We start from the raw sequence: 144,179 nt of genomic DNA on the forward strand, positions 1-144,179 counted from the left end.
AGTCAGCAGCAATGAAATACGACCAAATGAAAGCTCTATTAGTGAGAAGAAAAGGAGGTAAAATTCATTTGGGTGGTAAGTTGTATGACCGAGCAATAAACCGTGAAAGTAGTGTAGTGCAGAAGTGCAAAAAGTGGTCTGGTCATTAAGGGGGTTTAAGCTAGGGGGGCTGAGGTGGTTAATGTGACTGGAGGTCTCTCAGAGAGACAGCATATAAAGCCTTATCTCTAGACAGTACAGCTACCATAGGGTCAGACAGGGAGATCTTAGGGAAGGTGAGAGGCAGTTATCTAGATTACATTAATTGATAGAGAGAGGCGCATTTAAAAAAAAAAATATATATATATATTTATTTATTTTTTGGAAAGTTTGTTAAATTAATCAGTGTACCAATCCTGACCAGACATATTTTCCCACATCACAGTCATCATATATTGTTGTGGACCTTTGTCCTTTTGCAAGTTTTTTGCTGTAAAACTTTTGCAAATTTTCTCCAGTTAATAAGTGCTGATAACTAGGGTTGAGCGAATGCTGGAGAGGAAGAGGAAGCACCACCCTACCCACCCGCTATCCCTAGCCCTGAATGCCAGCATTTCTAAATTACTGGCCTTTGAAATGCTGTCATTCCGTCTGGTGGAGACGGATAGTTTTAAAGGCCTTATGGCGGTGGCTGTCCGACAGTACGTCGTGCCCAGCCGCCACTACTTTTCCAGGCATGCCATCCCTTCCCTGCACAACCAAGTAGGGGACAAAATCAGGTGTGTACTGCGCAACACCATCTGTGGCAAGGTGCACCGCACTACGGATACGTGGACCAGTAAGCACGGTCAGAGACATTATATCTCCATAACAGCACACTGGGTAAATGCAGTGGCGGCTGGGCCTGAGGCGGATAGCAGTTTGGCGCATGTCCTTCCACCACTGAGGATTGCAGGGCGCTTCAGTTTGCCTCCTGTTGCTTCCTCCTCCTACTCTGCTTCCTCATCCTCTACCGGCTCCTCATCCAGTCAGCGTAACACCTTCACCACCAACTTCAGCACAGCCAGGGGTAAACGACAGCAGGCAGTTTTAAAACGTATCTGTTTGGGGGACAAACCCCACACCGCACAGGAGCTGTGGACGGGCCTTGAACAACAGACCGATGAGTGGTTTGTGCCAGTGAGCCTCAAGCCCGGCCTGGTGGTGTGCGATAATGGGTGAAATCTCGTAGCAGCTCTGGGACTAACCGGTTTGACGCACATCCCTTGCCTGGCGCATGTGCTGAATTTGGTGGTGCAGAGATTCCTAAAAAATTACCCCGATATGTCAGAGCTGCTGCATGAAGTGCAGGCCGTCTGTGCACGCTTTCGGCGTTCTCACCCTGCTGCTGCTCGCCTGTCAGCGCTGCAGCGCAACTTCGGCCTTCCCGCTCACCGCCTCATATGCGACGTGCCCACCAGGTGGAACTCCACCTTGCACATGCTGGACAGACTGTGCGAGCAGCAGCAGGCGATAGTGGAGTTTCAGCTGCAGCACGCACGGGTGAGTCGCTCGGCGGAACAGCACCACTTCACCACCAATGACTTGGCCACCATGCGAGACCTGTGTTCCTTGTTGCACTGTTTCGAGTACTCCACCAACATGGCCAGTGCCGATAATGCCATTATCAGCGTTACTATCCCACTTCTATGCCTCCTTGAAAAAAAGCTCCTGGCAATGATGGAAGAGGATGTGGCACAGGAGGAGGAGGAGGAGGAATCATTTTGTAGTTTTTCCGGCCAGTCATTCACAAGTGGCTCCGAGGTTGGTTTCCTGCACCCACAAACCCAAGGTACATAATTGTCAAGCCAGGGCGCAGTTCTGGAGGATGAGGAGGTGGAGGATGAGGAACCATGTTCTCAGCAGGGTGGCACCCAGACCAGCTCATGGCCATCACTGGTGCGTGGATGGGGGGATACAGAGGACACAGACGATAAACCTCCCAGAGGACAGCTTTTCATTGCCTCTGGGCAGCCTGGCACACATGAACGATTACATGCTGCAGTGTCTCCGCAACAACCGCCAAGTCGTTACAAGGACAATGTGCCGTCCTTAATTCCCTCACTGGAGCGTGATCGTAAAATGTGCGAGTACAAGCGCACGCTGGTAGACGCACAGCTGATGGCATTCCCACCTGACAGCGGGGGTACAGTGAAAGCACAAGGCGAAGGCAGAGGAGGAGGAAGAGGTCGCCAACGCAGCTGGGGCACCGCCAGCATCTCAGAAGGCAGGGTTAGCATGGCCCAAATGTGGAAAAACGTTGTCAGCACGGCACAACAACCAGCACCACCAGCTGATATGGAACGTCTTAGCATGGGGCAGCATTTCACCAACATGGTGGAGCAGTATGTGTGCACACGCCTACACGTACTGAATGACGGGTCTGCCCCCTTCAACTTCTGTGTCTCCAAATTGGGCACATGGCCTGAGCTTGCCCTTTTCGCCTTGGAGGTGCTGGCCTGCCCTGCAGCCGGTGTATTATCTGAACGTGTGTTTAGCACGGCAGGGGGCGACATCACAGACAAGCGCAGCCGCCTATCCACAGCCAACGTGGACAAGCTCACGGTCATTACAATGAACCAGGCCTGGATCCCACAGGACTTGTCTGTACCTTGTGCACAATAGACATGTATACCGGCACTAACCAGCCATTGTTATACTGCAGCGCAATTCTTGTATTTTTGATATTTCACACTCTTTTAGAGTGTACCCTAAATAAAAAAAATAAAAAAATGAAAGCCAAAAACCTGTGTTGGCTATCTGGTCCTCCTCCACCGCTGCTTCCACCTACACCGCTATGTCCACGGCCTCCTCAAACTCCTACTCTATATGGAACTCCACCTCATAAATAAAAATAAAAATATTTGTACGTATTTTATTTTATATCATTTCACTACTATTTTTGGGTGTGATGAACCACTGCTATACCTAGTAGACAGGTTAAAAAAATAAATAAAAAATCGTCATTTAAATTTTCTGGTGAAATTCACCAATTTTTGTGTGTATAGTACCACTGCTATGCCTAGTAGATCAGTAAAAAAATAAATAAAAATGTCAGTTACATTTTCTGGTGAAATTCACCAATTTTTGGGTTTATAGTACCACTGCTATACCTAGTAGACCGGTAAAAAATAAATTAAAAAATTGTCATTTACATTTTCGAATTGAAATTCAAAATTTTTTGGGTGTATAAATAAATAAATTGTCATTTTACATTTTCTGGTGAAATTCACCAATTTTTGGGTGTGATGTACCACTGCTTATACCTAGTAGACTGGTAAAAATAAAAAATAAAAATTGTCATTTACATTTTCTGGTGAAATTCAGCAATTATTTGATGTGATGTACCACTGCTATACCTATTAGGCCTCATGCACACGACAGTTTTTTTTAATGGTCCGCAAAACGTGGTTCCGTTGTACCGTGATCCGTGTCCGATTCTTCTCTTCCGTTGTGCTTCTGTGTGCCCATTTTTTTGCGGCCCGTCAGAAACCAAGGAATGGTAAAAAAAAATGTAATTTTAATATCTCCACCCAGGATCCTGGTATAAATGAGGGTCACCTGAGTTTGGCTTTGTGGCCATTTTCCGTAGTCTTTCCAGAGTACAGAGGTTATTTGGTTGCTTGTCTTTGCTGTTTCACCATGTCGGATTCTGATGAACAGGTCGCACTGCGTTGGCTTGTTTCTTGGCAATGGGGACAGCGCGCTCCTGTGTTGAATGAGGAACCGAGTAGAAGGCAACGATTTTGGGTCCATCCGATTTTTTCACAACGTTACCGGAAAGGACACTTCCATACCCTATACCAAGATCTGCGGCTGCATCCAGAGAAGTTCTATTCCTTCTGTCGGATGTCAGTGGGTACCTTTGATCGCTTGCTGTCGTCTCTACGTACTGTCCTTACCTTCATGGACACCAATATGAGGCGCAGCATTTCTCCTGAGGAAAGGCTCATCGTCACGTTGAGGTCAGCAGTATAGTACTCGTATAGTTTCCCCAGTAATGTGCACGGCTTGTGTCAGGAGGAACATGTGCTGGACAATGGCTGCTGTGAGACATATTGCTACTGTTTGCTGAAGTAACTTTTTCTTGCCCTTTTTTTTTTTTTAATTGGTTATTTAATGGTTGTTTTTTTAACCTGTTAATCCCTGTCACATAACATCCCAATTTTGAAGTTTTTTTCTTTTGGCCAAGTTTTAAACTTGTGTTCAGCTAACGTCCTCCAGACACTCGATGAATCCTCAGCACTCGCCAGTAGTTTGCTAAAAATGCTGTTTCATTCAGTCAGTCATCCATGTCACAGCAGGCTGCCTGTCTGAGTGAATAAATCACAATTTTTCGCCAATTACTGGCGAGTGCTGGGTATTTTTGTAGTGTCTGGAACAATTGGGTCCCTCGGTCAGGATCCCTAGCTGCGTGCACCACCCTTTTTGAAGCCTATATACCGGTCTGTAGCCTATTTTGTAGGATTGTGCTGCTGCCAACCCTGAGCTTTCCAGCTAACGTCCTCATCATGGCTAATGTGCACCTAATTTTGTACTTGCACATGACTCTCAGCATTGTAAAGGGGCTAAACACAGTACCTGTAACTTAGTTGTGGTAGTACTGGCCACACCCCAATAGCTGTTAGTGATTTGCACATATACACCATTTTTTGTTGTTTACAGATTTATTCAACAAAGGTCATAGGTCAGTGATGGCGAGCCGTTTTCAGACGGAGTTTGCAAACTTCAACCCATAACCATAGCTTTAATTGCAAAATGTCAACACGGCAATTTAACATGAATACTGTAGTCCAATATAGTTTAGCTTCATTGCATTTTATCATTTTGCTCTATTTTCCAGCTTAAATTCAGTGCTGCCTGTCCTTTCCATAGTGCGCCCTGTGCTGATGAATGCTTTGTAAAGTCTAAGGTGTATATTGGTAAACCATAGACTTTTCAATGGGTGCGGGTGCCCACAGAGAGGGCCTTGAGTGCCGCCTCTGGCACCCGTCCCATAGGTTCCCCACCACTAGACATAGGGTGTTTACAATCATGTAGTGTATACAACATTATACTTGAATCATGAATCTGTGGTTCCCTTTGATTTGCTGCTGACTGATTGTTTTATTTTTTAATTTTCTACAGATTCCTTGCAACTGGGAACTCTTTTGCATCCCTGCATTTTGAGTTTCTTTTCGGAACCTCGACGATCTCGCGAATTGTACGTCACACTTGCCATATCATCTGGCAGCAACTCCAAGAGACGGTGATGCCCCAGCCCAAGGCGGACGATTGGGTTCGGATTGCTGAGGGCTTCCAAAATTCGGCGCAGTTTCCAAACTGCATTGGGGCAATGGATGGCAAGCACATCCGTGTGAAGAAGCCGCCACACTCAGGGAGCCGTTTCTTCAATTATAAACAGTATTTTTCGGTAGTGCTGATGGCTGTTGCTGACAGTAACTACGGGTTTATAATGGTCGATATCGGGGCCTATTGAAGCGCTGCGGATGCTCGCATCTTTAGTGCTTCTAGAATGGCTGAGCGGCTTTGTGCCAACCAGCTTGCCCTGCCCGAATCCAGAAGACTGCCCGGATATGCAGGTCCGCCGGCTCCATTTGTCATCATGGCGGATGAAGGGTTTGCATTGACTCCACATGTTATGCGGCCCTTTCCAAAGTGTGGTTTGGATGTCAGGAGGCATATCGTCAACTACCGGTTGACTCGTGCCCGTCGGTATGTTGAGTGCGCTTTCGGGATACTCTCTAGCAAGTGGAGGGTGTTTTTGTCATCCATACAGATGGATCCGGAGAATGCTACCCTGGTGATTAAAGCTTGTGTTGTTCTACACAACTTCACCAGGATTCACGAGGCTTCCTCTTCTGTTGACCTGGAAGATGTTCCTACGTCATCAGATTTGGGTTTGGAAAGGACCCTGCATAGACTACCTGGGACTGCAGGCAATGCAGTTCGGGAACTCTATGCAGACTACTTTTACAGCCCAGAGGGGTCCTTGCCATGGCAGAGGACACTATTCGTGGCAGTTTTTGAAATCTTCTGGGCTCTTTAGTTTTTTATTATTTTGTAGATAGTTTATAAAAAATTATTGTGGTAGTTGAGTGTAGTGACTCGCAAGATAATGAGGACCCTTGACGTGGGCTTGCAGGCTGAGATTTTTTGGACACATATTTTAAACTGCATAGAACTAAATACAAATGATGTTTTTGTGTAAATGTAAATTGACTTTAACATCTTTATATTTGTAATATCTGGTCCCAAAAATTTTCTAATACCTCATCATCACAGTAGCCAAAAATAAAGATGTGGTTCATCAAAATAAAGTGTGGATTTGTGAGCTACAGTGCGTGTGGTTTATTTTTTACGTTGTTTTTTGAAATGTAGGTGTTGTGTGGAGTGTGCAAAAAAAAACAACAGACAAATATTTCTCGCACAATCCAAATTTAAGTAAAATATTTGGATCACCAAATCAAAATGACAGGCAATGTTTTCAACATTAAGCACAAAATATAAAAAGTGCTCCAAATAAATAAAATTTACACAACTATAGATCAAGAAGGTCCTGCGTAAAGGAACCCGGTGCAAAAGTGAACCGTGGCCTTACTTGGGCCTGTTGAGGTGCCCCAGTTGGCAAACTGGTTGGGTAAACTGGCTGAGGCACATGATGAATTGGGCCCTGAGGTAGACCGTACTGGGGTTGTGGGGTGAAAGAAGGCCCTTGGGTGGCTTGGGGTGGCAAATGATAGGGTCCTGCTCTTTGCTGCTGTCCGGCATTTTCAATGTCGATTTTCATTGCATTAAATTTTCTCAGAATGTCGCCATGGTTAGGGCATGAAAACATTTTGATAACAATGGCTAATGAAGCAAGGCACTCGTGATGCTCGCCAGGAGTGACCTGCTTCATTAGCGGCCCTAGTCCCCTTAACATTTTCTCCTCCAAGCCATCACTCCTCCTCTGGGCACGAAAATCTATGACGTGAACGTCAATCATTTGCCGATTCTCTTGCCCAGAGGAAGAGAGAGGGACTCGGCGGTGACGTCTCGGCTAGGGCTGGACAACACGTGGTGGACTGGCCAGTGGTAGGGGGGCCTGGGCCAGTGAGGAGTCATCTGGGTCCTCTGCCGGTGTTGGTGCAGGACTTGTTTGGGGGGAGCAAACCGCAGGGGTTTTACTCCCTGGCGAATCCGATTCTTCGGAGGGATCCAGACTGTCCACAGTACTGTATTTGTAAGAAAGAATAAAAAAAATTAGAACATTTGATTTCAACATTACAAAAGTACATCATTTATATTAGGTGTAAACAGTCGTGTGTGCACAATATATATACGGAGTGGCAGCATACATCAGATAGTTTACACAATGAATAACAGCTTCTATGTGAATAGTGACATTCCTAATTTATTTTTATTTTTTAAATTAACAATGGGACAAGTCTTGTAAAGGCCTAATGTAACTGTAATGGGAAAACATTGTTTGCCGTTGGGAGCTGTCCAGCCTCAGAAGAGGATTCCTCATTCTTGGACCAAAAGCAGTGCTGATATTTTGGCCATCTTGTCTGTATGTGGCCTGCTTCCACCATCCAAACATACAAGATGTAATGTTAACCTAGTAGAACATCTTTTACAGAGAAAGAACATGTACCAGGCAACACTTGAGCTTGGTGGGAGTAGTAGTTTTATTCCTCCTGGTCAAGCGTAGTTGGAACAACATTAAAATCCATTATCATAGTTTTAGGTTATTATCATTTTATATGAGCAATGTAAGGAATCCATGTTGGGGTGGGTGCTATAACATTTAACCTATATAGATGTCAATACCTAATGGGTAACAATTACCAAAACATACAAAAGTAAGATAATAGGTATCTATGGGAAAAATATTACCCCAACCCAAAAATGAAAAAAAATGGATACACTATTCAGGGCTCCCATAAAAAAGGAAGGCTTTATCCAACCTTTTGAAAATTAAGACTTATCCATAGGATAGGTACTAAAGAATATATTGGTGTGTGACCAACAGCCGACAAACACGATGATCAACTGTATGAGGAGATAATGCGAGCAGTGCGCACGTGTCATCTACCTTCTCTATTCCTGTTCAGATTGCAAACATCTATGTTCCAGGACCGTCAATAAATTGCTACAACAGGAACAAAATAGAGAGGGGATCCGCGATCTGCGCTCTGCACGTGTCGTCTCATCATACAGCTCATCAGCGGTGGTGCCTGGTGTGACTCCACCACAAAATTGATGGAGACAACCAACACCAGGCATGTACAAACTGTTGCCCGCCAGCTGATGCACAACTACAACTCCAAGCAGGACTGGTTAGCTTACAGCTATTCTGGCATGCTGGGAGTTGCAGTTTGAAAAGAGCTGGATGGAGTCAGTTATGACATGGCTGACCTACTGAATGGATAGGTCTTCAAAAGTACAACACAACTCAACCCATTACTTTCTTGTACACTTTAGCTCACCCAGATTCAAACGTAAGTTTAACCAAAAATTAAAATGACCAAAAAAAATATAAAATACTTACAGCCTCAAATCCATTACTTGTCTTAAAAACTGCAACTGGGCAGTATATATGTAAGGCCGTTTCCGGGATGTACCCTCCCCACTCCGGCCTTTGCTTGTAACCTCCCTCCGGAATTGGTCCCGGCAACTCGCCCATCGGGTTTTAGTTTGTTTCACTGTTAAGAAATGACATAATAGACAATTTTTTGGAAAGTATTTTAAATTAAAAAAAACTTATACAAATATTAATATTTAAGAAAAAATAAAATAAAAAATTCACTAAATTGGACAGATTCAACAGCACATGGTACAGTCCAGCAGGTGTGTGGATACTAATGAAGAAGTACAAGAAGGTGGAGACTAGTCGTGCAAGCCTTTAGGACTAAAATACTTTACAATATGTGAAGGTGACAACTGGAAGATGGTCAATTACAAGGACACATGTGTCACCCAAAAAAAAGTGCCCAGACATGTGATTAGACATGAGTACTGTACGCTGTAGCATAGGGAGGGACAGCCAGTTAAAGTTAGAAATGGTGGAGTATGGTATTTATTACACGTCGCTTTTTTAAACCATGTACAGGCCTTTATGCTAAATGAAGCTGGACCACTAATAAACACTATTGTGACCTCACGGAATTTAAAATTACATCATTTTACAACACAGGGGGCATGAACAGCACAACTACATTGCTATCACTTACCTAATTCTGCCCGGCCTCGGCCATCTGCTTTGGCCCATTCACTCTTTCGCATGCTCCGGGCCACTTGCTCCCACGCCGCATCCTTTTTGCCACGGTCTAAATAAGCGTTGGCTCTGGTATCCCAAAGCTCGGGCCTCTCCTGGACCAGGGTTATAAGTTTCTCCACATTCCAACGCGGCATGGTGGCTGGAAATTCTCTCCAATGTCTGCCTCACCACGCAGAAGCTTCTAGGCACAGGTGGCTAGAAATTAGCATAACCTGTGACCTTAAACTTCCTGTACATATTTTTTATTTTTTTGGCACAAGTTTTGCCAGACAGTTTGGCCATGGCAAAAGTAAGAAATAAAAGGGGCGCGGATGTCAAACGGGTGTGCAACCACGTTTTTAACGATCCCATTGACTTAAATGGGGCCGCGAACCGTTAGCCGTGAAAAAAATAGGACAGGTTATATTTTTTGGACGGGCTGGAAACACGGATCACGGGCGCGGGTGACAAACGGTGCATTAGCCAAGTTTTCAACAGACCCATTGAAAGTCAATGGGACCGCAGAAAATCACGTTAAACGGGACAACGGACACGGGTGCACACAACGGTCGTGTGCATGAGGCCTTAGACCGGTAAAAAAAACAAAAACATTTGTCAGTTACATTTTAGGGTCAAAGTCACCAATTTTTGGGTGTAATATTCCCCTCCTCTACCTAGTTGACAGCTTAATCAATTTCAATAATTTTTATTTTACTTTTTCGGGGGACAATAAACAATTGTTTTCTGTCATAGTCCCCTGCTCTACCAAGTAGACAGGTTCATACATTTCTGTAATTTTTCTGTTACATTCTTGGGTTGACATTATACAATTTTAGACGTGAATAAACCGCTGCTCTGCACAGGTGACAGGGAATAAAATTTCTGAAATGCTTCTGTAATTGATGCGCGCCACCTCCTTTCATTCAATGCTTAAACTTAAACAAGTTGTACCACATTTAAGCTTCAATACTTTGGCCCACATTTCCGCTATACTCTTTTGGCCAGCATTTGCGCCTCAATAGCTTTTCCCACAATTCCGCTTGACTCTTTTGGCCCACATTTGGGCTTCTATAATTTGTACAGCATTTGCGCCTCAATAGCTTTTCCCACATTTCCGCTTGACTCTTTTGGCCCACATTTGGGCTTCTGTAATTTGTTCCACATTTGCGCCTCAATAGCTTTTACCACAATTCCGCTTGACTCTTTTGGCCCACATTTGGGCTTCTATAATTTGTTCCACATTTGCGCCTCAATAGCTTTTCCCACAATTCCGCTTTATTCTTTTGGCCCACATTTGGGCTTCTGTAATTTGTTCCACATTTGCGCCTCAATAGCTTTTCCCACATTTCTGCTCAATCCCAAAAATGTTTAATAAATTTATCTCCCTTAAATTTGTTCTCTTTTTCTCACGCTCTCTCTCCGGAATGGGACCCTGATTCTCCAATAACATCAACATGGTAGGCTCAGAAAAGAATATCGAAAGTTGATAGAGAAGATATCCAAATGGATGGTGGATGTCACTGGGGCACCTCTACATAGGTGACAGGAACATACATTTAAAAAAATCGTCAATTACATTGTCAGGTGACATTTTTCAAATTTTGCCGGATAGAAACCCCTGCTCTGCATAGTTGACATTAATTAATGCGCGCCACATCCTTTTATTCAATGCTTAAACTTTAAAAAGTTATCCCACTTTTATGCTTTAATAATTTCTCCCATATTTCAACTCTATAATTTTACATTTGAAAAAATGAATCCTCCCTTGAATGAGGTCTGCCTTTCTCATGCTCCCTCTCCGGCGTGGAACCCTGATTCCCCACCAACCGTGATCACCATGGTAGGCGCATAAAAGAACATCGAAAGTTGATAGAGCAGATATCCAATTGGATCGTGAACATCACGGGGACGTGCGACATGGTGGGGCAGTAAGTCTGCACAAGCCTACACGAGTTTGCAGAGACTCAGGGGTGAAAACCTCTTGGCATGATTCACAAGAAGACTGGAGCCTGGAATCTCTGTCAAAGAGGCTTCAACTAAGCTTTGAGTTACGGGTCTGAATACTTATGTTTATGTCTTTTCAACAAATTTGCTAAAATTGTGAACATTCTACATTTACTTTCTCATTATGGAGTATTGTGTGCAGAACGATAGGGAAAACTGGATTTTTTTTTTAAAATATATTTTACTGTAAGGCCACAACATAAAATGTGAAAATGTCAAAGGGTCTCACGTCTTTCTCAATGCATTGTATGGTATATCCTTCATTGTGACTACATTTAATTTACTTTTTTACTAATTGGTTTCGGGAGTTCAGCTCAGGTTTCATTATTAGGATATAACATTTAGGAAAGAATATACAGGCTAATATTCCAGCAGATGAGGACAATATGGCGAATATCTCCACAGCCACCATGTTCTTTCCCCTGGTGCTCAGAAAAGCTGGTATCATGGAGATCCAGACGCTGCAGAACACCAGCATGCTGAAGGTGATGTACTTGGCCTCATTAAAACTGTCCGGTAATGTCCTCACCATAAAAGCCAGAACAAGGCTCACAGCTGCCAGGAGCCCCAGATAACCCAACATGGAGTAGAACCAGATATCCGAGCCTTCATTACACTGAATAATGATCTTCCCAGGATAAGAGTGGTGGTCAAACTCCTGATATGGAGGAGAGACTGACAACCAAAAAGCACAGATCTTCACTTGTATGAAGGAACATATCACCACCACATAATAGGACACTCTGATCTCCACCAACTTCCTCCAGGCACTGCCTGGTTTGGTGGCTTTGAAAGCAATGCAGACCATGATAGTCTTGGCCAAAACTGAAGAGAGTGCAACTGAGAAGAAAATCCCAAAGGATGTTTGTCTCATCATACAGGTTATGTCTACTGGACAACCAAGGAAGAAAGAGACACAGAGGAAGCTCAACATGATGGAGACCAGGAGAATGAAGCTCACTGTTCGGTTATTGGCCTTTACTAGAGGAGTGTCCCAATGTAAGATTAACTTTTTTATGATATAGCAGGTTATAGCACAGCAGAGAATCACAATTATAGAGAAGACTGAAGCCACAGTATCGTCTTTATAGGAGAGAAATTCATAGACTTTAGGAAGACATCTTGTTTTTCCTGGATCTGGCCACTGATCTTCAGGACATTTCTGGCAGATGTCACTGTCTGTAGAAGAAAGAGATATTTAGTTTAATGAAATGAAAACGAGTTATAATGGAATATAACAGACTTCTTGGACGGAATGCAAAATGGAAGCCTTTAAGAGGCATTCTGATCTGATCCATCATAATAGATTTCTATGTGTAAGCATAACAGGACTTTGTTTTCCATCCTGCATAACGGAAACCAGACCTATAACGGAATACCCTAATGCAACTGCGAACTCGCTGAGGAATACAGTGACATGCAAAGGTCTGGGCACCCTGGTCAAAACTGCTGTGAACAGATTAAGCAAGTTGAAGATGAAATGATCTCCAAAAGGCATAAAGTTTAAAATGATACATTCCCTTCATATCTTAAGCAAAAAACATATTCCGCAGCGCTTTACAAATTCATAGGGTTCATGTACAAAACAAAAGTAACTGGCTAATATGCAACTGAAACACTAGGAGTCAGGGCCCTGCTCGCAAGAGCTTACAATCTATGAGGAATTGGGGGTGACACATCAGGTAGTTGAGGCATTGGTGGGGGAGAGGTTTAGTCGGGAAAAAGTTATTTTAGGAAGCTTGATAAACCTGCCTGAAAATATGTGTTTTTAAGGCACGTATTAAGGTGGAGAAGTTGTGAATTGACATAATATTCCGAGGCAGAGTATTCCAGAGATTAGGTGCAGCTCGAGAAAAAAGTCTTGAAGACGGGAGTGAGAGGTGCGAATTATGGAGGTTATTAATCTTAGGTCACTAACAGAACGGAGAGCATGAGTAGGGTGGTAGATGGAGATGAGGGAGGAGATGTATGGAGGTGAAGCACTGTGGAGAGCACGAGTAGGGTGGTAGATGGAGATGAGGGAGGAGATGTATGGAGGTGCAGCACTGTGGAGAGCAGGAGTAGGGTGGTATATGGAGATGAGGAGGAGATGTATGGAGGTGCAGCACTGTGGAGAGCAGGAGTAGGGTGGTAGATGGAGATGAGGAAGGAGATGTATGGAGGTGCAGCACTGTGGAGAGCAGGAGTAGGGTGATAGAGGGAGATGAGGGAGGAGATGTATGGAGGTGCAGCACTGTGGAGAGCATGAGTAGGGTGATAGATGGAGATGAGGGAGGAGATGTATAAAGGTGCAGCACTGTGGAGAGCAGGAGTAGGGTGGTAGATGTAGATGAGGGAGGAGATGTATGGAGGTGCAGCACTGTGGAGAGCAGGAGTAGGGTGGTAGATGGAGATGAGGAAGGAGATGTATGGAGGTGCAGCACTGTGGAGAGCAGGAGTAGGGTGGTAGATGGAGATGAGGGAGGAGATGTATGGAGGTGCAGCACTGTGGAGAGCATGAGTAGGGTGGTAGATGGAGATGAGGGAGGAGATGTATGGAGGTGCAGCACTGTGGAGAGCACGAGTAGGGTGGTAGATGGAGATGAGGAGGAGATGTATGGAGGTGCAGTACTGTGGAGAGCAGGAGTAGGGTGGTAGATGGAGATGAGGAAGGAGATGTATGGAGGTGCAGCACTGTGGAGAGCAGGAGTAGGGTGGTAGAGGGAGATGAGGGAGGAGATGTATGGAGGTGCAGCACTGTGGAGAGCAGGAGTAGGGTGGTAGATGAGATGAGGGAGGAGATGTATGGAGGTGCAGCACTGTGGAGAGCAGGAGTAGGGTGATAGAGGGAGATGAGGGAGGAGCTGTATGGAGGTGCAGCACTGTGGAGAGCAGGAGTAGTGTGGTAGATGGAGATGAGGGAGGAGATGTATGGAGGTGCAGCACTGTGGAGAGCACGAGTAGGGTGGTAGATGGAGATGAGGGAGGAGATGTATGGAGGTGCAGCACTGTGGACAGCAGGAGTAGGGTGGTAGATGGAGATGAGGGAGGAGATGTATGGAGGTGCAGCACTGTGGAGAGCAGGAGTAGGGTGGTAGATGGAGATGAGGGAGGAGATGTATGGAGGTGCAGCACTGTGGAGAGCAGGAGTAGGGTGGTAGATGGAGATGAGGGAGGAGATGTATTGAGGTGCAGCACTGTGGAGAGCAGGAGTAGGGTGGTAGATGGAGAGGAGGGAGGAGATGTATGGAGGTGCAGAACTGTGGAGAGCAGGAGTAGCGTGGTAGATGGAGAGGAGGGAGGAGATGTATGGAGGTGCAGCACTGTGGAGAGCAGGAGTAGGGTGGTAGATGGAGATGATGGAGGAGATGTATTGAGGTGCAGCACTGTGGAGAGCAGGAGTAGGGTGGTAGATGGAGATGAGAGAGGAGATGTATGGAGGTGCAGCACTGTGGAGAGCAGGAGTAGGGTGGTAGATGGAGATGAGGGAGGAGATGTATGGAGGTGCAGCACTGTGGAGAGCAGGAGTAGGGTGGTAGATGGAGAGGAGGGAGGAGATGTATGGAGGTGCAGCACTGTGGAGAGCAGGAGTAGGGTGGTAGATGGAGATGAGGGAGGAGATGTATGGAGGTGCAGCACTGTGGAGAGCAGGAGTAGGGTGGTAGATGGAGATGAGGGAGGAGATGTATGGAGGTGCAGCACTGTGGACAGCAGGAGTAGGGTGATAGATGGAGATGAGGGAGGAGATGTATGGAGGTGCAGCACTGTGGAGAGCAGGAGTAGGGTGGTAGATGGAGATGAGGGAGGAGATGTATGGAGGTGCAGCACTGTGCAGAGCTTTGTGGGAGAGAAGTTTGAACTGTATTCTGTGGTGGATCGGCAACCAGTGAAGTGATTGGCACAGGCTAGTAGCATCAGTGTAGCGGTTGGATGCATTTAGGACAGACTGAAGGGGGAGAGTTTAGTGAGAGGGAGACCGATTAGTAATGCGTTGCAGTAGTCAAGATGAGAATGAATCAAGGCAACAACAAGAGTTTTTTGCCGTTTCCAACCTAAGAAAAGGGTGGATTCTGGCGATGTTCTTGAGGTACAGACGACAAGAGTAGTGATGGACGAACATCGGCCACCAAATACTTACTAGAAGTGCACAAATAGTCCTACAACACGGACAGTGACACCAGATGTATTATTCAAATTTGCGATCTCCATTCATTATTTTTTTCAATGCGAAATATCGGCAATGTAATTTTCGCCTATGCGCATGCGCAAAATATGCGCGGCCTACTACAGCAACTGGGTTTCCACCAGACCGAACGTGGATGCGATCAGAAAAGATGGTTGGCAACAATTTTCGCAACGTGGAGGAAGAATTTCTGATCGCTGCAAGTAATTTGACATTAAAGCCGTGTATTTTATTACATTTCACATGGATGTTATAACAATCGCTGTACATGCAGATCGAGTGTTTAAAAAAAGCGCCATTGCGAAATCCCTAATGATGCGATTTTTTTTTTTCCGGTACACACAACTTCACATTTTATAAGGTCTCAAGTATTATTGTGAGAACTTGCCAGTACAGGCCCCAAAAATTAGCCAATAGGCGTTCACCTGACAGCAAACAACTTTGTAGGGAACTGTGGCTGGAGGGACATTAGGCGGTCAGAGGATAAATATGTAGCTGTCGGACTTCCGGTGTCGGCACCAACATGAAAGGAGGCACGCTCTAGGAGCTCCGTTCCCTAAGGCACCACAAATAAAAAAAACAATAATCACTGGGGTGTCACAGGAGGAACTCCATATCACTGGGGTGTATAACAACTGGCACAAACCCTCAGCATGCGCCCCCTGTGACCCAGAAATGAGTCCCAGTTGGGATAATAAACTTCCCACAATTGATAATCGTGCGCCATATACGCTGTAGCAAACTGAAAAGTGCTCTTCAACTGGTATCTACTCAGTTGCTGGGGCGTAGCTAGAATTGACTGGGCCCCACAGCAAAATTTTGTATGGGCCCCCCCCCATGACTATCCTGGCATCGTATGTGTGCATATGTAAGGGAGGGTTCACATCACATTTTTGCCTTCCGTTTGATGTATACATTGGAAAAAAGGGATACAATCGCGCAGAAGACTTTGCTTTTGTATCCTGCAAAGTCTGTTAAAATAAAAGTATAAGGTAACACATTTTTTATTTTTTTGCAATGGGACTCTATGGTGACGGATGCCGCGGTGTCAGTCTGAGGCATTTGGTAACATATACATTTTATGTATACATTAGATGAATGGCAAAACGTGATGTGAAAGCGGCCTCAGTGTGCCATGATAGTGCCAAGTGCTAGAGGCAGAGAAGGGAGGCTGCAATGTACTGCATGCGCGGGCAGAGCGCACAGCCTGGTCCTGGGGATCAGCGGGGTGGACTGTATTCTACAAGGATCACTCCACAGTATCATGTGCTGGAATCTACAGTAAATACTGCAAAGATATTAGCCCTACCCCCGAATACTGACTATATAATCACCAACATATAGAGACTAAATAATACCACCATACTGGATAATAGCTCATACCATGACTGGATAACACTGCCATACAGTGACCGGATAACACCGCCATACAGTGACTGGATATCACCTCCATACAGTGACCGGATAACACCTACATACAGTGACTGAATAACCGCCATACAGTGGATAAGACCATCATACAGTGATTTTAATTAATACAGAGGGAGTCAGGGTCACCTAGGATCAAGCCAACAGGAAAACACAAATAAAGGAACAGACTTATTTGAGGCACCAGCAGTTGAAGTATCTAGCAGTGAGCACAATCCAGGTATCACGATCGGCGTGACTATCACATACGTGACACAGAGGGAGGGAAAGAGGAAGGCCCTGCCCAAGTGAGGGGGAAGGTGGTGACCCCTGACTCCCATTGCGGCTGGCACCTGGCTGCCCTGACGTCCCTAGACGGGTTCATCACCCGTACGCCGATCACGTGCCTAAAACCCTGGCTTTCCCTAGGATGAGCCCTAGATAGTGAACAGGGCGGTGGGAACACTAGTCCGCACCACTAGCTCTAAAGGAAAACACCAAGGGGAGGACAGACAATACAGACTAAACATATAATCCCAGGTGGGCGACAACAGGAGACAACAAAAAGCCCAACAGGGATCCGGAGGGAAGCACTCTGGAACAACAACCAGGATTCACAGCTCCAGTGGGTCAGTATAGATGTCCAGGCAGGAAGCTCTATAACTGGCAACTAGAGAAGTGTGAGAGGAGAATATAAGGAGGTTGGGAGTGGCAGACAAGAAACAGCTGAGGAGGAGAAGCTACGGATCCCTGAGTGAGACAAAAAGGATAGCAAGGCAAACACAGAAAACAATCACTAAGAAACAACGTGATCTTTAGACATAGAGCGCGCAGCCACCCGCTGCGACTTCCTGACCCCGGGTATAACGGAGTCAGACGTGGCTCTTGACACCCTCGTGACACCAGGAAGTTGTATAAACCGCAAAGTGATGCAGTATGGGAGGGGATATAAAGGGATGCAATCAGTGCAACTAGATGACAGCTGAGAGAGGGGAACGAGATGACAAAACTAAACCAAAACAAAAGAACCTCAAGCAAGTGGTACTGAAGAACGTCTGTCAGAGCTTCTTAGAAATCTGGCAGTGACACTGGATAAGACCATCATACAGTGACTGGATAACGCCGCCATACTATGACTGGATAATGCCGCCATACAATGACTGGATAGCACCTCCATACAGTAACTGGATAACATTATCATACAGTGACTGGATAACACCTCCATACAGTGACTGGATAACACCGCCGTACAGTGACTGGATAACACCGCCGTAACATAGTAACATAGTACATTAGGCCGAAAAAAGACATTTGCCCATCCAGTTCGGCCTGTCATCCTGCAAGTTGATCCAGAGGAAGGCAAAAAAAAAAACTGTGAGGCAGAAGCCAATTTTCCTCACTTTAGGGGACTAAAAAATCCTTCCAGACTCCAACCAGGCATCAGAATAACTCCCTGGATCCCTGACCCCTCTCTAGTAGCTATAGCCTGTAATATTATTACGCTCAGAAATACATCCAGGCCCCTCCTGAATTCCTTTATTGTACTCACCATCACCACCTCCTCAGGCAGAGAGCTCCATAGTCTCACTGCTCTTACCGTAAAGAGCTCCATAGTCTCACTGCTCTTACCGTAAAGAGCTCCATAGTCTCACTGCTCTTACAGTATAGAGTCCATAGTCTCACTGCTCTTACTGTAAAGAGTCCATAGTCTCACTGCTCTTACAGTATAGAGTCCATAGTCTCACTGCTCTTACAGTAAAGAGTCCATAGTCTCACTGCTCTTACAGTATAGAGTCCATAGTCTCACTGCTCTTACAGTAAAGAGTCCATAGTCTCACTGCTCTTACAGTACAGAGTCCATAGTCTCACTGCTCTTACAGTATAGAGTCCATAGTCTCACTGCTCTTACAGTAAAGAGTCCACAGTCTCACTGCTCTTACAGTAAAGAGTCCATAGTCTCACTGCTCTTACAGTATAGAGTCCATAGTCTCACTGCTCTTACAGTATAGAGTCCATAGCCTCACTGCTCTTACAGTAAAGAGTCCATAGTCTCACTGCTCTTACAGTATAGAGTCCACAGTCTCACTGCTCTTACAGTAAAGAGTCCATAGTCTCACTGCTCTTACAGTATAGAGTCCATAGTCTCACTGCTCTTACAGTATAGAGTCCATAGTCTCACTGCTCTTACAGTATAGAGTCCATAGTCTCACTGCTCTTACAGTACAGAGTCCATAGTCTCACTGCTCTTACAGTATAGAGTCCATAGTCTCACTGCTCTTACAGTAAAGAGTCCATAGTCTCACTGCTCTTACAGTATAGAGTCCATAGTCTCACTGCTCTTACAGTATAGAGTCCATAGTCTCACTGCTCTTACAGTATAGAGTCCATAGTCTCACTGCTCTTACAGTAAAGAGTCCATAGTCTCACTGCTCTTACAGTACAGAGTCCATAGTCTCACTGCTCTTACAGTATAGAGTCCATAGTCTCACTGCTCTTACAGTGAAGAGTCCATAGTCTCACTGCTCTTACAGTATAGAGTCCATAGTCTCACTGCTCTTACAGTATAGAGTCCATAGTCTCACCGCTCTTACAGTGAAGAGTCCATAGTCTCACTGCTCTTGCAGTACAGAGTCCATAGTCTTACTGCTCTTACTGTAAAGAGTCCATAGTCTCACTGCTCTTACAGTATAGAGTCCATAGTCTCACCGCTCTTACAGTATAGAGTCCATAGTGTCACTGCTCTTACAGTAAAGAGTCCATAGTCTCACTGCTCTTACAGTAAAGAGTCCATAGTCTCACTGCTCTTACAGTATAGAGTCCATAGTCTCACTGCTCTTAAAGTATAGAGTCCACAGTCTCACTGCTCTTACAGTATAGAGTCCATAGTCTCACTGCTCTTACAGTAAAGAGTCCATAGTCTCACTGCTCTTACAGTATAGAGTCCATAGTCTCACTGCTCTTACAGTATAGAGTCCATAGTCTCACTGCTCTTACAGTATAGAGTCCATAGTCTCACTGCTCTTACTGTAAAGAGTCCATAGTCTCACTGCTCTTACAGTAAAGAGTCCATAGTCTCACTGCTCTTACAGTACAGAGTCCATAGTCTCACTGCTCTTACAGTATAGAGTCCATAGTCTCACTGCTCTTACAGTATAGAGTCCATAGTCTCACTGCTCTTACAGTATAGAGTCCATAGTCTCACTGCTCTTACCGTAAAGAGTCCAGAGTCTCACTGCTCTTACAGTAAAGAATCCTCTTCTATGTTTGTGTACAAACCTTCTTTCCTCCAGACGCAGAGGATGTCCCCTTGTCACAGTCACCGTCCTGGGGATAAATAGATGATGGGAGTGATCTCTGTACTGACCCCTGATATATTTATACATAGTAATTTGATCTCCCCTCAGTCGTCTTTTTTCTAAAGTGAATAACCCTAATGTTGATAATCTTTCAGGGTCCTGTAGTTGCCCCATTCCAGTTATTACTTTAGTTGCCCTCCTCTGGACCCTTTCCAGCACTGCTATGTCTGCCTTGTTTACAGGAGCCCAGAACTGTACACAGTCCTCCATGTGTGGTCTGACCAGTGATGTGTAAAGTGGTAGGACTATGTTCTTATCACCGGCATCTATGCCCCTTCTGATGCAACCCATTATCTTATTGGCCTTGGCAGCAGCTGCCTGACACTGGTTTTTGCAGCTTAGTTTGCTGTTTATTAAAATTCCTAGATCCTTTTCCTTGTAAGTGTTACCGAGTGTTTTACCATTTAGTATGTACGGGTGACTTGCATTATTCCTTCCCATGTGCATAACTTTACATTTGTCAGTGTTAAACCTCATCTGCCACTTATCTGCCCAAGCCACCAGCCGTACAGTGACTGGATAACACTGGCATACAATGACTGGATAGCACCGCCATACAGTGACTGGATAACGCCGTCATACCATGACTAGATAATGCCGCCATACAGTGACTGGATAACACCTCCATACAGTGACTGGATAACACCTCCATACAGTGACTGGATAACACCTCCATTTAGTGACTGGATAACACCTCCATTTAGTGACTGGATAACACCTCCATTTAGTGACTGGATAACACCTCCATTTAGTGACTGGATAACACCTCCTTTCAGTGACTGGATAACATTGTCATTCAGTGACTGGATAACACCGCCATACAGTAACTTGATAAAAACGCCGTACAGTGACTGAATTAAACTGCCGTACAATGACTGGATAACACCGCCATACAGTGACTGTATAACACCGCCGTACAGTGACTGCATAACACCAGCACACAATGACTGGATAACACCACCATACAGTGACTGTATAACACCGCCGTACAGTTACTGGAAAACACCAGCACACAGTGACTGTATAACACCGCCATACAGTGACTGGAAAACTCTATCATACAGTGACTGGATAACACCTTCGTACAGTGACTGAATTAAACTGCCGTACAATGACTGGATAACACCGCAGTACAGTGAATGGATAACACCGCCGTACAGTTACTGGAAAACACTACCATAAAGTGACTGAATAACACCTCCATACAGTGACTGGATAACACCAGCACACAATGACTGGATAACACCGCCATACAGTGACTGTATAACACCGCCATACAGTGACTGGAAAACTCTATCATACAGTGACTGGATAACACCGCCATACAGTGACTGGATAACACCGCCATCCAGTGATTGAATAACGCTGTCATACAATGACTGGATAATGCCGCCATACAGTGACTGGATACCACCTCCATACCGTGACTTGATACCACCTCCATACAGTGACTGGATAACACTGTCATATAGTAACTGGATAACACTGCCATACAATGACTGGATAACACCGCTGTACAGTGACTGGATAACACCTCCATACAGCGACTGGATAACACTGCCCCACAGTGACTGGATAACACTGCCGTACAGTGACTGGATAACGTCGCCATACAGTGATTGGATAGCTCCTCCATACAGTGACTGGATAACACCTCCATACAGCTATACAGTGACTGGATAACACTGCCATACAGTGACTGAATAACACTGCCATACAGTGACTGGATAACACTGCCGTACAGTGACTGGCTAACACTGCCGTACAGTGACTGGATAACGTCGCCATACAGTGATTGGATAGCACCTCCATACAGTGACTGGATAACACCTCCATACAGCAATACAGTGACAATATAACATCGCCATACAGTGACTGGATAACGTCGCCATACAGTGATTGGATAGCACCTCCATACAGTGACTGGATAACACCTCCATACAGTGACTGGATAACACCTCCATACAGCAATACAGTGACAATATAACATCGCCATACAGTGACTGAATAACACTGCCATACAGTGACTGGCTAACGCCGCCGTACAGTGACTGGCTAACGCCGCCGTACAGTGACTGGCTAACGCCGCCGTACAGTGACTGGATAAAACCGCCATACGGTGACTGGATAACACCGTCATATAGTAACTGAATAAAACCGCCGTACAGCGACTGGATAACACTGCCATACAATGACTGGATAACACCTCTATTCAGCCATACAGTGACTGGATAACACCACCATACAGGGACTGGATAACACCGCCATACAGTGACTGGATAACACCTCCATTCAGCCATACAGTGACTGGATAACACCACCATACAGGGACTGGATAACACCTCCATACATTGACTGGATAACATCGTCATATGGTGATTTAATAACACCGTCATATAGTTACTGGACCATTTAGCCATACAGTGACTGGATAACACCGCCATACAGTGACTGGATAACACCTCCATTTAGCCATAGAGTGAAAGGATAACACCATCATACAGTGACTGGATAACACCGCCATATAGTGACTAGATAACAGTAGCAGCATCAGGAGGCCACAGAGTGGCACAATGACAGTGTGGAGGTGGCAGCAGAAGCATCAGGAGGAGGCCACAGGGTGGCACAATGACAGTGTGGAGGTGGCAGCAGAAGCATCAGGGGGAGGCCACAGGGTGGCACAATGACAGTGTGGAGGTGGCAGCAGAAGCATCAGGGGGAGGCCACAGGGTGGCACAATGACAGTGTGGAGGTGGCAGCAGAAGCATCAGGAGGAGGCCACAGGGTGGCACAATGACAGTGTGGAGGTGGCAGCAGAAGCATCAGGGGGAGGCCACAGGGTGGCACAATGACAGTGTGGAGGTGGCAGCAGCAGCATAGGGAGACCACAGAGTGGCCCAATGACAGAGTCTGGAGGTGGCAGAAGTAGCAGCATAAGGAGGAGTAATAGTGTGAAGGTGGCAGCAGCATCAGGAGACCACAGAGTGACCCGGTGACAGAGTGGGGAGGTGGGTGGCAATACCAGTACCAGCTGAAGATGGTGGGTGAAATAAGGAGCACTTGGCATCAGATGTGTTGCATCAGGCGGGTGGCAGCATCAGAATAGTAGCTGAGGCAGGTAAGCAGAAGAAACCGGTCTCTTTTGTCAAAGTGTCGGTGTGGCACCATGGATGATGTAGTCTGATGCATCAGGCATTGGTGACTAGAGATGTCCCAAACTATTCGCCGGCGAACAGTTCCCGGTAAGCATAGGTTGTTCGTGTTTGCCGCGGCGGGCGAACATATGCGATGTTCGGTCCGCCCCCTATACATCATCATTGAGTAAACTTTGACCCTGTACCTCACAGTCAGCAGACACATTCCAGCCAATCAGCAGCAGACCCTCCCTCCCAGACCCTCCCACCTCCTGGACAGCATCCATTTTAGATTCACAGTGAGAGCAGGGACAGTGCTGCTGCTGCTGATATAATAGGAAATCGATAGCTAGGGCAGTGTATTCAGTGTCCACTCCAGTCCTGAAGGACTCATCTGATCTCTGCTCTAAGGACAGCACCTCAAAAAGCCCTTTTTAGGGCTAGAACATTAGTCTGCTTTTTTTTTTTCCTGTGTAATCAAATTGCAGTTGCCTGCCAGTGTGTGTGTCAGGCTCACAGCCCTGCAAGTGCATAGTGTCACCAGCGCCACTCATATCTGGTGTCACATTCGATTACATTTAAAGAAGAACAACAATTTTGACTGAATAACTAGCAGTCAGTTGCACACACCTGTTTGTGTGTCTAAGGCCCAGCGCATAGTGTCACTTCAGCGTCATTCATATCTGGTGTCACAGTAGCTTGTACAGGCAGAGGCAGGCCACCCCACAGGGGCCGTCGTGGTCGTGGTGCTGTGATTCCCTTTGGCCCTAGAATAATGCCCAGTGTTCAGAGGCCACGTACCCTGAACTCGAAAAGTTCTGAGGACATAGTTGACTGGCTAACACAGGACACCCAATCTTCTACAGCTTCCGCTCAGAACCTTGATGCACCATCCTCCTCCAGCTCAGCTTCGGGCACCTCTCAAGTTACCACTCGCCCGCCTGCCGCCACCACCAACACTAGCACCAGAGCCGCTTCACTTGATCTGTCAGAGGAGTTATTTACACATCTGTTGGAAGAAATGAGTGATGCACAACCATTATTGCCAGAGGATGTAGATAACAGGGATATGTCTCAGTCAGGCAGCATTACACACATGGACGTATAGTGTGATGATGATGATGATGTTGTACCCGCTGCTGCTTCCTTTGCTGAGGTGTCAGATACAAGTGCAGCGGTTGATGATGACGATGTGTCCGTGGATGTCACGTTGTTGCCCGCTCAAAGAGAAGAAGAAGAGGGGGAAAGTTCAGAAGGGGAGACAGAGAGGAGGAGGAGACGAGTTGGAAGCAGGGGCAGTTCGTCGCAAGGAGCTAGTGGCACAGTCAGACAGCATGTATCGGCACCCGGGGTCAGCCAGACAGCACGCCAATCAACGCATGCTGTTGCCACCACCAGAATGCCGTCATTGCAAAGCTCAGCAGTGTGGCATTTTTTTTGTGTGTCTGCCTCTGACCACAGTGATGCCATTTGCAACCTGTGCCAAAAGAAACTGAGTCGTGGGAAGTCCAACACCCACCTAGGTACAACTGCTTTGCGAAGGCACATGATCTCACATCACAAACGCCTATGGGATCAACACATGATGAAGAGTACAAGCAGCACACAAACTCAAAGCCACCATCCTCCTCCTGGTCCAGCATCTTCAGCCACGTCAACCACTGCTGTCCTCCTTGCCCCCTCGCAACCACCCACCACTCCGCCTCTCGCCTTGAGCAGTTCCATCTCATCTGCCCACAGTCAGGTGTCTGTCAAGGAAATGTTTGAGTGTAAGAAGCCAATGTCACAAAATCACCCCCTTGCCCGGCGTCTGACAGCTGGCCTGTCGGAACTCTTAGCCCGCCAGCTTTTACCATACAAGATGGTGGAGTCTGAAGCCTTCAAACAATTTGTAGCTTTTGGGACACCGCAGTGGAAGGTACCCGGACGAAATTTCTTTGCACAAAAGGCAATCCCCAACCTGTACTTGATTGTGCAAAAGGAAGTCATGGCATGTCTGGCACACAGTGTTGGGGCAAGGGATATCACCTACACTGGGCATTGGGTAAACCTGCTCACGGCTGCCAAGCATGGAATGCGTGGCTCTGCAGAGGAGTTGGTGACACCGCCACAACTTGCAGGCAGGCCTGCTGCCACCTCCTCTACTCCTCCTACTTCATTCTCTTCCATAACCTCCTCAGCTGAGTCCTCTTCTGCTGCTGCGTCTTGCTCCACATCAACGGCACCCCCCTAGCTCCCCAGGGGCTATTCCACATCCCGGATACAATAGTGTCACGCCGTCTTGGGGTTGACTTGTCTGAAATCAGAGAGTCACACTAGACCAGCACTCCTGTCTGCCCTGAACGCACAGGCGGATCAGTGGCTGACTTCGCACCAACTGGAGATCGGCAAAGTGGTGTGTGACAACGGAAGCAATTTGTTGGTGGCATTTAATTTGGGCAAGTTGTCACATGTGCCGTGCATGGCACATGTGTGTAATATGATCGTACAACGCTTTGTGCATAAGTACCCAGGCTTACAGGACGTCCTCAAGCAGGCCAGGAAGATGTGTGGCCATTTCAGGCATTCCTACACGGCCATGGCGCACTTTTTAGACATTCAGCGCCGAAACAACATGCCAGTCAGGCACCATCAGCGACATCATCCCATTTGTTTTCTTCCTGGAGCGTGCCCTGCGAAGAGTGCTGGATCAGGCCATAGATGAGCATGAAGAGGAAGAGGAAGAGTTGTGGTCACCATCATCACCACCAGAAACAGCCTCATCAGCATTGCTTGCTGGACCTGCGGCAAAGCTGGAAGATGAGTCTGAAGAAGAGGGTCAGAGGAGCAATGTGGCTTTGAGGAGGAGGAAGACCAACCACAGCAGGCATCCCAGGGTGCTCGTTGTCACCTATCTGGTTCCCGTGGTGTTGTACATGGCTGGGGGGAAGAACAGACCTTCAGTGAGATCAGTGAGGACAAGGAACGGGACATGAGGAGCTCGGCATCCAACCTTGTGCAAATGGGGTCTTTCATGCTGTCGTGTCTGTTGAGGGACCCTCGTACAAAAAGGCTGATGGAGAACGACCTGTACTGGGTGGCCACGCTACTAGACCCCCGGCATAAGCAGAAAGTGCCTGAAATGTTACCGAACCACCGGAAGTCGGAAAGGATGCAGTAGTTCCAAAATAAATTAAAAAGTATGCTTTACACAGCGTAAAAGGGTAATGTCACAGCACAACGGGAATCTAACAGGGGAAGAGGTGAAAGTAATCCTCCTCCTACCACGACCACGCCGGCAAAGACAGGACGCTTTACAGACGTGTTGTTGATGGAGGACATGCAGAGCTTTTTAAGTCCTACGCATCGCAACAGCCCTTTGGGGTCCACCCTCAGAGAACGACTTGACCGACAGGTAGCAGATTACCTCGCCTTAACTGCAGATACTCGACACTCTGAGGAGCGATGAACCCCTTGACTACTGGGTGTGCAGGCTTGACCTGTGGCCTGAGCTATCCCAAAACTTCTGGCCTGCCCCGCTTCAAGTGTCCTGTCAGAAAGGAACTACAGTGAAGGAGGAGGTATTGTCACTGAGAAGAGAAGTCACCTAGGTCACAAAAGTCTAGATTACCTCACCTTTATTAAGATGAATGAGGGATGGATCCCGAAGGGACTGACAGTGGGCGATACATTCGACTAAAAAAAGGTCTGATGACTTGGGCTAAAAATGGTCCACACGCTGCTGTATTTTATCTCTGAATGCCGGATGACTTTCAAGCCGCAAAATTCCCCTTCGTGATCGTTCCCTTGTTGTGGTGAAGGAGCTTGCGTATCACAATGAAGCGATCACCTCTATGAGTGTGTTGGCAATGGCAATGTTTGCACACCCCAGATGATAAGGTCGTTGCTTCATTGTAAACAGACCAAAAGTGATCGGCTGGATAATTTTGCATAGAAAAAACATTAATTTTCTTTGTGATCATCTAAGATGATCATTAAAGCCTACTAGGCCAACAATGGGCCAACACTGCAGAATCATTATTTTCTGGGTCACTTAACTGTCGCTGAACTACCTCAGCACGACCATAGGCTTTGAAAAAAAACCATCGCCTGCAATCTCCCAAACGTGCGCACGAGCACAGTCATCACTACACCAAGATTGACGCATAGAGGAATAAAATTTATGTCATGAGTGTGTCAACCAGGCCCGTCGCTACCCAACAGGCAAAACAAGCAATTGCTTGGGGCCCCGAGCTGGTTGGGGCCCCGAGCTGGTTGGGGCCCCGAGCTGGCCCGGGGCCAAGCAGAGCTGAGTAACTCAGAAGATCCGATGGTATATTCTAACCCCCAGGCGCTCCCATGGTGACGGGGACGCTTGCCTGCGGGTTAGAATATACCATCGGATCTGAGTTTTACGAGCTCAGTGAGATCGTAAAAGCTCAAATCCGATGGTATATTCTAACCCCCAGGCGTTCCCATGGTGACGGGGACGCTTGCCTGGGGGTTAGAATATACAGGGCCACGCCGCTCACAGCAGTATATTTATAAACTAATCAGTAACTACTTTAATCATTGCTCATTGCTCTTTACTTGGATTATTTGGATATCTCTTACTTTGTCTTATCTCCGGTAACACAGCAGGCAGTGCGGGGGGGGCGGCGCTCACTCACTGACCGACGTCACGCGCCTGCTCCTCCCACTAGGCGGCGCAGGCGCGTGACGTCAGTGAGTGAGCGTCGCTTGCAATTCCTGCTGTGTTACCGGAGCTAAGACAAAGTAAGATATCCAAATAATCCAAGTAAAGAGCTCAGCAATGAGCAATGATTAAAGTTAAAGTAGTTACTGATGACTTTATAAATATACTGCTGTGAGCGTCGGGGAGGGGGATCTGTGGATGGCACTGTAGGGAGATCTGTGGATGGCAGTGCCATCCACAGATCCCCCTACAGTGCCATCCACAGATCCCCCCTCCCCTAAACAGTGCCATCCACAGATCCCCCTACAGTGCCATCCACAGATCCCCCTACAGTGCCATCCACAGATCCCCCTACAGTGCCATCCACAGATCCCCCCCCTAAACAGTGCCATCCACAGATCCCCCTACAGTGCCATCCACAGATCCCCCTACAGTGCCATCCACAGATCCCCTTACAGTGCCATCCACAGATCCCCCCTAAACAGTGCCATCCACAGATCCCCCCTAAACAGTGCCATCCACAGATCCCCCTACAGTGCCATCCACAGATCCCCCCTAAACAGTGCCATCCACAGATCCCCCCTAAACAGTGCCATCCACAGATCCCCCTACAGTGCCATCCACAGATCCCCCCCTAAACAGTGCCATCCACAGATCCCCCCTAAACAGTGCCATCCACAGATCCCCCCTAAACAGTGCCATCCACAGATCCCCCTACAGTGCCATCCACAGATCCCCCCTAAACAATGCCATCCACAGATCCCCCCTAAACAGTGCCATCCACAGATCCCCCCTAAACAGTGCCATCCACAGATCCCCCCTAAACAGTGCCATCCACAGATCCCCCCTAAACAGTGCCATCCACAGATCCCCCCTCCCCTAAACAGTGCCATCCACAGATCCCCCCTAAACAGTGCCATCCACAGATCCCCCCTCCCCTAAACAGTGCCATCCACAGATCCCCCCCTAAACAGTGCCATCCACAGATCCCCCCCTAAACTGTGCCATCCACAGATCCTCCCCATCATGGCACTGTTTAGGGGAGGGGGGATCTGTGGAAGGCACTGTTTAGGGGGGATTTATGGATGGCACTGTTTAGGGGGGGGGGATCTGTGGATGGCACTGTTGAGGGGGGAGATCTGTGGATGGCACTGTTTAGGGGAGGGGGGATCTGTGGATGGCACTGTTTAGGGGAGGAGGGATCTGTGGATGGCACTGTTTAGGGGGGAGATCTGTGGATGGCACTGTTTAGGGGAGGGGGAACTGTGGAAGGCACTGTTTAGGGGGGAACTGTGGATGGCACTGTTTAGGGGAGGGGGGATCTGTGGAAGGCACTGTTTAGGGGAGGGGGATCTGTGGAAGGCACTCTTTAGGGGGGATCTGTGGATGGTATTGTTTAGGGGGGATCTGTGGATGGCACTGTTTAGGGGGAGATCTGTGGATGGCACTGTTTAGGGGAGGGGGGATCTGTGGATGGCACTGTTTAGGGGAGGGGGGATCTGTGGATGGCACTGTTTAGGGGAGGGGGATCTGTGGATGGCACTGTTTAGGGGAGGGGGGATCTGTGGATGGCACTGTTTAGGGGAGGGGGATCTGTGGATGGCACTGTTTAGGGGGGATCTGTGGATGGCACTGTTTAGGGGGGGGATCTGTGGATGGCACCGTTTAGGGGGGAGATCTGTGGATGGCACTGTTTAGGGGAGGGGGATCTGTGGATGGCGCTGTTCAAATTTCATGCACATTAAATGCAACAGCAGTATTTGCACTGTAAACCTCCTTTTTTCTTTATATAAAGTGTGGGTGAACTTAAACTGTATGGCTATACTGTGGTTCCTGTAGGCTTTGCGTGCGTAAGGTGTGGAGGGGGGAGGGCCTCCATGTCTATTTTGCTTGGGGCCCCCAAATTCCTTCAAACGGCCCTGGTGTCAACTATTGACAACTCTTTGCGGTTGTCTAAAATCTATTCGATACACGTCCCCTGATAGGGGACGTAACAGGGATTAAACTGATAGGAATAGTACTACTTAACACACCTTATAATAATAATAATACTAGTGAACGTAACAGGGATTAAACTGATTAAAGCATCTTTTTCCATCTCCCGGTTCCTAAAATCGATTCCATATACACATCCCCTGATAGGGGGCGTAACAGGGATTAAACTGATAGGAATAGTACTACTTAACACACCACTCATATCTGGTGGCACATTCGATTGCACATGCAGTGCCCCAAATTGGAAGTAGGAGGACTGACCAAGCATCTTTTTTCATCTCCCGGTTCCTAAAATCTATTCCATATACACGTTCCCTGATAGGGGACGTAACAGGGATTAAACTGATAGGAATAGTACTACTTAACATACCACTCATATCTGGTGTCACAGTACATTACACGGCGCACGCGCAGTGCCCCAAATTGGAAGTAGGAGGACCGACCAAGAATCTTTTTTAATCTCCCGGTTCCTAAAATCGATGCCATATACACGTCCCCTGATAGGGGACGTAACAGGGATTAAACTGATAGGAATAGTACTACTTAACACATCTTATAATAACGCAGAGAGAGGCAACGCAGAGAGAGGAGTCTGAAGAAGAGGAGTCAGAGGAGGAAGGTGGCTTTGAGGAGGTGGAAGACCGAACACAGCAGGCGTCCCAGGGGGCTTGTTGTCACCTTTCGGGGACCCTTGGTATTGTACGTGGCTGGGTGGAGGAAGAGACCTTCAATAACATCAGTGAGGACAAGGAACGGGACATGGCTAGCTTAGTATCCAACCTTGTGAAAATGGGGAGTTTGCGTTTGTGCAAATGGACTGTTTGCGGTTGTTTGCGGTGCGTTAAACAGGGAGTTTGGTCTGTCATAGTTTGGTCTGTCACTGTGAAGCGGGCGTAACCGTTACACTACCTGATCGATACAACATCATACCTGATGTTTTAAAGCATGTTATTGTCACTACCAGAGCTTTGAGACGTTCTCACAGCTCTGTTTCTCCACCCCTGTGATGATGTCACTACTAGAGCTTGGAGGAGTTCCCTCTGCCCTGTTTCTCCGCCCCTGTGATGAGGTCTTTACTTTCTGTTTCCTTCCTCCCAGCTGTCTCTCCTGTGTTTGATTTCGCTGCCTTTAAATCACCCCTCCTCCTTTGTAGAGGTGCGGATTATACTTTTCATTTGAGCTGTATCTCTCGCTTGAGTATCTTCACCTGTGTGATATCTTTTCACTGGATATGTGTTCTGCTGAAGCAAGTACTTCGGATATTGTCTGCTGACTTTGGATCTGTTTTCACTGCAGCCGCAACTCCTTCAGTTAAGTGTTCAGACATTGTGTGTTTCTGTTTCTTTGCTGACTGGATCCGAGGCGATCCCGGTTCCGTCCATATACTGAGCAGGGCACCGGTGGCCGTGCCCCTTCCACTATTGTAGGGGTTTCACTGGTCATCAGCCTAAGGTACGCGGGCATGTCTCGATCCACCATATGGATCCGGACATGTGCATAGCAGCTTAGGGAGAGCTTTTAGGGTCTGACAGGGGTCACCCTTTATCCTCCCTAGTTTGGGTCCGGTCAGTCGCTATTCACTGTGTGTTGCTCACTTACAGCCGTGACATTATAATCCGCCAAACCATCTTTTTTTGACATGGATCCGCTTTCTGACCTGGTTGACCGCATGCAGGGTCTTTCTTTGGAGGTAGCGGATCTCCGTCAATCTATGACTCAGCTTCAAGCATTGGGCTCTGCTCCGGCCCATGGAGTCTGTTGCGAGCCAAAGGTCTCACTTCCGGAAACGTTCTCCGGGGGCAGTGAGAATTTTGTTCGTTTCAGAGAGGCATGCAAACTCCATTTTTGCTTGTGTCCCCATTCCTCTGGTAATGAGGAACAGAGGGTGAGGATTGTCATCTCCCTGCTCAGGGGTAATGCTCAGACTTGGGCTTTTTCGTTGCCATCGGGGGATCCCTCCCTTCGATCCGTGGAAAGATTTTTTGTGGCCCTGGGGCAGATATATGATGACCCGGATCGTGTTGCTCTGGCCGAATCTAACTTACGTTATTTATGCCAGAACAAACTGTCTGCGGAGCTTTATTGTTCTGAATTTCGGAGATGGGCAGCTGATTCAGGTTGGAATGATGCTGCACTCCGGAGTCAGTGCTCTCATGGTCTCTCAGAGAGATTGAAAGATGCGTTTGCTTTCCATGAGAGACCAACGTCCTTAGAGTCTGCCATGTCATTGGCGGTACGCCTTGACAGACGTCTAAGAGAAAGAAACAAGACCTCTCTGTCCAGCCATTGTCAGTCTTGGGGCAATGGTGCGGACTCATTCAGTGTGCAGGGGCCTCATCCTCTCTCGGTTCCCTCTGTGGAGGAGCTCATGCAGCTAGGTCGACTTGCCCCTGATAAAAGAGGATTTAGTCCTCAGAGAATGGTGTGTTTTTGTTGTGGGGGCATAGGTCATTTGGCAAATGTTTGTCCGTCTAGGAAATTCTTGAACTGTACTAAGAGTTATAATAAGAGAAAAACCTCAAAAGGTAAATCATCAAACTCTGCTTCATCTGCTACTTTGGGCAAAGTTGATGTAGGAATTGATGCTTTTCCTCTGACCTGCAGTTCCCGTTTTCTCCTTTCTGCCAGGGTAGCGCTAGGGAGCAAAGTCATTTCTTGTGAAATTTTTGTCGATAGTGGAGCGGCCGTCAATCTTATTGATACTCAATTTGTAGCCTTGCATGGTTTTCAGGTTTGCACATTAGAAAAGGATATACCTGTTTTTGCTATTGACTCTGCTCCACTCTCACAGAGATCCCTGAAGGGCATTGTTCACAATATCCGGTTAGCGGTAGGTGACACTCATGTGGAGGATATATCTTGTTTTGTCCTTAACGGATTGCCTTCTCCTCTAGTTTTGGGGTTACCCTGGCTCACTAGACATAACCCCACTATTGATTGGCAAGGAAGGCAAATAAATGAGTGGAGTGACTTTTGTAGAGAGAATTGTCTCACAGCGATTTTTGCAGAGGTGTCTACTATAACGGTGATCTCGGACCTCTTCAACCAAATTGTTGGGGCCAAGGTTTTTTCCAAATTGGATTTGAGAGGCGCGTACAACCTGGTCAGGGTCAGAGAGGGGGATGAGTGGAAAACGGCCTTTAATACCCCTAACGGGCATTTCGAGAATCTCATTTTGCCTTTCGGCCTGATGAATGCTCCGGCCGTCTTTCAGCATTTTGTTAACAGTATTTTCTACCATTTAATGGGGAAATTTGTATTGGTGTATCTTGATGATATTTAGATTTTTTCCCCTGATGTTCAGACCCATCAGGATCATCTTTTTCAGGTTCTGCGGATTCTGCGGGAGAATAAATTGTACGCCAAGCTGGAGAAATGTGTTTTTATGGTATCGGAGATTCAATTTCTGGGTTTTCTCCTCTCTGCTTCTGGTTTTCGCATGGATCCGGAGAAGGTCCGTGCTGTGCTGGAGTGGGAGCTTCCTGAGAATCAGAAGGCATTGATGCGCTTTCTGGGTTTTGCGAACTATTACAGAAAGTTCATTTTGAATTATTCCTCTGTTGTCAAACCCCTCACTGACATGACAAAAAAGGGGGCGGATTTTCCTCTTGGTCGGAGGAGGCGCTTGCAGCTTTTTCTAAGATTAAAGAGAGTTTTGCGTCTGCTCCCGTCTTGGTGCATCCCGATGTTTCCTTACCTTTTATTGTTGAGGTGGATGCTTCCGAGGTGGGTGTGGGTGCGGTTTTGTCCCAGGGCCCTTCTCCTGCCAAGTGGCGACCCTGTGCCTTTTTCTCTAAAAAAACTCTCCCCGGCAGAGAGAAACTATGATGTGGGAGATAGGGAGTTGTTGGCCATCAAGTTGGCTTTCGAGGAATGGCGCCATTGGTTGGAGGGGGCCAGGCACCCTATCACCATTTTTACCGACCATAAGAATCTGGCGTACTTGGAGTCGGCCAGGCGTATGAATCCGAGACAGGCCAGATGGTCTCTGTTCTTCTCCAGATTCAATTTCGTCGTTACATTCCGCCCTGGGATCAAAAATGTGAAGGCTGATGCTCTCTCTCGCTGTTTTCTGGGAGGAGGAAACTCCGAGGACCCGGGTCCCATTTTGGCGGAGGGGGTGGTTGTTTCTGCTCTGTATTCTGATTTGGAGGCCGAGGTCCAGGCTACCCAGACTGAGGTACCTGCCCGTTGTCCTCCTGGGAAGTTGTTTGTGCCTCCTGAGGTACGTCACAAACTCTTCAAGGAGCATCATGATACTGGTCTTGCTGGTCACCCCGGGAGTAGAGCCACGGTAGATCTCATTGCTTGGAGATTTTGGTGGCCGGCTCTTCGTAAGTCGGTGGAGGGTTTTGTGGCTGCTTGTGAGACGTGCGCTCGCGCTAAGGTCCCTCGCTCAACGCCTTCAGGTTCCCTTCTCCCGTTACCCATACCTTCCCGTCCTTGGACACACCTCTCCATGGACTTTATCATGGATCTTCCTCGTTCCTCAGGGAAGTCGGTGATCCTGGTGGTGGTGGACCGTTTTAGCAAGATAGCTCATTTCATACCCTTCCCTGGTTTACCCAGTGCTAAAACGTTGGCGCAAGCTTTTGTCGACCATATTGTTAAATTGCATGGCATTCCCTCGGATATTGTTTCCGATAGAGGCACGCAGTTTGTGTCCAGATTCTGGAAGGCTTTCTGTTCTCGCCTGGGGGTTCGGCTGTCCTTCTCTTCTGCTTTTCACCCGCAGTCGAATGGTCAGACTGAACGCGTCAACCAGAATCTGGAGACATATTTGCGCTGTTTTGTGGCAGAGAACCAGGAGGATTGGTGTTCATTTCTCGATCTTGCTGAGTTTGCTCTGAACAACCGTCGTCAGGAGTCTTCTGATAAGTCACCATTCTTTGGTGCATATGGGTTCCATCCGCAGTTTGGGACATTCTCGGGAGGGGCTCCCTCTGGTTTGCCTGAGGAGGAGAGATTTTTCTCGTCTTTGTCTACCATTTGGCAAAAGATTCAGAGTAATCTTAGAAAGATGAGTGAGAAATATAAGCGTGTGGCTGATAAGAGACGTGTGCCTGGTCCGGACCTGAATGTGGGTGATCTGGTGTGGTTGTCTACAAGAAAAATTAAACTGAAGGTTCCCTCCTGGAAATTGGGTCCCAAGTTTATTGGGCCTTATAAAATCTTGTCAGTCGTCAATCCTGTTGCCTTCCATCTTGATCTTCCACGGGTTTGGAAGATACATAATGTATTTCACAGGGCTCTTTTAAAACCATATGTCCAGCCCACGGTACCCTCCTCTTTTCCTCCTCCTCCGATTTTGGTTGATGGCAATCTGGAGTTTGAGGTTTCCAGAATTGTGGACTCTCGCATTGTCCGCGGTTCTCTTCAGTACCTCGTTCATTGGAAGGGTTATGGTCCTGAGGAGAGGATGTGGGTTCCGGTGTCGGACATTAAAGCCACTCGCCTCATCAGGGCATTTCATAGGGCTCATCCTGAGAAGGTGGGTCCTGGGTGTCCGGAGTCCACCCGTAGAGGGGGGGGGGGGGTACTGTCACTACCAGAGCTTTGAGACGTTCTCACAGCTCTGTTTCTCCACCCCTGTGATGATGTCACTACTAGAGCTTGGAGGAGTTCCCTCTGCCCTGTTTCTCCGCCCCTGTGATGAGGTCTTTACTTTCTGTTTCCTTCCTCCCAGCTGTCTCTCCTGTGTTTGATTTCGCTGCCTTTAAATCACCCCTCCTCCTTTGTAGAGGTGCGGATTATACTTTTCATTTGAGCTGTATCTCTCGCTTGAGTAACTTCACCTGTGTGATATCTTTTCAATGGATCTGTGTTCTGCTGAAGCAACTACTTTGGATATTGTCTGCTGACTTCGGATCTGTTTTCACTGCAGCCGCAACTCCTTCAGTTAAGTGTTCAGACATTGTGTGTTTCTGTTTCTTTGCTGACTGGATCCGAGGCGACCCTGGTTCCGTCCATATACTGAGCAGGGCACCGGTGGCCGTGCCCCTTCCACTATTGTAGGGGTTTCAGTGGTCATCAGCCTAAGGTACGCGGGCATGTCTCGATCCACCATATAGATCCGGACATGTGCATAGCAGCTTAGGGAGAGCTTTTAGGGTCTGACAGGGGTCACCCTTTATCCTTCCTAGTTTGGGTCCGGTCAAGTCGCTATTCACTGTGTGTTGCTCACTTACAGCCGTGACATTTATTCCAAACAATTTAGGAATGTTAGGTGATTTATGCCCTTTATGGATTAAAACCCGACTCTGCGTCGACTATGTAATTTTCCATGGGAGTTTTGCCATGGATTCCCCTCCGGCATGCCACAGTCTAGGTGTTAGTCCCCTTGAAACAACTTTTCCATCACTATTGTGGCCAGAAAGAGTCCCTGTGGGTTTTAAAATTTGCCTGCCCATTGAAGTCAATGGCGGTTCACCCGGTTCGTCCGTTCGCAAACATTTGCAAAAATTTGCAAAAATTTGCGTTCGCTGTTCCCGAACAGAAAATTTTATGTTCGTGACATCTCTATTGGTCGGTAAAAATTCTGGCTGATCCACGCCTGATTCATCTTGACAAAGGTCAGTTTCTCCACATTTTGGGTGGACAGGCGAGTACTTCTTGCGGTAATTATGGCCTCTGCAACACTAAACACCCACTCTGATGCCACACTACCAGCTGGGCAGGACAGCTTTTCCAGAGCAAACCTTGCCAGTTGCGGTCGCAAATCCAGATTGGCTGCCCAGTAGTCTAGCAGATCTTCAATTTTGGGTAGCAAGGTGCTGTCCAAGTATGCCCCCACCTGCTGGTTCACGTCCTGCTCCAGGTCTAGCTGCTGCTGGTGAGTAGTTTCTTGTTGCTGCAGTTGCTGCTGATGGAGTAGGAATTGCTCCTACCCCCCTCACCCTGCCACAGCAGAGGAACGTGAGTGCAAAGGCCCCCCCCCCCGGTCAGACCTGTGAGAATATGTACGATGGTGCAGTGGCCACCTGACTACATAGGATGTCTCTATAGTAGTTCAGTTTGTCCTCTTTCTCAGTGGGTGTAAAAAAGGCCCCCCATTTTGGACCGGTAGTAAGGGTCCAACAAGGTGGAGAGCCAGAAGTCATCCCTCTGCCGAATGCTGACAATTCGGCTGTCACTAAGCAAGCAAGTGAGCATGCATTTGGCCATTTGTTCAAGTGACTTGGAGGGACTCCCTGCTTCCATCTCCACTGCATACTGCCATGGTGTGTCTGTGTCCTCTGTCTCGTCTTCCTCATCGCCCTCTAGCTCCTCTGGCTGTTCCTGCTCCTCCTCTCCTGTCAGCTGAGTAGAAAAACCACCCATTTCTCTACACATTGCCTGTGCTCCAATGTCCTCCTCCCCCTCCTCCTCCCCTTCCAGTTCAGCCCCCACAAGGCTCATATGGACATGAGATCTAGGCACCACGTCTCCAGTCCCCTCATCAGCTGTTGTTACCACCATCTGTTCCAGGACATGAAGCAGTGGAATGACGTTGTTCATCCCGTAGTCCTGGTGACTGACAAATAGCGTGGCATCCTCAAAGGGCTTTAGAAAAAACGGCGGGTGTCACGCATGATCTGCCACTGGCTGACATTGAAGTTACACAAGGGAGTGCTCCTGTCTGCTTGCATCATCAAGAAATTGTCTATGGCCTTTCTCTGTTTATATAGTCAGTCCAACATATGGAGGGTGGAATTCCAATGGGTGGAAACATCGTACATCAGCCTATGTTGGGGGATGCTGTTTTGCCGCTGCAGCTCATGGAGGGTGTGCTTTGCAATGTACGAGTGGCTATAGTGTCATGCAAAGTTTCCTGGCCATTTTTAGGATGTCTTGCAGATGGGTGGAAGACTTCAGGAATCGCCTGACAACCAGATTGAACACGTGTGCCATGCAGGGCACATGGCTCAGCCCTCCTTGACGCAGCGCCAACATCATGTTTTTCCTGTTGTCGTTCACCATGGTTCAGATTTTCTGTTATTGCGGAGAAAGCCAGAATTCGATTTATTGATGAAGGATGCGGAGCAGTTCCTCCCCTGTGTGACTCAGTTCGCCCAGAAAGGTGCAGAACAGCGTGACACCACCGTGCCCTGCACATGTGGTATGCTGGAGGGACACTGTGAATTGTTCCTGTAGTGGAGGCTGAGGACATGGTGGAGGATGAGGAGGCAGAGGCGGACATTGTCACAGCACCAACGGCGTGAGAATGTGAAGGAGGAAGCGGTGTCACCTGGCCAAGTTGCTGTTGTGGCTGTGCAGGAACCACATTTACCCAGTGGGGCGTAAAGGACATGTATTGTCCTTGATCGTAGTTACAGCTCCACAAGTCGGCGCTGCCTTGGCAGACACCGACAGGCTCAAGGACTGGCCCACCTTCTGTTCTACATGTGTGTGGAGGGCTGGTACTGCCTTTTTGGCAAATAAATGATGGCTTGGGACTCTCCACCTCGACTCGGCACAAGCCATCAGTTCTCAGAAAGGTGCAGAGTCCACCACTTGGAAAGGGAGGGACTGCAGCACCAGCAACTTGGACAGGAGCATGTTCAGCTTCTGCGCCGTTGGATGAGTGCACGCATACTGTTGTCTCTTGGCAATTGCTTCGGTGATCGATTGCTGACGGAATGCCTGACGAGGAGTAGGAGGGTGAGGAGCAGGAGCATCAGGACCTGTAGATGATGGGGAGGACAGACAGCTCCCTTCGGCTGTGGTGGTGGAGCCGTGACTGCCTTAAATCAGGTGCATGCCACTGGGTGATGCAGTGGTTGCAGCGGCAGGCTGGGCCACTACATCGGAACCATGGTTCTCCCAGGCCACTTTATGTTGACGCTGCCACCCTGGCCATGCTTCACCCTCTGCCCACAGATTCAACAAATGGCCACATTCACCTTGTCATGCCTTTAGCAGTTTGTTGTTGTTAATGTATGCATAGTTAGTATGCTTTATAATTAGGGATGAGCGAACCCGAACTGTATAGTTCGGGTTCGTACCGAATTTTGGGGTGTCCGTGACACGGACCCGAACCCGGACATTTTCGTAAAAGTCCGGGTTCGGGTTCGGTGTTCGTCGCTTTCTTGGCGCTTTTTGAAAGGCTGCAAAGCAGCCAATCAACAAGCGTCATAGTCATACTACTTGCCCCAAGAGGCCGTCACAGCCATGCCTACTATTGGCATGGCTGTGTTTGGCCAGTGCAGCATGTGACCCAGCCTCTATTTAAGCTGGAGTCACGTAGCGCCGCCCGTCACTCTGCTCTGATCAGTGTAGGGAGAGGTTGCAGCTGCAACGTTAGGGTGAGATTAGGCAGTGATTAACTCCTCCAAAAGACTTCATTCAGAGATCGATCTACAGCTGTGGATCATTGAACTGCTGCTATTGAACTGTTTTTAGGCTGCCCAGACCGTTTTTCAGTCACTTTTTTCTGGGGTGATCGGCGGCCATTTTGTGTCTTGTGGTGCGCCAGCACAAGCTGCCAACAAGTGCATTTAACCCTCAGTAGTGTGGTTGTTTTTTGGCTAAATCCTACATCAAGGTCAAGCTGTCACACCAAGTGCATTTAACCATCAATAGTCTGGTTATTTTTTGGCCATATACTACATCAGGGGCAAGCTGTCACCAAGTGCATTTAACCATCAATAGTGTGTGCACGCTACTGTGCATATCCCAGTCTAATTCTGTCTGTAAACGTATACCTGTCACCCAGCGCCTAAATAATAGGCCTCAAATTTGTAGTCAGCTAAATCTGTGGTTATTGCTGTGGCTGGGCAAGTTATTTCGTGTCCGTCAAAGCACAGTTTTTGTTCTGGGTTGAAATACAATTCCCAATTTAGCAATTCTCTAAATTAGTGGTTTCTGCTGTATCAGAGCTACTTTAAATCTATCCCTAAAAGGGTATATTAGAATCAAGGTGCAGATAGGGTCATTCTCAATAACTTCACACACACGCTACTGTGCATTTCCAAGTCTAATTCTGTCAGTAAACGTATACCTGTCACCCAGCGCCTAAATAATAGGCCTACAATTTATAGTCAGCTAAATCTGTGGTTACTGCTGTGCCTGTATTAGTGTAATACGGTAACTAAATAGATAGCCAGATAGTGTTAGGTGTCTGTAAAAAAAGGCCTGAATTTGAATTCAATACATTGGGCCAAATAATATTTTTGTTGTTGTGGTGAACGATAACAATGAGGAAAACATCTAGTAAGGGACGTGGACATGGTCGTGGTGGTGTTAGTGGACCCTCTGGTGCTGGGAGAGGACGTGGCCGTTCTGCCACAGCCACACGTCCTAGTGTACCAACTACCTCAGGTCCCAGTAGCCGCCATAATTTACAGCGATATTTGGTGGGGCCCAATGCCGTTCTAAGGATGGTAAGGCCTGAGCAGGTACAGACATTAGTCAATTGGGTGGCCGACAGTGGATCCAGAACGTTCACATTATCTCCTACCCAGTCTTCTGCAGAAAGCGCACAGATGGCACCTGAAAACCAAGCCCATTAGTCTGTCACATCACCCCCATGCATACCAGGGAAACTGTCTGAGCCTCAAGTTATGCAGCAGTCTCTTATGCTGTTTGAAGACTCCGCTGGCAGGGTTTCCCAAGGGCATCCACCTAGCCCTTCCCCAGCGGTGGAAGACATAGAATGCACTGACGCACAACCACTTATGTTTCCTGATGATGAGGACATGGGAATACCACCTCAGCACGTCTCTGATGATGACGAAACACAGGTGCCAACTGCTGCGTCTTTCTGCAGTGTGCAGACTGAACAGGAGGTCAGGGAGGAAGACTGGGTGGAAGACGATGCAGGGGACGATGAGGTCCTAGACCCCACATGGAATGAAGGTCGTGCCACTGACTTTCACAGTTCGGAGGAAGAGGCAGTGGTGAGACCGAGCCAACAGCGTAGCAAAAGAGGGAGCAGTGGGCAAAAGCAGAACACCCGCCGCCAAGGGACTCCGCCTGCTACTGACCGCCGCCATCTGGGACCGAGCACCCCAAAGGCAGCTTCAAGCAGTTCCCTGGCATGGCACTTCTTCAAACAATGTGCTGACGACAAGACCCGAGTGGTTTGCACGCTGTGCCATCAGAGCCTGAAGCGAGGCATTAACGTTCTGAACCTGAGCACAACCTGCATGACCAGGCACCTGCATGCAAAGCATGAACTGCAGTGGAGTAAACACCTTAAAAACAAGGAAGTCACTCAGGCTCCCCCTGCTCCCTCTTCTGCTGCTGCCGCCTCGGCCTCTTCTGCTGCTGCCGCCTCTGCCTCTTCCTCCGCCTCTGGAGGAACGTTGGCACCTGCCGCCCAGCAAACAGGGGATGTACCACCAACACCACCACCACCACCTCCGTCACCAAGCGTCTCAACCATGTCACACGCCAGCGTTCAGCTCTCCATCTCACAAACATTTGAGAGAAAGCGTAAATTCCCACCTAGCCACCCTCGATCCCTGGCCCTGAATGCCAGCGTTTCTAAACTACTGGCCTATGAAATGCTGTCATTTAGGCTGGTGGACACAGACAGCTTCAAACAGCTCATGTCGCTTGCTGTCCCACAGTATGTTGTTCCCAGCCGCCACTACTTCTCCAAGAGAGCCGTGCCTTCCCTGCACAACCAAGTATCCGATAAAATCAAGAGTGCACTGCGCAACGCCATCTGTGGCAAGGTGCACCTAACCACAGATACGTGGACCAGTAAGCACGGCCAGGGACGCTATATCTCCCTAACTGCACACTGGGTAAATGTAGTGGCAGCTGGGCCCCAGGCGGAGAGCTGTTTGGCGCACGTCCTTCCGCCGCCAAGGATCGCAGGGCAACATTCTTTGCCTCCTGTTGCCACCTCCTCCTACTCGGCTTCCTCCTCCTCTTCTTCCACCTCCTCATCCAGTCAGCCACACACCTTCACCACCAACTACAGCACAGCCCGGGGTAAACGTCAGCAGGCCATTCTGAAACTCATATGTTTGGGGGACAGGCCCCACACCGCACAGGAGTTGTGGCGGGGTATAGAACAACAGACCGACGAGTGGTTGCTGCCGGTGAGCCTCAAGCCCGGCCTGGTGGTGTGTGATAATGGGCGAAATCTCGTTGCAGCTCTGGGACTAGCCAATTTGACGCACATCCCTTGCTTGGCGCATGTGCTGAATTTGGTGGTGCAGAAGTTCATTCACAACTACCCCGACATGTCAGAGCTGCTGCATAAAGTGCGGGCCGTCTGTTCGCGCTTCCGGCGTTCACATCCTGCTGCTGCTCGCCTGTCTGCGCGACAGCGTAACTTCGGCCTTCCCGCTCACCGCCTCATATGCGACGTGCCCACCAGGTGGAACTCCACCTTGCACATGCTGGACAGACTGTGCGAGCAGCAGCAGGCCATAGTGGAGTTTCAGCTGCAGCACGCATGGGTCAGTCGCACTGCGGAACAGCACCACTTCACCACCAATGACTGGGCCTCCATGCGAGACCTGTGTGCCCTGTTGCGCTGTTTCGAGTATTCCACCAACATGGCCAGTGGCGATGACGCCGTTATCAGCGTTACAATACCACTTCTATGTCTCCTTGAGAAAACACTTAGGGCGATGATGGAAGAGGAGGTGGCCCAGGAGGAGGAGAAGGAGGAGGAAGGGGGGTCATTTTTAGCACTTTCAGGCCAGTCTCTTCGAAGTGAATCAGAGGGAGGTTTTTTGCAACAGCAGAGGCCAGGTACAAATGTGGCCAGCCAGCGCCCACTACTGGAGGATGAGGAGGAGGTGGAGAAGGATGAGGATGAAGCATGGTCACAGCGGGGTGGCACCCAACGCAGCTCGGGCCCATCACTGGTGCGTGGCTGGGGGGAAACGCAGGACGATGACGATACGCCTCCCACAGAGGACAGCTTGTCCTTACCCCTGGGCAGCCTGGCACACATGAGCGACTACATGCTGCAGTGCCTGCGCAACGACAGCAGAGTTGCCCACATTTTAACCTGTGCGGACTACTGGGTTGCCACCCTGCTGGATCCACGCTACAAAGACAATGTGCCCACCTTACTTCCTGCACTGGAGCGTGATAGGAAGATGCGCGAGTACAAGCGCACGTTGGTAGACGCGCTACTGAGAGCATTCCCTACTGACACCGGGGAACAAGTGGAAGCCCAAGGCCAAGGCAGAGGAGGAGCAAGAGGTCGCCAAGGCAGCTGTGTCACGGCCAGCTCCTCTGAGGGCAGGGTTAGCATGGCAGAGATGTGGAAAAGTTTTGTCAACACGCCACAGCTAACTGCACCACCACCTGATACGCAACGTGTTAGCAGGAGGCAACATTTCACTAACATGGTGGAACAGTACGTGTGCACACCCCTCCACGTACTGACTGATGGTTCGGCCCCATTCAACTTCTGGGACTCTAAATTGTCCACGTGGCCAGAGCTAGACTTTAATGCCTTGGAGGTGCTGGCCTGCCCGGCGGCCAGCGTTTTATCTGAACGTGTATTCAGCACGGCAGGAGGCGTCATTACAGACAAACGCAGCGGCCTGTCTACAGCCAATGTGGACAAGCTGACGTTCATAAAAATGAACCAGGCATGGATCCCACAGGACCTGTCCATCCCTTGTGCAGATTAAACATTAACTACCTCCCCTTAACCATAAATTATTGTACTCCAGGGCACTTCCTCTTTCAATCCTTGTGACGGTAGTAGAAAATATCCCCGTCAAGCATTCCCTTCTTCCCATGAAAGAAAATCACCCAATATTCCACGAGTAGGAATATCCCTGGAATCGCCGAGTAATCCACACATGAGTCAAAACTTATTGCTGGAAACACGAGACTGACTTTACTGGCGCACAGAACTCACAATTTATGCAGCATAAAACTCCTCCTCTGGGCCAGACTAGATAATTGAGTTTTAACAATACACACAGCTCAATTGTCTGCTGGCCAGAACATTTACAACTTTTAACACTTTCAGAGAAGTACTTTCCATCCCACATACAAACATAATTTCAACCTCCCTGTTCGGTACCTGAATACATTAATTCTTGACATTGGGAACCGAACAATATAGACCTTAAAATAGCAGGGAGAGAATTAAACTGAAGCATATAGGCAATTGCATCAAAGTCCTTCACAATGGCCCCCCTTTTTCTCCCTGCTCCGGCAACTCGGTTGGACCTTTCCTGGTCCAGTAGGGTTGACGCGTTCAGAGCTTTTAGTCCGAGGTTAAATCCGTTTGGCGTGACAATCCATCGGCATTCCCGTTTTGCTTGCCTGGGCGATAATGAATCGTAAAGTCATAGGGCTGTAAGGCCAAGCTCCAGCGTAGCAAACGGGCGTTGTCCCCTGAAACCCGGTTAAGCCACACCAAGGGGTTGTGATCGGTGATGAGAGTGAACGCCCGGCCATAAAGGTAAGGTGTAAGCTTTTTTAGTGCCCACACAAAGGCCAAACACTCTTTTTCAATGGTGGCATAGCTGACCTCCCTTGGCAACAGCTTCCGACTCAGGTATGCCACCGGGTGCTCACCTCCATCCTCCCCGATCTGGCTTAGTACTGCCCCCAGTCCAAACATTGAAGCGTCCGTGTGGACAATAAATCTTTTGTTAGGATCTGGGGTAACCAACACCGGAGCATTAACCAGAGCAGTCTTTAGTGCTTGGAAAGCCACCTCGCATTCCGGGGACCACAGGACTTGTCGGGGTAGCTTCTTTTTGGTCAAGTCGGTCAGGGGTTTGGCCAGGGCGCTATAGTCGGGTACAAAGCGTCTGTAATAGCCGGCTGTGCCTAAGAAAGCCATGACTTGTGTCTTGGTGTGGGGAGTGGGCCAATTGGCAACGGCCTCGATCTTAGCCGGCTCCGGCCGTTGCTTACAACATCCTACTCGGTGGCCCAAATATTGCACCTCCGCCATACCCAAGTGACATTTGTCGGGTTTCAGGGTCAGCCCGGCCCCCCTGATCCTATCTAATACTACCCCTATGTGCTCTAGGTGCGCTTCCCAGGTATCGCTGTGGATGGCGATGTCATCCAGGTAAGCGCATGCAAAGCTCTGGAGACCCCCAAGTAACTGATCCACCATCCGTTGGAAGGTGGCCGGGGCGTTCTTCATCCCGAACGGCATAACCCGGAATTGGTATAGGCCGAACGGGGTGATGAAGGCCGACTTGGGTATGGCATCTTCTGCTAGGGGAATCTGCCAATATCCCTTGCATAGGTCTATTGTGGTCAGATACTTCCCTGCAGAGATACGGTCAAGCAGCTCGTCCATCCGTGGCATCGGATAGGCGTCCGTAACTGTCTTGTCGTTAAGGCGCCGGTAATCTACACAGAAGCGGGTTGTCCCATCCTTCTTTGGCACTAACACTACCGGCGAGGCCCAAGGACTTTCTGAGGGCTCGATTACGCCTTGCCGAAGCATCTCATCTATTTCCTTCCGCATCCCTTCCCGGACTGCTTCGGGGATACGGTAAGGGAGCTGTCTCAGGGGTGCCTGTCCTGGAGTCTCTACCTTGTGTATGGCTAGGAGTGTGTATCCAGGCTCCTGAGAGAATGTGGCCTGTTTTGTTTCTAGTAAGCGGACAGCTTGAGCCCGCTCTTGCGGCTCCAGCTGTTCACCTAGCTGGACTTTCTTTATCTGGGTCATCCCTTCGTTACTGCCCAATAGGTCGGGAAGGGGTAGGGTCTCTGTGTCTTCTCCTGCTGGTGCACAGATAGCGGCTACCTCCTCTGCCCGTTCCTTATAGGCCTTGAGCATGTTGATGTGAAAGGTTCGTTTCACATCTTCATCCTCGCAGCTGGCTATCGTGTAGGTCGTGTCGCATATCTGTCCTATAACTTTATAGGGGCCCTGCCAGGCGGCCTGGAGCTTGTCTGTTCGGACCGGTCTTAATACCATGACCTTTTGGTCTATCTGAAAGCTCCGGTGCCTAGCCCGTCGGTCATACCATACCCTCTGGCGCTGCTGGGCCGCCCGGAGGTTCTCTCGCACTGTCTGGGCTAATTCCTCCATGCGGTCCCTCAGCTCCAGGACATAAGGTACAACCGGGGTCCCCTCAATCTCTGTCTGCCCCTCCCAGTGATCCTTGATGAGATCTAAGGGCCCCCTCACCCGCCTCCCATAGAGAAGTTCGAAGGGTGAGAATCCGGTCGATTCCTGCGGCACCTCTCGGTAGGCAAAGAGAAGGTGTGGCAGGAATCGCTCCCAATCCTTGTATGCCCCCGTGAACGACTTCAACATTTGCTTTAGCGTTCCGTTGAAGCGCTCGCACAGGCCTTTAGTCTGGGGATGGTATGGGGAGCTAGTCAGGGATTTAACTCCACAGGTTTTCCATATCTGCTGGGTTACCTCGGCCGTGAATTGGGTACCTTGGTCGGACAGAACCTCCTTGGGAAAGCCTACTCGGGAAAATACTTTAACTAGGGCCTCTGCTACGGTCTCAGCCTGTATGTTAGAGAGAGCTACCGCTTCGGGGTAACGGGTGGCGTAGTCTACTATGGTGAGTATATACCGCTTGCCGGAACGGCTAGGTTGGGCCAGGGGCCCTATAATGTCCACGGCTACCCTTGTGAATGGTTCTTCAATAATGGGCATGGAAACTAGTTTAGCCTTTGGGTGGTCTCCCTTTTTACCTATACGTTGGCATACCTCGCACGTTTGACAATACGCCCTGACGTCGTCGGATACCCCAGGCCAGAAGAAGTTCTGGGTTACCCGATACCCTGTCTTGCGTATTCCCAAATGGCCTGCCAAGGGTACGTCGTGCCCAACCCTCAATAAGTCCTGCCGGTATTTCCGGGGAACTACCAGCTGGCGTTTTTGCTTAGGCCCTGGTGCATTACCCCGGGTCTCGGTGAGCCTGTACAAGCGGCCGTTCTCCCAGATAAATTGCTCCTTCTCTAATCCCCCTTGGCCCCTCCTGGCTTTCTCTCGATACTTTCTGAGGGAAGGGTCTCCGGTCACCTCCCGCCCAAAGTCCTCTGCGGTGTCCCAGGGTAGGGGTTCTACAGTCAAGGGTAGGTTGGGTTGGCTTACCTGGGTCTCAGTAGGAAGTGGATGGCTCTCGGCAGCACGACTTTGTGCTCTGGTGGTTACTGCGTGGGCCTCCTGAGCGGGGGTAGAGGCGAACGCCGAAGTCAGGGGGCCAATGTCGTTGCCCAAGATGACTTCAGAAGGTAAGTCTTTCATGACGCCCACATGAACATTGCCAGCTCCCGCCCCCCAGTCTAGGTGTACCTGTCTAGTAGGGATACAGTATACTGCCCCCCCTGCCACTCTCACAGCAATTGATTTCCCCGGTTTCTCTGATGCCTTAATAAGGTGTCTTTGTACCAACGTGATGGTTGCCCCACTGTCTCTCAATCCCCGGGCGGTTTTTGCCATTAACCATGACCAGCTGACAAGGGTGTTTCCTGTTGTCCGTAATAACAGATTGTACCATGAGGGCTTCGTAAAGGGTGCCCAATGGTTCTTCCTGACCCAGTTCCTGGGGATCCCAAGCCGAGTCTACACAATGGGTTTGACCTGGTGTTGTTGTCCATGGGGCAATTCTGCTTGTAGTGACCCAGCTGTTTGCACCAGAAGCAGCGTTGTTCATTGTCCTCCTGGCGTGGATAGCGAGGGCTAGATGTCACCGGTCTGTTAGGAGGTTGGTATCTAGCGGCGGGTGGGTATGAGGGCACCGTTGGTCGTGGAGGTTGTACCTGTGGTGTGACCGGGTTCGTCTTGCGAGTATCCGCATATTTATCCGCCAACTTAGCGGCCTCTGGTAGAGTCATGGGCCGGCGATCTCTCACCCAGTCTTTGACATCCGTCTGGATGTGATCGTAAAATTGTTCCCGGAGCATTAGTTGCAAAATGTCCTCTGCGGTGGTGGCCTGGCTGCTGTTGACCCAGTTAGAGGCCGACAGGGATAACTGGCATGCCCATTCCACGTAAGAGTCTTTCGTGGTTTTGCGTGAGTCCCTGAATTTTTGTCGGTAGGACTCCGGGGTTACTGCATAACGAGCCAGGAGCACTTCTTTAACCCTGGCGTAGCTATGGAACTCCTGCTCTGGCACGGTCCGGAAAGCATCAGAAGCTTTGCCTGACAGTTTGCCTGACAATATTGCGACCCACTCTCCTCTATCTATTCGGTGCAGGTTACATTGTCGCTCAAAATCTGCCAGGTAATTATCAATTTCACAGTCTTTTTCATCAAAAGCTTTAAAAGTGCTAAACGGAATCTTCCTTGTGTCTGCTGTGCTGTCCTCACTGTTTGGAGAATGTGCGGCTGCTTGTTGGACTGCTGCCAGTTTTACCTGTAGCTCTGCGTCTCTTATTTGTTTAGCCTCCTCCGCTAACAGGTTCATCACTTTCAGCACCACATCCGCCGTTGGGTTCGGACCGAACCACGCTAGCTTCTCTCTCATTGCCTTGTTGGCTGGTGATTCCTCCTCCTGAATCACTGGTGTCCCCATCTCTTGTACTGCTGGCGTTGCTGCAACCAAGTTCTCCTGGTCTAGCTCCATTAATTCTGCTATAATGACCCGCTTGGTTTTGTTGCTAGCAATCCTTCCACGGACTTCCAGTAGTTCTTTCAGTGTATTTCTTTTAAGCAGGGTATACCAGCCTTCCATTCACTGTTCCCAGTGTCTGCTTGGAATCCTGGTGTAAAGGAACGTAGAAGGGAAAATCCCGCTGCTGCCAACCAGTTGTGACGGTAGTAGAAAATATCCCCGTCAAGCATTCCCTTCTTCCCATGAAAGAAAATCACCCAATATTCCACGAGTAGGAATATCCCTGGAATCGCCGAGTAATCCACACATGAGTCAAAACTTATTGCTGGAAACACGAGACTGACTTTACTGGCGCACAGAACTCACAATTTATGCAGCATAAAACTCCTCCTCTGGGCCAGACTAGATAATTGAGTTTTAACAATACACACAGCTCAATGGTCTGCTGGCCAGAACATTTACAACTTTTAACACTTTTCAGAAAAGTACTTTCCATCCCACATACAAACATAATTTCAACCTCCCTGTTCGGTACCTGAATACATTAATTCTTGACATTGGGAACCGAACAATATAGACCTTAAAATAGCAGGGAGAGAATTAAACTGAAGCATATAGGCAATTGCATCAAAGTCCTTCACAATCCTATTTTTATTTTTATTTTACCATTATATTGCGGGGCAACCCAAAGTTGAATGAACCTCTCCTCTGCCTGGGTGCCGGGGCCTAAATATATGACAATGGACTGTTACAGTGGTGGCTGACGTGAAGCCTGATTCTCTGCTATGACATGCAGACTGATTCTCTGCTGACATGAAGCCAGATTCTCTGTTACGGGACCTCTCTCCTCTGCCTGGGTGCCTGGGCCTAAATATATGACAATGGACTGTTGCAGTGGTGGCTGACGTGAAGCCTGATTCTCTGCTATGACATGCAAACTGATTCTCTGCTGACATGAAGCCAGATTCTCTGTTACGGGACCTCTCTCCTCTGCCTTGGTGCCTGGGCCTAAATATATGCCAATGGACTGTTCCAATGTTGGGTGACGTGAAGCCTGATTCTCTGCTATGACATGCAGACTGATTCTCTGCTGACATGAAGCCAGATTCTCTGTTACGGGACCTCTCTCCTCTGCCTGGGTGCCTGGGCCTAAATATATGACAATGGACTGTTACAGTGGTGGCTGACGTGAAGCCTGATTCTCTGCTATGACATGCAGACTGATTCTCTGCTGACATGAAGCCAGATTCTCTGTTACGGGACCTCTCTCCTCTGCCTGGGTGCCTGGGCCTAAATATATGACAATGGACTGTTACAGTGGTGGCTGACGTGAAACCTGATTCTCTGCTATGACATGCAAACTGATTCTCCGATCTCTGTTACGGGACCTCTTTCCTCTACCTTGGTGCCTGGGCCTAAATATATGCCAATGGACTGTTCCAATGTTGGGTGACGTGAAGTCTGATTCTCTGCTATGACATGCAGACTGATTCTCTGCTGACATGAAGACAGATTCTCTGTTACGGGACCTCTCTCCTCTGCCTGGGTGCTGGGCCTAAATATCTGACAATGGACTGTTACAGTGGTGGCTGACGTGAAGCCTGATTCTCTGCTATGACATGCAGACTAATTCTCTGCTGACATGAAGCCAGATTCTCTGTTACGGGACCTCTCTCCTCTGCCTGGGTGCCTGGGCCTAAATATATGACAATGGACTGTTCCAATGTTGGTTGATGTGAAGCCTGATTCTCTGCTATGACATGCAGACTGATTCTCTGCTGACATGAAGCCAGATTCTCTGTTACGGGACCTCTCTCCTCTGCCTGGGTGCCTGGGCCTAAATATATGACAATGGACTGTTACAGTGGTGGCTGACGTGAAACCTGATTCTCTGCTATGACATGCAGACTGATTCTCTGCTATGACATGCAAACTGATTCTCCGATCTCTGTTACGGGACCTCTCTCCTCTACCTTGGTGCCTGGGCCTAAATATATGCCAATGGACTGTTCCAATGTTGGGTGACGTGAAGCCTGATTCTCTGCTATGACATGCAGACTGATTCTCTGCTGACATGAAGACAGATTCTCTGTTACGGGACCTCTCTCCTCTGCCTGGGTGCTGGGACTAAATATCTGACAATGGACTGTTACAGTGGTGGGTGACGTGAAGCCTGATTCTCTGCTATGACATGCAGACTGATTCTCTGCTGACATGAAGCCAGATTCTCTGTTACGGGACCTCTCTCCTCTGCCTGGGTTCCTGGGCCTAAATATATGACAATGGACTGTTACAGTGGTGGCTGACGTGAAGCCTGATTCTCTGCTATGACATGCAGACTGATTCTCTGCTGACATGAAGCCAGATTCTCTGTTAAGGGACCTCTCTCCTCTGCCTGTGTGCCGGGGCCTAAATATCTGACAATGGACTGTTACAGTGGTGGCTGACGTGAAGCCTGATTCTCTGCTATGACATGCAGACTGATTCTCTGCTGACATGAAGCCAGATTCTCTGTTACGGGACCTCTCTCCTCTGCCTGGGTGCCTGGGCCTAAATATATGACAATGGACTGTTACAGTGGTGGCTGACGTGAAGCCTGATTCTCTGCTATGACATGCAAACTGATTCTCTGCTGACATGAAGCCAGATTCTCTGTTACGGGACCTCTCTCCTCTGGCTGGGTGCTGGGCCTAAATATATGACAATGGACTGTTGCAGTGTTGGGTGACGTGAAGCCTGATTCTCTGCTATGACATGCAGACTGATTCTCTGCTGACATGAAGCCATATTCTCTGTTACGGGACCTCTCTCCTCTGCCTGGGTGCCTGGGCCTAAATATATGACAATGGACTGTTACAGTGGTGGCTGACGTGAAGCCAGATTCTCTGCTATGGGACCTCTCTCCAATTGATATTGGTTAATTTTTATTTATTTTATTTTTATTTTTATTCATTTTCCCTATCCACATTTGTTTGCAGGGGATTTACCTATATGTTGCTGCCTTTTGCAGCCTTCTAGCTCTTTCCTGGGCTGTTTTACAGCCTTTTTAGTGCCGAAAAGTTCGGGTCCCCATTGACTTCAATGGGGTTCGGGTTCGGGACGAAGTTCGGGTCGGATCCCGAACCCGAACATTTCCCGGAAGTTCGGCCGAACTTCTCGAACCCGAACATCCAGGTGTTCGCTCAACTCTATTTATAATGCATAATTCTCTGTTCATTTTGTAACTGCACCATCTGGTGGCCGTTTGCATACACTGCAGCTCTTCACATTAGACGTTTGTCCCATTTTAGCTTCCTTAATTGTAGCCTATATACTCTGATTACATCATCAGCCCTGCTCATAGCAGCCATTTCCACATCATAGCCATAGGAAACAACTCGGCTTAGTAGGATCCTGTTTCATCCTCTAAATCTAAGCTTACGGTAGCATCGCTGGTATGTCCAACTGTATAAAGATATGGTCTACACCTTATATATTTGTGTTTTATGTAACTTACATATCTTGCATGTGTTTGTATTTGCATTGCCTTGTACAGTAATGTATTATATGCTTTGTCATATGTCAGACTGCATTAGTAAGTCCCTTATTTTTCTGTTCCTCAGTTTCACCTCATATATCCTTGCAATAAAGACGAAGTCGGACGTTGCTCCTTTGTCAATTCATTGCCGGTAAAGGCTTAGCTGTCTGTCAAGCTTTGTACCTTCACACTTAAGGAGGACAGAACACAGCTCCTCTGGTGGCTTAAAAAAAAACTGCCACACCACCCACGTTTGGCTACCGACCTCCCACTGCTGCCAACCTGCTGACTCCTGCCCACGCTAGCGACTTGCTTGCTCCACCGCTGCCTCACGGGCAAGCTGCCACCCTCTTCTCCCGATTATGATGAAGCCCCTTCTTCACCAGGCTCCCAAGTGCGGTCAGCTACATCATCATCATCGATTAGTGTTAGCAATATAATGGTAAAATGAAAATAAAATTAGGATTGAATGAGGAAGTGCCCTGGAGTACAATAATATATGGTTAAGGGGAGGTAGTTAATGTCTAATCTGCACAAGGGATGGACAGGTCCTGTGGGATCCATGCCTGGTTCATTTTTATGAACGTCAGCTTGTCCACATTGGCTGTAGACAGGTGGCTGCGTGTCACGAGGGTGTCAAGAGCCACGTCTGACTTCGTTATACCCGGGGTCAGGAAGTCGCAGCGGGTGGCTGCGCGCTCTATGTCTAAAGATCACGCTGTTTCTTAATGATAGTTTTCTGTGTTTGCCTTACTATCCTTTTTGTCTCACTCAGGGATATTCTCCTCTCACACTTCTCTAGTTGCCAGATATAGAGCTTCCTGCCTGGAATTCTATACTGACCCACTGGAGCTGTGAATCCAGGTTGTTGTTCCAGAGTGTTACCCTCCGGATCCCTGTTGGGCTTTTTGTTGTCTTCTGTTGTCGCCCACCTGGGATTATATGTTGTCCGTATTGTCTGTCCACCCCTTGGTGTTTTCCTTTAGAGCTAGTGGTGCGGACTAGTGTTCCCACCGCCCTATTCACTATCTAGGGCTCATCTTAGTGAAAGCCAGGGTTTTAGGCAAGCGATTGGCGTACGGGTGAGGAACCCGTCTAGGGACGTCAGGGCAGTCAGGTGCCAGCCTCAAGGTGAGATAGGGGTCACCACCTTTCCCTCTCCCTTGGACAGGGCTTTCCTCTTTCCCTCCCTCTGTGTCACGTATGTGATAGGCACGCCGGTCGTGATACCCCTTCACCACAACAAGGTACCGATCACGAAGGGCAATTGACACATGTATATGCCTTTAATTTTTTATTTTTTTTGCAGCCACAGTGCAGCACTAGAGGCCAGAAAAATTAGGCATGTACACATGCCTGAAAAATCTGGTATTGTTGCAGCCGCTGCTGTAGCAGCGGCCGGAAAAATTGATGTTTTCCAGGCAGAAAGGTGACTAAAACATTGCGGCTTGAACCCTAGTTGGTGGCGGAGAATTCACGAAAGTCATCCGGTATGCAAACATTAAATACAGCAGCGTGGGGACCATATTGAGCCCAAGGCATGTCAGTCCCTTTGGGATCCATGTCTCATTCATCTTAATGAAGGTGAGGTAATCAACACTTTTTTGACCGAGGTGACTTCTTTTGTCAGTGACAATGCCTCCTGCTGCACTGAAGGTCCTTTCTGACAGGACACTTGAAGCGGGACAGGCCAGAAGTTCTATCGCAAACTGGGATAGTTCAGGCCACAGGTCAAGCAAGCACACCCAGTAGTCAAGGGGTTCATCGCTCCTCAGAGTGTCGATATCTGCAGTTAGGGCGAGGTAGTCTGCTACCTGTCGGTCGAGTCGTTCTCTAAGGCTGGATCCCGAAGGGCTGTGGCGATGTGTAGGACTGAAAAAGCGCTGCATGTCCTCCATTAACAACACATCTGTAAAGCATCCTGTCCTTGCCGCCGTGGTCGTGGTAGGAGGAGGAATCCTTTGACCTCTTCCCCAGTTAGATTCCTGTTGTGCTGTGACATCCCCCTTATAAGCTGCGTAAAGCATATTTTTTAGTTTGGTTTTGAACTGCTGCATCCTTTCTGACTTTTGGTAATTTGGTAACATTTCCGCCACTTTCTGCTTATACCGGGGGTCTAGTAGCGTGGCCACCCAGTACAGGTCGTTCTCCTTCATCCTTTTTATATGAGGGTCCCTCAACAGCATGACAGCATGAAAGACCACATTTGCACAAGGTTGAATGCCGAGCTACTCATTTCTCGTTCCTCGTCGTCACTGATGTCATTGACGGTCTGTTCTTCCCCCCAGCCATGTACAACACCACGGGTCCCAGATAGGTGACAACAACGAGCACCCTGGGATGCCTGCTGTGGTTGGTCTTCCTCCTCCTCAAAGCCACATTCCTCCTCTGACTCCTCTTCTTCAGACTCCTCTCTCTGCGTTGCCGCAGGTCCGGCAAGCGATGATGACAAGGCTGTTTCTGGTGGTGATGGTGACCACAACTCTTCCTCTTCCTCTTTACGCTCATCTACAGCCTGATCCAGCACTCTTCGCAGGGCACGCTCCAGGAAGAAAACAAATGGGATGAGGTCGCTGATTGTGCCTTCGGTGCGACTGACTTGGTTTGTCACCTCCTCAAAAGGACGTATGAGCCTACAGGCATTGCGCATGAGCGTCCAGTAATGTGGCAATTCCCAGCTCCGCAGAGGCTGTCCTAGCACCCCGGTCATACAAATACTCGTTGATGGATTTTTCTTGTTGGAGCAGGCGGTCAAACATTAGGAGTGTTGAATTCCAACGTGTCGGGCTGTCGCAAATCAAACGCCTCACTGGCATGTTGTTTTGGCGCTGAATGTCTGAAAACTGCGCCATGGCCGTGTAGGAACACCTGAAATGGCCACACACCTTCCTGGCCTGCTTGAGGACGTCCTGTAAGCCTGGGTACTCAGACACAAAGCGTTGTACGATGAGATTCAACACATGTGCCATGCACGGCACATGTGACAACTTGCCCAAATTCAATGCCGCCAACAAATTGCTTCCATTGTCACACACCACTTTGCCGATCTCCAGTTGGTGCGGGGTCAGCCACTGATCCACCTGTGTGTTCAGGGTGGACAGGAGTGCTTGTGCGGTGTGGCTCTCTGCTTTCAGGCAAGTCAACCCCAAGACAGCGTGACACTGTCGTACCCGGGATGTGGAATAGCCCCTGGGGAGCTGGGGGGATTCAGTTGATGTGCGGCCAGACGCCGCAGCAGAAGAGGACTCAGCCGAGGAGGTTATTGAAGAGGATGGAGTAGAGGAGGTGGCAGTAGGCCTGCCTGCAAGTCGTGGCGGTGTCACCAACTCTGTTGCAGAGCCACGCATTTCATGCTTGGCAGCCGTCAGCAGGTTGACCCAATGCGCAGTGTAGGTGATATACCTGCCCTGACCGTGCTTTGCATACCAGGTATCAGTGGTCAGATGGACCCTTGCCCCAACACTGTGTGCCAGAGATGCCATGGCTTCCTTTTCAATCACTAAGTAGAGGTTTGGGATTGCCTTTTTTGAAAAAAAAAATTGTCCGGGTACCTTCCACTGTGGTGTCCCAATAGCGACAAATTTTTTGAAGACCTCAGACTCCACCAGCTGGTATGGTAAAAGCTGGTGGGCTAAGAGTTACGTCAAGCCAGCTGTCAGACGCCGGGCAAGGGGGTGACTCTGTGACATTGGCTTCTTACACTCAAACATTTCCTTGACAGACACCTGACTATGGGCAGATGAGATGGAACTGCTGAAGGTGAGAGGCGGAGAGGCGGGTGGTTGAGAGGGGGCAAGGAGGACAGCAGTGGTTGACGTGGCTGAAGATGCTGGACCAGGAGGAGGATGGTGGCTTTGAGCTTGTGTGCTGCTTCTACTCGTCATCATGTGTTGATCCCATAGGCGTTTGTGATGTGCGATCATGTGCCTTCGCAAAGCAGTTGTACCTAGGTGGGTGTTGGATTTCCCACGACTCAGTTTCTTTTGGCACAGGTTGCAAATGGCATCGCTGTTGTCAGAGGCAGACACACAAAAAAAATGCCACACTGCTGAGCTTTGCAATGACGGCATTCTGGTGGTGGCAACAGCATGCGTTGATTGGCGTGCTGTCTGGCTGACCATGGGTGCCGATACATGCTGTCTGACTGTCCCACTAGCTCCTTGCGACGACCTCCCCCTGCTTCCAACTCGTCTCCTCCTTCTCTCTGTCTCCCCTTCTGAACTTTCCCCCTCTTCTTCTTCTCTTCGAGCAGGCACCCACGTGGCACCCACGAACACATCGTCATCATCAAACACTTCACTTGTATCTGACACCTCAGCAAAGGAAGCAGCAGCGGGTACAACATCATCATCATCATCACACTGTACGTCCATGTGTGTAATGCTGCCTGACTGAGACATATCCCTGTTATCTACATCCCCTGGCAATAATGGTTGCGCATCACTAATTTCATCCAACTGATGTGTAAATAACTCCTCTGAGGGATCAAGTAAAGCGGCTTTGGTGGCTGTGGTGGTAGTGGTAGTGGTGGCGGCGGGCGGGCGAGTGGTGACCAAAGCTGAGCTGGAGAAGGATGGTGCGTCAAGGTTCTTAGCGGAAGCTGTTGAAGATTGGGTGTCCTGTGTAAGCCAGTCAACAATTTTGTTCGAATTTTTTGGGTTCATGGTACGTGGCCTCTGAACACTGGGCATTATTCCAGGGCCAGTGGAAATCACAGCACCACGAACACGACGGCCCCTGCGGCATGGCCTGCCTCTGCCTGACATTTTTTGTTAGATAAGCGTTACTATTAGGGATGAGCGAACTCGAACTGTATAGTTCGGGTTCGTACCGAATTTTGGGGTGTCCGTGACACGGACCCGAACCCGGACATTTTCGTAAAAGTCCGGGTTCGGGTTCGGTGTTCGTCGCTTTCTTCGCGCTTTTGTGACGCTTTCTTGGCGCTTTTTGAAAGGCTGCAAAGCAGCCAATCAACAAGCGTCATACTACTTGCCCCAAGAGGCCATCACAGCCATGCCTACTATTGGCATGGCTGTGATTGGCCAGAGCACCATGTGACCCAGCCTCTATTTAAGCTGGAGTCACATAGCGCCGCCCGTCACTCTGCTCTGATTAGCGTAGGGAGAGGTTGCGGCTGCGACAGTAGGGCGAGATTAGGCAGATTAACTCCTCCAAAGGACTTGATTAACTGATCGATCTGCAGCTGTGGATCATTGAGCTGCTGATCCTCAATTGCTCACTGTTTTTAGGCTGCACAGACCGTTTGTCAGTCTCATTTTTCTGGGGTGATCGGCGGCCATTTTGTGTCTTGTGGTGCGCCAGCACAAGCTGCGACCAAGTGCATTTAACCCTCAATGGTGTGGTTGTTTTTTGGCTAAAGCCTACATCAGGGTGAAGCTGTCACACCAAGTGCATTTAACCAGCAATAGTCTGTTCATTTTTTGGCCATATACAAAATCAGGGGCAAGCTGCGCCTGTCACCAAGTGCATTTAACCCTCAATGGTGTGGTTGTTTTTTGGCTAAAGCCTACATCAGGGTGAAGCTGTCACACCAAGTGCATTTAACCAGCAATAGTCTGTTCATTTTTTGGCCATATACAAAATCAGGGGCAAGCTGCGCCTGTCACCAAGTGCATTTAACCCTCAATGGTGTGGTTGTTTTTTGGCTAAAGCCTACATCAGGGTGAAGCTGTCACACCAAGTGCATTTAACCAGCAATAGTCTGTTCATTTTTTGGCCATATACAAAATCAGGGGCAAGCTGCGCCTGTCACCAAGTGCATTTAACCCTCAATGGTGTGGTTGTTTTTTGGCTAAAGCCTACATCAGGGTGAAGCTGTCACACCAAGTGCATTTAACCAGCAATAGTCTGTTCATTTTTTGGCCATATACAAAATCAGGGGCAAGCTGCGCCTGTCACCAAGTGCATTTAACCCTCAATGGTGTGGTTGTTTTTTGGCTAAAGCCTACATCAGGGTGAAGCTGTCACACCAAGTGCATTTAACCAGCAATAGTCTGTTCATTTTTTGGCCATATACAAAATCAGGGGCAAGCTGCGCCTGTCACCAAGTGCATTTAACCCTCAATGGTGTGGTTGTTTTTTGGCTAAAGCCTACATCAGGGTGAAGCTGTCACACCAAGTGCATTTAACCAGCAATAGTCTGTTCATTTTTTGGCCATATACAAAATCAGGGGCAAGCTGCGCCTGTCACCAAGTGCATTTAACCCTCAATGGTGTGGTTGTTTTTTGGCTAAAGCCTACATCAGGGTGAAGCTGTCACACCAAGTGCATTTAACCAGCAATAGTCTGTTTATTTTTTGGCCATATCCCAGTCTAATTCTGTCACTAAATCCATACCGGTCACCCAGCGCCTAAATACTAGGCCTCAAATTTATATCCAGCTAAATCTGTCCCTAGTGCTGTAGCTGGGCGAGTTATTTAGTGTCCGTTCAAGCACATTTCTTGTTCTGGGTTGAAATACAATTCCCAATTTAGCAATTTCATAATTTAGTGGTTCCTGCTATATCAGAGCTATTTGAAATCTATCCCAAAAAGGGTATATAATATTGAAGGTGCACATTGGGTCATTCAGAATAACTTCACACACACCCGCTACTGTGTATTTCCAAGTCTAATTCTGTCACTAAACCCATACCTGTCACCCAGCGCCTAAATACTAGGCCTCAAATTTATATCCAGCTAAATCTGTCCCTAGTGCTGTAGCTGGGCGAGTTATTTAGTGTCCGTTCAAGCACATTTCTTGTTCTGGGTTGAAATACAATTCCCAATTTAGCAATTTCATAATTTAGTGGTTCCTGCTATATCAGAGCTATTTGAAATCTATCCCAAAAAGGGTATATAATATTGAAGGTGCACATTGGGTCATTCAGAATAACTTCACACACACGCTTCTGTGCATTTCCAAGTCTAATTCTGTCACTAAACCCATACCTGTCACCCAGCGCCTAAATACTAGGCCTCAAATTTAAATCCCTCTAAATCTCTCGTTACCCACCGCTGTACTGTTGTTGCTGGGCAAGATATTTAGTGTCCGTCAAAGCACATTTTTTGTTCTGGGTTGAAGTACAATTCCCAATTTAGCAATTTCATAATTTAGTGGTTTCTGCTATATCAGAGCTATTTGAAATCTATCCCTAAAAGGGTATATAATATTGAAGGTGCACATAGGGTCATTCAGAATAACTTCACACACCCGCTTCTGTGCATTTCCAAGTCTAATTCTGTCACTAAATCCATACCGGTGACCCAGCGCCTAAATACTAGGCCTCAAATTTAAATCCCTCTAAATCTCTCGTTACCCACCGCTGTACTGTTGTTGCTGGGCAAGATATTTAGTGTCTGTCAAAGCACATTTTTTGTTCTGGGTTGAAGTACAATTCCCAATTTAGCAATTTCATAATTTAGTGGTTTCTGCTATATCAGAGCTATTTGAAATCTATCCCTAAAAGGGTATATAATATTCAAGGTGCACATAGGGTCATTCAGAATAACTTCACACACACGCTTCTGTGCATTTCCAAGTCTAATTCTGTCACTAAATCCATACCGGTGACCCAGCGCCTAAATACTAGGCCTCAAATTTAATTCCCTCTAAATCTCTCGTTACCCACCGCTGTACTGTTGTTGCTGGGCAAGATATTTAGTGTCCGTCAAAGCACATTTTTTGTTCTGGGTTGAAGTACAATTCTCAATTTAGCAATTTCATAATTTAGTGGTTTCTGCTATATCAGAGCTATTTGAAATCTATCCCTAAAAGGGTATATAATATTGAAGGTGCACATAGGGTCATTCAGAATAACTTCACACACACGCTTCTGTGCATTTCCAAGTCTAATTCTGTCACTAAATCCATACCGGTGACCCAGCGCCTAAATACTAGGCCTCAAATTTAAATCCCTCTAAATCTCTCGTTACCCACCGCTGTACTGTTGTTGCTGGGCAAGATATTTAGTGTCCGTCAAAGCACATTTTTTGTTCTGGGTTGAAGTACAATTCCCAATTTAGCAATTTCATAATTTAGTGGTTTCTGCTATATCAGAGCTATTTGAAATCTATCCCTAAAAGGGTATATAATATTGAAGGTGCACATAGGGTCATTCAGAATAACTTCACACACACCCGCTACTGTGTATTTCCAAGTCTAATTCTGTCACTAAACCCATACCTGTCACCCAGCGCCTAAATACTAGGCCTCAAATTTAATTCCCTCTAAATCTCTCGTTACCCACCGCTGTACTGTTGTTGCTGGGCAAGATATTTAGTGTCTGTCAAAGCACATTTTTTGTTCTGGGTTGAAGTACAATTCCCAATTTAGCAATTTCATAATTTAGTGGTTTCTGCTATATCAGAGCTATTTGAAATCTATCCCTAAAAGGGTATATAATATTCAAGGTGCACATAGGGTCATTCAGAATAACTTCACACACACGCTTCTGTGCATTTCCAAGTCTAATTCTGTCACTAAATCCATACCGGTGACCCAGCGCCTAAATACTAGGCCTCAAATTTAAATCCCTCTAAATCTCTCGTTACCCACCGCTGTACTGTTGTTGCTGGGCAAGATATTTAGTGTCCGTCAAAGCACATTTTTTGTTCTGGGTTGAAGTACAATTCTCAATTTAGCAATTTCATAATTTAGTGGTTTCTGCTATATCAGAGCTATTTGAAATCTATCCCTAAAAGGGTATATAATATTGAAGGTGCACATAGGGTCATTCAGAATAACTTCACACACACCCGCTACTGTGTATTTCCAAGTCTAATTCTGTCACTAAACCCATACCTGTCACCCAGCGCCTAAATACTAGGCCTCAAATTTATATCCCGCTAAATCTGTCGTTACCGCTGTCCTGTTGTGGCTGGGAAAGTTATTTAGTGCCCGTCAAAGCACATTTTTTGTTCTGGGTTGAAGTACAATTCCCAATTTAGCAATTTCATAATTTAGTGGTTCCTGCTATATCAGAGCTATTTGAAATCTATCCCAAAAAGGGTATATAATATTCAAGGTGCACATAGGGTCATTCAGAATAACTTCACACACACGCTTCTGTGCATTTCCAAGTCTAATTCTGTCACTAAATCCATACCGGTCACCCAGCGCCTAAATACTAGGCCTCAAATTTATATCCCGCTGAATTTGAATACAATACATTGGGCCAAATAATATATTTGTTGTTGTGGTGAACCATAACAATGAGAAAAACATCTAGTAAGGGACGCGGACGTGGACATGGTCGTGGTGGTGTTAGTGGACCCTCTGGTGCTGGGAGAGGACGTGGCCGTTCTGCCACATCCACACGTCCTAGTGTACCAACTACCTCAGGTCCCAGTAGCCGCCAGAATTTACAGCGATATATGGTGGGGCCCAATGCCGTTCTAAGGATGGTAAGGCCTGAGCAGGTACAGGCATTAGTCAATTGGGTGGCCGACAGTGGATCCAGCACGTTCACATTATCTCCCACCCAGTCTTCTGCAGAAAGCGCACAGATGGCGCCTGAAAACCAACCCCATCAGTCTGTCACATCACCCCCATGCATACCAGGGAAACTGTCTCAGCCTCAAGTTATGCAGCAGTCTCTTATGCTGTTTGAAGACTCCGCTGGCAGGGTTTCCCAAGGGCATCCACCTAGCCCTTCCCCAGCGGTGAAAGACATAGAATGCACTGACGCACAACCACTTATGTTTCCTGATGATGAGGACATGGGAATACCACCTCAGCATGTCTCTGATGATGACGAAACACAGGTGCCAACTGCTGCGTCTTTCTGCAGTGTGCAGACTGAACAGGAGGTCAGGGATCAAGACTGGGTGGAAGACGATGCAGGGGACGATGAGGTCCTAGACCCCACATGGAATGAAGGTCGTGCCACTGACTTTCACAGTTCGGAGGAAGAGGCAGTGGTGAGACCGAGCCAACAGCGTAGCAAAAGAGGGAGCAGTGGGCAAAAGCAGAACACCCGCCGCCAAGAGACTCCGCCTGCTACTGACCGCCGCCATCTGGGACCGAGCACCCCAAAGGCAGCTTCAAGGAGTTCCCTGGCATGGCACTTCTTCAAACAATGTGCTGACGACAAGACCCGAGTGGTTTGCACGCTGTGCCATCAGAGCCTGAAGCGAGGCATTAACGTTCTGAACCTGAGCACAACCTGCATGACCAGGCACCTGCATGCAAAGCATGAACTGCAGTGGAGTAAACACCTTAAAACCAAGGAAGTCACTCAGGCTCCCCCTGCTACCTCTTCTGCTGCTGCCGCCTCGGCCTATTCTGCTGCTGCCGCCTCGGCCTCTTCCTCCGCCTCTGGAGGAACGTTGGCACCTGCCGCCCAGCAAACAGGGGATGTACCACCAACACCACCACCACCACCTCCGTCACCAAGCGTCTCAACCATGTCACACGCCAGCGTTCAGCTCTCCATCTCACAAACATTTGATAGAAAGCGTAAATTCCCACCTAGCCACCCTCGATCCCTGGCCCTGAATGCCAGCATTTCTAAACTACTGGCCTATGAAATGCTGTCATTTAGGCTGGTGGACACAGACAGCTTCAAACAGCTCATGTCGCTTGCTGTCCCACAGTATGTTGTTCCCAGCCGGCACTACTTCTCCAAGAGAGCCGTGCCTTCCCTGCACAACCAAGTATCCGATAAAATCAAGTGTGCACTGCGCAACGCCATCTGTGGCAAGGTCCACCTAACCACAGATACGTGGACCAGTAAGCACGGCCAGGGACGCTATATCTCCCTAACTGCACACTGGGTAAATGTAGTGGCAGCTGGGCCCCAGGCGGAGAGCTGTTTGGCGCACGTCCTTCCGCCGCCAAGGATCGCAGGGCAACATTCTTTGCCTCCTGTTGCCACCTCCTCCTTCTCGGCTTCCTCCTCCTCTTCTTCCACCTGCTCATCCAGTCAGCCACACACCTTCACCACCAACTTCAGCACAGCCCGGGGTAAACGTCAGCAGGCCATTCTGAAACTCATATGTTTGGGGGACAGGCCCCACACCGCACAGGAGTTGTGGCGGGGTATAGAACAACAGACCGACGAGTGGTTGCTGCCGGTGAGCCTCAAGCCCGGCCTGGTGGTGTGTGATAATGGGCGAAATCTCGTTGCAGCTCTGGGACTAGCCAATTTGACGCACATCCCTTGCTTGGCGCATGTGCTGAATTTGGTGGTGCAGAAGTTCATTCACAACTACCCCGACATGTCAGAGCTGCTGCATAAAGTGCGGGCCGTCTGTTCGCGCTTCCGGCGTTCACATCCTGCTGCTGCTCGCCTGTCTGCGCTACAGCGTAACTTGGGCCTTCCCGCTCACCGCCTCATATGCGACGTGCCCACCAGGTGGAACTCCACCTTGCACATGCTGGACAGACTGTGCGAGCAGCAGCAGGCCATAGTGGAGTTTCAGCTGCAGCACGCACGGGTCAGTCGCACTACAGAACAGCACCACTTCACCACCAATGACTGGGCCTCCATGCGAGACCTGTGTGCCCTGTTGCGCTGTTTCGAGTACTCCACCAACATGGCCAGTGGCGATGACACCGTTATCAGCGTTACAATACCACTTCTATGTCTCCTTGAGAAAACACTTAGGGCGATGATGGAAGAGGAGGTGGCCCAGGAGGAGGAGGAGGAGGAGGAGGAGGAAGAGGGGTCATTTTTAGCACTTTCTGGCCAGTCTCTTCGAAGTGACTCAGAGGGAGGTTTTTGGCAACAGCAGAGGCCAGGTACAAATGTGGCCAGCCAGGGCCCACTACTGGAGGACGAGGAGGACGAGGATGAGGAGGAGGTGGAGGAGGATGAGGATGAAGCATGGTCACAGCGGGGTGGCACCCAACGCAGCTCGGGTCCATCACTGGTGCGTGGCTGGGGGGAAAGGCAGGACGATGACGATACGCCTCCCACAGAGGATAGCTTGTCCTTACCCCTGGGCAGCCTGGCACACATGAGCGACTACATGCTGCAGTGCCTGCGCAACGACAGCAGAGTTGCCCACATTTTAACCTGTGCGGACTACTGGGTTGCCACCCTGCTGGATCCACGCTACAAAGACAATGTGCCCACCTTACTTCCTGCACTGGAGCGTGATAGGAAGATGCGCGAGTACAAGCGCACGTTGGTAGACGCGCTACTGAGAGCATTCCCAAATGTCACAGGGGAACAAGTGGAAGCCCAAGGCCAAGGCAGAGGAGGAGCAAGAGGTCGCCAAGGCAGCTGTGTCACGGCCAGCTCCTCTGAGGGCAGGGTTAGCATGGCAGAGATGTGGAAAACTTTTGTCAACACGCCACAGCTAACTGCACCACCACCTGATACGCAACGTGTTAGCAGGAGGCAACATTTCACTAACATGGTGGAACAGTACGTGTGCACACCCCTCCACGTACTGACTGATGGTTCGGCCCCATTCAACTTCTGGGTCTCTAAATTGTCCACGTGGCCAGAGCTAGCCTTTTATGCCTTGGAGGTGCTGGCCTGCCCGGCAGCCAGCGTTTTGTCTGAACGTGTATTCAGCACGGCAGGGGGCGTCATTACAGACAAACGCAGCCGCCTGTCTACAGCCAATGTGGACAAGCTGACGTTCATAAAAATGAACCAGGCATGGATCCCACAGGACCTGTCCGTCCCTTGTCCAGATTAGACATTAACTACCTCCCCATAACCATATATTATTGGACTCCAGGGCACTTCCTCATTCAATCCTATTTTTATTTTCATTTTACCATTATATTGCGAGGCTACCCAAAGTTGAATGAACCTCTCCTCTGCCTGTGTGCTAGGCCTAAATATATGCCAATGGACTGTTGCAGTGGTGGCTGACGTGAAGCCTCATTCTCTGCTATGACATGCAGACTGATTCTCTGCTGTCATGAAGCCAGATTGTCTGTTACGGGACCTCTCTGCTCTGCCTGTGTGCTAGGCCTAAATATATGCCAATGGACTGTTGCAGTGGTGGGTGACGTGAAGCCTCATTCTCTGCTATGACATGCAGACTGATTCTCTGCTAACATGAAGCCAGATCCTCTTTTACGGGACCTCTCTCCTCTGCCTGGGTGCTGGGCCTAAATTTATGACAATGGACTGTTGCAGTGGTGGCTGACGTGAAGCCTGATTCTCTGCTATGACATGCAGACTGATTCTCTGCTGACATGAAGCCAGATTGTCTGTTACGGGACCTCTCTGCTCTGCCTGTGTGCTAGGCCTAAATATATGCCAATGGACTGTTGCAGTGGTGGGTGACGTGAAGCCTCATTCTCTGCTATGACATGCAGACTGATTCTCTGCTGTCATGAAGCCAGATTGTCTGTTACGGGACCTCTCTGCTCTGCCTGTGTGCTAGGCCTAAATATATGCCAATGGACTGTTGCAGTGGTGGGTGACGTGAAGCCTCATTCTCTGCTATGACATGCAGACTGATTCTCTGCTGACATGAAGCCAGATTGTCTGTTACGGGACCTCTCTGCTCTGCCTGTGTGCTAGGCCTAAATATATGCCAATGGACTGTTGCAGTGGTGGGTGACGTGAAGCCTCATTCTCTGCTATGACATGCAGACTGATTCTCTGCTGACATGAAGCCAGATCCTCTTTTACGGGACCTCTCTCCTCTGCCTGGGTGCTGGGCCTAAATTTATGACAATGGACTGTTGCAGTGGTGGCTGACGTGAAGCCTGATTCTCTGCTATGACATGCAGACTGATTCTCTGCTGACATGAAGCCAGATCCTCTGTTACGGGAGCTCTCTCCTCTGCCTGGGTGCTGGGCCTAAATTTATGACAATGGACTGTTGCAGTGGTGGCTGACGTGAAGCCTGATTCTCTGCTATGACATGCAGACTGATTCTCTGCTGACATGAAGCCAGATTGTCTGTTACGGGACCTCTCTGCTCTGCCTGTGTGCTAGGCCTAAATATATGCCAATGGACTGTTGCAGTGGTGGGTGACGTGAAGCCTCATTCTCTGCTATGACATGCAGACTGATTCTCTGCTGTCATGAAGCCAGATTGTCTGTTACGGGACCTCTCTGCTCTGCCTGTGTGCTAGGCCTAAATATATGCCAATGGACTGTTGCAGTGGTGGGTGACGTGAAGCCTCATTCTCTGCTATGACATGCAGACTGATTCTCTGCTGACATGAAGCCAGATTGTCTGTTACGGGACCTCTCTGCTCTGCCTGTGTGCTAGGCCTAAATATATGCCAATGGACTGTTGCAGTGGTGGGTGACGTGAAGCCTCATTCTCTGCTATGACATGCAGACTGATTCTCTGCTGACATGAAGCCAGATCCTCTTTTACGGGACCTCTCTCCTCTGCCTGGGTGCTGGGCCTAAATTTATGACAATGGACTGTTGCAGTGGTGGCTGACGTGAAGCCTGATTCTCTGCTATGACATGCAGACTGATTCTCTGCTGACATGAAGCCAGATCCTCTGTTACGGGAGCTCTCTCCTCTGCCTGGGTGCTGGGCCTAAATTTATGACAATGGACTGTTGCAGTGGTGGCTGACGTGAAGCCTGATTCTCTGCTATGACATGCAGACTGATTCTCTGCTGTCATGAAGCCAGATTGTCTGTTACGGGACCTCTCTGCTCTGCCTGTGTGCTAGGCCTAAATATATGCCAATGGACTGTTGCAGTGGTGGGTGACGTGAAGCCTCATTCTCTGCTATGACATGCAGACTGATTCTCTGCTGACATGAAGCCAGATCCTCTGTTACGGGAGCTCTCTCCTCTGCCTGGGTGCTGGGCCTAAATTTATGACAATGGACTGTTGCAGTGGTGGCTGACGTGAAGCCTGATTCTCTGCTATGACATGCAGACTGATTCTCTGCTGTCATGAAGCCAGATTGTCTGTTACGGGACCTCTCTGCTCTGCCTGTGTGCTAGGCCTAAATATATGCCAATGGACTGTTGCAGTGGTGGGTGACGTGAAGCCTGATTCTCTGCTATGATATGAAGACTGATTCTCTGCTGACATGAAGCCAGATTGTCTGTTACGGGACCTTTCTCCTCTGCCTGGGTTCTGGGCCTAAATTTATGAAAATTGACTCTTACAGTGGTGGGTGACGTGAAGCCTGATTCTCTGCTATGATATGAAGACTGATTCTCTGCTGACATGAAGCCAGATTCTCTGTTACGGGACCTCTCTCCTCTGCCTGGGTGCTGGGCCTAAATTTATGACAATGGACTGTTGCAGTGGTGGCTGACGTGAAGCCTGATTCTCTGCTATGACATGCAGACTGATTCTCTGCTGTCATGAAGCCAGATTGTCTGTTACGGGACCTCTCTGCTCTGCCTGTGTGCTAGGCCTAAATATATGCCAATGGACTGTTGCAGTGGTGGGTGACGTGAAGCCTGATTCTCTGCTATGATATGAAGACTGATTCTCTGCTGACATGAAGCCAGATTGTCTGTTACGGGACCTTTCTCCTCTGCCTGGGTTCTGGGCCTAAATTTATGAAAATTGACTCTTACAGTGGTGGGTGACGTGAAGCCTGATTCTCTGCTATGATATGAAGACTGATTCTCTGCTGACATGAAGCCAGATTGTCTGTTACGGGACCTCTCTCCTCTGCCTGGGTGCTGGGCCTAAATTTATGACAATGGACTGTTGCAGTGGTGGCTGACGTGAAGCCTGATTCTCTGCTATGACATGCAGACTGATTCTCTGCTGACATGAAGCCAGATCCTCTGTTACGGGACCTCTCTCCTCTGCCTGTGTGTGTGCTGGGCCTAAATATATGCCAATGGACTGTTGCAGTGGTGGCTGACGTGAAGCCTCATTCTCTGCTATGACATGCAGACTAATTCTCTGCTGACATGAAGCCAGATCCTCTGTTACGGGACCTCTCTCCTCTGCCTGTGTGTGTGCTGGGCCTAAATATATGCCAATGGACTGTTGCAGTGGTGGCTGACGTGAAGCCTCATTCTCTGCTATGACATGCAGACTGATTCTCTGCTGACATGAAGACAGATTCTCTGTTACGGGACCTCCCTCCTCTGCCTGGGTGCTGGGCCTAAATATATGCCAATGGACTGTTGCAGTGGTGGCTGACGTGAAGCCTCATTCTCTGCTATGACATGCAGACTGATTCTCTGCTGACATGAAGCCAGATTCTCTGTTACGGGACCTCTCTCCTCTGCCTGTGTGTGTGCTGGGCCTAAATATATGCCAATGGACTGTTGCAGTGGTGGCTGACGTGAAGCCTCATTCTCTGCTATGACATGCAGACTAATTCTCTGCTGACATGAAGACAGATTCTCTGTTACGGGACCTCCCTCCTCTGCCTGGGTGCTGGGCCTAAATATATGCCAATGGACTGTTGCAGTGGTGGCTGACGTGAAGCCTCATTCTCTGCTATGACATGCAGACTGATTCTCTGCTGACATGAAGCCAGATTGTCTGTTACGGGACCTCTCTCCTCTGCCTGGGTGCTGGGTAGTGTTGAGAGCGAATATTCGAAAAGCAAATTTTTTTCGCGAATATCGCAACTTCGCGATTTCGCGAATATTTCGAATATAGTGCTATATATTCGTAAAAACGAATATTCGTTTTTTGTTTTTCCCCCCCCCCCACAAAATTACAGTACACATATAATTGATTGTTTCCCAAAGGTCCAACAGCTCAGATCTTACTCACATTGCCTAGAAAGTGATTGAGGCGCGAATCTTCGTAAGGCGATTTTATTAGCGCACATGCGAATATCGGCACGTCCCAGAACAGAGGCAAAGGGCTTTGCATTCATACATTAGTGAATTGAGTTGCGAATCTTCGTAAGGCGATTTTATTAGCGCACATGCGAATATCTACACTTGTCCCAGAACAGAGGCAAAGGGCTTTGCATTCATACATTAGTGATTGAATTGAGCTGCGAATCTTCGTAAGGCGATTTTATTAACGCAAATGCAAATATCTACACTTGTCCCCAGAACAGAGAGGCAAAGGCCTGTGCATTCATATAGTATAGCACCATATTCGCGAATACGTAGAACTTCGTAAAATTCGATTTACGAATATTCGTATTTTTTATTTTACTTTCCACCTTACAGATTACATTGATCTGTACTCTGTCAACTACTGTCATCACCCCCCACTGTATCTCGATTGATTCCCAAAAGTCTCACATTCCCTAGAAAGTGATTGAGGTGCGAATCTTCGTAAGGCGATTTTATTAGCGCACATGCGAATATCTACACTTGTCCCAGAACAGAGGCAAAGGGCATTGCATTCATACATTAGTGATTGAATTGAGTTGCGAATCTTCGTAAGGCGATTTCATTAGCGCACATGTGAATTTTGCATAGCATATGTATTATGCGATAATTCGAATTATCGCATATGCGAAATAATAACGAATTTGAATAATCGCGAATATTTTACGAATATTCTTTCGAATATTCACAAAATTTCGCGAATTCGAATATGGGACATGCCGCTCAACACTAGTGCTGGGCCTAAATTTATGACAATGGACTGTTGCAGTGGTGGGTGACGTGAAGCCTGATTCTCTGCTATGACATGCAGACTGATTCTCTGCTGACATGAAGCCAGATTGTCTGTTACGGGACCTCTCTCCTCTGCCTGGGTGCTGGGCCTAAATATATGCCAATGGACTGTTGCAGTGGTGGCTGACGTGAAGCCTCATTCTCTGCTATGACATGCAGACTAATTCTCTGCTGACATGAAGACAGATTCTCTGTTACGGGACCTCTCTCCTCTGCCTGGGTGCCGGGGCCTAAATATCTGAGAATGGACTGTTCCAGTGGTGGGTGACGGGAAGCCAGATTCTCTGCTATGGAACCTCTCTCCAATTGATTTTGGTTAATTTTTATTTATTTAATTTTTATTTTAATTCATTTCCCTATCCACATTTGTTTGCAGGGGATTTACCTACATGTTGCTGCCTTTTGCAGCCCTCTAGCTCTTTCCTGGGCTGTTTTACAGCCTTTTTAGTGCCGAAAAGTTCGGGTCCCCATTGACTTCAATGGGGTTCGGGTTCGGGACGAAGTTCGGATCGGGTTCGGATCCCGAACCCGAACATTTCCGGGATGTTCGGCCGAACTTCTCGAACCCGAACATCCAGGTGTTCGCTCAACTCTAGTTACTATGCGTGCAAGGTACTGTGCCACCCTATATAAGTGGTGGGCAGTGGGCACAGTACAGTCTGTGTGGGGGCCTGACACACACGGGCTTGCAAATGTGATTATGTCTCAGAAAAATATTAAATATTATTTTTTTTTATCTGCAAGGTATTTTCTGTCACACCCTGTATGAATGGTGTGCACACAGTGCTGTCTGTGACTGGGCCTGCAGCCTCTCACACACGGGCAGCCAGGCAACTTCAATATATATATTAAAAAAAGCACATTGATGTACCAGCCCTGAAAAGGGCTTTTTGGGGTGCTGTCTGGACGCTGTCCTTACAGCAGATGAGTCTGTGGACACAGAACACTGCCCTAGCTAACGCTTTCCCTATTGAATCAGCAGCAGCAGCAGCACTGTCCCTCCTCTCACTGTGAATGCAGCTTCCGAATGAATCTAAAATGGATGCTGTCCAGGAGGTGGGAGGGTCTGGGAGGGAGGGTCTGCTGCTGATTGGCTGGAATGTGTCTGCTGACTGTGAGGTACAGGGTCAAAGTTTACTCAATGATGATGTATAGGGGGCGGACCGAACATCGCATACGTTCGCCCACAGCGGCGAACGCGAACAAGCTATGTTCGCCGGGAACTGTTCGCTGGCGAATAGTTTGGGCCATCACTAGTGGTGGTTCCTCACTCCTGACCCGTGCCATGTGGCCAGACAGCAGGTAGGGGCCACATGTGGGTATCTCTCTACCCAGGAGGGCCGACATGACAATTTATAAAGTTTTCTCTGCAGGCACACACTCTGGGCACAACATACAGTCATGTGAAAAAATTAGGACACCCTTTGAAAGCATGTGGTTTTTTGTAACATTTTTAATAAAAGGTTATTTCATCTCCGTTTCAACAATACAGAGAGATTAAAGTAATCCGACTAAACAAAGAAAACTGAAGAAAAGTCTTTTCAAGATCTTCTGTAAATGTCATTCTACAAAAATGCCTATTCTAACTGAGGAAAAAGATAGGACACCCTTGCCCCTAATAGCGAGTGTTACCTCCTTTGGCTGAAATAACTGCAGTGAGACGGTTCTTGTAGCCATCCACCAGTCTTCGACATCGGTCTGAGGAAATTTTACCCCACTCCTCAATGCAGAACTTTTTCAGCTGTGAGATGTTTGAGGGGTTTCTTGCACGTACAGCCCTTTTCAAGTCACCCCACAGCATCTCAATGGGATTCAAATCTGGACTTTGACTTGGCCATTCCAGGACTCTCCATTTCTTCTTTTTCAGCCAATCTTTGGTTGATTTACTAGTATGTTTTGGGTCATTGTCATGTTGCATGGTCCAGTTCCGCTTCAGCTTTAATTTTCTAACTGATGGTCTCACATGTTCTTCAAGCACCTTCTGATACACAGTAGAATTCATCGTGGATTCTATGATGGTGAGCTGACCAGGTCCTGCTGCAGCAAAGCAGCCCCAAACCATGACACTTCCACCTCCATGCTTCACAGTTGGTATGAGGTTCTTTTCTTGGAATGCTGTGTTTGGTTTACGCCAAACATGTCCTCTGCTGTTGTGTCCAAATAATTCAATTTTGGACTCATCTGTCCAAAGAACATTATTCCAGAAGTCCTGGTCTTTGTCAACTTTATCTCTGGCAAATGTCAGTCTGGCCTCGATGTTTCTCTTGGAAAGCAAAGGTTTCCTCCTTGCACACCTCCCATGCAAGTTAAACTTGTACAGTCTCTTTCTGATTGTAGAGGCATGTACTTCTACATCAACAGTAGCCAGAGCCTGCTGTAGTTCTCGAGATGACACTTTAGGGTTTTTGGAGACCTCTTTTAGCATCTTGCGGTCTGCTCTTGGGGTGAACTTGCTGGGGCGACCAGTCCTGGGCATGTTGGCAGTTGTTTTGAAAGCCCTCCACTTGTAGACTATCTTCCGGACAGTGGAATGGCTGATTTCAAAATCTTTTGAGATCTTTTTAAATCCCTTCCCAGACTCATAGGCTGCTACAATCTTTTTTCTGAAGTCCTCTGACAGCTCTTTTGCTCTCACCATGGTGCTCACTCTCACTTCAACAGTCAGGAGCACACCAAACTAAATGTCTGAGGTTTAAATAGGGCAAGCCTCATTCAACATGCAGAGTAACGATCTACTAATTATGTGCACCTGGTGTGATATACCTGTGTGAGATCTGAGCCAATTTAAGAGGGAATACATGTGAGGGTGTCCTATCTTTTTCCTCAGTTAGAATAGGCATTTTTGTAGAATGACATTTACAGAAGATCTTGAAAAGACTTTTCTTCAGTTTTCTTTGTTTAGTTGGATTACTTTAATCTCTCTGTATTGTTGAAACGGAGATGAAATAACCTTTTATTAAAAATGTTACAAAAAACCACATGCTTTCAAAGGGTGTCCTAATTTTTTCACATGACTGTATTTGGCACAGAAAAAATAAATGCACCATCCATGATATAGTAATATTAGGCAATCAAGACTGTTGGTAGTCACTCTCAGGAAAGGAGAAGGGGGAAGGGGAACCATCTAACCCCTGGCCCCGACATGCCAACCCACCACAAATGACACAGACAACCTTGTCAAGTTTATAACTTTCATTTAACGATTTTGTTGGGTGGTAGTCGGCCACAGCTAATTCTTTTAACGGCATAGCCATAGCTGAGCCCGTGCGATCCGCCAGCCGCTGAACTCCCAGCGGGCGGATTACGCCAGTTCACCTGCTCAGTATCCAACTTCTCTTTACCAGCCGCCACGGAGGAGACCCATCCTCACACGGGGCTCCGACCACCACCCAACAAGAACATGGCCTGTTCAATCCCGTCCTGGAGACCCGAGAGAAAAATGTCCAGGCCGATATCGGACAAGTGGACACCATCCGGCCTCATCAATGACCGATTGTCCCCCTCCAACTGCCGATGACGAACCACTACCCCCCCGCGGGATCTAACAAAACAGGACATGCGAGCATTCACCGTCCGCCTGCACTTCTCGATGGCCTCACCATCCCTACCACCTTGCCATACCACCCGCGGTACAATCTCTGACCAAACTAAAACGACCTCCTGGAAAAAAGATGGAAAACGTTCCAAATCAGCCCGCATGAGTGTCAAGAGCTCGAGCAACGGCACTGACCCGATGTCGTTGCCCCCCGCGTGGACCACCAACACTACGGGACCACTAGCCTGCATGCCAATTTCCACCACCTGTGACAACAGCTGGGACCATCTAAGGCCCCGGATACCCCTCCACGACACTCTCACATCACTGAAGCCCAGGGATCTCCCGCCGGTTCGACATTCGCTTCTCTGCGCTGCCCAGAAAATGTAGGAATGACCCACCATCCACACCGTCGGATCTACTGCGCCTGTGAAGAAACAACCATTAAAACCGCAAAAGCATAAATTCACATTTTTTTTATTTTTTATACACGTATATATATTCTCAGCCCTTTCTTACTTTCCTATAACAGGTCCGGTCTAATATACCTCGCAAAACAAGCAGACTTCCACCTACCGATCCTCATGACCTCAGACTCCGGCAAACCCGCCCTAGCGGCTTCCGTTGCCGCCCCAATTCGAAATGAATGAGTGCCAAATTCCCTAGGATTCATACCAGACAACTCCAGACAGGACTTAAAAACTGAAGTGAACTGGAACTCAGTCAAAGGGGAGCCTTGGCATGCGCCAAAAAGGTATGGCCCGAACCCCGCATGGAGCTATAACTAGACGTCAGCCGAACCGGGCATGACACACCGGGAACCGGGTGAAGGGGGATCCATGACCCGCTACCAAACTGGTCCGTCTTGGAGCGACTCACCCTGATCCTCAATGCGCCATTACCCAGGACCACGTCCGCACAAGAAAGGCCACCTGGTCTGCTCCCAGACGGAGCTACCAGCTCGCCGATCCGCAACGCTGCAAAGAATGCTATACTGAAGCTGGCAGAAAACAACGCAACCTCGAACGGGGACCGACAGACGTCGGAAAGCTTATCAATGAGTCTGCCTAACAGATTAAATGATACCGGGCGCCTACATTCACGGTATACAAGCTCCTTCCTCCACCCCCGAAGCGCCTGGCGTACAATAAATCTCTTAGTAACATCCGGCCAATCGCGCAACTTAAAATGGAAGGCCACCCCTGACAACCTACGCTGCGCCACCGAAGCTGACACCCCACTAGCACGCAATTGCAGCAACCATTCAACCGTTACCTCAAGGCGGAGATCATCTCTGGACACCACATCTCGCCCCCCCCACCATGCTTTCCCATTCCCCCCACGCCTTACCATGGCTGCCAGGTTGCAGGGGAAACCGAAGCCTGAATCAGCGGCATCAATTGTCGTCCACCAGGAGCCATAGGTGCTGCGGGCACTCCTTGTCCTCCAGATCTGCCTCCGGGTGAAGGGACCGAAACTCCTGCCAACGACAACGGGAAAGAGCATCAGCAATTTTATTCTCTACCCCCGGAACATGACGAGCCCTGAAATAGATGTTAAACTCAAGACACCTAAGCACCGAATGCTGTAGCAATGACAAAACCGGGAGGGAAGAGGAAGAAAGACTGTTAATACCATAAACCACCGACAGATTATCCGTCCAAAACGAAACATGTCTATTGGACAAACTCCTACCCCAAAGCTCTACCACCACAATAATAGGGAACAGCTCGAGCAATGTGAGGTTCCGGCACAATCCGGAGGAAGACCATGACACCGGCCATGAGGCAGCACACCACTCGTTCCCAAAAATGGCGCCAAAACCACAGGACCCCGCGGCATTGGAAAACAGACACAACTCAGAATTAGGAACCACTTTAGACATATAACACGTATGCCCATTAAAAGCAAGCAAAAAGGATCTCCAAACCTTTAAATCATCTGTCAGGGACCTAGTAAGTCTGATATGATGACTAGGGGCTTTAAACCCACACGAAGCCAACGACAAACGCCGTGCAAAAACCCGCCCCATGGGCATCACTCTGCACGCAAAGCACAGAAGACCTAACAAGGACTGGAGCTGGAGGAGAGTAACCTTCCTAACGACTAAGAAACCATCAATCAAACCAAGAAGCTTCCGGAGCTTCTCAGCGGGAAGTCTAAAGACCATATCTATCGTGTCAATCTCAATCCCCAGGAAAGACAACCGTGTCACAGGACCCTCCGTTTTCTCAACCGAAATGGGAACCCCAAACTGAGACATTCTCATCAAAAAGTCATCCAACAGGAATCGACAACCGCCCTCCGGACCAGGGGAAACAAACAGGAAGTCATCTAGGTAATGCAAAATAGATGTAGACCCAGTGTCATAACGAACAACCCATTCCAAAAAAGATCCGAACATCTCAAAATAATGACACGATATAGAACATCCCATGGGGAGACACGTGTCGTAGTAAAACAAACCATCTACGCGGCAAGCTAGCAAATTAAAACAATCAGGGTGAACCGGGAGGAGGCGGAACGCCGATTCTATGTCTGATTTCGCCAAGAGAGCCCCCCTACCGGCCTCCCTAACCAACTCTACTGCCCTGTCAAATGACACATATGACACCGACTAATCCTCCGGGGTAATGGCGTCATTCACAGACGAGCCTTTGGGATAAGACAGATGGTGTATCAACCGAAACTTACCCGCCTCCTTCTTAGGGACCACCCCCAGCGGAGAAACCCTCAGGTTGGGGAAAGGTAACTCACTAAATGGACCCCTCATACGCCCCAATTCCACCTCTTTCTCCACTTTCTCCCTGAGTACATCCGGGAAATCACGAGCAGACCTCAGATTATCTGACAAAACCGGACAATGACTCAAGACAAACGGGATAAAGAACCCCACTGAAAACCCCGCCCTCAGCTGCTCAGCTGCCTGCCTATTGGATTAACTGTCTAGCCAGGGGGACATCTCTGCCACGCTCACCGGAGTTGTTAAGCAAACCCTGCTCGCCCGGTTTGGGGGGTCTAATGGGAGGACGGGAGCACTTATTGGCTGAATGGGGGCCACCACAAGCAGAGCACTCATGCTTAAATCTACACAATCCCGCAAACCTGCAGTTACCCTCGTTGAACAACCAGCATGACCCCGGTCGGTGGACGGCCACCAGGCCCGGGGAAGAAGACCCCCCTGGTCCAGCGGCCACCCCCGAAAAGGGAGGAGGTTTCTGCCCCACCATCAACCTGAGCCAGACATCCGTGGCCTTAACACCCCAACCCAATTCCGGCTGCAATGCTAGGCGGCGCCTAAACTCCTCATCATAACGCCACCATGCGGAGCCGCCGTGGCTTTTATAAGCGCTGTAAATGACATCCTGGTATATAAACAATTCCGAACAGCGTTCAGGATGGTGCTGTCCCATGACACAACCCAAGACCGCAAAGGCTTGCAACCAATTATTCATCGTCTTTGCCACTTTCGGTCTACGTTCGTAAGGCTTCTCCGGGATGCGCCTCTCCTTATCCACCGTGTGCTGGTCCACCGATATGAGGGACCAGATGTCTACATACTGATTAGCCCAAACCTTCTCCCTAACAGCCTCCTCTAAATGGGCCCCTAGCGAGCTAACTCCACAGAAACAAGAATCCTTGTAAACGCAAGCTAATGCAGGCACCGGCTTGACCGGAGGAGGAGGGGGGCTGGCTTAGCGGGGACTGACTAAACTTCTCCAACAACGCTTTTAACAACGCCGCCATATCAGAACCCCCACTGCCCGATCCCCACGCCCCCGTGAACTGGTACTCACCGGGCGTAGAAGGAATCTGCTCCGCCACAGGACCCGGCGCAGCAACTTCAGGTTGCGGAAAGGTCACTGGAACCAGGCTATCAACCCTGGAAGAATGGCTAGGCAACCGCCTCTGCAAAACCCGACCAGACTCTCCTGAAGCATCGGAGGATCCCTCAGAGGAGGATGGGGACCGCCACCTAGAAGATCTGGAGCGTCTACTCCACCGCGAATCGCCAGACGCCTACGCGATCCCCGCCGACTCCTCCTCTGGCGCTCAACAGAGGAGGATGATGAATCAGATCTAACTCTGCGCCTGCGTGACCGCCTAGTGACAGAAGGGGAGGCCTGAGGCTGCTGGACGGGGGCCCCCGCAACAGCTACCTGAGGAGCACTCATAGTAGCACCCACAGCATTAGGCAAGTTCACAGTGCCCCTCACAGGGGCAGATGACAAAGTGGGTACGTCCACCCCCTGCTCAATAACTGCAGAGGGGGTTGGGAGAGGTGGGGGTTGAGAACTAGGTGGGTTAGGAGGCGAATCCCCAGAGGGAGGGCTGCTAATATTCGCTCCCATACTTAAATCCTGCACTTCGCGCCGCACTGCCGGCAAATACACAGCAACCGGAAGTGCGGGCGCCGAAACCGGAAGGGGTGGAGCTGCGGACGGCACAGCAGAGAAGCGCTAGCCAGCCGGGATCACAGCTGCACGCACCGTGCTTAAGGTACGCAGTGAGGGAGGGGGAGGGCTATGCCCAAGCCTAGCAGGGGGGCGGCTATTCCGAGCAGACCGCCGACCCCCTGACAAAGCTCCAGAACTAGGGGGCGTCCCAGAATCGCCACCGGCGGTCGCCGCAAGGCCAGGGGCAGACGGCAGGGGGGATCCGAGGCTGCAGAGGAACGAGCGCAGCCAGTCCTCACCCCCCTCCGCCATACGGGCCATGAACATATCCCTCAGGGGATCCATGCCTCTTGTCAGACGGAACGCTGCTCTTACCAGACACAGCGCTTCTGCAAAGAGGAAGAGGGAGGGGACGCAGAGCCTTATAAAGGGGCATCATGCAGCACGCCCCTTCCTGAACGGCAGGATGACTCCATTAACCCCCAATGCACCAAACCCTGACCCAAAACCCCTAGAACAAAGATAGGGAACCTAGGAAAAGGGGGGAGGGGGACCCCCAGTCCCTGTACACCCTCCCAATATGGTCAGGTGACCACCAAAATGTCCCTACAACCCTAGATGTGTTTATGGAGAGGTGCAGCTTCCAAAATGGTTTATTTTCTTTTCCTGTTTTTTTTTTTATGTTTTTACACATGAACTTTTCTGCACATCTGAAATGGTGCCTGAAAAAAATCCTACTAAAAAGGTTGCCCAAAAATCCAAATTTCCTTAATTTCTGAGATCTGGGTCTAATTGAACATTAGGGCCACCCACAATGTATCTGCACAGATTACAGGACCAGGGTAGAGGTATTCCATTTTGTTTATCTGGTAACTTCCTGTTTTACCAAAAAAATATAAATTATTTAAAAAATCTGCGTTAATTGCTGTGAAACACCTAAATACCTACCTAGTGAAGAATAGTGATGAGCGGCATAGGCAATATTCAAATTTGTGATATTTCGCACATTTTTGGCTGAATATACACCATAAATTTGTAAATTCATGATCTTCAGTCATTGTTTACTTGTATGCGAAAAATCGGCAATGTAATAGATTTATGATAAATTTGCGAGTAGAATATTCAACACTATTCGCGAATACAAATATATAGCACTATATTCTAAATATTCGCAAATTGGTTGGTTTACCAGCAGGTGGCAGCAAAGCTTGGCAGTGCTACACTAGCAGATAGTGGAGCTTGGTTCCAGTCTCTCTGCCTCTCCAGTGAGACAGAGGTCAGAGGGAGTCATCCCCTACATGAAGGAGGTGGTTTGGTGAGAGACTGCCACTGCCGGGTGAGCATCGCCTAAAGCTAGGATTCCTTGGAGTACACCAGCGGTCTGACAAAGAGAAAGCTGAGGACTTCAGCCAGCTTATTCCTACAGCCGAAAGTAAGAGAAAGGATTCCTGCTTAACCTTCTAAACCTAAAGTACAGCAGAGAGAGATTGCAACAGATGTAGCAGAGCCAACAGTGTTTACCAGCCGCCAAAGGTTGCCAACGCCTGCTGGGAATCAGGGAAGTCCAAGGAATTGTTTTGAAGACAAGTTATTCCAGTAAAGCTGTGTTTGACCTTTATATCCAAGTCTGGACTTAATTCATTCCTTCATCGTCCAAGTTCAACTACCCCTTGCTCCCAGGGGAGGGCTGGCAGCCTTAGTACTGGGGGGCAAATCCTGTCAAGTGGCCCATTTTTAGCCCCACCCATTATTAAAAGCCCCTCCTACATATAATAGGCCACTCCCAACAAACACTGTACAGCTGACATTCTATAGTTGCGGCCTGTCTCTACACATCATACGGAGAGGGGGGGCCCGTCCTGGCTGCACTGCCTGCTTCACATTAGACAATAGACAGCCGACTACAGCCAGGACGCTCCTCCGCTCTCCTCCCTCCCCCGATCCTGCTCAAGGCCTGTGGTTCCCCCCACCATCTGCCACCCGCCCGTGGCCTGCTGCCCCCTTTGGCCGTCCTCACCCAGCTCTGAATCCTCCTTCTGCAAATGGCAGGGGAAGGAGCCGGAGGATCTCCTCTCCTACATAGCGCCCCCTACCTCTCACATCCAGTGATGTCACCTTTGTTGTAGATGTTCTCTTTCCTCATCTTCTCCATTCAGACCAGACCGCCATGATGATTCTTCAGCCATCTCCCGTCTCTGCAGAGATTGACAAACGGACATTAGTTTCCCACATTTCCATCATCTTCTGAACACCCTTTCCTGCCATCCCCAATACTATACTGCAGGAACAGTCCTCCTGGAAATACTACTACCACACAGATAGTGCCCCAATACTGTGCCCGCTGTGCCCCCAATACTATACTGCAGAAACAGTCCCCCTGGAGAAACTGCTACCACACAGATAGTGCCCCTAATACTGTGCCCGCTGTGCTCCCAACACTATACTGCAGAAACAGTCCTCCTGGAGAAACTGCTACCACACAGATAGTGCCCCCAATACTGTGCCCGCTGCACCCCCAATACTATACGGCAGAAACAGTCCTCCTGGAGAAACTGCTACCACACAGATAGTGCCCCCAATACTGTGCCCGTTGTGCCCCCAATACTATACTGCAGAAACAGTCCTCCTGGAAAAACTACTACCACACAGATAGTGCCCCCAATACTGTGCCCGCTGCACCCCCAGTACTATACTGCAGAAACAGTCCTCCTGAAAATACTACTACCACACAGATAGGGTCCCCAATACTATACTGCAGAAACAGTCCCCCTGGAAATACTACTACCACACAGATAGTGCCCCCAATACTGTGCCCGCTGTGCACCCAATACTATACTGCAGAAACAGTCCCCCTGGAAATACTACTACCACACAGATAGTGCCCCCAATACTGTGCCCGCTGTGCCCCCAATACTATACTGCAGAAACAGTCCTCCTGGAAATACTACTGCCACACAGATAGTGCCCCCAATACTGTGCCCGCTGTGCCCCCAATGCTATACTGCAGAAACAGTCCTCCTGGAAATACTACTACCACACAGATAGTTCCCCCAATACTGTGCCCGCTGTGCCCCCAATACTATACTGCAGAAACAGTCTTCCTGGAGAAACTACTACCACACAGATAGTGCCCCCAATACTGTGCCCGCTGTGTCCCCAATACTATACTGCAGAAACAGTCCTCCTGGAAATACTACTACCACACAGATAGTGCCCCCAATACTGTGCCCGCTGTGCCCCCAATACTATACTGCAGAAACAGTCCCCCTGGAAATACTACTACCACACAGATAGTGCCCCCAATACTGTGCCCGCTGTGCCGCCAATACTATACTGCAGAAACAGTACCCCTGGGAATACTACTACCACACAGATAGTGCCCCCAATACTGTGCCTGCTGTGCCCCCAATACTATACTGCAGAAACAGTCCTCCTGGAGAAACTACTACCACACACGTAGTGCCCCCAATACTGTGCCCGCTGTGCCCCCAATGCTATACTGCAGAAACAGTCCTCCTGGAAATACTACTACCACACAAATAGTGCCCCCAATACTCTGCCCGCTGTGCCCCCAATACTATACTGCAGAAACAGTCCTCCTGGAAATACTACTACCACACAGATAGTGCCCCCAATACTGTGCCCGCTGTGCCCCCAATACTATACTGCAGAAACAGTCCTCCTGGAAATACTACTACCACACAGATAGTGCCCCCAATACTGTGCCCGCCCTGCCCCCAATGTTATACTGCAGAAACATTCCCCCTGAAAATACTACTACCACACAGATAGTGCCCCCTTCAAAAATTATTGGCACACAGTGCTCTAAAAAATAAATGCGCCCAGACACTAATAGTATAAAGATAATGTCCCCCAAAAATAATTGTGCTAAGCTGGTACTGTGCCAGGGTGCCCCCCAAAGAAACAGTGCTCCCCAAAATCCCACCAATAGAAATAATTCTCTGCCAGAGCACACTTAGTAGTAATAATGCCCCTATAGTGCCCATACTAGTAATCATGTTCCTCATAGCCCCCCAGTAGTAGTAAAGCTCTGCATAATACCTCCTAGTAGTAATAATTCTCCCAATAATATGACAGTACATGAAATACCCCCAATTAGTGCCCGCAGTTGAGCTAATGTCCCCATAATGTATGCCAGTATAAAATACCCCTATATAGTGCCCCAGTAAATGCCCTCATAGTGCTCCTCTCCCCCTTCCCCATAGTGTCCCCCATAATGTGCCAGTAAATAAAAGCCCCTTCTTAGTGCCCCCAGCAGATGCCCCTATAGTGCTCCTCTTCCCCATAATGTGCCAGTAAAAAATGTCCCTTCTTAGTGCCACCAGATGCCCCGATAGTGCTCACTTCTACATAGTGCCCCAAAAAAATATGCCCCATAGTGCCGCTCTCCCCTATAGTGCCTCCCATAATGTGCCAGTAAAAAATGCCCCCTTAGTGCCACTAGATGCCATAGTGCCCTCTATAATGTGCCAATAAAAAAGGCCCCTTTAGAGCCCCCACTTCCCCATAGTGCCCCCAAATAATGCCCCTATAGTGCCAACAGGTGCCCCATAGTGCCGCTCTCCCCTATTTTGCTCCTCATAATGTGCCAATAAAAAATCCCCTTTAGACCCCCCAGATACCCCCATAGTACTCCTCTCCCGCATGGTGCCCCACATAATGTGCCAGTAAGAAATGCCCCCATAGTGCCCACCCCAAAATGGGCAAGAAATAAATGCCTCCAGAGTGCCACCCCCAAAACAATGGGGTTGTAAGAAATGCCAGATGCCCCCATAGTGCCAGCTCCACCAGCAAAGGAAAAAAAACAAAAAAAAAACATAAATTCTTACCTCCATCAGCAGTGATGCGATGCAGGCCTCTTCCGGCCTTTGTCCCCCACTGTGTGCTGCCCGGCTCAGGCGGCGCGATGATAATGACGGCATTAGTGCCTACGGCCTATCAGAAGTACAGGGAAAGGAGACGTCTCTCCCTCCCCCGCAGCAGCACAGCCATCTGTATCGCTGTCTTGAGGATGGCGATACAGATGGATATGGAGATGAACGCTTCCACAATGGAAGCACTCATCACTTACTGGCCCCCATTGCCGCCGGCAACTAGAACCAGAGCCGCGCCGCCTGTGGTCATCTGCAGTGTGACCCTGAGGAATAAAAAATAAATAAATAATTTGTTAAAGACGGCCCGGCCGTTTTTAACATGCTTTTGGGGGGCAATTGCCTCCCTACCCCCTGTCCCAGCCCGCCCCTGCTTGCTCTGCTTCGGACGGCCACATCTAAGATCTCAAGGATATTCCAGGTAGGAGCATCGTGACACGTACATCCAACATCTGCAGAGACATTGTAGGCCGCACTACACCACTCTGGCAATCCTACACTGGGTGTCCCATCAACAACACGTCTTAAAAGGGAGCCTTCTGCTCCTGCTGCTTTACCACAGTTGGTGTCACGACAAACTGTTTATACAGCAGTTGGTCATAACACCTCAAAGGGATCTCCAGGCTCGGGCCGGAAATTGCATACGACCCCAGGATCAGAGCACATGACCCCCAAACCTTTAACTACAATCCTGTGTTATCTATGGTTGAGTTCTTTTTCCATTTGGAGCCATAAACAGATCTATCAGCCCTGTGCACATGTGATCTAGGTCTACCCAAATCTGATTTGTGTCCATACACGGAGGACATTTGCTCCTGATACAGGCTGGACAATTGTCTTAGAACTTTAGAATCATTTCTTTGTCATTGGAAGAACATGAGGAAATGGTCAGTGCCTTGTTTCTTCTCACCGGTTATATTGGACATTTCTCCCTCAGAACAGAGGACACAGTCATAACAGCAGGAGTGATATCCTCCATTAGGAGCTTTCCTGGACCCGGGGGGACATCTCTCATTGCAGCGAGACTGTGGCATCTAGAGGAAACAGATATCATGTATGAAAGGTCTATGTGATACATGTGCAGTGTCCCACTGCAGGAATTTGTGTACTGTACTCTGTGCATTATATGTCCCATGAACTGAATATAGAGAGAGCAAGAAGTTTCTGGTTACTGTTCCTAGGCTGGGCTGGCACCACCCCTTCCTCTAGGAGAGGACGATGTATCAGGTCAGGGTAGTGTAAAGCCCTGAGGATTGAAAAGCAGCTAAGTGACGGTATAAGTGCCAGGCCTTGAGGGAAAGAGATTCTACAGAAAGCTGAGCATTCAGAAAGGAGAAAGTGCAGAGCATCTGTCAGTCAGTGAAGATAACCCATTCCTGCCTGTTTTGGACTTCAATGGATGTTGGTGGGAGTAGTCAGCTTCGTGTTCCCCATCCTACTAAAGGAACAGACTGGCCATCTGCTGACAGACAGTATTCTGCAAAGTATGTGGAAGAAAATGATAGGCAGGCACGCTACATCTAGTGGCCACACAGATTATATTTATTCAATTAAGGTTAAAATAAGTTTAAAATAAGTAATTTATTTAAATGCGGTTAAAATGGGTGGATAGCACGTCTAGAAAATAGGACATATATAGAAAAATGATAGGTATCTATCGATAGTCCAACTTGCGTTGTGATTATTGTGTCCAGGTTCTTCTAATGGCATTAGTAGTAAAATACATCTATGTTGAAAGTTGAGATATCTTAGAAGTTATAGAGGGATATTGATGGGATATTATGAAAGGGTAGTAGGAATAGGATGTCCTGTTGGAGAGGATAAAAGAAAAGAAAACTTCTTGCTGATAAATCTAATTGTTCATTCATGAACTCATACACATCCTGCGATTTGAGTAAAAAACGGATTGATTCCCAAAGGAGATAAAAAGGATTGCAAATGCTTAAGTCCGTCAGATGTCGATTATGGACATTTCCTATTATGATATTGGTGTGTAGGTAGTTCGCATCAGCAGAGTGAGTTTTTTGGTTTAGCCAGAAGAACAGTGTGCGGTGTGGTAGGCTTTTTGTTACTCACTATTTGTTGGTGATTTGGTTTCCGTTACTGCCGGTGGCGTCCCACACGGCAGTTGACGGTACTCACCCTTTTGGCTGGTTCTCACCTCTGTGTAGTATTGAAGTTGTGTGTGGAGATAGTCCTGGACGTACTGTTTCTCCTCGCTGGGAATGCGCAGACGGCGTCTCACGTGATCTGTTACGTGGTGTCCTACGTTCCGGTCAGCTGATGACCATGTCTTGCACTCCTTTGTAGTTCTCCTTCTTCCTCCTTTTGTTTATGAGGAAATAAAATCCTTCAGTGACAGTGTGGGTATTGGTGGGTAGTCTCTGCAATGATAGGTAATGCCAGACACGTTTCGAGGTACTCCAACCTCTTCCTCAGCAGCCATGTTTAGACCTTTAAGACTGCCCTCTTTTATACCCACTTTGTCAAATATATTCCGCAAAGCCTACTACAGTGATACCAATATAGTGAGACATGTTTCACCAATTGGTTAATTTGGGAAGACTGAGCAGACGTTAAAGGGAACTTCTTTGGAGCCCACTGCCCTCGATACACAGCTCGGGGAACTGTATATGGCAGCTGTGTAATGTACTCAGTGCCTGTGTGAACCATCTCCTGAACTGCTGCAGTAAAGTATACCCTTACCTCCCCTGTGGGCCATTGCACATGGTATGATATAGTTGTGCTCATGATACCCCAGAAGGTGAATGATGTTAAGGTATCGCTAAGTGAAAGCTATCATTATATTCAGCTGTGCTCACCATTCGAGGTAGACCTAGGAAAGAAATCTAAGGGCTTGACGGCCATCTATCACCAGCAGCAGATATGCAGGGGAGAGCACATCATCCAGTCCGTGTAGGCATGTGCACACATACTGCTCCACCATGTTGGTGAAATGTGCCTCCTGCTAAGACGTTCCATATCAGCTGGTGGTGCTGGTTGTTGTGGCGTGCTGACAAAGCTTTTCCACATGTCGGCCATGCTAACCCTGCCTTCTGAGGTTCTTGTGGTGCCCCAGCTGCGTTGGCGACCTCTTCCTCCTCCTCAGTGCTTCCACTGAGCTCCCGCTTTCAGGTGGGAATGCCACCAGCAGCGCGTCCACCAGAGTGTGCTTGTACTCGCGCATCTTCCGATCAGTAAAATATATTTTTACTAAATTTAGTTCCTGCAGCAATGCAGAGCAGGGGTTTTTCACAGGCAAAAATGGGTTAATGTCAGCCATCAATGTAACAGACGAATTTTAGAAATTTCGGCCCCTGTCACCTGTGTAGAGCAGGGGTTTGTATACGGCAAAAATGGTAAAATGTCACCCAAGAATGTAATAGACGCTTTTGCACCCTGCTCCCTCTTTTGCTGTGCTGGTGGCTCTGTGCGACCACCGCCTCTTCCGCCAAACTGCACACGTCACTCGCATGACCTTGATTCCATGTGGGGTCGAGAACCTCATCGTCCTCCACATCATCTTCCACCCAGTCTTCACTCCTGCCCTCCTTGTCGGTCTGCACACTGCAGAAAGCCCCAGCAGTTGGCACCTGTGTTTCGTCATCACCCGAGACGTGCTGTGATGGTCCTCCCATGTACTCATCTTGAAAGATAAGTGGTTGGGCATCGGTGCACTCGATGTCTTCCACTTCTGGGGCAGGACGAGGTGGATGGCCCTGGGAAACCCGGCCAGCAGAGTCATCAAAAAGCAGAAGAGACTTCTCCATGACTTGGGGCTCAGACTGCTTGGCTGATATGCAAGGGGATGAGGTGAAAGACTGATGGACATCGGCTGCAGGTGCCAACTGTGGTCTTTCATCAGGAGACTGGGTGGCAGACAATGTGAAGGAACTGGAGGCACTGTCAGCAACTCAATCTACTATCGCCTGTACTTGTTCAGGCCTCACCATTCGTAGAGCCGCATTAGGCCCGACCAAATACCGCTGCAGGTTCTGTCGCCTACTCCACCTGAGGAAGGTGTTTCACTTGTGTGTGTAGCTGGCACAGATCGACCACGTCCTCTCCCTGCAACAGGAGCTCCACCAGCAGCACCACGACCTGGGCCACGTCTCTTATTGGACGCTCTCCTCATATTTTGCTTTCACCCACCAAACTAACAGATGGTTTATCTCAGGCGACAATGTAACCGCCAATAGTCAACAATTAAGTTCACTGACAGTAAGGCAGCGCCGGTGTCATAAAGAGGAAACATTTCTTGAGGTCACACAACAGTCAGACAGGCGAATGTTATACAATTACTTCACGGTCTCAAAAAATGTGAATTTGTCAACCAACAATGTAACTGCAGTATTGACTGGTTGTATTGGACTGTCAGAAATGCAGCAAAGGCCCCAAATGTACTTTCTAGCACAAAAAGTGAGTTTTTTTTCAACCGACAATGTAATAACAGTATTTACTGGTTTTATTGGACTGTCAGAAATGCAGCGCCGGTGTCAGAAAGAGAAAAAATAGCTTTAGGTCACACAAATATGTGACAGACTAATGTAATTGAATTATTTTCACTGCCAGGTATGCACTGCAGGCCGCAGGGGTACTTGACCGCCAAAAAAAAGGGAATTTTTTCCCCCCTGGAATCTAACAGATGGATTTAATGAAGAGATTTTCCCTGTCAGATATTCACCACAGGGGTAGTTCACAGAAAAAGAATGCCCCCCCCCCAGCCCCCCCGGGGCCCTAAAGTCACAGACAGATTACCAATATTATTTTCCCTTCCCCAGGCACATATGCAGTGCAGGTGTCCTTAAAAAATGCCTAGATGTCGCCCACTGAGCTACAGAACAGGATCAAAGTAAGGTCCCTGGCACATATGCAGTTGCAAAAATGGTCTTCACTTCACAGGTGTGCCCTGTCAGGTTTAATAAGTGGGATTTCTTGCCTTATAAATGGAGTTGGGACCATCAGTTGCGTTGTGGAGAAGTCAGGTGGATGCACAGCTGATGGTCCTACTGAATAGACTGTTAGAATTTGTATTATGGCAAGAAAAAAGCAGCTAAGTAAAGAAAAACGAGTGGCCATCATTACTTTAAGAAATGAAGGTCAGTCAGTCCGAAAAATTGGGAAAACTTTGAAAGTGTCCCCAAGTGCAGTCACAAAAACCATCAAGCGCTACAAAGAAACTGGCTCACATGCGGACCGCCCCAGGAAAGGAAGACCAAGAGTCACCTCTGCTGCGGAGGATGAGTTCATCCGAGTCACCAGCCTCAGAAATTGCAGGTTAACAGCAGCTCAGATTAGAGACCAGGTCAATGCCACCCAGAGTTCTAGCAGCAGACACATCTCTAGAACAACTGTTAAGAGGAGACTGTGTAAATCAGGCCTTCATGGTAGAATATCTGCTAGGAAACCACTGCTAAGGACAGGCAACAAGCAGAAGAGACCTGTTTGGGCTAAAGAACACAAGGAATGGACATTAGACCAGTGGAAATCTGTGCTTTGGTCCGATGAGTCCAAATTTGAGATCTTTGGTTCCAACCACCGTGTCTTTGTGCGACGCAGAAAAGGTGACCGGATGGACTCTACATGCCTGGTTCCCACCGTGAAGCATGGAGGAGGAGGTGTGATGGTGTGGGGGGGCTTTGCTGGTGACACTGTTGGGGATTTATTCAGAATTGAAGGCATACTGAACCAGCATGGCTACCACAGCATCTTGCAGCGGCATGCTATTCCATCCGGTTTGCGTTTAGTTGGACCATCATTTATTTTTCAACAGGACAATGACCCCAAACACACCTCCAGGCTGTGTAAGGGCTATTTGACCATGAAGGAGAGTGATGGGGTGCTGTGCCAGATGACCTGGCCTCCACAGTCATCGGACCTGAACCCAATCGAGATGGTTTGGGGTGAGCTGGACCGCAGAGTGAAGGCAAAAGGGCCAACAAGTGCTAAGCATCTCTGGGAACTCCTTCAAGACTGTTGGAAGACCATTTCAGGGGACTACCTCTGGAAGCTCATCAAGAGAATGCCAAGAGTGTGCAAAGCAGTAATCAAAGCAAAAGGTGGCTACTGTGAAGAACCTAGAATATGACATATTTTCAGATGTTTCACACTTTTTTGTTATGTATATAATTCCACATGTGATAATTCATAGTTTTGATGCCTTCAGTGTGAATCTACAATTTTCATAGTCATGAAAATAAAGAAAACTCTTTGAATGAGAAGGTGCATCCAAACTTTTGGTCTGTACTGTAGGTCACCCTGGCTGCTGCATTAGACTAGATTGGAGATGGGAAAGTCTGGTGAGTGGGAAGCAAATAGTAAGGAGTTACTGTAATCTCCACAGGAATGGATTATGGCAACAATGGGAGTTTTTGTTGTTTCCACAGAAAAAAAAAAGGGCATCTAGAGAATTTATGGTGGGGCAGGTGGCATTAGTGGGCAAAAGATTGAATATAAGGAGTGAATGAAACATCAGCGTCAATCATAACACCGAGATAGCGAGAGTGCTGTCTAGGCAGGATGGTAGTGCCATACACTGAGCTGGAGATATCAGGTTTAAGTACGCTAGGAGACGGAGAAAACACCAGTAGTAGAGAGGACGTGGTGTTGACAGACAGTCACTGGTGTTCTATAGTACAGCCGGGGCGATATCACGGGATTAAGTATATAGTTGGGTGTTCGATTGGGACTGTGTAGAGAGAAAAGAGGAGAGAACCTAGGACTGAACCCTGAGTAACCCCAACTGCAAGTGGGAGAGGAGAGGAAGTAGAGCCATCAAATGACAAACTGAAGGAGTGGCCAGAGAGGAAGAAAACCAAGAGTGGATAGGGAAAATACTTAAAATAACATAAAATACAGAAAAATTTTAAATAACAATTTGTATCTAGGAGTAGGAGGTTGAGGAGGTGGTGGATGGGTGGATGTGGCGGTGTAGGTTGACGTGGCGGTGTAGGTGGAAGTGGCGGTGAAGGAGGAATAGGTAGCAACACTGATTTGTGTTATTTTTTTATTTTTAAATTGGGATATCCCCCAAAATATTGGGACATATAACAAAATAAAACTAAGAATAAGTGCACTTGAGTACAAGAATGGATGGTTGAGGCCGGTATAAATGTCTATTCTGCACAAGGTACGGACAAGTCCCGTGGGATCCAGGCCTGATACATTTTAATAAACGTGAGCTTGTCCACATTGGCTGCGGCCGGTGATAATGCTCTCTGCCGGCTAAACACACGTTCACACTATACACTGGCTGCAGGGCAGGCCAGCACCTCCAAGGCTGACAAAGCTTTTCCACATGTCGGCCATGCTAACCCTGCCTTCTGAGGTGTGGGCGGGGCCCCAGCGGCGTTGGCGACCTCTTCCTCCTCCTCTGCCTTCGCCTTGTGCCTCCACTGTGCCCCCGCTGTCAGGTGGGAATGCCATCATCAGCGTGTGCTTGTAGTCGTCAATCTTCCGATCAGTAACAGATGTTTTCACTAAATTTTGTTCCCTGTCAGCAATGCACAGCAGGGGTTCATTCACGGCAAAAGGGGGTTCATGTCACCCAGCAATACAACAGAGTATTCTGAGAGATTTAGGCCCCTGTCACCCAGGCACAGCAGGGGTTTGTTTACGCCAAAAATGGTAAAATGTCACCCGACAATTGAAAATAAGAATTGTTTCAATTTTGGGCACTAAAATGGCTCTAAAATAGTCCTTGAAAAGGCTAGAGGGATGTAAACGGCAGTAAAATGTGCTTAAGAGCCTGGAAACTGCTCAGCAAACAAATGTGGAGAGGGAAATAACTTAAAATGAAATAAAATAACTAAAAATTGCATATTATTAACCTGCAACTCAGAGAAGGAGGTGGATATGGAGTCGGAGGTTGAGGAGGCGGTGAATGTGGTGTTGTAGGTGGAGGCAGCAATGGAGGAGGAGGAGGAGGTCGCCAACAATGTTTTTATTTATTTTTTATTGGGGTAGGTAGCCCCCAAAATATTGGGACAAAAAAAAAAAAGAAGAAAACAAAGAATCATTGCACTTGACTTGAGTACAAGAATGTATGTTTGATGGTGGTATAAATGTCTATTCTGCACAAGGGACGGACAGGTCCTGTGGGATCCAGGCTTGGTTCATTTTTATGAACGTCAGCTTGTCCACATTGGCTGTAGACAGGCGGCTGCGTTTGTCTGTAATGACGCCCCCTGCCGTGCTGAATACACGTTCAGACAAAACGGGACAGAACCATCAGTCAGTACGTGTAGTCCTGTGCACAGGTACTGTTCCACCATGTTGCTAAAATGCTGCCTCCTGCTAACACGCTCCATATCAGCAGTTGGGACCGGTTGTTGCAGCGAGGTGACAAAGCTTTTCCACATGTCGGCCATGCTAACCCTGCCTTCTGAGGTGCTGGCGCTGACACAGCTGCGTTGGCGACCTCTTCCTCCTCCCCTGCCTTCGCCTTGTGCTTCCACTTGTCCCCCGGCGTCAGTCGGGAATGCTCTCAGTAGCGCGTCTACCAGTGTGCGCTTGTACTCGAGCATCTTCCGATCACGCTCCAGTGAGGGAATTAAGGACGGCACATTGTCTTTGTAACAGGGATCCAGCAGGGTGGCCACCCAGTAGTCAGCACACGCTAAAATGTGGGCAACTCTGCTGTCGTTGCGCAGGCACTGCAGCATGTAGTCGCTCATGTGTGCCAGGCTGCCCAGAGGTAAGGACAAGCTGTCCTCTGTGGGAGGCGTATCGTCTGCATCTTCCGTATCTCCCAGCCACGCACCAGTGATGGGCCCGAGCTGTGTTGGGTGCCACCCCGCTGTGACAATGCTTCATCCCCATCCTCGTCCTCCTCGTCCTCCAGTAGTGGGCCCTGGCTGGCCACATTTGTACCTGGCCTCTGCTGCAAAAATCCTCTTTCTGAGCCACTTCTAAAGACTGGCCTGAAAGTGCTAGCGATGACTCCTCTTCCTCCTCCTCGTCCTGGGCCACATCCTCTTCCATCATCACCCTAAGTGTTTTCTCAAGGAGACATAGAAGTGGTATTGTAACGCTGATAACGGCGTCATCACCACTGGCCATGTTGGTGGAGTACTCGAAACAGCGCAACAGGGCACACAGGTCTGGCATGGAGGCCCAGTCATTGGTGGTGAAGTGGTGCTGTTCCGCAGTGCGACTGACCCGTGCGTGCTGCAGCTGAAACTCCACTATGGCCTGCTGCTGCTCGCACAGTCTGTCCAGCATGTGCAAGGTGGAGTTCCACCTGGTGGGCACGTCGCATATGAGGCGGTGAGCGGGAAGGCCGAAGTTACGCTGTAGCGCAGACAGGCGAGCAGCGGCAGGATGTGAACGCCGGAAGCGCGAACAGACGGCCCGCACTTTATGCAGCAGCTCTGACATGTCGGAGTAGTTGTGAATGAACTTCTGCACCACCACATTCAGCACATGCGCCAAGCAAGGGATGTGCGTCAAACCGGCTAGTCCCAGAGCTGCAACGAGATTTCGCCCATTATCGCACACCACCAGGCCGGGCTTGAGGCTCACCGGCAGCAACCACTCGTCGGTCTGTTGTTCCATACCCCGCCACAACTCCTGCGCGGTGTGGGGCCTGTCCCCCAAATACATTAGTGTCAGAACGGCCTGCTGACGTTTACCCCTGGCTGTGCTGAAGTTGGTGGTGAAGGTGTGTGGCTGACTGGATGAGCAGGTGGAAGAAGAGGAGGAGGAAGCCGAGAAGGAGGAGGTGGCAACAGGAGGCAAAGAATGTTGCCCTGCGATCCTTGGCGGCGGAAGGACGTGCGCCAAACAGCTCTCCGCCTGGGGCCCAGCCGCCACTACATTTACCCAGTGTGCAGTTAGGGAGGTATGGGGTCCCTGGTCCACGTATCTGTGGTTAGGTGGACCTTGCCACAGATGGTGTTGCGCAGTGCACACTTGATTTTATCGGATACTTGGTTGTGCAGGGAAGGCACGGCTCTCTTGGAGAAGTAGTGCCGGCTGGGAACAACATACTGTGGGACAGCAAGCGACATGAGCTGTTTGAAGCTGTCTGTGTCCACCAGCCTAAATGACAGCATTTCATAGGCCAGTAGTTTAGAAATGCTGGCATTCAGGGCCAGATATCGAGGGTGGCTAGGTGGGAATTTACGCTTTCTCTCAAATGTTTGTGAGATGGAGAGCTGAACGCTGCCGTGTGACATGGTGGAGATGCTTGGTGACGGAGGTGGTGTTGTTGGTGGCACATCCTCTGTTTGCTGGGTGGCAGGTACCAACGTTCCTCCAGAGGCAGAGGAAGAGGCCGAGGAGGCGGCAGCAGCAGAAGAGGCCGAGGCGTCAGCAGCAGAAGAGGCCGAGGCGGCAGCAGCAGAAGAGGCCGAGGCGGCAGCAGCAGAAGAGGCCGAGGCGGCAGCAGCAGAAGAGGCCGAGGCGGCAGCAGCAGAAGAGGGAGCAGGAGGGGCCTGAGCACTTTCTTGGTTTTGAAAGTGCTTACTCCACTGCAGCCCGTGTCTTGCATGTAGATGCCTGGTCATGCAGGTTGTGCTAAGGTTCAGAACGTTAATGGCACAGCATGCAAACCACTCGGGTCTTGTCGTCAGCACATTGTGTGAAGAAGTGCCATGCCAGGGAACTCCTTGAAGCTGCCTTTGGGGTGCTCGGTCCCAGATGGCGGCGGTCAGTAGCAGGCTGAGTCTCTTGGCGGCGGGTGTTCTGCTTTTGCCCACTGCTCCCGCTTTTGCTACGCTGTTGGCTCGGTCTCACCACTGCCTCTTCCTCCGAACTGTGAAAGTCAGTGGCACGACCTTCATTCCATGTGGGGTCTAGGACCTCATCGTCCCCTGCATCGTCTTCCACCCAGTATTGATCCCTGACCTCCTGTTCAGTCTGCACACTGCAGAAAGACGCAGCAGTTGGCACCTGTGTTTCGTCATCATCAGAGACATGCTGAGGTGGTATTCCCATGTCCTCATCATCAGGAAACATAAGTGGTTGTGCGTCAGTGCATTCTATGTCTTCCACCGCTGGGGAAGGGCTAGGTGGATGCCCTTGGGAAACCCTGCCAGCGGAGTCTTCAAACAGCATAAGAGACTGCTGCATAACTTGAGGCTCAGACAGTTTCCCTGGTATGCATGGGGGTGATGTGACAGACTGATGGGGTTGGTTTTCAGGCGCCATCTGTGCGCTTTCTGCAGAAGACTGAGTGGGAGATAATGTGAACGTGCTGGATCCACTGTCGGCCACCCAATTGACTAATGCCTGTACCTGCTCAGGCCTTACCATCCTTAGAACGGCATTGGGCCCCACCAAATATCGCTGTAGATTCTGGCGGCTACTGGGACCTGAGGTAGTTGGTTCACTAGGACGTGTGGATGTGGCAGAACGGCCACGTCCTCTCCCTGCAACAGAGGCTCCACCAACACCACCACCACGACCATGACCGCGTCCCTTATTAGATGTTTTCCTCATAGTTAGCGTTTACAAAGCAAAGTAAAAAGTGGTTATATATGTTAAAAATAATTAACTGCCAATAAAATCCCTGATGTAGGGTATTGCACTCCATTTTTTTTTTTACTCTATATGACAGCGGTATTTGTGGCCTAAATATGACAGTCACTCATGCACGTCTAATCCCAGATGTGCAGTATATTAGAGGGTTTTTTCACCCCAGTATGCCAATGGCTGCCGATCATGTATTGATATTGAATAACTGAAGAAAAAAAAGTTTGTTTTCAGCAGTAGTTGGCTCAGGGCAGGCTTAAAAAAATTGTGCACTGCACCCACACAACACATTTGCTGTAGATCGCGGAGTACATGAACCAGTTCTTGATAAGATTTCTCCCTGATCTCTCCCTCACAGCAGCTGCAGCCTCTCCCTACACTAATCCGAGCAGAGTGACGGGCGGCGCTACGGGACTCCAGCTTAAATAGAGGCAAGTAGTATGATGCCACTGCATGCAAGTAAATCCTGAGCAGCCTTTCAAAAAGCACCATAAAAATCGCCGAACACCGAACCCGAACCCAAATTTTTACGTAAATGTTCGGGTCCTGGTACCGAAAACCCTAAAGTTCGGTACGAAGCCGAACTTTACAGTTCGGGTTCGCTCAACTGTACTTGCTGATTTTTCAAGTAAAAAAAAAAGTAGAATATAAGGAATATTCGAATATTCTACAAAATATTTGCGAAATATCGATAATTTGAATATGACCCCTGCCCCTTATCAGTAGTCAACAGAAGTTTTTTTTAGTTTTTTTTTAGTAAAAGGTTATGACAGAATGTTTGGAAGAAGAGGGGAAGATGCCAGAAGAGAGCGGTTGAAGAATTCAGTTAGGTGAGTAGTGACAGAAGGAAAGCCATAAAGTGCTGAAGATCAGCAGAGACGTATTAGAGATTTATGAGGCTCTGCATCCTTTCTGCTGCTGGTTTCTTGTTTCGGGACGTTCACTTCATCAGGTGTGAGGTTTACATGTGTCATGTTCTATTGGACACTTTTATGACATTTTCAGTATCCACATTACTTACCTCTCCAGTTTTCCATGTTATTGTGTCATCATTTACAAGCAGCCTCTCATCCTCTGGCATCTTGTCATCCGGCATGAAGTAGCTTTTATCATCAGAAAGATAAGTGTATCTATCATCGGTTTCATTAAATACCCAGTTTCTTAACTGCAGAAGAGGCAGAGAGGAAAGTCGTCTTCTCTCATCGAATGCCACAGTGTTTCCGGTATAATCCTGGAATCGCACTCGGCTGATGAAGTACTGCAGCTTTAACAGAGCAGAGTCACAAATCACTAAAACCATGACAGACCATTACTGTAATGCCTGAAAACCATGAACCCCCCTTAGATGTTCTCCTGATTTCTTGTGTAATGATAGAAAATGGTTTGAGACTCTGTAATTTCACTTTTCTGCCAAGTGATCTGCAGTCATTACAGGTTATTACACAAATAATCCAATGTATAAATATTCACCCCCTTTCAGGGTCTTTATGGGGAGATCTGTGAGCGCGGTCTATCAGTGGGGACCAGTAAATGAGGCAGAACTTCTTTGGTAAGATCAGGTTAGATTCATCATTTACTTGCATGCAGTGGCAAAGCTATAGGAGTTGCGGTGGTCACAGATATAAAAAATATACAGTAGAAGTCTCATATGTGTTTGTTTTTTAGTGACTGGTTATGCAGCTATATAGTGTAGTGGTTAAGGTTCTGGCCTGTGATGCAGAAGCTGTGACTTCAAATCCTGTCACAAACTTTTTCAGAAATAGAGGCTAAACTTAATTTAAACTATATATTTTGTATTTATTTTTTTATTTTATTTTTAGCCATAATATATTTACACATATTATTATATATTTAGAATATATAATATAATATAAGTAAATATATTATGGCTAAAACATCAGTAGTAATCTCCCACATATTATGCATTCATATATATATCAGAAGTTTGATCTCATGAATATATAATTTTTTTTATAATTACACATTTATTTTGTGCTATACATTTTTTACAAAACAGGAAAAGGCAGCTCTCACCTGTGTCTTCTTGCCACAAGCCCGGACATAGCGCCTGGTTTGCACTATAGGTAAAACTTTAGAAAAAAGCTCATCAAGTCCAGGACAAATGTTCAAGGTGTAAACTTTATTCCAGCGGCTTTAAAAACTTGCGGTGCACATAAAACTTGTTACGCGTTTCAGACCATTGTCAGTGTAGGTCCTTCATCATGACATGTATGACAACTTGTACTGAAAGTTTTTAAAGCCCCTGGAATAAAGTTTACACATAGAATTTTTGAGCTGGACTTGACGAGCATTTTTCATACATTTTTTACAATTACTTAAAAAAAATATAAAATGTATAAATCTAATTTAACCTCTATTTCTGAAAAAGTTTGTGACAGGATTTGAACTCACAGCTTCTGCATCATAGCCTAGAACTTTACCACTACACTATATAGCTGCATAACCAGTCTCTTAAAAAAAATTAGACTTCTACCGTATAGGTCTCAGTAGAAGTACAGTACAGTAGAAGTCTCATATTTTTTTTTTATTTTTTTTTTTAAGTAACTGGCAGTGCAGCTATTATAGCTAAGTGGTTAAGTCCCTTGCCTCTAATGCAAAAGGTTGTGAGTTCGAATCCCGGCAGAAACTTTTCTGAAATACAGGCTATATTAGATTTAAATACACTGGGTGTCCCCACGCACTGATGCTATGAGTCAGAGCAGGGACTCCTAAGTCACTGTACAGCAATCTTCTGACTAGAAATAGAGGCTAAATTAGATTTAAATACACTGGCTTGAGCACACGCGGTTTTCGGCCGAGCATAGCTATGCTCGAGCCGAACTGCTGTTTGGACAAGCATGCTCGCTCAACACTGGTCTACACTGCCAGCCACCAGGGATATTAACATAACATTAAAGATGACCTTTCACTGGTCCTGACATTACCATATACATAGCTGGCAGGGTAGGGCATACTGATGGCATGTGATACTGCTTATTATTTTTTATATGCGGTGCTCCGTTCCTCCGCTGTGCCCTCCGTTCTGGTTTCCTGCCTGGTATGTAAATCCATATCATCAGTACAGGGATAAGGAGATGGCCGTGTTTCTCAAGAGGCCTCCCCTTGAGAAACACGGTCATCTCCTCCTACCTGGGAATGGAGCACCGCATAGAAAAAATAATAAGCAATATCACATGCCATCAGCATGCTGTACCCTGCCAGCTATTTATATGGTAATCTCAGGACCGGTGAAAGGTCCTCTTTACACCTTTTACTGCCCTAATATTATCTAAGTGGCAACCCTAGTCTTTACCCATTAATCCTCGGTGCAGGGGAACCACCATGCCACTACATCTTGGTACAATTTCTGTTTAAGTGCCTGATGACCCATGGGGGTTAAGAGGCCCTGGTGTTAAAGCACTGGATATTCAGTCAAAACCATTGCCAGGGATAGGTGAATGTTGGGACATGAACAGTTCATGCAATAGAATCAACAAGCTGAGGTCAGGGCCAGTGGAGTGCCGGGGGGGGGGGGGCGGTCTGCCCCGTGTGTCGGCTCTCGGGGGGGTGCCAGAAACAATAAGCGCTTCCATCAATACAGATAGAAGTGCTCATTGCTGGAGCGCTGACGCCCACATACTGCGGCGGGGCACTGGAGCACATAGTAGGCCTGAGCCATATGCGGTAGTGAAATCCCAACGCAGACGTGCGTGATGACGTCATTGTGCGCGCCTGTGTCGGGAAGAAGCACAGTGAAGTGTGCGTGCCTGCCATTGCGCGCCTAGACATAGGTGAGTATTTAGCTTTTTGTTTTAGTTTTTTTTATTTTATGTGACAACTTTGGGGGACATGGGGAGGACAGTACATTGGGGGAAATTGAAGTAAGGGGCAAATTACTATGTGGGGGAAAAATATTATGGTGGGATACTGTGTGGGGGGAAATTATTATGGGAGGGAGTACTATGTGGGGCAAATTATTACGGGAGGGATTACTATGTGGGGGGAAATTGCTATATGGGGCAATGTGGGAGAAACTACTGTATGGGGCAGTGTGGGGCAAATTACTATGTGGGGGAAATGACTGTGTGGGGGAAACTACTGTATGGGGAAGCGTGGGGGAAACTACTGTGTGGGGGCAGTGTAGCGTAAACTACTGTATAGGGCAGTGTGGGGAAAATTATTGTGTGGGGGCAGTGTAGGGGAAACTACTGTATGGGGGTAGTGTGGGGCAAATTACTATGTGGGGGCAGTGTGGGGCAAACAACTGCATGGGGGCAGTATTGGGGGGGTGCCAGAGAAAGGCACACCATTGATCAGGGCAGGCAACTCAGGATTAGTCCAGAGAACAGGCAGGGGCTAGGTCAGGCAGCAAAATGTCAAATCCAGAAGTCAGGCAGAAATTTGCTTGCCCTGAAGTCCCCCCAAGATTTATACTCCCCCCAACTTTTATAATGCTTGCCCTGAAGTGCCCTCAGTATTTACACTGCCCCCTACTGTTATAATGCTCTCCCTGAAGTGCCCCCAGTATTTATATCGCCCCCTACTGTTATGATGCTCGCCCTGAAGTGCCCCCAGTATGTATGCTGCCCCCTACTGTAATAATGCATACCCTGAAGTGCCCCTAGTATTTACACTGCCTGCTACTGTTATAATGCTCGCCCTGACGTGTCCTCAGTGTTTATACTGCCCCCTACTGTTATGATGCTCACCCTGAAGTGCCACCAGTATTTATAATGCCCCTACTGTTATAATGTGTTATAATGCATACTCTGAAGTGCCCCAGTATTTATAATGCCTCCTGCATTTCCCTCTAGAGTTATATTCCACCCTTTAGTGTCCTCAGAAATTATAATTCTCCTCAACCCCTCCACCAGTCCTATGTAAATAACATCACACCATCTTTCCAGCCTCTTCTAATATCCAGTCCGATGTAAATAGCATACCTCTCTATCTACAGCCCCCTCCAAAATACAGTCCCATGTAAATAACATCACTTCCCTCCCTTCAGTCCCTCCAATATACAGTCCCATGTAAATAACATTGCCCCCTTAATATTCAATCCCATTTAAATAACATCACTCCCTCCCACAGCCACCATCATAATTCAGTCCCATGTAAATAACATCACTCCCTCCCACAGCTGCCTTTAACATACAGTCCCATGTAAATAACATCACCCCTCCCCTACCACCTCCAACACAGTCCTGTATAAATAAGATCACTTCCTCCCTCAGTCCCCCAACATACAGTCCCATTTAAATAACCTCATCCCCTCCCCAGCCACCTATAAAACACAGTCCCATGTAAATAACATCCTAATGCCCCAGCCACCTGCAACATGCAGTCTCATGTAAATAACATCACCCCTCAACATTCAGTCCCATGTAAATAGCATCACTCCCCCCTCTCTAACACACAGCCCCATGTAAATAACATCCCTCCCTTCAGCCCTAACATACAGTCACCGTTAAATAACCACAATTCCCAGCATTGCTCTGCCTGTCACACTGAAAATCTACCCCCTCATTTACCTCTCCACATCTTCTTCCCCAGGACTTCTCTTCATTGCTGAGCACCATCCTCTCCTGCACTGGTCACATGATGGTGACATTGTCACAGGTCCTTCTCAAATACTGCCTTTATCACTGATCACATGATTGTGATGTCATCACAGGTCCTTCAGCTCTCGCAGTGCATGAGATGTAATTGTATTGCCGTCCTGAGGACTTACAGTTGTATCTAGCTGGCAGGCAATACATTTGGGGTCAGGGACAAAACATCAGGGGAACAGTTCTCGAGGTCTTTAGCCTAGAAACACCCCTGCCACATATTGTAAAGTGAGACGTGTCAGATTTAAAACTGAGGCTTTGTCATTAAGGCCAAAACTGTGTGCAGAGTCAAAAGGTTGAAAAAGCCATGGGTGTTCACACCTAAACATAGGTACCAACAGGGCTCTACTGTAGAACATGAGGCGGCATCACCAGATCCTGTGTGAGAATAGTACTTCCCAGAACAAGTCTGTCCTCTTTCTCCTGGTTTTCTTTGTGACCGATAACCCGCATCCCAAGCAGTTCTTGTCATAAGTATCAGCTGCTCCTCCTCTAGAGTGAGACCTCCATAATGGAATGTGTGGCCTTGAGGAAATTATTCTCAACCAGCAATTAGCTTATGTGCACGCTGAACTCCCACCTGGCCAAGTTGCTGGTGGTGCAGTTGCCGTGTGCGATGGGGAACATCACTCATTTTGTGAAAACTGTATTTGTGTAAATGAAGTTAAATGATCAGGACTGACATTCTGCTGTTTGGCCACAAGAGGCCGCTGTTTCCTAAGCACAGCTAACAGACTGCATTTCTAGATTCATCTGATGTTGAAGTTACAAAGCTTGGGGAGGAAGGAACAGCCATCTTAGGGTGAGCTTGTAAGAGGCATCCAGGAGCTATATGAGGAGAATCCTTTGACATCCAAGCGTTAGAGCATCCTTCAGGAAACAGAGCTGCTGCCAAGGGAATCCGATAATATCCATTACCCTGATCTTCTCCAGAGGAAGGAGAATTGCTGCCAGGAACTCAGATCGGAGCTGAGGAGTAAAGCCACAGACTCTGCGGTACCGCACGCTGGTTGGAGAAACCCTTGTTCCAGCCACAGTCACCAGCTTACACAAAGCGGACCCTGGTGGATAAGGCTAATCATGCCCGCATCTCATAAAGTTTTGGTGCCAAGGATCTTAGAGACTGAGACCAGGCCTGTAGTTAGGGAGTTAGGTTTGCTGTTTGTGTCAGGCCACAAGTGTTGTTAACTGCTCTTAACAAGGACTTCACATTTAAAGCTTCACAACTATTTCAAGCCAGGCTGGTGTATTCAGGAGAAACACTATAAGCACGTGCTGTTTATCCAGTTGTTGGGGGAGGGAAGCCTGGAATAAGATTGTAATCTGTTGTGCTGTATCTCAGGCTAGTCCGCATTACGTAGTGCTGTGGCTGGTCTATTTGAGTCCGCTAATACCTCCACCACCCACCAGAGGGCTCTGCACTGTACAGCACAAAAGCTGCAGCCCCTGGCTGGGTGTATGTAAATTTATTTTTGTGTAACCAGCATCTGTGGTCGCGTTAATTATCATGTTTATAGGGGTTATCCAATCCTAACAAAATCCGCCCCATATCCCGGACCCCCACGCTGAATATACTCCCTTAGCCACTTTTGGTCCCCGCACTGCCACTGCTGCTTTTTCCTGTGCACGGATAAAAACATCCGGTGTCGGGGGTAGCAGACCATGGCAGACTGGGGCGAGCCTCCCTAGCGTCACCCACGATGCATTGCTTTATACAGAATTTGACTCATCAGCCCGCAAATGTGGCATACTTCCATGCTTTTGCCCAAATTTCATTTTTCTGCGCTCTGGAGAGGCAGGTGTGGTGAGATTGATTTGTGGCCAGGTAAGCAAGATTTTAAATGCAAAAATGTATGTGGCATACTGTACTTTCGAAAAGTGGAGTGGTGGGTCTTGTAGTGTATGTGAGTAGAAGGGGCAGCATTCAAGCCACTTTTCGTTACGTCTGTGTTACGGGGTAAAAAAAATCTGCTCCTGATAAGGGACAATTTTTGGAAGCTTTGGAATATGAAAAAGCAGAACATGTGCGGGCGCGGTGTGATATTAAACACGCTGAATGTTAACGCCGTCAGACCTGAGTTTACCCATAGCTTTGTACATCAGTGTTAAGCCTCATTCACACATCAGTGATTCACGGACATGTGCTGGCCATGTTCTCCGCGGATGGCACACGTATCTATGCACTTTAATGTGTGTAGTCACACATCAGTGTTTCAGCATGGTCCGTGGGTCTGGGGCTTCAGCTCTGTTTTGTCCATGCTCACAGATCCAACACGTCCATTATAGTCTATGATTCTGTGGAAAACACAGGGGCAACATGAGATGCCATCCATGTTTCATGGACCTTTAGGAGGAGATGCAGTGAAAATTAATTTTGAACTGTACAGTGTCCGTGAGCCACGGATGACAAATGGAGAGCAAAAAACTGACACAAGGACCAAACACGGATTCTTCACGCATGATTCACTGACCATCTTATTATGGATTACATCACAGACACGGACGTGTGAATGAGGCTTTACTGCTGTTAGTGTTGAGCGAAGCATTCAAAGTGGTATTCAGTCCGAAGTATTAGAAAACTTAGATTCTAAGCGAATGTGAATTTCCTTACGCTTGGTGGTAATGAATCAGTTGTTCCTAAAATGGCAGTTGCACGTTACAAAGTGAAAGTAAGAAGCCGTGAGATCGTGAGATCACCCATAATGCCGTGCAGCCAGCCAATCAGCAGATAGCCAGCCACTGTGATGTCACAGCCCTATAAAAGCCTCATCCCGCCCAAGTCTCCACCATTGTCCTGTGAGTTGAGCAGGGAGGGAGAGACATGGCAGGCGCTCATGTGCTACGGACAGTGTTGCTGAAAATGATTAATAGAAGAATATTGAAGAGGGAGAGTGCAGGGAAACTGCAGGGAGACTGCAGGTAGAGTGCAGGGAGACTGCAGGGAGAGCCAGGTAGAGTGCAGGAGGAGTGCAGGGAGACTAGAGGGAGACTACAAGGAGAGTTCAGTGAAACTACAGGGATAGTGTAGGGAGACTTAATCTGCATCAGTTTCATTTATTAATTCCCACATTTACTTATTTCTATATCAGCCGTAAATGTAATTCAATACCAATAAGATGGAAGACTTTATTATTCCGGTACCACCCAGTCTGCACCTCTTAGGGGGGGGACAGGTCTTAATGATGACTATCCTCATCTTTGTGCTTGCTTTACTTCTTCCAAATCTTCCTTCTTGGTCTCCATGTCCTAGTAAAGTCTGCAACATGCTGGATGTTCCTCATGGCATACTCTCATCAATATTAGATGATGTGGAAAAGAAGGAACAGCAGATGGCAGAAGAAGGGCTCCCACCTGTAGGGCAGGAGGGCGCTGGGGTTGGAGAAGTGGGTATGCCAGAGCTGATTTATATTCTGTGTTTATTGTCAAATAACCTGCAGGAGATTGCAGGCCAGAGCAGCAATAATTGGCATATTGTGCCCTCACAAAGCCAGACAAACCCCATACCAGCAACAGCCCCTGTCGCGCGGCCATTAACAATGAAGAAGGACTATACAGTGTGGTGTTCAATATTAAATGAAAGGCAAGACCGTGTGGCTGTACCCTAAGGCAAAGTGGCCTGTATACACCTGAGTTATTGTGAGTCGTGACAAATTAATTCAGATCAAATCAAATTTCTTAGTGAACTTGGGCAGAGTTGCCGAATCAATTTTTTTTAAACTTCATTCATCTCTATTTGCTGTCATTGCATTCAAGAGCCTATGGCGGGGGAGAGAAAAAGAAAAAAATCTCAATTTTCCTACAAAATCCTAGTGCCAGGGGTCTAGGTGGTGTTATACTGTATACCGATCTTTAGGGCAATTGGAGCAACTTTGGTTCAGGTAGCATTGATTTGGTCTAAACTGAACCTTTTGAAAAACTTGGCAAACCTGAAACTAACCAAATATCTAAAGGTTTGCTCAGGTCTAATTCAATGTTATCATCTCCAACTTCATCCCTATTATTTACTTACCCTTTTTATATCTCCAAAACTCTTGCTTCCACCATGACTCCTTCCCTGAAACAGAACCATCTCATGCAGAGCATGGGCCAGGATATACACCGCCGTGTACACGTTATAGACTACTGCGTCTTCTGGATAAATAGTTTCAGTCAAAGAGAATTTATCAGAGCAATTGTGGATTATAATCTTTTCTGTAACAATACGTACATAATTGTATTCGTGGTTTGAGGTCACACAATAAGAGTCTACAATTATTATAAGAAGTGGATCAGATGGATAGTTATATGGATTGACAGAACGTATAAATCTCCAAAGTTCAGGTAACTGTTCTGGGTAAGGTGAAAAACTCAAACTGCAATTGACTAATGTCCAGTAGTAAAATCCTAGAAGGTCATGTAGAAACCAAGAGTCATCGAGGATCAGTGTTTTCTGTGTGAAAGAGATAGACTGCACTAAGACAGCATATAATCTAGTGAAGGAGCCATGTACTATGACAACCTGGGCCGTGTATTTCTCAAATTCAAACAATCTTACGTCTGTGTGCAATTCAGAAGATAATATAATAGTAAACTCGATGCAGATCCCATGTCTGGTCAGCTCTCTCTGGAGATCCCTCAGTTCAGCCTCTGAATCACTCTCTGGTGCTATTATTCCAACCCAATTCCATCCAAAGTGCTTCAGGCAGAGGGCAATAGCCAGATGGTAGAGATGACTATCTGGGGCCATAGTGAAGAATAACTTCCCCGAACCCTTGTTATTGTACAATCCATCACTAACTCCATAGTTTATCTGGAAAATATTACAGAATATCATTGGAGAACATTACAGGAACTTGTGCTGTTTCCTACAATAATGTGAGAAAGTTACATTGTTGGTGAAGTCCATCAGTTCCAATCTATAATCCTACTGTGCTGAGCCAGAGGTGCCCCATATTACACTCCAAATCTGGCATCAGAATAACCCCCTGGATCAACGACCCCTCTCTAGTAGCTATAGCCTGTAATATTATTACACTCCAGAAATACATCCAGGCCCCTCCTGAATTATTTTATTGTAATCACCATCACCACCTCCTCAGGCAGAGAGCTCCATAGTCTCACTGCTCTTACCGTAAAGAGTCCACAGTCTCACTGCTCTTACAGTAAAGAGTCCATAGTCTCACTGCTCTTACAGTATAGAGCCCATAGTCTCACTGCTCTTACAGGACAGAGTCCATACTCTCACTGCTCTTACAGTAGAGTCCATAGTCTCACTGCTCTTACAGTAAAGAGTCCATAGTCTCACTGCTTTTACAGTAAAGAGTCCATAGTCTCACTGCTCTTACCGTAAAGAGTCCATAGTCTCACTGCTCTTACAGTACAGAGTCCATAGTCTCACTGCTCTTACATTACAGAGTCCATAGTCTCACTGCTCTTACAGTAAAGAGTCCATAGTCTCACTGCTCTTACAGTATAGAGTCCATAGTCTCACTGCTCTTACAGTATAGAGTCCATAGTCTCACTGTTCTTACAGTATAGAGTCCATAGTCTCACTGCTCTTACAGTATAGAGTCCATAGTCTTACTGCTCTTACAGTATAGAGTCCATAGTCTCACTGCTCTTACAGTAAAGAGCTCCATAGTCTCACTGCTCTTACAGTAAAGAGTCCATAGTCTCACTGCTCTTACAGTATAGAGTCCATAGTCTCACTGCTCTTACAGTATAGAGTCCATAGTCTCACTGCTCTTACAGTATAGAGTCCATAGTCTCACTGCTCTTACAGTAAAGAGTCCATAGTCTCACTGCTCTTACAGTAAAGAGTCCATAGTCTCACTGCTCTTACAGTATAGAGTCCATAGTCTCACTGCTCTTACAGTATAGAGTCCATAGTCTCACCGCTCTTACAGTAAAGAGTCCATAGTCTCACTGCTCTTACAGTAAAGAGTCCATAGTCTCACTGCTCTTACAGTATAGAGTCCATAGTCTCACTGCTCTTACAGTAAAGAGTCCATAGTCTCACTGCTCTTACAGTAAAGAGTCCATAGTCTCACTGCTCTTACAGTATAGAGTCCATAGTCTCACTGCTCTTACAGTATAGAGTCCATAGTCTCACTGCTCTTACAGTATAGAGTCCATAGTCTCACTGCTCTTACAGTACAGAGTCCATAGTCTCACTGCTCTTACAGTACAGAGTCCATAGTCTCACTGCTCTTACCGTAAAGAGTCCATAGTCTCACTGCTCTTACAGTATAGAGTCCATAGTCTCACTGCTCTTACAGTATAGAGCCCATAGTCTCACTGCTCTTACAGTATAGAGTCCATAGTCTCACTGCTCTTACAGTAATAGAGTCCATAGTCTCACTGCTCTTACAGTATAGAGCCCATAGTCTCACTGCTCTTACAGTATAGAGTCCATAGTCTCACTGCTCTTACAGTATAGAGTCCATAGTCTCACTGCTCTTACAGTAAAGAGTCCATAGTCTCACTGCTCTTACAGTAAAGAGCTCCATAGTCTCACTGCTCTTACAGTAAAGATTCCATAGTCTCACTGCTCTTACAGTATAGAGTCCATAGTCTCACTGCTCTTACAGTATAGAGTCCATAGTCTCACTGCTCTTACAGTATAGAGCCCATAGTCTCACTGCTCTTACAGTATAGAGTCCATAGTCTCACTGCTCTTACAGTAAAGAGTCCATAGTCTCACTGCTCTTACAGTAAAGAGCTCCATAGTCTCACTGCTCTTACAGTAAAGATTCCATAGTCTCACTGCTCTTACAGTATAGAGTCCATAGTCTCACTGCTCTTACAGTAAAGAGTCCATAGTCTCACTGCTCTTACAGTAAAGAGTCCATAGTCTCGCTGCTCTTACAGTAAAGAGTCCATAGTCTCGCTGCTCTTACAGTATAGAGTCCATAGTCTCACTGCTCTTACAGTAAAGAGTCCATAGTCTCACTGCTCTTACAGTAAAGAGTCCATAGTCTCACTGCTCTTACAGTAAAGAGTCCATAGTCTCACTGCTCTTACAGTAAAGAGCTCCATAGTCTCACTGCTCTTACAGTAAAGAGCTCCATAGTCTCACTGCTCTTACAGTAAAGATTCCATAGTCTCACTGCTCTTACAGTAAAGAGGCCATAGTCTCGCTGCTCTTACAGTATAGAGTCCATAGTCTCACTGCTCTTACAGTAAAGAGTCCATAGTCTCACTGCTCTTACAGTAAAGAGGCCATAGTCTCGCTGCTCTTACAGTACAGAGTCCATAGTCTCACTGCTCTTACAGTATAGAGTCCATAGTCTCACTGCTCTTACAGTATAGAGCCCATAGTCTCACTGCTCTTACAGTATAGAGTCCATAGTCTCACTGCTCTTACAGTAAAGAGTCCATAGTCTCACTGCTCTTACAGTAAAGAGCTCCATAGTCTCACTGCTCTTACAGTAAAGATTCCATAGTCTCACTGCTCTTACAGTATAGAGTCCATAGTCTCACTGCTCTTACAGTAAAGAGTCCATAGTCTCACTGCTCTTACAGTAAAGAGTCCATAGTCTCACTGCTCTTACAGTAAAGAGTCCATAGTCTCACCGCTCTTACAGTATAGAGTCCATAGTCTCACCGCTCTTACAGTATAGAGTCCATAGTCTCACTGCTCTTACAGTAAATAGTCCATAGTCTCACTGCTCTTACAGTAAATAGTCCATAGTCTCACTGCTCTTACAGTATAGAGTCCATAGTCTCACTGCTCTTACAGTAAATAGTCCATAGTCTCACTGCTCTTACAGTAAAGAGTCCATAGTCTCACTGCTCTTACAGTATAGAGTCCATAGTCTCACTGCTCTTACAGTAAAGAGTCCATAGTCTCACTGCTCTTACAGTAAAGAGTCCATAGTCTCACTGCTCTTACCGTAAAGAATCCTCTTCTATGTTTCTGTACAAACCTTCTTTCCTCCAGACGCAGAGGATGTCCCCTTGTCACAGTTACAGTCCTGGGGATAAATAGATGATGGGAGTGATCTCTGTACTGACCCCTGATATATTTATACATAGGAATTAGATCTCCCCTCAGTCGTCTAAAGTGAATAACCCTAATTTTGATCATCTTTCAGGGTACTGTAGTCCACCCATTCCAGTTATTACTTTAGTTGCCCTCCTCTGGACCCTCTCCTGCTCTGCTATGTCTGCCTTGTTCACAGGAGCCCAGAACTTTACACAGTACTCCATGTGTGGTCTGACTAGTGATTTGTAAAGTGGTAGGACTGGCCCATACTTAACCCACACTGGCCCATACTTAACAACCATCCCAAATAAGGACACTGACCACGTTCTTTCTTTTAACCTTTCTTTATTGCTGGGTGGTAGTCGGCCACAGCTATATTTTTTATTCATTAAAAACGGCAACAGTATAAAAACCGTGCGATCCGCCAGCCACTGGACTCCCAAAGGGCAGATTTCCGCCAAACCCATCATTAATAACTTATAAGTTACAGTAGCTTGCCGCCAGCTGTGACTTATAAAATTCTTCGAGCCTGCATACAGCCTCCCTGAGGACATAACACACAGACAAACAGCAATATAAATTAACATTAAAACTTTCAAATACAGGAAACAAAAGGGACGGAGGGAGGGGGGACCTCGCTTCCAATAAAGAGGAAGAGGATAGGCGGGGACAGCACATAAGTACCCTCCTGCAACCCGCCTCCTCTTCCTGCCGTGCAATAAATTAACCCCTTCATACTCCCACAAACTAAACTCTAAATCTAGGGCCATACAAGTGCCCTAAGGAGATAGAAAAGGGGGGGGGGGGGGAGACCCACAGTCCCTGTCTACCCTCCCTAAACAGTCGGGCAGCCACCAGACTGTTGGTAATAACCAAAGGATGAAGGGGGGGACCCCTACCCACACTGGCCCATACTTAACAAATAAGGACACTGACCACGTTCTTTCTTTTAACCTTTCTTTATTGCTGGGTGGTAGTCGGCCACAGCTATATTTTTTATTCATCAAAAACGGCAACAGTATAAAAACCATGCAATCCGCCAAACCCATCATTAATAACTTTTAAGTTACAGTAACTTGCCGCCACGGAGGAGACTTGCCCTCAAACAGGGCTCCGACCACCACCCAACAAGAACAGGGCCTGCTCAATCCCATCCTGAAGTCCAGAAAGGAAGATATCTAATCCAATATCAGTCAAATGGACACCGTCAGGCCTCATTAAAGAACGGTTGTCCCCTTCCAACTGGCGGTGCCGAACAACCACACCCCCCGGGACCGGACAAAACGGGAAACTCGCAAATTCAACGTCAGCCTGCATCTTTCTATAGCCTCCCCGTCCCTGTCACCGTGCCAAACCACCAGCAGGAACAATCTCAGACCACACCAACACTACCTCCCTAAAGAAGGACGGGAACCTCTCCAAATATGACCGCATCAGGGTCAACAGCTCCAGCAAGGGAACGGAACCAATGTCATTGCCCCCAGTGTGAACAACCAGGACCACCGGGCCCACGGCTTGAAAGCCAATCTCCACCACCTGCGAGAGGAGATGCCACCACCGGAGGCCACAAATACCCCTCCATGACACTTCCACCTCTCGAAAACCGAGCGATCTCCCGCCAGGCCTACAGTCGGCTCGCTGCGCAGCCCAAAAAACATAGGAATGGCCGATCAACCACACCGCCGGCCTGCCCGAACCTGTAAGAAAAAACTGTTAGAACGGAACATAGCACTAGAAACATCGACAAATAAAACACACTTTTTTTTTTTACAACAAAAGTTGTTGTTCCATCTACCTATCCTCATAATCTCCAATTATTCAGGTAAACCCGCCCTGGCAGCCTCAGTAGCAGCCCCAATACGAAAAGAGTGAGTCCCAAATTCCTTGGGATCGACACCACATAAAGCCAAACAAGACTTGAAAACCTTGACAAACTGAAATTTGGTAAGGGGGGAGTCGTCCGCATGCGCAAAGAAATTGCAACCAGCAGAACGCAAAGAACTATACTGCGATATCAGATGAACCGGGCATGACAAACCAGGAACCGGGTGGAGGGGAATCCAGGTGCCCCTCCCAAATTGGTCCGTCTTGGAACGCCGGACCTGGATCCTAAGTAGTGTTGAGCGCGAATATTCGAATTACGAATTTTTTTCTCGAATATCGCAATTTCGAGATTTCGCGAATATTTAGAATATCGTTCTATATATTCGCGAATTCGAATATTCGTATTTTTTTTTTTATTATAATATTTTTTTTCTTTCCCACTTTTCTAAAGTTGTTCTTACCTGTCCTTTGGATTCCTGGCTTCCTGGCTGCTCCAGTCAGTGGTGTTTTCAACTTACTGCTATATTCCATATTAGCTAAATTACAATCTAATCTATATGTGTATTTTACGAAATTTCGCAAGTTGCGATGCGAGTAATATAACACGAAATAATCGCATGAAGATTTCAATTTAGCACTGCTATATTCCATATTCTAGCCTAATATGGAATATAGCTGTGCTAAGTTAGCACTGCTATATTCCATATTAGGCTAGAATATGGAATATAGCAGTGCTAAGTTGAAATCTTCATGCGATTATTTCGTATTATATTACTCGCATCGCAATTTCGGCTTTTGCAAATGTTCTTAATATTGCTCTAACTTCGTCTTTTAGAATATTACGAATATTCTAAAAGACGAAGTTAGAGCAATATTACGAAATTTCGTAAAATACACATAGATTGTATTTAAGCTAATATACTGCTATAGTAATATTTTTTAATAGTGTACATATTTTACAAAAAAAGTTCAGAAGAGGCAAAAAAAAATTAGAGGCAAAAAAAGGGATTATAGCAGTATATTAGCTAAATTACAATCTATATGTGTATTTTACGAAATTTCGTAATATTGCTCTAACTTCGTCTTTTAGAATATTCGTAATATTCTAAGAGACGAAGTTAGAGCAAATCACGAAATTTCGTAAAATACACATATTAGCCTAGCCATAGTCAATTAGCATAGGAACGTTGCCTTATACTATCAAGATAAATAATCGCAATACGCGAAAAAAAATTCGTATATTATTCGCGATAATTGGAATAATTACGAATATTCGATTTCGACGAATATAACACGAATATTCATTCGAATATTCGCGAAATATCGCGAAATCGAATATGGCACCTCCCGCTCATCACTAATCCTAAGCGAATCATTACCCAGGACAACATCATCACTAGAAAGCCCCCCCGGTTTACGACAGGAAGGGGCAACCAACTCGCTGACCCTAAGGGCTGCTAAAAAGTAAAAAACTAATACTGCCCGAAAACAGGGCCACCTCAAAGGGAGATGAGCAAACCTCGGGAAGCAGGGAAATAAGCTTGCCGAGTAAGCCAAACGAGACCGGCCATCGACTCTCTCGGGAAACATACTCCTTCCTCCAACCCTTCAAAGCCTGCCGAATAACGAATTGCTTGGTAACATCCGGCCATCCCCGCAGCTTAAAGTGAAACGCAATGCCTGATAGACGACGCTGCGCAACCGCTGCAGAAACCCGTAAGGATAGGCAAATACAACAGCCATTCCACAGTCACCTCCAGCCGCAGATCATCCTTAGCGTCAACATCTCATGCACCCACCATCCCCCACCATCGAACCCATGAATTACTGTGAGCCTGCCAGGTAGCAGGAGAAACCGAGGATCTGACAAGCGACATCAGTTGCTGGCCACCAAATCCCACAGGTGCGGGGGCATTCCCGGCCCTCCCGTTCCGCTTCCGGGAGAAAGGATCGGAATTCCTGCCAACGAAAACGGGAAAGAGCATCAGCAACCTTATTTTCAACACCCGGAACATGACGGGCCCTAAAATAAACATTTAATGCAAGACAGCGAAGAACCAAGTAACGCAGTAGAGACAAGACTGACACAATACACCACTCCCAGATTGTCCGTCCAAAAAGACACATGTTTGTTGGACAACCTGTCCCCCCACAGCTCCACCACCACGATAATGGGAAACAACTCGAGCAGAGTAAGGTTCTTACACAACCCTGATGACCGCCACGACTCAGGCCACTCAGCAGCGTACCAGTCCTTTCCCAGAATGGTCCCGAATCCACAAGACCCCAACGCATCAGAAAACAGAGACAACTCAGCGTTAGATATTTCCCTGGACATGTAACACGTGTGACCATTGTAAGACAGCAAAAAGGACCTCCAGACCCCCAAGTCCTCTTTCAGGGACTTGGAGATCCGGATGCGGTGCCGCGGAGATTTAACACCCCGCATGGCCAACGACAGGCGACGGGCAAAAACCCGGCCCATGGGCATAACACAACAGACCTAACATGGACTGAAGCTGCAGCAAGGTAACCTTCATAACCGACAGGAAACCATCAATCAACCCCAGAAGCTTCTGCAACTTCTCCGGCGGCAACCTGAAAACCATATCCAACGTGTCAATCTCAATGCCCAAAAACGACAGCCGTGTGACCGGGCCCTCAGTCTTCTCACTCGAAATGGGAACCCCAAATTGCGCCATCCTCCCCAGAAACACAGTTAACAGGGATAGGCAACCACCACCACTACCAGGGGAAACAAAGAGAAAATCGTCTAAATAATGCAAAACTGATGTAGAACCAGACTCATAACGAACGACCCACTCCAGAAAAGACCCAAACATTTCAAAATAATGGCAAGAAATAGAACAACCCATAGGGAGGCACGTGTCATAATAAAAAAGGCCATCAACACAACAACCCAACAAGTGGAAACAATCCGGATGAACCGGAAGAAGCCGAAAAGCCGATTCGATATCCGACTTAGCCAGCAGGGCCCCCCCTGCCAGCATCCCTGACCAACGCAACCGCCCGGTCGAAGGACACATAAGACACAGACGCATCCTCCGGAGAGATGCCGTCATTAACCAACGAACCCTTAGGGTAAGAGAGATGGTGGATCAACCGGAACTTGCCTGGCTCTCTTTTGGGGACCACGCCCAACGGGGAGACCCTCAGATTAGGAAAAGGCAATTCTGTAAACGGGTCCCGGATCCTACCCAGAGAAACTTCCTTACCGACCTTCTCCCAGAGAACCTTGGGGAGATCACGGGCCGATTTCAGGTTATCCGAAAAATACGGGGACCGGTTCAGAATAAAACGGATGAAAAAACCAAACGAAAAACCAACACGGAGCTGAGCAGCCGCCTGCCTATTGGGGTACCTGTCTAGCCAGGGGCCCATCTCTGCTACGCTCACCGGGGTCCTTCTGAGCCCCATGCTCGAACTGCTTGGAAAGCTTAACTGGGGGGCGGGAGCATTTATTAGCCGGGTGGGAACCACCGCAGGCCGAGCACTCGTGCTTGAATCTGCACAACCCTGCAGTTACCCTCATTAAATAACCAGCATGACCCGGGTTGGCGGACGGCCACCGGTCCCGGCGAAGGAGATCCCCCTGAACCAGCGGCCGCCCCTGGAAAGGGGGATGGTCTCTGTGACACCATAAGCCTAAGCCACACATCTGTGGCCTTAACCCCCCAACCTATCTCCGGCTGCAAACCCAAACGGCGCCTAAATTCCTCATCATAGCGCCACCATGCGCTACCCCCATAGGACTTGTAGGCGCTATAAATGATGTCCTGATAAACAAACAACTGAAAACAGCGCTCAGGGTGACGCTGACCCATAATGCAACCCAACACCGAAAAAGCCTGCAACCAATTGTTCATGGTTCTGGCAACTTTGGGCCTACGCTCATACGGCTTGTCCGAAAAACGCCTCTCCTTGTCAACAGTATGTTGATCAACTGATATGAGAGACCAAATATCCACATAATGGTTAGCCCAAACCTTCTCCTGGATGGCCTCGTCCAAATGGGCACCCAAAAAACTAACCCCACAAAAACACGACTCTTTGGGCACCCCCGCTAACACAGGAGCTGGCTTAGCAGGAGGAGGCGGAAGGGACTGGTCAGCAGTAGGCTGCAAACGACCCACTAACAGTTTTAACAGTGTAGCCATATCAGAACCCCCACCACCCGCCCCCCACGCACCCGTAAATTGGTACTCATCGGACGGAGGCAGTATTGGCGCTACCGCGGGACCAGGCACGGGAACCTCAGGTTGTAGAGAAGCTGCCAGAACCAGGCTCTGAGCCCTGGAAGACCGACCAGACGTCCGCCTATTGCGCTGGACCCGCGCACGCCGCACAGACTCCCCCGACGCGGCAACGGACCCCTCCGAGGACGACGGGGACCGCCACCTGGAGGATCTGGATCGCCTGCTCCAGGCTGAGTCATCTGACCTGCGACGCGACCGGTGCCTGCGGGATCCATGGCGCCTCTGGCTCTCATGAGAGGAGGATGAAGAGCTGGACCTTCCTCTGCGGGCACGTGACAGGAGGGGGAGAGGGTACAAGTGGCTGAGACAGTGCAGTGATACGGGAAAAAGGCACTTCAGCACCACCAGGGGTCACTGCAGGCAGCATGGCCAGGGAAGGAGCTACAGAACTAACTCCCGGCTGCTGCTCAGTAATAGCAGGGGGCAGAGTGATTTGAGTGGAAGGGGGGGTAGGGGGGAGACTCTGGGAAGAATGGCTGCTAACCTGTGACCCCATCCTGCTGCCTGCACGTACACCTAAACTTCCACTGACCTCCTGTGAGGAGGGAAGCGCCGGAGGCCGGGAGGGGGGAGGAAGGGGTGGAGCTACCGCCCTCAGCACAGCATCTCCAGCGATCCTGCAGCAGCGCAGACATGGGAGCCCAAGGTAAGCTGGGAAGGAGGGGGGCTATGGCCGAGACGCACGGGGGGGCAGATAAGCCGGGAGGACCGCCTGCCCCCCGCAGGAGCAATCGCGACATCACATGGCTGCACCGGAACCACAGAAGCCGGCGCACAGACAGAAGGAGGTGAGGGATCAGGGGAAATAGCGTAGCCACCCCTCACCCCCCTCCGCCATGCACGCCAACAAGACCTCCCTCAGACGGGCATCACCCTCAGCCATCGCAATCTCTTATTCAGACAGAGCGCAGGTGCAACTCACCAGGGCACCTCGCTTCCGATAAAGAGGAAGAGGATAGGCGGGGACAGCACATAAGTACCCTCCTGCTACCCGCCTCCTCTTCCTGCCGTGCAATAAATTAACCCCTTCATACTCCCACAAACTAAACTCTAAATCTAGGGCCATACAAGTGCCCAAAGGAGATAGAAAAGGGGGAGGGGGAGACCCACAGTCCCTGTCTACCCTCCCTAAATAGTCGGGCAGCCACCAGAAATTCAAGGGCTATATACTGCTCTCATATTCAGTTATTAACCGCCTCCGGACCTCCTAACGCAGGATCGTGTTCCGGAGGCGGCTCACTCAGGCACAGTCACGCATCTATGCGTCATCTCGCTCGACGCGAGATTTCGCTCATAGCCGGCCTACGCATGCGCATCGCGGGCCGGCAAAAGTTACAGGACAAGTTCGTCATCAGCCTGCCAGCCAATGATCGTGGCTGGCAAGCTGATGATTTTCAAAAAAATCGAATCAGAAGCCATCTAACACTTTATATTTATAAATATAAGGTGTTAAATGGCTGCTGTGCTCCTCTGCTGGTCCTTTTTGTCGGTTGGTTCCAGCAGAGGAGCACACATCACAGTGAGTACACCCAACACAACACTTAGCCACCAGATCACCCCCCATCACCCCAATTAACCCCTTGATCGCCCCTGTCAATCACCTAGTGAAAGGGAAAAAAGTGATCAGTGTAAACTGTCACTTTTTTTTCCCACTGGTATTGACTGATAGGTTTTAGGATAGTTTAGGCCCCTTGGTTAGGTAGTTAGCGATCAGTTAGCGCCCAGCCCACCGCACCGCAGTCACTGATTCGCTGATTAGCGTATCGCTAATCAGCATTTGTACTGTTATAGTATCTGTAAGTGATCAGAACTGGTCACAGTCAGATCTATAATAGTATTAGTGTCACCTTAGCTCACCCTCCACCCAAAACGCAGTGTTTGCCCGATCAGGCCTGATCGGTTGCCCACACGTGCGTTCACCCACGCCCGCCCCGCCGCAGTGACAAAAAAAAAATCTTTTTTTTATTACTGCACAAACACTTTACAAGAGCTGCGGCAATAAAAAAATCTGTTTTGATATTTTTTATCAATCGCAGCGGCCTCCGGTACTTCGCTAGCCTCCCATTTGTAAGACAGGCTTGCTTTTTTTCTTGGGTAGTCTCAGGGAATACCCCCTAAATTTAGTTGTCCAAATGGCAAATAAGGGGTATTCTTCTGAAGAGGCCTACAGGCTTCTGACCCAGTCGGATGAGGAGTGGGAACCCTCATCTGACGAATCCAGCGGGTCAGAATACGAACCTGTAGAAAGCAGTGGCAGTCTGACTCAAAGTTCGGACGAGGAGGTTGAGGTCCCTAATACCACCAGGCGTACCCGGCACCGTGTTGCTAGACCACAGGTTGTGCAGGATCCGCTTCAAGGGCAGCAGAGTGGGGCTGGCGCTGTCGGATTACATGGTGAGGCATACACCAGCAGCGCAGCCCATCCTGGACCTAGTACCAGCACTGCCGTAGAACATGGTGAAGTGGCGAGCACCAGAAGGGCAGTTGAAGCTGGTACGGTGGCACGTGCAGTAGTTCCCCCATCGCAGCCACCGCACAGACTGGCCCATAGAGCCCCTAGAGTCCCTGAGGTGCTGGCAAACCCTGATTGGCAGGCCCCAATTTCAGCCGCACCAGTAGTTCCCCCTTTCACCGCCCAGTCTGGAGTTTGGGTTGAGACAGCTCAGATCGGTTCGGCACTGAGATTTTTTGAGCTGTTCTTGACTGCGGAGCTCTTGGACTTACTCGTGGCAGAAACAAATCGGTATGCCACTCAATTTATAGCCGCCAACCCGGGAAGCTATTATGCCCAGTCCAAGTTTCCGAATTAAAAAAAAGTTCTGGGCCTTCTCCTCAACATGGGCCTAACCAAAAAACCTGAATTGCGGTCATATTGGTCCATGAACACAATTCATCACATACCCATGTTCTCTGCTGCCATGTCCAGGGCACGATTTGAGGCCATCCTGCGTTTCCTGCACTTTAGCGACAACAGCACCTCTCGTCCCAGAGGCCACCCAGCTTTTGACCGGCTCCACAAAATTCGGCCCCTCATAGACCACTTTAACACCAAATTTGCAGATTTGTATACCCCTGAGCAAAACATCTGTGTAGACAAGTCCCTTATACATTTTACCGGGCGCCTTAGCTTCAAACAATACATCTCAAGCAAGCGCGCCTGGTATGGGGTCAAATTGTATAAGCTCTGTGAAAAGGCCACAGGCTATACCCACAAATTTCGGATCTATGAGGGTAAAGATCAGACCCTGGAGCTGGTCGGTTGCCCTGACTACCTGGGGAGCAGTGGGAAGACAGTCTGGGACTTGGTGTCACCCTTATTTGGCAAGGGGTACCATCTCTATGTGGACAATTTTTACACAAGTGTGCCCCTCTTCAGGCATTTTTTCCTAGAATAGATTGGCTGCTGTGGCACCGCGCGACCTAGTCGCCGGGGCTTCCCCCAACGGCTCGTTACCACCCGTCTTGCAAGGGGGGAGAGGGCTGCCTTGTGTAATGAAGAACTGCTCGCGGTGAAATGGAGAGACAAGCGTGACATTTACAGGCTGTCCTCCATTCACGCAGACACGACAGTACAAATAGAACGAGCAACCAGTGTCATTGAAAAGCCCCTCTCTGTCCACGACTATAATTCGCTCATGGGAGGGGTGGACTTCAATGACCAGATGTTGGCTCCTTATTTAGTGTCCCACCGCACCAGACGTTGGTATAAGAAGGTGTCTGTATATTTAATTCAATTGGCACTGTATAATAGTTTTGTTCTCTACAGTAAGGCTGGGAGAACAAGATCCTTCCTCAAATTTCAGGAAGAGATCATCGAGGACCTCCTGTATCCAGGAGGTTCCGTGGCCCCATCCACCAGTGTAGTGAGCCGTCTACACGAGCGACATTTCCCCAATGTCATTGCTGGTACCTCAACCCAAGCGTCACCCCGAAAAAGATGTTGTGTCTGTAGGAGGAGAGGAATAAGGCGTGACACCCGCTATTTCTGTCCTGACTGCCCTGACCACCCTGCCCTATGCTTAGGGGAGTGTTTCCGGAAGTACCACACACAAGTACACTATTAGCATAGGGATCACATCTCACCAGGACAGGCACACAGGGCTGTTAGGGCCCTTTCACACAGAGCTGCTGCAAACCTCTCCTTTCACCTGGGACAAAGTGCATAATGTACTTCGCCACATCTCTGGGCGATTTGCGCTTTGCACATTGTCCCATGGGGAAAGAGAGGTTTGTCCTATAAAAAAGGTAAAAAAAAAACAAACAAAAAAAATCACCGGTAAGCAAAAAAGTTAATGTTCTGTTCAAAAAATTAAATAAAGTTTATAAAAGTTAATGTTCCGTTCAAATGTTATTATAATGTTAATAAATTTATTGCGTTGCGGCCTGGTTTTTTCTTTTTTTTTTTTACCTTCCAGGTGAACCAACCGATCGACCAGCTGCAGCACTGATGTGCATTCTGACAGAAGCATTGCGCTGCTGTCAAATTACATAAAAGTCGGTGTATGCGGCGCTGCAAGACGAGATTTCTCCTCTGCAGTAAAAGATACGTTTGCGAAGGCATATGAGCTGAGGGGGCGGTGGTGTTCATATGCTTTGGCAAACACTTTGTATATAAAAAGTAAAATAAAAATCCCGGCAATGATTTATTTATCCACATTGATCGATGCGAATGATGAAATCTGTGCCGTTCATTTTTTTATTTCAGCCCAGAGGCTGAACGGAAAAAAACATTACCTGTATGCTCAATATAATTAGAATAGCAGAAACTTCTAATGCTGGCCATACATGTAATGATTGCGGAGACCCTCAAATGCCAGGGCAGTACAAACACCCCACAAATGACCCCATTTTGGAAAGAAGACACCCAAAGGTATTCGCTGAGGGGCATATTGAGTCCATGAAAGATTGAAATTTTGGTCCCAAGTTAGTGGAAAGGGAGACTTTGTGAGAAAAAACAAAAACAAATCAATCTCCGCAAACTTGTGCCAAAAAAAAAATATCTTTTATGAACTCGAACTCGCCATGCCCCTCATGGAATACCTTGGGGTGTCTTCTTTCCAAAATGGGGTCACATGTGGGGTATTTATACTGCCCTGGCATTTTAGGGGCCCTAAAGCGTGAGAAGAAGTCTGGGATCTAAATGTCTAAAAATGCCCTCCTAAAAGGAATTTGTGCCCCTTTGCGCATCTAGGCTGCAAAAAAGTGTCACACATGTGGTATCGCCGTACTCAGGAGAAGTTGGGCAATGTGTTTTGGGGTGTCTTTTTACATATACCCATGCTGGGTGAGAAAAATATCTATAAAAAATGGGAAAAGTTGACTTTTAGAGAGATATTTCTCTCACCCAGCATGGGTATATGTAAAAAGACACCGCAAAACACATTGCCCAACTTCTCCTGAGTACGGCGATACCACATGTATGACACTTTTTTGCAGCCTAGGTGGGCAAAGGGGCACAAATTCCAAAGAGCACCTTTAGGATTTCACAGGGCATTTTTTACACATTTTGATTTCAAACTACTTCTCACGCATTAGGGCCCTTAAAATGCTAGGGCAGTATAACTACCCCACAAGTGACCCCGGTTTGGAAAGAAGACATCCCAAGGTATTTCGTGATGGGCATGGCGAGTTAATGGAAGTTTTTATTTTTTGTCACAAGTTAGTCGAATATGAGACTTTGTAAGAAAAAAAATCATCATTTTCCGCTAACTTGTGACAAATAATAAAAAGTTCTATGAACTCACTATGCCCATCAGCCCCTCAGTGGACTGAGGAAGGGGCTAGGAAAAGACCCCGAAACGCGTCTGGTTTCAGAAGACCCGCACATCAGCTGATGGACGTCTCGATGTTCATGTTTTGAACCGATTCCTTTTACCCTGAGGAACTTTATGGCATAAAGCGAACATTTAGTCCTATGAAGTAGAGCTACAACCTCGACTTCTTTTACAAAGAATCTCTACACGGAGGACTTTATCGCTCACACTACTCCTGCTGTACTGCAAGTAACAGACACCGCCGAAATCCAACTCCATTAGCCACGTGGGACGCCACCGTGTGTGATAACTAGACGGCTGTCTGCAAGAGTAAGTGTTTCCTTTAAATTGCCACACAGGGGATATTGACCAATTATCGCAAGCACATAATTTATTCCAGTCTGGACATTTATGCGAATATATATTCGAAAATATCATCATATATTCTTTGACTGCTGAATATTTATACATCGGATTATTTACAAGTTATCATCGTTTTTTCTGCATATCCAGGACATATTTCATCAAAGTCAGATACATCATGCTTTTTAAGCCTTCTTATTCATTATGCTCCTAATCTGTATTACGCTTTTATTACACATATAGTGTATTTTTATCGAATATTTTATTTTTATTATAGTGTTACTGTCATTTTGTTGAATTTTAGATCTATATATTGGTGTAATAAATTCAAATAATTTTTGAATAATTTCCGTGTGGTCCATTGGGAGAGTGCTCAGCCTTTCTATATATTATATTGAAAGTGAAAAATGTCATTTTTTTGCAAAAATTTCGGTCAATTTCGATTAATAACAAAAAAATGTAAAAATGTCAGCAGCAATGAAATACCACCAAATGAAAGCTCTATTAGTGAGAAGAAAAGGAGGCAAAATTAATTTGGGTTGTAAGTTGTATGACCGAGCAATAAACGGTGAAAGTAGTGTAGTGCAGAAGTGTAAAAAGTGGCCTGGTCATTAAGGGGGTTTAAGCTAGGGGGGCTGAGGGGGTTAATGTATAGTATAAATTAATAATAATAAAAAATAATTAATAATACAAGGATGGAGCAATAAATAATACATAGAAGATCAAATAAATAATAACATATAGGGTATATAATTTAATGAAAAGTACAATACAAGGAATAATAAGTAAACTGCACAGTAAAACACTTAGGAAAACATATAAAAAATAAAAAATGTAAAAAAGTAAAAAACTAAAAATAATAAACAATATAAAATACAATAAATAATAATAAAAAATAAATAATCTAACAAATAAAATAAAAAATTAAAATTAAAAATTTAAAGCAATCAACGGACGTAACGGCATGACGTAGGACGTGCCGTGCTCCTGCTCCCTCCCCCCGTCTCATGGGTCGCGGCGGCGCCCGAATGCGTGTGCGAACGCTGAGTGCCTGAACACCCGCTGCCTGCTACCGGATGACCTGTGGTGAGTCTCTGACGGTCGGCCGAGCGCTTCGGAGTTGCCGCTGCTGCAGGGGAACGAGACCGCCTCCTCCTCCACGGCTCCTGTGAGATTGATCGGGTGCCTAGGCACCGTTCCAGCAGGGGTCCCCGGGTATAGCAGTGGACTATCGCAGAAGAAAACGGAGTCGGACGCAAGAAGAGGCAAGCTCCCTTTTACCTTACTTAGGGGTAGCTTCGTGTGGTCCTCTCTACCCCAGATCCGAATTTCCTGGTGACAAAAAGAAAGAAGGTACCGGGCTTCTTTTCTCCTTTCTCTGTGTGAGCTGGTGCGCTGGTGCGCTGACTACTTGTAAATCTGGTCAAACCGGTCAGAGAGAGGAAAAGTGGATTTTCGGGGGACGCACCGCTACTTTAAGGGTATAAAGGATGTCTGAGATCTGGCAACCGTGGGATCCCACCTGTAAGATCCGGGAGCTGAGTGCCAAGGGGAAAGAGTGAAAGGGTGAAGAAGGAAGGAAGGGGAGAAGGAGAAGGAGAGAGGGGGAAAAAAATTTTTTTTGCTGATATTTCTCCTGTGGATGAATGCATTACTCCTTTGGTACAGCCTATTAGCTGAACTACAGCAAATATTCCTTTTTTTTCTCCTTTCCTATTTTTTCACTGGACATATATGTTCGTAATCAGAGGAGTTGTTTCCGCTTCCAAATCGCTCTTCCCGGTGTTGTCTGATTGGATGAACTGTTGAACATACGCTCTTGTACGTGTTAGAGATACACATGTAATCGGATGAGGGAAGGAATGAGGGGTCGGTTTTGCTGGACATAAGTTATTTATCTCCCTCTGTGGATGAATCCTAGACCTGGTATATACATTGGCAGATTATACCTGGGAGAGATCAAGTAACGGCTCCCTCCTTTAGTAATGGATATCTAATTGCTAGCCAATTGTTGTGTATTGATATATCCTCATCCCTTTTTTTTTTTTCACTTGTCTTATTCTCCCCCCTGTAATTGCTTATCTACTTTTTGGTCTTTGGTGGTTGTGGTTGTGGGGCCTATACTCATGCCTCCAAAGGGTGTAAACCGACGATCCGCTGGCACGGCTGGCTCCTCCTCGCCAGGGGGTGGGAAGGGCAGCACTGCCACAACTAGCCTGGAGAAATATCTTAGATCCCCCCCCAAAATTAAGAGCTCTCTGCGTGGGAATAAGGAAATACAAAAGGATAGTAGTGAAGCGGCTGCCCTGGAGGAACACGGGAGGGTGGGGATGGGTCACGGAGAAGGGATGGAGGAAAGAATCAACCTGGTAGACAATAAGTTGCTGGAAATCCTGGGCGCAGTGCAAAAAACTAACCATAGCCTGGAGGATTTGACAACTAAGATTGCCTCGGTACAGGTCGATCTTTCCTTCATAAAGGAGGATATGAATAAAGTCAGGGAGAAGGTGAAGGAGTTACAGATAACATCGGGAAGTATGAAAACTGATATAGAGGGTTTAAAGAAAAGAGTGGAAGGAATGGAAGAGGAAAAGAAAACTCTTTTAGAGAGAGTTACAATAATGGAAGATATGTCCAGGAGATCAAATATTAGAATAGTCGGATTCCCTGAGGGAGCGGAAGGTGAGGATACAGCAGGGTTTATACAACAGTGGCTGCAGGATAGCTTTAAAGATAAGGGTCTAACTAATCTGTTCTCAGTGGAAAGAGCCCATAGAATACCAGGGAGAACCCCTATAAAAGGGGCCCCCCCGAGGGCAATCCTAGCAAAAATACAAAATGATAAAGACAGGGACATAATAATGAGAACGAAAAGAATGTTGCAGATATTAGAGTTTAATGGAAATAATATAGCGATTTACCCTGATTACTCAAGAGCCACCCAGATTAAGAGGCGTGAGTTTAAAGAAGTGAAGAAGAGACTAGCTGATGCCCAGATACAATATTCCCTGCTGTATCCGACTAAGCTACGTATAATATATCGTGAACAGGTTAGGTTTTTTTGGTTCTCCGGAGGAGGTGGTGGAGTGGCTGGACGCTAAAGGAATAGGAACATGAAAGGCGCCAGACTGACTCATGGGGGGGGGGGGTAGGGGGTGGGAAGGGGTCGTGTGTAAGAGGAGGGGGAAATTCTCGATTTCTGCCGACCAGATAGTGGGGGGGGGGGGAGAGGGAGTAGGGTGGGAATGGTTGTCTTGGGAGATCTAATAGGATCTAAGGTGAAGAAAAAGTTAGTGACCAATCTAGATGAGTAGTATGAGTAGTATTATGACATGGAATGTAAGGGGCCTAGGAGATAGGGTCAAAAGGGTAATGGTCTTCGATACTGTCTCTAAACATCTCCCGGCGATTGTAGGATTAATGGAGACACATAGTATAAAGGATAAAACAAGTCTGTTAAAGAAGAAATGGGCCCGGTATCAATACCACTCATGTTTCTCTACATACTCATCTGGAGTTAGTGTATATGTTCACCATAAAGTAGATTTCCGTCCAATTGACGAGAAAATAGATGATAGGGGTAGATACGTATTTCTTCATTGTCAATGGAATGGCATGGTATGTATTCTGGCCTTTGTGTATATACCTCCCCCATTTTCTCTAACGGTCATCCATAGATTAGTGGAGTATGCAGATTCAAGAGGTAAATGCCCCATAGTAATTATGGGAGATCTAAATAATGTTATGAATGATGAGTTAGACAGATACTCTGTGATCCCAAAGGTTAAACAGATGACAGGGCGACAATCAGTGCTGTGGAAAATATCGCAGGAACTATCCTTAATAGACGTGTGGAGATATCTTTATGATGACAAGCCAGGGTTCTCCTGTTTTAGTCGGGGAAATAAAATAATGTCTAGGATAGACTTGGCACTGGTAAGCTCAGAATTGGTACATAAAATTTCCAGCATGAAGTATGAAGTGAATAGTATCTCGGATCATTCCCCTGTGTGTCTGCGGTTTAAAACAAACCTAAGACGGACAACTCGTGAGTTTCGTCTGAACCCTCACTGGCTGAATTTAATCAAGGAGGAAGATGACATTAGAGGGAATATAGAGGAATTCTGGAAATATAATATAGGTTCAGCAGGCTCAGGGCACGTTTGGGATGCCTTTAAGGCATTTCTACGCGGTATCTTGATAAGTAAAATTAAGAGCCTGAAAAGGGGATTTGCAGAACAGGAGAGAAAGCTGACAGATAGGATAAAAGAAATAGAAGTAGAATTTATGACTAAGAAAATCCCTGAATTGACAAGCCAGCTGGATCAGGCCAAAAGTATATTGAGGAATTATCTGAGCGATAAGGCACAACAAAAAGTTTTTTTTGAGGGGGAACGATACTTTAGAGAATCCGGGAAGTCGGGAAAACTGCTGTCCACACTTATACGGAATCAAAGGGGGGGTAATAGGATTTACGGTGTTGAGGGGAGAGCTGGGGGGATGGTATCCAGCCAGGGAGAGATGGAGCGCGAATTTGTGGAATACTACGTGGGCCTCTACTCCTCGGAGGGGGGGGGGGCCTGAAGAAATTAGAATCTTCATGGAGGGAGTTCCGATTCCCAGACTCTCGGACGAGGAGAGGGACTGGTTGAACGGCCCTATTGAAGTTGAGGAACTACGGGACACATTGAAAACTATTCAGGGGAATACCAGTCCTGGGCTGGATGGCCTACCCTTTGAGATATATAGAAGGTATGGAGAGGTCATTCTCCCAGTGTTAGTACAGGTCTTAAATGAATCAATGGATAGTGGCGAGCTCCCGCCCTCTCTCTCCGAGGCTGTAATAAGTTTGATAGTTAAAAAGGGGAAGGACGAGAGAAAGGTGAAGTCATATCGCCCCATCTCTCTCCTCAACACCGACTTTAAGATATGTGCTAAGTTGCTGGCAAACCGCCTAAAAAAAGTTATTGAGAAATTAATACACCCAGATCAGACCGGTTTTGTACCCAAACGTCAGGCGAGGATGAATATTAGACGGACATTGTTGAATATGCAGATGGTTGGTGAGGGTGCCCACTCCATCCTGTCTCTGGACGCTGAAAAAACGTTTGACAGGGTGGAGTGGGCAAACCTCTGGAGGACTATGCATGAGTTCAATTTGGGGGAGAAATTTATTAAATGGGTACAGCTTTTATATAACAACTCGAAAGTTAGGGTTAGGATCAATGGAGTAATATCAGAGGCAATACCCCTGCAGAGGGGAACCCGTCAGGGGTGCCCACTCTCCCCACTATTGTTCGCTATATTTGTTGAGCCATTAGCTTGTAAGATCCGAGCAGATGGAAAAATAAGGGGATTTGGGGGAGACGGTGCACTGGATAAGATATGCCTATACGCTGACGATATTCTGTTTTTTGTGGATGGAGGAATACCAATGGTACAGCATCTGATGGAGGTAGTTAACCAGTTTGGCCATGTCTCCGGCTTTAAGGTGAACTGGACAAAGTCGGTGCTGCTTCCAATTGGTCAGGAAATTGGGCCGGAGGAAATTAACATTAAAGTCTTGAAACCTACGGAATCGTTTGAATACCTGGGAATAAAAGTTAGTTCAAGGATACAGGAGTATTTAGAACTTAATATCGACCCTTTATTTAAAAGGGTTAGGGAAAAAACAAGTGTCTGGCAAAAGCTGCTGATCCGACAAGCGGACCGAATAGCAATAATAAAGATGGTTCTATTGCCACAGATTTTGTATGTTATCTCCTCGTGCCCAATTTGGATAGGGGACCACTTTTTCAATGCATTAGAAGGTGCGATGAACGATCTTATCTGGGGAAGAAAAAGGGTCAGGTTGAAACAAAAATACCTATGGTTGGGTGAGGAAGACGGAGGTCTGTCCATCCCATGTTTTAGGGGCTATTACTTTGCATCTCAGCTCCAGTGGTTAATGATGGAGGATGACAGACTGCGTCGCTTCCTGGAAGGGGAGTTGGGAGCGCCCCGATACAACATTATTAGTACATTGGAAGCAGGAATTATAAAAATTAAGGGGAGGCAATGCCCAATTAATAAGATGGTACACTTAGTTTGGGTAAATATAAAAAAATTATTAGGAATAAAGTATACATTAAAGGTTTCACCCATTTGGGGAAATATTAACTTAAAATAATTTTTGAACTTTGAGGATTATTTGTTTTGGGAAAAAAAGGGCATTAGATTTGTGCCTCAAATAGTAGTGGAAGGAAAGTTGAAGACACCAGAGGAAATGGGTTTAAGTATAGATAAAGATTATCTCACATGGTTTAGATATAGTAGACTGAAACACGCTTTTGATAAAACGAAGAATAAAGAATACTTTATTATAAAGCACTCCGATTTTGCTGTTTTTTGCTATCAGGGAATAGGGAGTAAAGTCTCAATCTCACAGATTTATAAAAGGATAAAGAAGGGTTTGGGAGGGGTGATTAGATTCAATAGTGAAAAGAAATGGGCACAAGAGGTGGCACCCTTAATCTTGGACTGGAGAAATATATATAAAAACGTTAAAAGGAGTACAATCTCCAGTGGTTTCCGATTGACGCAGTTCTTTATCCTTCACCGGACCTATGTCACCCCAAGGGTCATGACTAAGATGTATAAAACTGGAGATGCAAAATGTTGGAAGTGTGGAGAGGAGAGGGCCGATTTTGTCCATTTGATCTGGTTCTGCCCGACTGTACAGGGGTACTGGTCTCAAGTTTTCCAGCACCTCGAGAGAGAGACAAGGAAATCGGCTCCTTTTGAGATTAGTATAGCAGTTCTGGGAGACACTAGAAGAATTGGGGGGGACAGAGAAAGTGAAAGAAAATGGGAAAAAGGTCTGATGTCGGCACGTGTTGTCTTGGCCAGAGGATGGGGAGCGGACAGCCCGCCAAACGTGGCGGACTGGAAAAATTTATGTGAACGGGTGACAAGTTACGAGAAAGCCAGGCAGGTGAAGCCAATGAACAAATAAGGAAAAAAAAAAAAAAGGGGGGGAACTACAAGGTTTCTGAAGAGAGGTTACTGAAAGGAAAGGCCTTTTGGATACTCCCAAGACAACCAAAAAGGGTGGAGGGGAGGGAGGAGGTGAGGGGGGGGGGGGGGGGGGTTTGGGGATGGGAGGGGGGGGGGGAAAGCTATATGAGGTTTTCTAAAAGTTAAAATGAAGGGGACAAACTATTGGAACACGTCTTTGTAGTTTATAATGGTGTATAACTGTACTGCTAAGATACCCGTTTGTAATTTATGACGGTATATACATGTATCTTTGTAATGGCTAATTATGTCATGTTTTAATGAGAAGAAGAAAATGATAAATAAATATAATTAAAAATAAAATAAAATTTAAAGCAATAATGATATTAAAAAAGGGATATACCATATAGAAAATCTAGAGGTATATAGCACAGGGAGAGATAGAGTAGGAAGAATATCGATACAAAAATTAATTTAACCATATCACAAAACAAAACAAAAATAAATAATTCACGTAACTAGGGATTTTTTCATACAGTAAGGGATAATAATTATGTAGTTGATTATCATATATATAGTAATTTATGCAGCATTGAATTGTGCATACAACTTGATGGTGTCATTATAGTATAGGGGTAATTTAATAATCATGTTGCCCTGCATACAGTCATTGACTATGGCCATCAATATTTGACAATCCATTGTTGCATATTATCTATAAGACTGGATTTTTCACTAATTATGTAGCTTTTTGGATACACATTCTTCATCTGTATTCTATCTAGTATCCTTTGTTTATCCCCATGCTTTTCTAGAGCACACTTGATTATGCACTCTCGTAGAGGGACATGTTCAGTGTGCCTTATTTATGTTAGCTCTTGTATAATCGTTCACCTAACTTATTCTTTCCTTTCCCTTCCCCTCTTCTCCTTTGGCTTTGTTCCGCTTTGTCTCTTTGGCCACAGGCCCCTCCTTCCGGGTGCGTTCACTGCGCTCAAACCTCACTGGAGAACATCCGCTATTTGGCACGCAGCGTATGCCTTGTGAGCATGCGCGCTCTGTCGTTTCCGCTATTTGGAACGCAGGGCGCTCCATTTCCGGCTGCCACACATTCCGGCAATCGTATGGGTAGCAATAACAAGCCCATATCTAAAGCGCACATTAGAAACACCTTACCCCTTCCTTTTTCCCCTCCCACTTACCAGCCGAATGTGAGGTTACCGCCCTCACCCCCCACTCTGCCGCCATGACACAGGTGAAATCGATTATTATCAGTTACTACCATGTATATATATATGAACCTATGTGGCACCCCAGAGGAAGCCAGCGGAGCCTGGCGATACGCGTTGGGCTTGTTTCTGTCACTACCAGAGCTTTGAGACGTTCTCACAGCTCTGTTTCTCCACCCCTGTGATGATGTCACTTAGAGCTTGGAGGAGTTCTCACTGCTCTGTCTCTCCACCCCTGTGATGATGTCACTTAGAGCTTGGAGGAGTTCTCACTGCTCTGTTTCTCCGCCCCTGTGATGAGGTCTTTACTCCCAGCTGTTCCTCCTGCGTTTGATTTCCCTGCCTTTAAATCACCCCTCCTCCTATTGTAGGGCGTGGATTATATTTCTCATTTCAGTTGTAGCTCTGGCTTGAGTATCTTCACTTGTAAGCTATCAGTTCACTGGACCTGTGTTCTGCTGCAGCAAGCACTCCGGATATTGCCAGCTGTCCTTGGATCCGTCTTCTCTGCGGCTGCAGCTCCTTCAGCTAAGTGTGCAGACATTGTTGTGTACCTGGTTATTTTCTGACTGGATCTGAGGTGGCCACGGTTCCCTCCATATACTGAGCAGGGCACCGGTGGCCGTGCCCCTTCCACTATTGTAGGGGTTACAGTGGTCATCAGTCTTAGGTACGCGGGCATGCCTCGTTCCACCATTTGGATCCGGGCATGTGCTTTAGCAGCATAGGGAGAGCTTTGAGGGTCTGACAGGGGTCACCCTTTATCTTCCCTAGTTTGGGTCCGGTCAGTAGCTCTTTTTACTGTGTATGCTCTTGTTACTCTCAAACAGCCGTGACAGTTTCCTGACCACCACGCATACCCCACTATGCTATCCTAAATGATAAGTATTATAGCTCTCCATTATTTTATTGTTGATGGATCTCATGCTCTTTAATCTGCTGTATATTTGTACATGTGGGGGAATGTTCATGCTTTTGTGGTGAGACAGGGGGGCATGTGCATATGATTAGTCCACATGGCCCGGATCCATTGTATACAATGATTTTAACCCATTCTTTGTTGTGTCTGTTGCTTTAAATAAATTTGATGCATTTTTAGATGTGTGGCTCTTATCTCTGTATTCTTTTCTTTCCCCTGAGTTACATTTTGTTTGAATTATGTTATTTCCAACTTATCATTCTTCTTCGTATTTTTGCTAATGAGAGTAGTACAATTTGTTTTAGAAACTATGTATCTGGCATAATATAGGGACCAGTAAGTGTAACCTCTGTGTGAGCATGTCTGCTTCTTTCAGTACAGTACAATTGCGTTTGACACGTGTTAATTCACCTATGGGAATTGCTTTAATGGTATGTTTCGGGTTCGAACTGGCAGCATGTAGAATTGTATTTCCTGCAGTGGTCTTTCGATGGGTGGATGTGACAATTAGTTCCTCCCCTTTACCACAAAATGTTAAATCCAAGAAGGAAACTGTGTGTGGGTCATGGTGATAGGTAAACCTCAAATTGTAATCATTCCCATTCAGATGATCTACAAATCCTGGTATGGCAGACACATCGCCCCGCCATATAAATAGCAGGTGTCCAATGTATCTGCCATACCAGTAGATGTTATCCGAGAATGGATTCCCATCGCCATAAATGGCCTCACTTTCCCAAAATGCCATTACCAGGTTTGCCAATGAGGGCGAGTATTTCTCCCCATTGAAACACCCGACCCCTGTCATAAAACTGACCATCAAATGAGAAATAATTATGCTTCATGAGTAGGGTTGAGTGAACCCGAACTGTAAAGTTTGGGTTCGTACCGAACTTTAGGATTTTTGGACCCCGAACCCGAACATTTCTGTAAAACTTCGGGTTCGGTGTTCGACGATTTCTTGGCGCTTTTTGAAAGGCTGCTGAGCAGCCAATCAACAAGAGTTTAACTGTGTGCCCTTAGAAGCCATCACAGCCATGCCTACTAATGGCATGTCAGTGATTGGCCAGAGCAGCATGTGACCCAGGCTCTATATAAGCTGGAGTCACGTAGCGCTGCCCGTCACTCTGCTGTGCTTAGTGCAGGGAGAGGATGCTGCTGCTGTGAGGGAGAGAATAGGACAGAATCTGTGATCAGAACTGCTATTGAACTCAGCGATCTACATAGATTTAGTTGTGTGGGTGCAGGGCACAATCTTTTTACCCTGCCCTGAGCCCAGTGACATAGAGAAAGAACTTTTTTCGGTCTGTTAGTTAGTTGGGCAGTAGCGGCCATTTTATGCAAGCTCAGTGCACCAGCCGAGGATATTTGCATTTGTGACATTCAAATCCAAGCTTGAAATACTGCAATAATAATCTGGGTTTAAAAAAACACACTTTTTTATTAATATCCTACATCTGGGGCCTTTGCAGGATTAGTCAGTGTGCAATTTAAGGGCTCTTTCACACCTGCGTTCTTGTCTTCCGGCATAGAGTTCCGTCGTCGGGGCTCTATGCCGGAAGAATCCTGATCAGTTTTATCCTAATGCATTCTGAATGGAGAGAAATCCGTTCAGGATGCATCAGGATGTCTTCAGTTCAGGACCGGAACTTTTTTGGCCGGAGAAAATACCGCAGCATGCTGCTCTTTTTGCTCCGGCCAAAAATCCTGAACACTTGCCGCAAGGCCGGATCCGGAATTAATGCCCATTGAAAGGCATAAATCCGGATCCGGCCTTAAGCTAAACGTCATTTCGGCGCATTACCGGATCCGACGTTTAGCTTTTTCTGAATGGTTACCATGGCTGCCGGGACGCTAAAGTCCTGGCAGCCATGGTAAAGTGTAGTGGGGAGCGGGGGAGCAGTATACTTACCATCTGTGCGGCTCCCGGGGCGCTTCAGAGTGACGTCAGGGCGCCCCATGCGCATGGATGACGTGATTGCATGGACACGTCATCCATGCGCATGGGGCGCTCTGACGTCATTCTGGAGCGCCCCGGGAGCCGCACGGACTGTAAGTATACTGCTCCCCCGCTCCCCACTGCTACTATGGCAACCAGGACTTTAATAGCGTCCTGGCTACCATAGTAACACTGAACGCATTTTGAAGACGGATCCGTCTTCAAATGCTTTCAGTTCACTTGCGTTTTTCCGGATCCGGCGTGTAATTCCGGCAAATGGAGTACACGACGGATCCGGACAACGCAAGTGTGAAAGAGGCCTAAGCTAGAAATACAGCTTTAATTTTCTGAGTTTTAAAATACAACCATTTTGGGCAAAAACATAATTTTGCAGTAATAACCAGGATAGTCCAAAATAATGAAAATTGAAACAATAACATAAGTTCCTGGAGGATCAAAAGAACAAAATGAGTCCGTACCAGGGTCTTGTAGGTAGTTAAACAGGGGTTTCCCGGAAGGGGCTACTCTGGTCCATAATGTAGTCCTCAAATCTCACAGGTGGGTGCCCCTTAGTAGGCCGCATGTAGCTTCTTACTGGCAGAGGCTCTTCCTGCCTTGGTTCAGGGGGGCCAGAGGAATCCACAGGTTCTGGAGCCCTTTCAAGTACACCCTGATACCGGTCACCCTGGGGTTGAGGACTAGCAGGAACTGGAGCCGGTACCACCAAGTTCAACCAGAGTGTGAGGAACCAATGAAGCGGCTCTTTGTCATGTATCAGGTTCTCAACAGCCTGCATAGGATCAACAGGTTGGGTTGACAACTCTGGCTCAGGAGACTCTGGCTCACAGTCTCCTGCCGCAGCTTCTTCTTCCACGCAGGGTTTTAAACGATTTCTGTGTACAATATGGGAGCCTTTACCTTCCCTGGAAATCTGATAAATGTGGGCCTCAGCATTAGGAATAGCAGTTATAACGTAGGGAGTCCAGTCCCACTTACTGTCCAGTTTACTGGTTTGGTGGGTTTTCTTCAACCACACCAGGTTTTCTACAGCTAGAGGTTCCGCATGAGCAGCCAGGTCATAGTCTCTCCATAGTCTCTCTGCTGTCAGTCTCGGGCACTTTCCATGTGTTCCTGAACAATCTTCTTGGCATTAAGGAGACGTCTTTGATGCTCCACCACCCAATCAGTCTTTGGAAGTGGGTTGATGACATCAGGCACTTGTACATCCAGGGAGTGGTCGGCAGGCAGCCTCCCCTGACGGCCGAGCATCAAATAGAAGGGCGTGTACCCGGTGGAACAGTGAATTGTATTGTTATATGTATACATAAGTTGTGGCAGCAGAGTAGGCCAATTACCCCTTTTCTCAGGGGGTACTGCTCTCAGCATTTCAATGAGAGTTTGATTCATCTTTTCACAGAGCCCGTTACCTTGCGGATGATAGGCTGTGGTCCGGACCTTTTGGCAATTATGTAGCAGGCACATCTCTTGGAACAGCTGTGATTCAAACGCCAACCCCTGGTCGGTGAGGATTTTCTCTGGGCAGCCGTAGGGCAGTAGGAAATACTTCCAGAATGCTTCCGCCACAGTCTTGGCTGTCAGGTCCTTCACAGGCACTGCTACAACAAACTTAATGAAGTGATCAATAATGGTCATGGCATAAGTATAACCTGAGCGACTTGGCTCCAACTTCATATGATCAATGGCAACAAGCTCCAGAGGAGTTTTACTCACGATAGGATGGAGAGGCGTCCTCTGGTCATGGCGTTCACTTCTCCCAACGGCACAGACAGGCACATTCCCGGCACCATCTTTCGATGTCTTCTCTCATTCCGATCCAATAGAATCTTCTGCGAATGGTGGCCTCAGTTTTCTGCACGCCGAAGTGTCTGGACTGGTTATGATACATTTTTAACACCAGACTGGCATCTCGACGGGGTATGAGGATCTGGTACACTCTATCGCAGGACACTGGATCCAGGCTCCTTCTTAGCAATAGGCCTTTTTGAAGGAAGAGTTGGTGGCGATGTCTCCACAATTTCAATAGTTCTGGGTCTGCACTCTTCCTGCGGACTCTTTCAGGAGTTCTCCCGCTGGTAAGGAAGTCAAGCAGTTCACCGAGGACTCTACTTTCTGACTGGAGCTTAATCCACCTTTCTTGTTCGCCTCTGGATTCAGGATTATTTGATGAAGAGTGATCAGCAGCTGAATTGTGTTCAGTGTGAACATTATCTTGCTGAGCAAACCTGTTATAAAACGCTGGCATTTCCACTTCTTCCCAGGCATCCTTTGGTTCATCTGGTGCTTTGGTAGTGGGAAGCCGGGACAGGGCATCAGCATTATCATTTGAGCGGCCTGCTCTGTATTTCACAGTGAAGTCATAGTTGGCAAGGCGGGAGGCCCACCTTCGCTCCAGGGCCCCTAATTTGGCTGTACTCAGGTGTGCCAGGGGATTGTTGTCCGTGAAGGCAACAAACGGAGTGGAAGCAAGGTAGTTCTTGAACTTTTCAGTCACAGCCCGCACTAAAGCAAGGAACTCCAGCTTGAAGGAACTATAATTCTGATTGTTCTTCTCAGCTCCCCTCAGGGATCTGCTGGCATACGCAATCACCCTCTCTTTATTAGTGATGAGCGGCAGGTGCCATATTCGATTTCGACGAAATTCGCGAATATTCGATAGAATATTCGTTTTATATTCGTCGAAATCGAATATTCGTCATTATTCTTGTTTTCGCGATTAATATGCGATTTAAATAATCGAATTTCGATTTTAACTTAAAGGCTACTCTCCTATTGAAATAGCAATGCGATTATTTCAAGTTATAATAATCGAATTCCATATTCGTTAATTCTAGCCTAATATAGAATATAGCAGTGCTAAGTTAAAATCGAAATTCGATTATTATAACTTGAATTAATCGAATTGCGATTTAAACTTGGACCTGGTTTACTATGGTTGGCTTGGTAGAATTAGCGAATATGACGAATATATTCGTTATATTCCACAAAACGAAGATAACAAAATATTCTCCATCTTCGTTTTAGCTACCTATTGGTCAACTTCGCTAATTCTAGCAATCATATAGGAAAGTTTACTATAGAGGCTGCTAAGTTTAATTCGCTATGCGATTATATGACTGCTTTTTAAAAAAAAACCAAATAGAATAATTATAATACCTGATAATTATTAGAATTATTCTATTTATTAAAAAAAAGCAAAGTAATATAATCGCATAGCGAATTATACTTAGCTGTCTCTATAGTAAACTTTCCTATATCATTGCTAGAATTAGCGAAGTTGATGAATAGGTAGCTAAAACGAAGATGCAGAATACTTCGTTATCTTCGTTTTGTGGAATATGACGAATACATTCGTTATCTTCGTTTTGTGGAATATAACGAATATATTCGTCATATTCGCTAATTCTACCAAGCCATTGAAGCCAACCATAGTAAACCAGTGTAATGCTATACAGATGTGTCATCGCTACCTAAACTAGGTAATTCCATTCCTCCGCTCTCACACTCCTTCATCCAGCATAGGGCTGCTTCCCCAGGCTGTCAATCCAAGTCACCTCCCCCTCCTAACCCTACTATCCACAGCAAAGACAAAGACTTATATACTACCGGCACATACTGCAGCGCAGTGTCCGGCTTCACGTCTCACTCTGCCGATTCGGCTGTGTGCAGAGCAGTAGTTATGATTGCGATATTATGTCCCAGTTGTATATTCAGATTGTTACACCAGGGTGGAGGGGGGGAGAGCTTGGACATAATATCGCTATCATAACTACTGCTCTGCACGCAGCCAAATCGGCAGAGTGAGACAAAAATTTGCATAGAAAGATAGCCTAATCCCTAATTAAATAAATAAAAATACATACAGTACAAATATATATTACTGCATATGGTGTTACTTTATGAATAAAAATGAATAATTTATATACATGTATATGCGCGTGTATATAAATATATATTATAATTATTATTATTTATATTATAATATAACTTGTAATATATTTTTATATTTGTAAAAAATGCATTGCTAGTTATCAATAATATCAGTATTTACATTTCTATGCAGTCACGCATTGCGATTGGTAGTGGAACTATGTATATACACAATATACTGCTGCACTGGATATAAATATAACATAAAAAACCTCTGGGGACTTAAGCTTATATTAGCAAATGTATATCAAATGAACTTTACTGAGGCTCTGAATAAGGTTGCACCCCATCCCCCCTCCCCTACAGGCAGTCTGTGAATGAGATCGCAGGCTATCTCTCTACACACTGATACCCTGCCCTCCCATTCACTGAAAGCCCGGAGACAAAAGGGACTCCCTGTTTGGGGGAAGGGGGGTATTGTCTGCAGGCTGAAAGTGCAGGTTATGTTCTGGCTGGAGACCCTTTCACTGCGCTTCTGGTGGAGTAGGTGTTTATTAACTAAAATCAGGACAATAGCTAAAATAATGACCAGCAATAAAAAATAGCAATACATATAAATAAGTGATAGATCCAGGAGCATACACAAACAAATACATTAATATCCCATAAATACTGTAGGGCCTTCACTAACTGCCTGCTGTCTCTGTTATATGGCAAATTCCATTAAAAGGTTGAAGCGCTGACATTGATAGTTACTTACCAACTACTGACACCTTGTCTATACTGCAACACATTGCTGTGAACTTTGATACATATATATATATTCTCTATTCTCCTATTCTATGCTGCTACAATTATATTAGAATATGGAAGTGTCTTATTCCCCTCTGTGAATTGGAACACTATCTAACTCTGCTACATAAACTATGATATTTATGGGATAGTCATTTATTTGTTTGTGTATGCTCCTGGATCTATCACTATTTTAAATTTATTGCAATTTTTTATTCATTGCTATATTTTATTGCTGGTCATTATTTTAGCTGCTATATTGATTTATTATATGTAAATATATTTTATATATTTATATTATATATACATTTACATATAGTATAATTAGTGTAATATTGTATAATTACTTTTTTAATACAGAGGTTATCTATATATGTCCATTATACTGTACAATACATTATATCTAAATCACCATACCTCATATGGATCATGGAATAAATAATTATACAATATTACACTAATTATACTATATGTAAATTTACATATAATATAAATACTGTATTAACATTCAGCCACTATAGGAACATAGCTAATAAATACACTGTATCCACTACTTCAGAGAAAAACAAATAAATAAAAATAAATATGGAAAACTCCATCAAGATACAAAACAATTTACACTTAAAGGATAAAAAAAAAGATGAATGCAATAATATTGATTGTGTATCTGACATACTTGAAGCAAACTATCTTATTACTTGAAATTGGGACATTCTCTAATAACTTTCTTATCCCCTAAACACTGAAGGTATTTTATGTGAGCGTAGGATTCTTGTGGCATCTTGAAATTCCCGTCTTTTAGCCAAGATGGCAGCAGAGAGATCGGTATAGAGATACGGACTGGACCCTGTCAGGTAACAGCGGGTTATTTTGAGCCATTAAGTTCTGTTTAACATGATAGAAAGTGATACGTGCCAGCACATCCCTAGGAACATCAGCAGGCAGGCATTTAGGTTTCGGGATTCTTTGCGCCCGATCTATGAACCGCTCATTTTATGAAACTCGAGGAAACAGAACTGTAAATTAATCAACTAAAGTCATGGAAGTTCTCTTGCTTAACGCCTCAGGAATGCCGCAAAATCAAACGTTGTTTCAGTGGGAACCGTCTTCCAAATCAATTAGTTTTGCCCTTAGAGCGGCTATCTCCTCATCCTTAGGGCTCATTCACACTAAGGTGTGCTGCCCGTTACTGTATTGCGGACCGCATTTGCGGATCCGCAATACACGTGCACTGTTCCGTGTGCATTCCGCATCATGGATACGGACCCATTCACTTCAATGGGTCTGCAAATCTGGAGATGCGGAACAGTGTGGAACGGAAGCATGGAATGGAACACTACGGAAGCACTACTGATTGCTTCCTGGGGTTCCGTTCCGTGCCTCCACACCGCAAAAAGATACAACATGCTCTATCTTTTTGTGGAACGGAGGGATCGTCGACCCATTCAAGTGAATGGGTCCACGATCCCCATGCGGCTGGGCCACGGTCGGTGCCCTTGCATTGCGAACAAAAATTTGTGGTACACAGCACGGGCACGGACTTCACACGGTCGCGTGAATGAGCCCTTATCATTTGCGGCATCAACTAGCTTGTTGTGAGCTTTATCAAACTCAGACATTTTGTTTTCCAAATGAGAGGTCCTGTGACCTACTTCAGTAATGTCCCTTTTGCAGAGGGGTAAACATTTATTTTAAAGGGAACCTGTCACCGGGATTTTGTGTATAGAGCCGAGGACATGGGTTGATAGATGGCCGCTAGCACATCCGCAATACCCAGTCCCCATAGCTCTGTGTGCTTTTATTGTGTAAAAAAACGATATGATACATATGAGGTATCAGGGACAGGACTCATCTCAGGGACAGGACTCATCTCAGGGACAGGACTCATCTCACGGACAGGACTCATCTCACATACAGGACTCATCTCACATACAGGACTCATCTCACATACAGGACTCATCTCACATACAGGACTCATCTCAGGGACAGGACTCATCTCACATACAGGACTCATCTCAGGGACAGGACTCATCTCAGGGACAGGACTCATCTCAGGGACAGGACTCATCTCAGGGACAGGACTCATCTCAGGGACAGGACTCATCTCACATACAGGACTCATCTCAGGGACAGGACTCATCTCAGGGACAGGACTCATCTCAGGGACAGGACTCATCTCAGGGACAGGACTCATCTCAGGGACAGGACTCATCTCAGGGACAGGACTCATCTCAGGGACAGGACTCATCTCACATACAGGACTCATCTCAGGGACAGGACTCATCTCAGGGACAGGACTCATCTCAGGGACAGGACTCATCTCAGGGACAGGACTCATCTCAGGGACAGGACTCATCTCAGGGACAGGACTCATCTCAGGGACAGGACTCATCTCACATACAGGACTCATCTCAGGGACAGGACTCATCTCAGGGACAGGACTCATCTCAGGGACAGGACTCATCTCAGGGACAGGACTCATCTCAGGGACAGGACTCATCTCAGGGACAGGACTCATCTCAGGGACAGGACTCATCTCACATACAGGACTCATCTCAGGGACAGGACTCATCTCAGGGACAGGACTCATCTCAGGGACAGGACTCATCTCACATACAGGACTCATCTCACATACAGGACTCATCTCACATACAGGACTCATCTCAGGGGCAGGACTCATCTCAGGGACAGGACTCATCTCAGGGACAGGACTCATCTCAGGGACAGGACTCATCTCAGGGACAGGACTCATCTCAGGGACAGGACTCATCTCACATACAGGACTCATCTCACATACAGGACTCATCTCACATACAGGACTCATCTCAGGGGCAGGACTCATCTCAGGGACAGGACTCATCTCAGGGACAGGACTCATCTCACATACAGGACTCATCTCAGGGACAGGACTCATCTCAGGGACAGGACTCATCTCACATACAGGACTCATCTCAGAGACAGGGCTCATCTCAGGGACAGGGCTCATCTCAGGGACAGTACTCATCTCAGGGACAGGACTCATCTCACATACAGGACTCATCTCACATACAGGACTCATCTCAGGGACAGGACTCATCTCACATACAGGACTCATCTCACATACAGGACTCATCTCACATACAGGACTCATCTCACATACAGGACTCATCTCAGGGACAGGACTCATCTCAGGGACAGGACTCATCTCACATACAGGACTCATCTCACATACAGGACTCATCTCAGGGACAGGACTCATCTCAGGGACAGGACTCATCTCAGGGACAGGACTCATCTCAGGGACAGGACTCATCTGAGGGACAGGACTCATCTCAGGGACAGGACTCATCTGAGGGACAGGACTCATCTCAGGGACAGGACTCATCTCAGGGACAGGACTCATCTCAGGGACAGGACTCATCTCAGGGACAGGACTCATCTCACATACAGGACTCATCTCACATACAGGACTCATCTCAGGGACAGGACTCATCTCAGGGACAGGACTCATCTCACATACAGGACTCATCTCAGGGACAGGACTCATCTCACATACAGGACTCATCTGAGGGACAGGACTCATCTCACATACAGGACTCATCTGAGGGACAGGACTCATCTCAGGGGCAGGACTCATCTCAGGGACAGGACTCATCTCAGGGACAGGACTCATCTCAGGGACAGGACTCATCTCAGGGACAGGACTCATCTCAGGGACAGGACTCATCTCAGGGACAGGACTCATCTCAGGGACAGGACTCATCTCACATACAGGACTCATCTGAGGGACAGGACTCATCTCACATACAGGACTCATCTCAGGTTAATTTGCATATGTATCAAATCGTTTTTTTACACAATAAAAGCACACAGAGCTATGGGGACTGGGTATTGCGGATGTGCTAGCGGCCATCTATCAACCCATGTCCTCAGCTCTATACACAAAATCGGTGACAGGTTCCCTTTTAAATCGGCATGTAGGGACTTCCTCAAATCACTCATTACAGCTTTCAACAAGGCCTCAGTGACAGGATGTTCTCCGTCTTCATATGTCTCTACTGGCCTCTGACAGGACTGTAATGGTGCCACATGAGTCCCTCCATCCCCCTCTAAACAGCTTCCTTGGCCGTGAAGCCCCGCTCCTCCCAAGTACTGTTGTGGCAAAGACCCTCTGTACCTTGAATGGATGGATGACCCAAAGGAGAGGAACTGCTAGCTCCATGATGAGCTCCTGTGATGATTGTTGAGGGGACAGAGTGTTCAGAAGGAGGCCTAGATATAGGGCACAGCGACAATGCTGCTGAGGAGAGGACCTCAGGACGCTGCTGCCACCATCTTGAAGAGCACCGGGTAGCACTTGGTGACATTTGAAGACACCATCTTCTATTTTGTTCTGGCCATCTCCGCTGGGTCCCAGGAACAAGTCCAATTTGCTGCAGGTGGCCGCAATTGCTGAGAAATGCTGTGAGCCGCTAATAAGGATGATAGCACCGGAGCTCAGATGAACTGCAGCCCACCCCATGTGTCACCGACCACGTCCCCCTCTCATTCATCAATTTTTAGGCCAATTGAAACATTTTTGCTTGAGTTTGAATTTATTTAACAACTTTTTATTTCTGATTAATAGAATCGGACCTGAAACTAATTTCAAGAATTGTGTTAATCTCTTATTTGCTATTTTTTTCTGTCCAAAATACTATTTTTCATTGGTTTGTAGAGCTTTAATTCACCACTCCCACCAGCCTCAGGTCAGACTCACCTTGCTGTAGCCATACATATGTAAAATGTGTTCCATTTCAAAAGGATATCCCACAAAGGCAGCAACTTCCTCATGTTTCCTACAGGAATAGTTGGGAACGTCTATAAGCACACCAGACAGAATCTGTAGGACGCTTTGTACATATCTCATCTCCTCCCCATAATCTTCAAATATATAATAACCCAGAGTGATATTCGGGAGAAGTTCTGGATCCTCATTAATTGTCTGAACAGCAAAGAGAAAAGCCAAATAAGCAGCATAGTTCCTGAGAAGAGGCCTGTGAAAGCAGCACACATGTTCCTGGTCAGTTATCACGTCTACAGTGGTCACTATAGACAATGCGGTATCACACAGTCATATTATAATGTATTCACTACATGCAACCACTGCAGGGAAATGTCCCGCTGGCCGCAGCTTCCTCTGTAGAGATCTGTAGAACCAAACCCCATGTGTCCCGGAGCTGTACCATACTTGTCCGGTCCAGCGCAGTACAGCAGTAGGAATACATCCCCTCTGCCCTGGTTAGACTTACGGCCGCACCAGCAGCAACATCCCACAAGAATCAAACATAGACAACCAAATTCTCAAAGACATCACAGTTTTCTACACTCTGAAATATCTCCTGGTAGATCTAACACTGTAAGGAGATGAATATACAGTATAGACGTATGACTGAGATAAGGAGATGAATATACAGTATAGACGTATGACTGAGATAAGAAGATGAATATACAGTATAGACGTACCACTGAGATAAGAAGATGAATATACAGTATAGACGTACCACTAAGATAAGAAGATATATGGGGGGGGGGGGGAAGTACTTACAAGGAAACTCGAAATCTTTCTCCACAGTCTTTAAAACTGGGTTTTCTAGGATTGAGCCACAGGACAGAGGACAGTCCTCCAATAATGAAGTCTCCTCTATTATAATAATAGAGGTCAGCCTCAATGTATGTAAGGTGACATTGTGATGATGATGATGGTGGCTCCGCTCTTCTGTCTCCACAACATGATGCACTCAGGACAATGACCCAGAATATAACGGTACAGACAGAAGCTGTTGCATCCACCAGAGATAGATCCTTGCACACAGACAGATGGGATTTCATGCTTTCAGTGACAGCTCGGCAGATCCTCAGCTCTCCAGGCCGCACTATATAGAGACCATCAGCACAGAGCTCCAGGTGCAGAGGAACGTCACCAGGATAATTCCAGAATAATTCACTTCTGCTTCTTATTTCAGTATCTTATTTTTATTAAAATATGAAAATGGCAAAAATCCCTGAGAGAATTGAGAAGAAATCTGCTCATCCTGCCGTGTGCACCAAGTGCTCATCACACAATATGCAATGCTATAATACACAGCGATTGTAATAAGGAGTATTAGTCCAGGTATTAATCCAGTACAGCTTCCTCCTGATTAGGGATATTATACTCCAGGAATTACTCATTGGCAGGGAGGACTTACAGGGAGTCTGTCAGGTAGATTATGGCCATTAAACCACTGGGATGGACAATTAAATACACATAAACTAGAAATGAGCAAACCCCGTTATAGAGTGGGAAGGGTGGCAACCGCATGAGGAGTCAACAGAGTGGCCCAGTCACAGAATGGTCAGGTTGGTAACAGCAGTGGCCAGGGGAGGGCTGGCAGCCTTAGCCCTGTAGGGCAAATCCAGTCAAGTGGCCCATTTTTAGACCCGCACATTATTAAAAGCCCCTCCTACATAAATTAGGCCACACCCAACAAACACTGTACAGCTGACATTCTATAGTTGCGGCCTGTCTCTACACATCATCCGGAGAGGGGAGGCCTGTCCTGGCTGCACTGCCTGCTTCACATCATATAATAGACAGCCGGCTACAGCCAGGACGCTCCTCCGCTCTCCTCCCTCCCCTGATCCTGCTCAAAGCCTGTGGTTCTCCCCCACAATCTGGCCGTCCTCACCCAGCTCTGAATCTTCCTTCTGCAAATGGCAGGGGGGGAGCCGGAGCATCTCCTCTCCTACATAGCGCCCCCTACCTCTTACATCCATTGATGTCACCTTTGTTGTAGACGTTCTCTTTCCTCATCTTCTCCATTCAGACCAGACCGCCATGATGATTTTTCGGCCATCTCCCGTCTCTGCAGAGATTGACAGACAGACATTAGTTTCCCACATTTCCATCATCTTCACATCTTCTGAACACCCTTTCCTGCCACCCCCAATATTGTACTGCAGAAACAGTCCCCCTGGAAATACTACTACCACACAGATAGTGCCTCCAATACTGTGCCCGCTGTGCCCCCAATACTATACTGCAGAAACAGTCCCCCTGGAAATACTACTACCACACAGATAGTGCCCCCTTCAACAATTATTAGCACACAGTGCTCTAAAAAATAACTGCGCCCAGACACTAATAGTATAAAAATAATGTCCCCCAAAAATAATTGTGCTAAGCTGGTACTGTGCCAGGGTGCCCCCCAAAGTAACAGTGCTCCCCAAAATCCCACCAATAGAAATAATTATCTGCCAGAGCACACTTAGTAGTAATAGAGCCCCTATAGTGCCCATACTAGTAATCATGTTCCTCATAGCCCCCAGTAGTAGTAAAGCTCTGCATAATACCTCCTAGTAGTAATAATTCTCCCTATAATATGACAGTACATGAAATACCCCCGCTTAGTGCCCGCAGTTGAGATAATGTCCCCATAATGTATGCCAGTATAAAATACCCCTATATAGTGCCCCAGTAAATGCCCTCATAGTGCTCCTCTCCCCCTTCCCCATAGTGTCCCCCATAATGTGCCAGTAAAAAATGCCCCTTCTTAGTGCTACTATATGCCCCAATAGTGCTCCACTCCCCCATAGTGCCCCAAATAATGCCCCATAGTGCCGCTCTCCTCTATAGTGCCTCCCATAATGTGCCAGAAAAAAATGCCCCCTTAGTGCCACCAAATGTCATAGTGCCCCTCATAGTGTGCCAATAAAAAAGGCCCCTTTAGAGCCCCCACTTCCCCATAGTGCCCCCAAATAATGCCCCTATAGTGACACCAGATGCCCCATAGTGCCTCTCACCCCTATAGTGCCCCCATATTGTGCCAATAATAAGAAAAAAAGCCCCTTTAGAGCCCCCAGATACCCCCATAGTGCTCCTCTCCCCCATGGTGCCCCCCCATAATGTGCCAGTAAGAAATGCCCCCATAGTGCCAGCTCCCCCCATAGTGCCAGCTCCCTTCATAGTGCCAGCTCTCCCCATAGTGTCAGCCCCCCCATAGTGACAGCTCCCCCCATAGTGACAGCTCACCCTATAGTGTCAGCCCCCCCATAGTGACAGTTCACCCCATAGTGCCAGCTCCCCCCATAGTGCCAGTCCCCCCATAGTGCCAGCTCCCCTCATAGTGCCAGCTCCCCTCATAGTGCCAGCCCCCCATAGTGCCAGCTCCCCCCATAGTGCCAGCTCCCCCATAGTGCCTGCCCCTCATAGTGCTAGCTCAAGTTTGGCTGCCTAGTAGTCAAGGGGATCTTAGATGTGGGGTGGCAGGGTACAGTCTAAGTATGCCACCACCTGCTGGTTCAGATTCTGCTCCATGTCTAGCTGCTGCAACTGCTGGTAGGTGTTTTTTTCAGTAGGCGGGTGAGAGAGACTCATTAGAGACTCCAGACTGAAATTTCTGCTGATGGAGCTGGTGCTGCTCCTGCCCCCACACCCCCTTCAACAGTCATGACAGTGGAATGTAAGTGCAGAGGACCATTATAGGTCAGACCTTTGTGAGGATAGCTGATGACACACAAAAGCAGCAGCCAACTGACTACAAAGGATATCTAGATAGCGGGTGGGAAAAAAATACCCCATTTTGAAGTGTTAGTGAGGGTTAGTGAGGGTGGTAGAGTGGTGGAAATTCAGTAGTCATCCCTCTGCGAAATGGTGATAATACAGCTGTCACTATGTGCAAGGGACTTGGAAGGACTCCCTTCCGCCATATGCACTGCATATTGGTTATCTTCCTCATCACCCTCAAGCTCCTCCTGCTCCTCTCCTGTCACTGGTGCAGATAAACCACCCATTTATGTATAATTGCTTGTCCGTGAATGTCCTACTCCAGTTCAGTCCCCA

At 47.4% G+C, this 144,179-nt stretch overlaps 1 protein-coding gene across 1 annotated transcript; it reads right to left on the reverse strand.

Moving 5' to 3' along the window:
• Positions 1-11,546: 11,546 nt before the first annotated feature.
• Positions 11,547-111,883, reverse strand: LOC122924403 (vomeronasal type-2 receptor 26-like). Its single transcript, XM_044275448.1, has 5 exons — positions 111,685-111,883; positions 103,401-103,636; positions 94,804-95,046; positions 83,218-83,341; positions 11,547-12,445 (listed from the first exon to the last, which is right to left on the reverse strand). The coding sequence occupies exons 1-5, from the start codon at positions 111,881-111,883 to the stop codon at positions 11,547-11,549; spliced, it is 1,701 nt and encodes a 566-aa protein (XP_044131383.1).
• Positions 111,884-144,179: the final 32,296 nt, after the last annotated feature.

Source organism: Bufo gargarizans, chromosome 1, assembly GCF_014858855.1.
Source record: "Bufo gargarizans isolate SCDJY-AF-19 chromosome 1, ASM1485885v1, whole genome shotgun sequence".
NCBI classification, from domain to species: domain Eukaryota; kingdom Metazoa; phylum Chordata; class Amphibia; order Anura; family Bufonidae; genus Bufo; species Bufo gargarizans.

Excerpts from the sequence above, each read along its gene's own strand:
- LOC122924403 (XM_044275448.1), bottom strand. The coding sequence starts at position 111,883 with ATGGCGCAATTTGGGGTTCCCATTTCGAGTGAGAAGACTGAGGGCCCG. Across the intron at positions 95,047-103,400 it reads GTTTTGGAGATATAAAAAGG|CTGCAGTACTTCATCAGCCG; the intron begins GTAAGTAAATAA and ends GCTCTGTTAAAG. Across the intron at positions 83,342-94,803 it reads TAACATGGAAAACTGGAGAG|ATGCCACAGTCTCGCTGCAA; the intron begins GTAAGTAATGTG and ends TGTTTCCTCTAG.